The 142,940-nt window shown below is 45.4% G+C and overlaps 4 protein-coding genes across 7 annotated transcripts; 3 read left to right on the forward strand and 1 right to left on the reverse strand.

The window, feature by feature from the left end:
• Positions 1 to 41,513: 41,513 nt before the first annotated feature.
• Positions 41,514 to 57,099, forward strand: CXCR5 (C-X-C motif chemokine receptor 5). Of its 2 annotated transcripts, none has more exons than XM_031960103.1 (2): positions 41,514 to 41,670; positions 54,504 to 57,099. In XM_031960103.1, the coding sequence occupies exons 1-2, from the start codon at positions 41,587 to 41,589 to the stop codon at positions 55,581 to 55,583; spliced, it is 1,164 nt and encodes a 387-aa protein (XP_031815963.1). In that variant the 5' UTR covers positions 41,514 to 41,586; the 3' UTR covers positions 55,584 to 57,099. The 2 variants fall into 2 exon arrangements, with proteins under 2 accessions (XP_031815963.1, XP_031815964.1); XM_031960104.1 differs by lacking the exon at positions 41,514 to 41,670 and adding an exon at positions 53,752 to 53,816.
• A 385-nt stretch (positions 57,100 to 57,484) lies between these two features.
• On the reverse strand, positions 57,485 to 89,172 carry BCL9L (BCL9 like). 3 transcript variants are annotated; one of them, XM_031960101.1, is made up of 8 exons: positions 88,819 to 89,172; positions 67,160 to 67,536; positions 66,410 to 66,529; positions 63,773 to 63,977; positions 63,486 to 63,570; positions 61,041 to 63,354; positions 60,496 to 60,762; positions 57,485 to 60,349 (listed from the first exon to the last, which is right to left on the reverse strand). In XM_031960101.1, the coding sequence occupies exons 2-8, from the start codon at positions 67,458 to 67,460 to the stop codon at positions 59,241 to 59,243; spliced, it is 4,401 nt and encodes a 1,466-aa protein (XP_031815961.1). In that variant the 5' UTR covers positions 67,461 to 67,536; positions 88,819 to 89,172; the 3' UTR covers positions 57,485 to 59,240. The 3 variants fall into 3 exon arrangements, with proteins under 3 accessions (XP_031815961.1, XP_031815962.1, XP_031815959.1); XM_031960102.1 differs by lacking the exon at positions 88,819 to 89,172 and adding an exon at positions 80,008 to 80,152; XM_031960099.1 differs by lacking the exon at positions 88,819 to 89,172 and adding an exon at positions 68,938 to 69,448.
• Positions 89,173 to 117,046: 27,874 nt separating this feature from the next.
• On the forward strand, positions 117,047 to 119,769 carry UPK2 (uroplakin 2). Its single transcript, XM_031957220.1, has 5 exons — positions 117,047 to 117,168; positions 118,114 to 118,245; positions 118,485 to 118,623; positions 118,834 to 118,904; positions 119,131 to 119,769. Exons 1-5 carry the CDS (start codon positions 117,111 to 117,113, stop codon positions 119,265 to 119,267), a joined length of 537 nt encoding a protein of 178 aa, XP_031813080.1. The 5' UTR covers positions 117,047 to 117,110; the 3' UTR covers positions 119,268 to 119,769.
• A 4,117-nt stretch (positions 119,770 to 123,886) lies between these two features.
• FOXR1 (forkhead box R1) lies at positions 123,887 to 140,351 on the forward strand. The gene is made up of 5 exons (XM_031960105.1): positions 123,887 to 124,139; positions 128,992 to 129,197; positions 129,652 to 129,863; positions 139,520 to 139,761; positions 140,121 to 140,351. Exons 1-5 carry the CDS (start codon positions 124,016 to 124,018, stop codon positions 140,147 to 140,149), a joined length of 813 nt encoding a protein of 270 aa, XP_031815965.1. The 5' UTR covers positions 123,887 to 124,015; the 3' UTR covers positions 140,150 to 140,351.
• The last annotated feature ends 2,589 nt before the right edge of the window (positions 140,352 to 142,940 follow it).

The raw sequence follows: 142,940 nt of genomic DNA on the forward strand, positions 1-142,940 counted from the left end.
AGGGAAATAAGCTATAAAAAAAAAAAAAAAAAAAAAAAAAGGAGGTGAAATTCTGAGGAAATAAACGCCAAAGACATATAGGGAAACAATTCTGATGAGGAGAACCAGGAATTGCCTCAAGAGACCAAGGTGGGTACACAGAGAACTCAACAACCAACTTAGATCTTTTAAAAGATATGGTTGGAAGATGGAAACAAAGATTGGTAAAAGAGGACCAGGAAAAAAGCAAAGCACCATTTTGTAAGAACAGTGTTTTTTGTTGCTCAATCTTATCTTACTCTGCATGACCTCATTTAGGGTTTTCTTGGCAAAGATATTAGAGTGGTTTGAACTCATGAAGATGAGTTCTTCCTGATTTAAATCCCATCCATTGCACCAGCTAGCTGCCCCCAAAACATCATTAGACATGCTAAAATACAGGATGAACTAAATTTCTTGAAGAAAGTTCAAGTCAATAAAAAGGGTTGGGGTTTTTACCAGTTTTTTTTAGCTTTCTTTTGGAATTCTTACACTTCTTCAAGGCACAGATGAAGATCACCTCATATATATATGTATGTATACACATATATGTATATACACACATATACACATATATATCTTCTTTGCTGATTCCCCCAGTTATTAGTCTCTCCCATGTGAAATTGCTTTGTATTTATTTATCTGTTTATATTCTGTATCCCTGTATCATTGAATCACAGACTTGGAGTTGGTAGGCATTTCAGAAATGATCTAGTTCAAACCAAATTATTTCCAACAAATTAGACAGCCTCCGTAATTTTCTATTGCATCTCTTCTTCATTATTTTTCTGTGTTAGTTGCTGTGACCCCTTTCCCAACTCCTCACATATTTTATCTGATCTCTTTCTTATGTACTTTCCTAGTTCATTCTCCTCCTCCTAGTTTTTAAACGTGAATATGCCCAAGGTTGTTTTATGTCCCTTTTCTCTTTCTCTATTCTCTTCTTTAAATAATTTCATCCATTCCCTTGACTTTAATTATCACATCTTTTGCATGTAACTCCCCAAATCAGAGCACTGATCATTCTCTTTAGCTTCTGTTTTCTATCTCCACTTGCATACCAGTTATCTCTACCTGGATGTCCCATAAACACTTCAAATTTAATAATTCCCAGACTGAATTCAATGTTACACTCACTAAATCTTCACACACCCCACTTCCTTATTTCTCTTGATTTCATCATCATCTTTTCAGTCAGCCAGGTTTGAAACATAATAGTCATCCTTAAACTCTTGCTTCTTCCTCATTCCCCACAATCTTCTGCCCAGTCTGGTCAATTCTTTCAGAATGCCTTTCTTATCATCTCCTTATCTATGCTTACACAGTCACCACCCCAGTCCAGATTCTCATTAGACTCATCTGGACTGTTGTAATAGTTTCTTAAGTGAACTCTCTTCTCCCAATTTCCCCTTCTCCTATTCATACCCATTTTATGCTGCTGCCTTTTGGGTGTTCTGAGCTAACTATACTGGACCCTTAAGCTGTTTCCTTATCTCTTGTTTTGTAGACTTTCATTTCCATGCAGTCATACAGATCATCCCCCAGTGGAATGTACTTCTCCACTCCATCTTTCTTCATTAAAAATATTTAGCAACATGCATGAACTATTTAGTTAGTAGAACTAGGAGAACAATTTCTATGATAGCAAAAATATTGTAAAGACAAATTAGCAACTTTGAAAGATTTAAGAGGTCTGATGAATACAAAGACCAACCATAATGCAAAAGGGAAAATGATAAAGGATGCTACCCATCTCCTGATAGAGGAATTGGTTCAGGGAGCAGAATGAGAGAGTCCAATGTTTTCCCTTTTTGAAACTAGATAAATTTATCCATCAAATAAATAAGAAAGGAGTTAAGGAGATGGATAGAATCCTAAAAAAGTTAGATATGATAGACTTCTGAGAAAAAAATGTGTAGAAAAGAGTATGTCACACATGGCAACTTCATAAAAATTAACTATATATTAGAACATAAAAACCTCACAAACAAATCCAGAAAAGCAGAAATATTAAATGTTTTCTTTTTAGACCATATTATTAGAAAAATTATATTCAATAAAGGGTTGTGGAAACATAGATTAAAGATTAATTATAAACTAAATAATTAAATCCTAAAGAATGAGAGAATCACAAATCACAGAAACAATAATTTCATTAAAAAGAATGACTACAATCAAATAGCATATCAAAATTTGAGAGACAATGAAGCTTAGGGGAAAAATTACATTTCTAAATGCGTATATCAACAAAAGAGAAAAAAAGCAGAGCAGTAAATTAGACATAGGACTACAAAAAAATAAAAACTAAAAAAAGAACAAAAGTAAAATTCCCAATTAAACACCAAAATGAAAATAAAAGGAGAGATGAATAAAACTGAAAGTAAAAGAATCCATTGAACTAATAAAGGTTGGTTTTATCAAACAAAAATATATATATATCTATCAGTTTCCATTTTCTGGCCACCACAAAGAGGGCTGCCACAAACATTTTGGCACATACAGATCCCTTTCCCTCCTTTAAAATCTCTTTGGAATTATAAACCCAGTACTAACACTGCTGGATCAACGGGTATGACAGTTTGATAGCCCTCTGGGCATAGTTCCAAATTGCTCTCCAGAATGGAGAGTTGGATTCATTCACAACTCCACCAACAATGGATTTAAGATTTCCAAGGTGTAGATGCTCACACTGAAAATTTAACAATCAGTTCTTATGAGTCAATTTCTCACTCCAGTCCAACACTATGGAACAATATATATATATATATATATATATATATATACACAATTGATTTGTTTTGCTTTGCCATCTTTTTTTCTCTTTCTTTAAAAAACAAAATCTTAATTACAAGGGGTGACTTGCTGGATAGAAAAGGGGAGAAGACCATTTTGGAAAGAAACCAATATAAAAATAATAGATATTAATAGAAATAAGATTTCTTAAAAGACTCACCATCAGAATAGGAATTATAGCACCTGAGGGAAATTTAGTTGAATTAGTAGGAGTAGACATAGAGAGCTAGAGAATGATGAAAGTTGGGCAAAGATGTAATCACTTGTGAATAGCTGAGGTAGATTGGAAACAAAAGTCAAGGTAGTTGAGAAGTTTAAGGAAATGGGAAGCTAAATGAGGCACAGGTTATAGTAGAGGAGAACATTATGGGCCTGAAGGTATTGGTAAGGAGGCAGAATGATCTGGGTTCTAGTGACCTTTCAGGAAGCAGAGGTGATTGCTGAAGAACAGGCCTGAAGGTGGCAATGGGGAGCAAGAAGTATTCAACTTCTCCTGGCCCTGTGTAAATATGTCAGTAAGAGGGAGATCAGAGCCTGCTCATGCAGAAGGTTTGGTGGTCCGGGCCCAAGCCTCACTGGCTCATTGTTGGGTTTTGTTGGCTCAGAGTGAATGTAAATAGCAATTGTCTCTGTTTGGGCCAGAAACCCCCAGAGTCTTCCTCTTCCAGATAGACTTTTTAGGAGGAGGCCAGGTAAAAGAAGCCATTTTGGGTCTCATTTCTTACTTAAGTCTTAATCACTGAATGGGAATTGAGTGCCATCCATCACACTGAGACCTGAGAGTCTTTAGCTTAAAAGGGCCAAGGTCTCGGCTGCACTGGGGTCATCTCCAGTCATTCTGATGTATAGCTTGCCACTGGACCCATAGGGCTCTGCAGGAGAAAGTGAGGCTGATTATTTTGCATAATCCTATTTCAATCCTATTCACTTACAAAGAGATTACCTTCCGGATATCCAGGTTCTCTTTAAGAAGGAAGGACAAAAAACAAATTTTCTTCTCATACAAGAAGATGGGAACCATCTCAAGAATTTGAGAGAATAAATGGCAGGGCCAGGAGTCAAACTGGGGTCTTTCAACTACCCCACAGAAGTCTCTCAGAAAGCACAGTGGGAAAGGAGGGGAGGGGAGATTAGTGGCTATGGCTAGGACTGTCACCTATCAGTGGTGGAGACTGGGTGCCCAGGAGTGAAGCACTTTGCCCTTGTCCTCCCCCAAGGTACTTCTGTAAGGTCTCAGGTGAGCCTTGGGTTCCCAGCTGGGAGTGGTGAGGAAAGAGTCTGCTTCCCTCCAGTGGGCAGTCACCCAGGGGAATGGCACAGTAGCTGCAGTGCTACAGAGTTGGCAGTCCAGGGCATTGAAGGAACAAGCTGGCAAATTGGCTGGCACCAGAAGCTGACTGCGGCAGAAAGCAGGAACGCCCTTGCCCCCACGCAAGATGTTAACATGTAGGATCCTGGTTGTCTTATTCTAGCTCCTCTCCTGCACTCTTTTCTCTGCCCCTTCTGAAAACTCTCCTCTGTTGCAGTGCAAAAAGAAGCATTGGATTTAGAGGACTTTATTGGAGATCAAACTCTACGTTTTGTCCTGTAGCTGCCCAAAAAATCAGATACACTATTCAGTGACAATAATGCTCTCCTTGAAGGAAAAGTTCCAGAGTACCCTGCATCTGTGGAAAGAATTGTAAGCAGGTGGTGAACTAGCGGAGTCCTGGGTCTAAGCCAGATGGCCACATTTGAAGGGGGACATTGTATAAGTAGATGGTGTCCAGAAGTGGATGACTGGGATGGTGGAGAATCTGGAAACCAGGGTACAGACAGAACACTTGAAAGAACTGAGGTGCTTAGCGTGGAAAATCTGGAGGCAGATTTTGGCCCAATATGAGGATAAACTTCCCAATAAAAATGGTTTTTAAATGAAATGGGTTTCGTTTGGTCAAACTGAGACCTTAAAAACTAAAAATGCCATGGTCTCCTACTACGTTCTCTCCAGTCAACCTGATCTATATCTTGGCAGGAAGTTCCCTATGACTGGGGTTGTCTGAGCAGAGACTTGATGGCCTAATTATTATTCCATTGTGATGGAAGTCTGGGACTTCCAAGGGCCTTTTCATCTCCAAGATCCTAAGACTTGGATTGAAGCAATGACCTGCAGAGATGTGGAGCTAGGAAATTCAACAGAACTAGTGCCTCAGATCTCATTATGTCTAAACTAGCCTGTGTAATTAGAAAACTCAAGAAAGGGAAACTTGAGACAGAAATAGCTATGACTAATATAACCTGTGGCCCAGAAGTGAAGGTTTGGATTTATAAGGACATAATTCAATCTTGAGGCGAAGGTGAAAAAAAGCTTTTCAATAATCTTATTCTTATTTTGACCCCAGCCTCCACCCACGGTTTTTTCTGAGAACAACAGAATTTGGTTCATTTTACTCCCAATCCAGGTTTTCCTTTGGGAACAACAGAATTTGGCCTGTGTCTTAGGTCTTTACAAAAAAAAAAAAAAGAAAGAAAAAGGTAACTCCAATGCAAAGAAAGCTAGATGTCTCAGAAGATAGTACTGGGTCTGAAGTCAGGAAGGCTCATCTTCCTAGTTCAAATCTGGCCTTCAGATACTTAGCTGGATGATCCTGGGCCAGTCACCTAACCCAGTTTGCCTGAGTTTCCTCATCTGTAAAATGAATTGGAGAAGGGAAAGGCAAACCACGCCAGTATATTTGCCAAGAAAACCCCAAATGGGGTCTGGAAGAGTTGGAAGCAACTAAAAAATGACACAGACAACTCCAATGAACTAACAAATGTAGGAAAGGTTGTATTTAACCTGACCAAAAAAAATCCCAAAAAATACACAAAAATTATATAACAGCCCAATAAATAGTCAAGATAATTTTCTCTCCCTCTCCCATGGGCCCACACTTTTCTAGGGGACCTGTACAATCCTTCCAGACTTATTTAATTCCCAGAGATCAAAACACCCTCGAAGGAGAAAGTACATGGATGACAGCAGAATTGAACTCTTAAAGAAACTGGAGAGCTGAATATCTTTCCCTGAAGGTAAAAGATATATAACTATGTTATAAGAGGTACTATTAGGCATGGGTTTATTTCTCTAATCCATGCATCTTTTTCTTGACGCTTTTTGCATCTGGTTCCTCCTTAGTGCAATAACATTTCCTCTGAGGAGAAGGTGGCCTGGTACAGGAACTTCTGTAGCTTTACTTCTGTCACTCCAATGGTACCCAGGCTTCTGGCTGTGTAATCTCCATCTGCTACCATCTTTAGGGTCATGTGGTTCAATATAGCACATGGCTCCTTGGAGGAGTCCATATACTTCACAGACTTCCTTCCAGCTAAACAAGGATGGGTCAAACTGGTTCCTCTCCCTGTAACCTCTAAGACCTGGGTTTTGTATGTTTGTTTGTTTGTTTTTTACCACACAAGTATACCTCTTCCTTTAAAAACCTCATTTTCATGAACAGGTATACTAATGGATTATGGATCAAAACTTTGGTAAGTGAAGTAAGTGGAACAAAGAAAACATTGCACACAGCAACAGCAAGAATATATAGGGATCAATTCTGACAGACGTAGCTCTTTTCAACAGTGAGGTGATTCAGGCCAGTTCCAACAGTCTTGTGATGGAGAGAACCATCTATACCCAGAGAGGAAACTATGGGGATTGAGTATGGATCACAGCATAATATTTTCACTTTTTTTGTTGTTTGCTTGCATTTTGTTTTCTTTCTCATTTCTTTCCTTTTTCATCTGATTTTTCTTGTGCAGCATAATTGTGGAAATATGTATAGAAGAATTGTACATTTTTAACATATATTGGATTACTTGCCATCTAGGGGAAAAGGAGAGATAGGGAGGGAGAAAAAATTTAGGAACACAAGGTTTTGCAAGAGTGAATGTTAAAAACTATGCATTTGTTTTGAAAATGAAAAAAACTTTATTGAAAAACATATAAATAAATCATCCTTAAGGTATACATAGTAAAATGGTAAGGGAAGTAAGGACATTCAACCAGACAAGTTCATCCCTTATCAAAGAGGTAATAAGGCCTTGGTTTCTTATGGGGGAGACAAAAAAGGGGATCAGGGGATATTTACTAGGACCCTTCTGGACTACTTTACAGAAAATACAAAATTTTTTGATAATCAAGTAGGAAAGAAGCTGTACAGAGAAGGATCATATTCAGAGCTAAATAAGAAATGCTAAATGAGACAGCTCCAAAGCAGAATTAGCTGGATGAATCCCAATTATTTGTGCCTGTAATTGCCAATCTTTATAGGAACCTGAACAGACCCTAGAATTATGAAGGTTTTGTGGGCTAAAGATAACTAACTCATGTGTTTTACCATTGAGAAAGGGTGAGGGAGAGAGGTAAGGAGGGGAAGGTACTTAACTAGGTCAAAGACCATCAGAGGAAGTCTCCAGATCCTTTGATGACAGGAGAGGAAGAGAGTGGTCAGAACTGTCTCCTGATGTCTGACCCTCCTGCCCACTTCTGTCTCTTCTTGACATTGCTTTGCTTCCTCACCTCATTTTCCCAGCCTTGCACAGCTCATCCCTGTCTCTTTTCTGTTCCCTCTCAGGGGCTTATTTCAAGTTTCGGAGGGGTTCCCTAATCTACTTGTACTGTTTATGTAGAGAGATGACCCATCAGATAGATAGATGATCTGTATTTAGTTTCATTTTAATTTGATGAATATTTGGATACTTGTACAAGGACATATAAAGTATGTGGAAGGCTGTGCTAAGTGTTGGTGAAACAAAAATGACTAAGGCACTGTGATACAAAAATGAATAAAATGTGCTCATTGACCTCAAGGAGTTTATGGTCTAATAGGGGAAATTAGAGGGGCATTTTTTCACAGTTTTTACACACATAATGCAAAACACTAATGAGCATCCTTCAGATTTCTAGATGGTCTGACTGAGAGGCTACAGCAAAAGTGGAGGAAGGAGACATACAGAAAGTGGAGATAGTATTTGTACCACTTACTTCCAGGGTTTCTGTGATGAAAGTGTTTTATGTTCCTTAAAGTGCTATGAAAATGTGAGAAGTTTGAGAATCAGAAGATATGCTCAATAAAGACCATGTTGCTGGGCTCTTAGCTTTTCACTTCTCCTTGGTACCAACTCTAGAATGGCAGAGGAGTCAGTCAACTGTTCTGACCTGCATAGACCATCTTAAAAGAGTAGGAGGGAATCCTGGGGAAACAGGGAATAAATGACATGTACATGGTCTCATATTCCACCATTCCATAGACTGGAAAAGGGCTTTGATATCATATAAATTGCTGTTATCAGATAGCCAACAGTTCTCAAGGAGCTACAGGTATCTGCGTGCTTTGGGATCTGGGTGGGATAACAAGGCAGGGGTAGGACATTTAGAGAAAAGAACGATCAGTTCTCACCAGTATTGCCATTTTCTTTATTAAGAACTAGTTGTGCAGCCTTGAGAAAGGGAAGTTATTGGGAACTTTGATCAATTGAATTCCTCTAGTCCTTTGAGAAAACTGAAGAATGTGGATTTTTGCCAGAAAGGAGTTCTTCTCACAGAGCTGGACAGGTGTCTTGGTTGCATACTAATGGACATGCACTTTGTTGAGAGAGCATAGCTACTCCACATTGGTCCCCACCTTTCTCATGACTCAGCCTAAGTGTCAATGATGATTGGTGACAAAGGCAGGTAGAGCTATTTACCTCGTCTAGTGGTCTAGAAGAAAAGCTGGGAGAAAAGGCCCTAATTATCTGGGGTTCTTGGCTTTGGGGAGGAGCTTTTTGTTATTCCAGCAAGGGGGAAAGGGGGAATTCTCTCCCTTTCTCTCCCCAATGGATGTACATGGAGACACATGACACATGGAATGCACTTCCCTAGGAAGGTCTGACTGAATCTAGAGTGTCCTTTCTTTCTGTGTCCCTTCTTGGGCACAGGCTTTTGGCCAGTGATTCTGACCAATGGACATTTCCAGCTTTAGCAGATAGAGAATGAGTTCAGGAGTTCCTGAGTCAGAGGCTAGATGTCCAGAGGACTAGGATTTCAATATGTAAGCATCTCAGAAGTGGAGAAAATAAGCACTGCCAGGAAGGTTCTCCAGATGAAGAACTAAAGCTTGGCCAGGAAATCTGTTTGACCTTTGCAACTAACTCTGACCATGAAGATCTTCCATGAAGAGAATGGAGATGTGATTCAAGGTGTCTATCTAGCAGGCCTTTATCTTTTGGGAGAAGGAGCATAATGAATGTAATGGACTCATTGAATTATTTTATTTTTCTGTATATATTAACACATCGGGGAGTTTTTAATCTTAAGCCTTTTCTATGGTAAACTCAGTCAACTAGCATCTATTAAACACCTCCCATATGCCAAGCACTGTGCTAAACCTACAAAGAAAGGCAAAGAACAATTCCACCTCCCAAGGAGCTCACACACTAATGGGTGAAACAATATGCAAATAACAATGAACACACAAGATATATATAGCATAAAACAGAGATAATCCCAGAGGGAAGGCACTAGCCTTAACCCACACACACACACACACACACACACATATTTAGTTTTCAACATTTACTTTTACAAACTTTTGATTTCCAGGTTTTTTTTCTCCTTCCTTTCTCCTAAGATGGCAAGCAATCTTATATGTTAAACACTAGCATTAACTTCTCTTTTTTATTTAAAGTTTTTTATTTTCAAAACACATGCATGGATAGCTTTCAACATTCACCCTTGCAAAACTTAGTATTCCAAATTTTTTTCTCCCTCCTTTCCCCCTCCCTCCCTGTCCCCTAGATAGCAAGTAATCCAATATATTTTAAACATGTGTAATTCTTCTAGACATATCTCCACAATTATCATAGCATTAACTTCTTGCAGAAAGTAGAGTTTGAACTGAGCCTTGAAAGAAGCCAGGACTACAGGATAAGTTGGGATATAAGGAGAGAGAGTGTTCCAAGCAGGGACAATGGCTAGTGAAAGTCTTGAGGCAAAAAATAGTTGGCCTATAACTGGTATCCATGTTGTACATTGAGTATCATTTCTAGAACAAATTCCCACATCTTGAGGAGTCCTTAGACACGAACAATGCCTAAGCTTTATTTTAGAGATTTCTCCTGAGTTACTCTGGGATTGGAGCAACATGCCAGAGAGAGTAGAAATGATTTCTCTTTTGGAGTCAGGTGCACCCACGATGAATCTAGGTCCACGTGAACCTAGAGAGCACATTTTAAAAGGGGACCTGGTCTATGTGAACCTAGAGAGCTCTTTTTGAAAGGGGATCTATTTGGTCCACATGAACCTAGAGAGCTTCTTTTGAAAGGGGATCTACTTGGTCCACGTGAACCTAGAGAGTTCCTTTTGAAAGGGGACCTGGTCCACGTGAACCTAGAGAGCTCCTTTTGAAGGGACACCTCCTTGTTCAGTGTACTCCCCTAAGCGTACCATGTAAATCAGTGAATGCTTGGAGGATCTTGGATGAAACTAGTCAAGGGAGGACACAAGAGGATGCAATGCTATTTACACAGAGGTAGGTCAGTAAGCCTATCAGACTAGTTTGCAAATAGGGTCAGTTCTTACCTCTACATTTAACAAAGATGATGACTCCCAGATAGCTGCTGAAGGCCCAGGCCAGCCCAGCAGAGCCCAGACGTTTCTAGCTCAGATTTTCCATCTCACATTTCCAAGGCAGTGAGTCACAGTTAATCTATTTTTTTGGAGAAAGACGGATATCCCAGATCATCTCTTTGCTCCCCATAGGTACCACCTAGCCTGACTGCCAGTCGAAACCCTTCAAAAAAAAAGAAAACTAATTTGAATTATGGAATGATTTTCAGATGAGCTCTTTTCCTTTTGCCCATGAAACTTAACATTGCCCTGGAAGCTGGGTCCTGAGGAACCCACTGCAATCATTGAAGAGTCCTTTGTGGCCTCTCCCCTTGTTTTTTCCTTTCAGCCTTCCCTCTTTTGCCTTTCTTTCCTTGTTTTCCTGTTCACATCTGGCCTCACTAGTTGGGATTGGAGTCCTTACATTCAATGATTCACAGCTATGGAAGATTTATTTGTGGGGGAAGGCTCTGTTTCCTTATGTTAACCTTTGCTTCCCAGGTCTTTTCCCTGCAGTAGCTTATGACCTAGAACTGCATCTCTTCCCTCCTTCTCATCAACTTTATTTATCTCTCCTACTTCTCACTTGACTCTCAATAAAAATGACAATACTACCTAAGTTAATTTATTTATTCAGTGTCATCCATACCAATCAAATTACTATGGAATTATTTTATAACACTAGAAAAAAAATCATAACAAAATAGTGCTATGTCAGTGGTTTTCAAAGTATGGTCCAGAGAACCCTAGAGATCTCTGAATCTCTTTCAGAAGGTCTACAAATTCAAAATGAGTTTTTTTAAATAGGGTAAATATCTACAAATATAGTCTATATAATTAAAAAAAATTTTATTATAGCTTTTTATTTACAAGATATATGCATGGGTAATTTTTCAGCATTGACAATTGCAAAACCTTTTGTTCCAACTTTTCTTCTCCTTCCCCTCACTCCTTCCCTCAGATGGCAGATTGACCAATACATGTTAAATATGTTAGAGTATAAGTTAAATACAATATATGTATACATGACCATACAGTTGTTTTGCTGTACAAAAAGAATTGGACTTTGAAATAGTGTACTATTAGCCTGTGAAGGAAATCAAAAATGCAGGGGGACAAAAATATAGGGATTGGGAATTCTATGTAATGGACCTTAGTCATCTCCCAGAGTTCTTTCGCTGGGTGTGGCTGGTTCAATTCATTACTGTATAACCTATATAATTAAAAACTCTTTGGACAGGTCCTCAATAATTTTTAGTAATATAAAGATACTAAGAACAAAAGTTTGAGAGCCACTGCTATATGTTAAATGTAATTATTTATATAATGTAGAGGTGCACTTCCTTCTACCCAGAAGCAAACCATGAGCTCATGGCAAGCCTATGTCTGGGATGGGGCCCATCTTGTTTTGTCTCAGGTCTAGGATGATCACAAAAAATGGTTGTTATTTTATACTTCCCTGGCACCAGAGTAGGAGATGATTGGGAAGATGATGGTGTTCTCAACAGGAAAGTTAGGAGGAGTGAGAGTTTGGAGAGAAAGACAATCAGTCAAAGCATTTATTAAGCATCTACTATGTATCAGACAGTGTACTAAACCCTGGAGAATGCAGAGAAAGACAGTCTCTGCCCTCAAGGAGTTCACAATCTAATGAGGATCAAAGTAGGAGAGGAGGTTTGATGACAATCCAAAGTCAGGATGGAAAATGATCTGAAAAGGTGAGAATTTCAGAGAGTTTCATCTCGAAGAATGCTGAGTTTCTAGAGAAACCAAAGTCCAGGAAAGCAAAGATACTAGAGTGATTTGTCATCTCCTCCAGTTCATTTTACAGATGAGGAAACTGAGGCAAACAGGAGTAAGTGACTTCACTGGGGTCACACAAGCATCTGAGACAAGTTTGAACTCAAAACTTTCTGACTCCAGACCCAGTACCCTATCCACTGCATCACCTAAATAGATATCTAAGGCCTGGTCCCTTTTTTCCTTAGATTTTTGTGGTCTGTGATTTTTCTGGATATCACATATTATTTTTCTTCTCTTATATGGCAGATATGTATGGCCAGTTTTCTCCATCTATTTTACCCTTTAACTTAAAATCCTTTTGATTATATTTTCAAGATTACAGGTAAATACATTTTTACTAGCCCTTATTAGGTGCACTTCATTCTTGCCCAAGAATCCATCACTACTATAATTTAAACAGTGATTTAGAAATCCAAAACTTCTTCTCAGACACTATCTTATTAATCAACTATTCCCTTTCTATCCTGTTCTTATTGACTACTATCTTTCTAGAAGTCTGCCAAATATTGATTTTATGGTTTAATTGATTAACATTTATTGGAAAAAAGTCCTGGTAGTTTCATTTGATTGTGGACATAATAGGATCCAACAGTGTGATTCAGCAGTAAAAAAAAACTGATTCAACCTAGAAGGGATTTTCTACAGCTGTGTTTAGTCTCTGCCTATTCAACATTTCTATCAGTGACGTGGATGATGCTATAAAAGATATATTATTAAACTTTCAAATGACAGAAAACCTGGAGGTGTAGTTAATAGGATAAAAGACAGAATCATAATCCAAATTTATCTTGACTGGTCTGATCCTATAACTTTAATTTGATGGATAGGTGATCTCATCAATGTATTCTCTTTCTCTGATACAGTTCATGACCTCGCCCGCGCCTTAGCATGTGAAATTCTTGTCCATGCCCTTCTAGGATCTATCCAACAGCAGTAAGAGATCCTTGTACAGTTATCTCCTCGGCTGCATCTGTCAAGGCTCACCACCCTGGAAGCTCTTCAAGCTTATTGGGGAACTCCCCTGACTAGCCCCTGTGAATAATAATAGCTGATGGTTTTTATAGCACTTTGAGGTTTGGGTCCTGCTTTATATATGTTATCTCCTTCGATCATGAATTCTTTATACATCTTAGTCAGTTTTGTGTTTGTGGAAATGTGGTCGTCTGCGGGATTCCTTCTCATTTTTTCATCAAGAATACTTTCTTTTAATGAATTACATAATAGACTAGGTGATTCTGTGTATTGAGCTCTATATAAGAAAACCTGAGTTCAAATCCAGCCTAGCATAGATGCTCCATTCTAGCTGTGTGACCTTGAGCAAGACACTTCACTGCTGTTTGCCTCAATTTCTTCATCTGTAAAATGGGGATCATGATAACACCTCCTTCTAGGTTTGTTGTGAGGATCAAATAAGATGATAATTTTAAATGCACAGTTCTTAGCCCAGTACCTCAGCACATGCATTGTTGTTATAGAATCATTGTAGTTGGGTCCCACTCTCCATGACGCCATTTGGGGTTTTCTTGGCAAAGAACTGGAGTGGTTTGCCATTTCCTTCTCCAACCTGACTCATAGAAAATACCATATAAATATTGGTTATTATTACAGCCAGGTGGCGCCGTGGATAGAGTGCCAGAACTAAATTAAGGAAGATTCATCTGAGTTCGAGTTTGACTTCAGACATCCACCAGCTGTGTGACCCTGGGCAAGTCACTTACCCCTGTTTGCCTCAGTTTCCTCATCTGTAAAATCAGTTGGAGAAGGAAATGGCAAACCATTCTATTATCTTCGCCAAGAAAATCCCAAATGGGTCATGAAGAAGTGGATGCCATTGAAAATGACTGAACAAAAATTATTAGGCAGTTGAGAACATTCTGAAGGGCATCCTGGGATCAGTATTTCAGAGGAGCAAACATTTCCTCTCAGCCTTAAGAGTAATGTGAGATCATCCAGATGTTTGAATCAGACCAACCTGAATCATGCTTATGATACTTAAAGCTACAGACATAGTCTGTCTTCCGATTCAAAGATTCAAATAGCCCCAGCTATTGATTTATTTATTAGGGCTGAAGAGGAACTCTTGTCCCCCTGAACCATAAATCTCAAAATTCCATCTAGCTTCTCACATCCCTATTATATACAGATGATATTCATACATATTTCTGAGCATAAGAAAGTAGCCATGGGGTAGCTAGGAGCACAGTGGATAGAGCACCAGCCCTCAAGTCAGGAGGACCTGAGTTCAAACCTGGTCTCAGACACTTAACTCTTCCTAGCTGGGTAATCTTGGGTAAGTCACTTAACTCCAATTGCCTCAGCAAAAAAAAAAAAAAAAAAAAAAAAAAGAAGAAGAAAAAAGAAAGTCACCATATTGGTCAATTTTATGGTCTTTTTTTAGTTACTTAAATTTTTTTCATCATATCAAGTTCTAACAGATTCTTCCAGTCTGGAAAGATTTTGTTAATAATCCTGCTAACCAACTGTATCTGGCACCTGAGGACTAGTTTGGCTAAACAGAGAGGCCAGTCACGGTGGTGAATTGTTTGGCCATGAAATGACTCACAGAACACACCAAAAACAAAATGATCCTTGGCCCCATACGGTTTTCTGAGTAATGGTCACAGAATAGTAGAAAAGGGATCAAGGATCCTGGGAGCTTCGTTTTAAAACTTGATCTTATTAAAATTTTAAAAGTAAGATCTTTATTCAATGACTAATAAGTTGACACACTATTGGAGGAATTCGATCACATTCTATTGACAGTCTCCCTACAAACAAACAAGAACATATAAAGAAATTTTAGTCATGTGGAAGGATGGTTAATAAGATCTAGTCAGAGAGGCAAGTAAGAGATTGGCTTTGTGGTCTTATCACCCACTCACTGATAGTGATGATGATGATGAGACATCAGCCATCTCAACTTGTGCTGCTTGCAGTAAGCCTGAGCAAAGGTCTCGCCATGAAGACAGTTATAGATTGTGTCATAGCAGTTACAGCAGAGAGTGCAGAAAGATGCTCCATGAAGACCTTGACAAGATCCTCCAAACCAGATCACAGAAATGCTGATACTTGATAACTTCGATGAGAAGGTGGACACAAGGGAGGAAGAGGGTAAATGAGTCTAAAAAGGTGGTTCAAGATTGGGAGATGAAAGAAGCCAAAAGGTTCTATGGCATTCTGAAGCTTCACATCTTTGTATCAAGAATCCCTTCTGTAAGAAGAGAACTGAGAAGTGCCAGATATGACAAGTCCTGAAAAAGACAAGACAAAACAAAACAAGCAAAACCTTGACAACATTTTAACTAAGTGAGAATAAGCAGTGACCCAGGGGAAAAATTATTTCACAATCCACCATCTATTGCAGTCAGATCATCAAATCATTAAAGCAAAGGTCAAAATTAACATCCAATTAAGAAAAAAAGGGGGAGAGGGGAATAAAGCTTAGGAAAGCCATCCTAATAAACCTGAACAATCTAAACAAGTTCTTTAATTGAAAAGTGAATTTAAAAAAAAGATATTGAGCCTGATCATCAGCATTTCTGAAAAAAATTAATTGATATAAAACAATTGACAAAAGGAAGAGAACAAACAAACCCAAAATTGCCTCAACTAGCAAACACTTTCTTTTCTTCTAACTCAAGAGCAGCAAGAAATGAATACAAGACTATTAGCAAAATATCATGGAGGAGGTTGACTGAAGGTTAGGAGCAGCATTGTCTTATAAAACAGCAAAAAGCTGTGAAAAGAAAAAACAAAAACAAAGAAACCAAAACCCTACACCATTAAGCCAAATCACATGATGATTCTAGTGCCTTCCTCTATTAATTATTTCTCATTTATCCTGAATATAGCTTGCTTTGTATACCTTTTTTTGCATATTGTCTCTCCCCCCCCCCCCCCCCCCCCCCGTTATGAACATAAGATTCTTGAGATCAGGAACCATCTTTTGTCTCTTTTTGTATCCCCAACACTTAGCATAGTGCCTGGCACATAGTAGGTGCTTAATAAATGTTTATTGGTTGATTGAGGAAACTAGAAGAGCAACAAATAGATGTTAGAACAGATTTGTAATGTTTCCAAGGTGATTTTGTTTGTCATGTTAATAGAGTAAATACTAAATTCATATTCTACATCAAAGTAAGCAATATGTTATTTGAGGAAGTGGAAACAACCCTGATGAAAATGAAGTCAAGAGGCAGCTGGACTTGATCAAAAACTTAAAGAGGAAATCTATGCCGGAGATGACACAATTTTAAACACAATTTTAAACAACTATGGGGTTTCTTTTTTTAAAAAACTGTCTCAAAGAACAGAAAATTCCAGAAGAATGGGAAAGATCACAAAATCAATAATCAATAAAATGAAACTAAAAATGCATCACTGTAACATTCTTCATTTGTTTTTTTAAACAGCTTCAGAAATGCAGGTGTGGAGAGACTTGGCTTGGCAGCAGACAGTACATATAAAAAAAGTCTGGTGAGTGTTTTTAGATCACAGATTTAACGTGAACTAACAATATGATGCAGCTGCTAAATTCTTCCCAAAATAAATTCATTATTTTTCATAGTCATTAAAAAAACCCTTTTATTTCCAAATTCTCTTCTTCCCTGTAACCCCTCCTATACCCATTGAGAAGCAAGCAATATCAATTATACATGTGAAATCATGCAAAACATACTTCTATATTAGCCATGTTATCCAAAAATTAGCAAGAAAAGAAAAGAAAGTGAAAAATTTATACTTCAAGCTACACTCAGACTTGTTTTCTCTTTGGACATGCATTTTTCATCATAAGTCCTTCAGAATTGACTTGGATCAATTGTATTGATCAGAGTAGCTAAGACTTTCCTAGTTAATCATCATTAAAATATTGCTGTTACTGTGTACAATGTTCTCTTGATTCTGATCACTTCATTTTGCATCAATTCACTTAAGTCTTCCTAGGTTTTTTTGAAACCATCCCCCTTATCATTTCTTATAGCACAATAGTATTGTATCACAATCGTATACCATTACTTCTTCAGTTATTCCCCCGTTGATGGTCATGCTTTCAATGACTAATTCTTTCCCATCACAAAAAGTGATGCAGCTGCAAAATTAATAAACACATATACACATATAGATGCACACAACTGCAATCCTCAGTGGTCTAAAAACACAAGTGTCCAGTCTAGGAAATAACGCATGACTTGGCTTTTCCTAACAATGAAGTAATTCAAGGTAAATTCCAGTAGACTTGGAATAGAAAATGCCATCCGCATCCACAGTAAAAACTATGGAGAATGAATATGGATTGTAGCATAGTATTTTCACTTTTTGTTTGTTTTTTCTTTCTCACAGTTTGTTCCCTTTTGGTCTGCTTTTCCTTCACAACATGACAAATATGGAAACAGGTTAAATATATGCAATTCTTTTAAACATAAATTAGATTACTTGTTGTTTTGGAGAGGGGAGAAGTAAGGGAAGGAGGAAAAAAAAATTGATACAAAAAGTCTTCCAAAAATGAATGTTGAAAAAAATTTTATATGTATTTGGAAAATAAAATACTATTGAAAATTAAAAAAGAAAGAAAGAAAGAAAGAATCCATGCTGGTTAGATAGCATCTGCAATTGTGTGTTCACATTTTAAGAGCAACATTGACACATTAGAGTGAGTCCCAAACAGAAAAAGCAATGTGATGAGTGATCTATAAAACACCTTGCAGTAGATCAAGGTAAAGGAATTGGTAACTTTTAGCCTGAAAGATGAGAAAATTTATAAGGAACATATAGTTATCTTCAAAGAAAAGGGAATGGGTTTGTTATGTGTTACGCCAGAAGGAAAATCAAGTCCAAGGCTTACAGGAAGGTAGATATGTGAAAACCCCCTTTTAAAAAATAACTAACAAATGATCAGCAGGATGATTTTAGAAAGGCCTAGAGAGACTTACATGAATTGATGCTAAGTGAAGTGAGTAGAACTAAGAGAACATTGTACACAGCAACAAGATTATATGATGATCAATTCTGATGGATGTGGTCTTTTCAACATTGAAGTGATTGATTCAGGCCAGTTCCAATGGTCTTGTGATGGAGAGAGCCATTTGCATCTAGGGAAAGGACTGTGGGAACTGAGTGTGGATTACAACATAGTATTTTCATCTTTTTTTATTATTGTTTGCTTGCATTTTGTTTTTTTCTCACTTTTTTTCCTTTCTGATGTGATTTTTCTTGTGCAGCATGATAATTGTGAAAATATATACAAAAGAATTGTACTTGTTTAACATGCATTGGATTACTTACTTTCTAGGGGAAGGGGTGGGGAGAAGGAAGGGAAAAAAATCTGGATCACAAGGTTTTGCAAGGGTGAATGTTGAAAACTATGCATGTGTTTTGAAATTAAAAAGCTTAAAATAAAATAACTATCTATGCCTGACCAACAATGTGCTTCTGAGAAAGTAGAACAGGCTGCATGTAAAATTGTGTGTCCCAGGGGACACCTGGGCCATTGCACTAATGTATACAACCCATCAGCTCATGTCTATAGGTCTAGTCACTTTATTATTGAAGAGTGAGGCAAAATAGTTTACAAATTTGCCTACCAGGTGACACTTTCCTCGAGCTGCCAGACCACTGAGGAGCCTCAATAATTTCACAAAAGAATCCTTTTATCTGCATGAGCAAACACATAACAAGTCCCACTTCAAAAGATTTGGCAGAAAAGAATTCTTCGCTAAACCATGTTCTGAATGAATCTAAAATTTGATATAAATTTAGTCCCTGAAATTGTGAAAATTTAAGGCAGATTATAGCTTGAGTCCCTATTCCAATGGTTGGGAAAATTTCTAACATAATCTTAGCCTCCTATGGTAATGTCCTATAGATATTTGATCTTTTTATGGTCAAGTGGTCTGTTAAACATACAGTAGTTGAGCAAAATCTAGAGACTGGCAAATGCTCACTCTTCTGGTTCCCCATTGTCTCTAAATGTCCTTCAGACTACTTTCCTATTTTGGGGGGGTACCTGAGGAACCCTAATTTTACCCACTCCTTCTGGTCATGGAGGATTAAGGAAGGAATGTTTATTTGGGACTCCACTTCAGAATGCAGGGGAAACGAGGGAGGCATCCCAGGTACTTTTCATCAATCACTGAGTTTTTTTGAAATTTTCTGGTTCTCCAAATGATCTGGATCTGGTTCTCTTCATGCTGATTCCCAGTCAGCTTGTCTGACTGTATTCCAGCTCTCCTGATGTGTGCTCTTGCTCTCCACAAATAGTAATATGGATTACAGCAGCTTCTCCTCAGGGTAGGAGCTCCTGGCCTGACTGCCGCTGCTTTCTCTGTCCTTGATCAATGGCCTCCATTTTCACTATCTGTTGCCTATTGTACACATAGCAATTAACTACATGATTTCACCCAACTTCAGCCAAGTGCATCCACACTCCCATGTGGCAACGAAAGAAGTAACACGTCCTCTCCCCAGGAACAGGTGATATTTATCTAGTCCCTACTGTGTTTTACAATTATCTCATTTCATACCCACAACTCTGGGAAGTAGGTGTTTTTAGTATCCACATTTTGCTGCTCCTGCTGCTGTTATTCATTCATTTCAGTTGTGTCCATTTGGGGTTTTCTTCACAAAGATACTGGAGTGGTTTGCCATTTCCCTCTCCAGCTCATTTTACAGATGAGGAAACTGAGGCACACAGTGTCTGGGGTCAGATTTGAACTCAGGTCCTCCTGACTCTAGCCTCTATTCATTATGCCATCTACCTGATCCCCCCCTACTCACCCCACACACTTAAAAAAAAATCCACATAACAAAAATGCATAATCAAGGAAAACAAACTACTTCATTGGCTCTGTCCAAAAACCATGCTTCATTCTTCACCCCAAACCCATCATTTCTCTGTCAGGAAGTGGGGAGCATGTTTCATCACTGAACTGGAATCATATTGGCTATTGAATTGATGAGAGTTGTTTAGCCTTTTGAAATTATCTGTCTTTACCATGTATTGTTTAAACTGTTACAAAGAGTTGTCTTGACAGCTTATGGGCTTGAGTAAAAGTTCTTAGGGTGGATGAAATAAAGTCCGTCCTCTGTGTGACATTTTGTGAGACTGAGCACTTAGGTGATTACTGCGGGCTCTTTGCATTTTCTGTAGAGATCTAGATATGAATGAAATCTTGATGATCCTGGGGCAAACCCTGAGGGAGGACCCAAGCCAGAGAGATTTTTGAGAAATACATTTGAAGGGCAAACCAGGTCAAAACCCAGAAAATCATTTATACAATGATTAGAACATTGTCATGGAAAATAACAGAGATTCAGAAACTCTGATGGGTGCTCTGATGAATGACTGGTCAGTCAAAACTCCAGAAGATTAGGGGTGAGTCACACTGCTCACCTTTTGGCAGGGAGGTGATGGACTAGGGGTAAAGAAGGAGACACATTCTCAAACACTGCGTGGACAATGGGTACATTTGTTTTACATGACTATACACCTTATGAGGGAAGATGGTTTGGGGAGGGGAGAGAGACAGAGACAGAGAGAGAGACACAGACACAGACACAGAGAGAAACAGAGAGAGGAAGAAGGAAAGGAAAAGGGAGAAGGAGAGGGAGAGACAGAGACACAGAGAAAGAGAGAGAGAATCAGAGAGAGGAAAAGGGAGAAAGAGAGAGGGACAGAGAGAGACAGAGAATCAGAGAGAGGAAGAGACAGAGACAGGAGAGAGAGAGAGAGAGAGAGAGAGAGTATGTGTGTGTGTAGTGGGGGTGAAGAGAAAATGATAGCAATACCAAAAAAAGAGAAGAAAAGAGTATCAATCCTTAAAAACAAATAGAAAAGAGCAAGGAAAAGTTCAGAATGGGACATAAACAACCAGGGCAGTGTTGGAAATACTATATTAAATTTAGCATTTGTTATCATTCAGTTGTGTCTGACTCTTCATGACTTCATTTGGAGTTTTCTTGGCAGAGATACTGCCATTTCCTTCTCCAGCTCAGTCAGATGAAGAAATTGAGACAGTGAAGTGACTTGCCAAGGTCACACAGCTAGTAAGTGTCTGAGGCCAGGGGCAGGTAGATGGTGCAGTGGATAGAGCACCAGCCCTGAAGTCAGGAAGACCTGAGTTCAAATATTGTCTCAGACACTTAACACTTCCTAACTGTGTGACCTTGGGTGAGTCACTTAATCCTCATTGCCTCAACAACAAAATATTTTTAAAGGTTCCTGAGGCCAGATTTGATTGCGAGCCAAGTGCGTATCTATCATGCCCTGTAACTGTCCCTAAATTTGGTGTATGTCCCCCCAAACCCCATGAATATAAAGGAGATTAATTTTCCCATGTAATTCCCTTTTTCTACATAAGGAAATGTTCAGGTCTGTCCATATTTGTCAGGTTCAAAACAACAAAGAGTATAATTTTTTAAAAAAGAAAATCAAGGGAATGAGTGGACAGACATTCTCTCTGCAACTTGAAAGAGCAGGTAGCAACTTTCTGATATAACTACTTCAGGTTAAAAAAAATCCCAATAACATGCACTTTTCTAAAGAGGTGAACTTAGTTTGTGTAGACTCAGAGCTATTGTTCTAAGTCATGGATTATAAAATATTCACTTAGGATGGCTGCCTGGCAACTAGCTTCCTCTCTCCCTTGGATTGTGACTTCCATTCTAGCATGTCCACATGCTTCTCTTAACCAAATAGCTTATAATATTGAGTAGGAGAGAAACTTCACAATGTTTTCCCCCCCGAGTCCAGTACCCTCCAAAAAACAAGTACGTGGCAAGACTTAATATAGATATGGGCTGATGATGTTCGGGATGAGGTTAGGTAAAGAAAGCTGCCAAGTTATCTCAGCCCAACTAAGCATCTGGAAAAATTGTATTTAAAAAAAAAAAACCCTGTATGCAGAAAAAATCATTGAGTTCATCTGAGTCTTAGTTAAGAAAATTACTTAGAAGAAGTTTGAATTGAAGGAAAAAAATACTAAATTAAAACAAAAAATCACAGATCGTTGAATAAAAAAGAAGAGAAGAGAAGGGAAAAAAAGAAGCATGAAGAGATGGACTAATTGACCTCCAAAGGATTCTCTGAACTAAGGAGCTCCCCTTAAAGCCAGGAATCTTTGATCAGACATTTGACACCATTTTCTTCTCAGGAGACACCCACACTTCTGATTATATTCAGGTAACATAAAAGAGATTTTAATTACCATGGGTTTCCTCTCTCTGTGTTAATTTCTGAGAACCTCTTAGATGTATTCTGTACCTAAGTTCACCTCAAGGGAAAATAGGGTGTGCGGAAAGCTTGAGAAGTCATTTTGGTTCCATCCTCTCTAGCCCCTCCACCATTTCTGGTTTGAGATTCTCATTCATTCTCTGTTAGTCCATGTTCCTGCTCCATCTCCTATGAAGGAATGCATTCTAGCAAGTCAACTGAGCAAATGTTGTGTTGGCAGGCATTGGAAGTAGCCAGTGTCTAGATGCTGAAAAACAGCTAAAATGGTAGGTAACTATTGACTACCAGGTGTCTGATGAATCAGAAATTCTCCTTCCTCAGAACTCTTTTACAATTAATTACTCCTCACTCCATACATTTGGGTTCTATTTTATATTCTCTTGTTATTTTGTATATTTTTTGTGTTAAATTCTCTTTTCCAGAAGTTTACGAGTTCATTGCCTATAAGGGCCAAACTTTATTTTTGTCTTCCCAAGCTCCGTTATAAAGTTTTACTTAATGTTTGATGAACGAATGAACACTCTTGAAGGTAAGCTTTCCCAGCTTCTCCTATGCCTGGCTTTGCATTAGAGTTTCAGTGACTATAGAAAATTAAGTACACTTCTGCCTAAAAACCTTGAAGACATTTACTACACTCCTGAGGCCATTGTTTCGGTATATCTTGTACTCTGTGAAGACTATTCCTTAATAAATATTTGTTAAATTACATTAAATTTAATTTTTCTAGTCTTGGAAGAACAGCAGAAGTGATTTCACATTTTTTTAGTCCTGGATTCTAAGTTCCAACATCTCTTTTAGGGAAAAAGTTCTTTCTACCTTGAACACTTCCTTCTCCAATGAAGAGACAGCTCTTCTTGCTTCACTGCAATGGGGATGGCCCCTAGTAAAAAAAAAAATAGAATTAGATTTGGATATGGGGATATCCTTCTCAATCTGGGATAGAGCCAAAAGTCCAAATCTAGGAAAAGAAGTGGGAGATCCTCTGAATATATTTCAAGAAGGTGACCTAGATCCTTTTCAACACATGTGGTTCTAGAATGAGAGCAAATCCCCATATTTGTCACTAGCTTTCAGCTGTGCTGTTGCACCTGCCTGTTACCTGGAGGATAATAAGCTTTTGAAAGATGCTAGGGCTGTTACAGAGTCAGTGACTCAAAAAATGATTCTTGCTGTTTTGCATCTCATTGTTTTGCAGCCTGGGGAGCCTCAGGTTCCTTTTCTAGGTAGGCCCTCAGTGTCTTACCTGGCCTCATGCACTAATGAACTACATTTCTCCCTGAGGAAGAGCAAATAGGTCTTGTGGTACAGTCCCCTAGAACAGAGCCTCCCCTCCCCCTGTGCCCTCCCCAATTTCCTTCTTGTTCTCCTCAAACACTGCCAGCTTAGCATTTCTTATAACCTTGTCCTCAGGTGTGGTGGCTTCCATTTCTCACTTCCTCTCCATTTCTTCCAAGACGGGTCTAAGCTACAACTGTGGTACCTCTCTCGCTTCTTCCCCCCACCCCACTCTTTCACCCCCATGAATGATCTGTCTGTGGCTTGGAAGTGTGGGGACCAAGCTCTCCTACTGAGATGCTGTGTCATCTCACACCATTTTGGGAGTATCCATCACCTGCCCAAGACGGCCACACCGAAGCCCAAAGAGCTTCCTTCCTGAGGCAGCCCTAGCCCAGTCATTTGGAAACCTCCCTCAGATGAGCTAAGCGATGGAAGGGCCGATAAGCATGGCCTGGAGTCTGAAATGCCATCTCCCAAATCTCCGAGTTGAATTGCAAGGAGTTTCATAAGTCGTGTGACCTTCTTATCTGAGGCTGGTTCACTTTCACTGGGGAAGGAGCGCTCAGAGCTTGTGGCTTTGAAAATGCCATTTCACTTTCCCATTTGGTCTTTCTTGTCTCCGAAAAGCACTGAGTCCCGGCCACACAGAGTCTCAAGTGAAAGGCTCAGAACTCGCCCCAGACCCATCCCAAGTTCCCCTGCCCAGGTCGCATGGACAGTGAGTGGACGTGGTTGGGGAAAAGTAGATTAAATTCATTTTATTCACTTAGGACTTTACTCCTACATGAGGCAGGCCCTTATTGAGATCAAACTTTAAAACTTGCTCTCAATGCTTCCTTGTCATGTCAGGACTGCCGACCTGAATGTGCCTGGAGTCTCAAGCTTCGTTTCATACGTTCTTTTGTGACTCAATAACCTATAAGAACCTTAATAAAGAAAAAAAAAGTGCAAGTGAAAACAAAGCAAAGTCACCTGTAAGAGTTCACAACTTCACAGACTTCGAGATGGATGGTATTCCTGAGGAATTCTGATCCGTTCCCTCCTTTTAGACATAAGGAAGCTACATTTCAGAGAGCTTGCCTTGTCTGTATCTGGATCAGGATTTGAACTCAGATCTCCCTGCCTAGATTTTAATGCTTCAAGGGATCCCACTCCCGTGTTAATAACCTCATAATAACTCCATAATCGCACTATAAGTTTCACAAATCCCTTTTACTGTGGAAGGCACATAGAGCAAGTATTATCACCACTTTATAGATATAACAGGGTCATCATATCTAGCATTTATATAGTGCCTACTATACACCAGGCACTCTGCTAAGCACTTTATAAATATTGTCATGTGGGATAAAGTATTATTGCCATTTTATAGTTATAATGAAGTCATCATTATTATTTATATAGTGCTTCCTGAGGGTCAACAACCTGCTAAGTATCTTTAAAATATCATTTCATTGCTCTCACAACAACTCTGAAGGTAAATGATGTAACCATTCCTTTATTTCCCTTATAATTGAGGAAAATGAGACAAATAGAGGTTAAATGACTCCAGGTTTGGTGTTCCATCCTCTGTGCCAACTGGTCCCTGGTCATACCGGCAGCATCTTGTCCAGCCTCGTTGCCTGCAAGGTTGAATTCTGTCTGACTTTATTGTCTATAATGGCTGAAATAACAAAGCTACTATTCATTGAGGGGGAAGTCTTAGGGCATCAGGATCGTGAACCATTTGTGCCAGTACTAAAGGACTGAGTCAGGAGACATAAATCAGTCGAAAAAGAGAGCCACAGAGAATGTGCTGAAGACCCAGGAGTTGTTGGAATGGCATCTGCCAGTTACCAAGTTCAGATTTCAAACTGTGAAGAAGGAAAATCCAGAACAAATCCAAAGAGAATCAATGGAGAACCAGGTCTCCAAATAGAGACAAATCCCTAGCTCCCCTCCCCAAGATACTGTAGGCCTTTTTTTTTTTTTTATTATTATAGCTTTTTATTTACAAGGTATATGTATGGGTAATTTTTCAGCATTGACCCTTGGAAAACCATTTGTTCCAATTTTCTCCCTACCTCCTACCCTCAGATGTCAGGTTGACCAATATATGTTAAACATGTTAAAGCATAAGTTAAATACAATATATGTATACATGTCCATACAGTTATTTTGCTGTACAAAAGAATTGGACTTTGAAATAGTGAACAACTAACCTGTGAAGGAATCAAAAATGCAGTACTGTAGGTCTTAATACTGGTGCTGAACCCCAACTTCTCCTGAGAAATCAATTATTTCCCTGTGGGTCTCTGTAGGAAGTTGTACCCATTTTGTGTATGAGTTGGGGGGCTGAAAATGAATCAGTTGCCCATTTGCCTTTCTGCGTATTATCTTGCAATTTTGTCTGGATGAAATATTTTACTCTTCTATCTTACTTTATTTGTGGTTCCTGCCCAGTCTGTGTGTGAATTGAGAATAGGCACTAGATTGGGGGCCTATTTTCATCATTCCAATGACCTAAAACATCTCATACTGAACCCTAGGAAAGGAGGGTACTAGAGTTGATGGGGCCCTTGTTACACAAATGAAGTAACAGAGGTGTGGTGAGCAGCCTCATTTCTCCTAATTTCCTTGTATAGACCTCTACTCCTTCCTCTCAAAGTTCTTATGTTCTATTGTAACTCCTTAAAATTCCTGTAGTTTGTTGGGAGCCTTCTATGCTCCATGTCTTCAGTCTTCAAAAAGTATCCTAGAAATTCCCTGTCACAATCAATATCTGAATTATTAAATCAGAGCTGAAAGGACCTTAATGAATACAAGTAAGCCCAGGCCACAACAGGGGGAGAGAGAAGGGAAGCTGGAGATCAAAGTGGGTCACAGGGAGCCAGGTACATAGAGAAGCCAGAGAAGGGAAAAACTTCTTTAGTCTTAGAGGAGACCAAGAGTAACTTATGCCTTAGCATCGGAGAAGAACAGCTGGGGACAGAGGCTTGATTTGCTGGCAGCGAATGGCTCCAAATGAATTTATCAAACCCTGAAAAACTGCCACCTGAGAAAAGTTCTCAGCTGAAACTAATTTGTCTGAATTAAGATCATGACAACAACTACTTACTTTTTATACATTATTTTGAGTCTTATAACTCTATATGGTAAATGCTACAGATGTTATTGCCTCCATTTTTCAGATGGAGAAACTGAGGCTCAGCAAGCAAACAAATATGGTTACATAGGGTCAGAGGTGGAATTTGGATCAGATTGTCCAGTAGTTTAACCAATATATCATGCTGCCTTCCATATCACTCACCTCCACCAGAAATACTCTTTTGGGCAGCATATGAACTTAAAGTACTCAGTAGAACATATGAGGTTTTTGGTTTTGTTTTTTTTTTTGGGGGGTGCCTCCTTTCCATGCTATTGGTTGTAATAAATTTACTGCTGAGAGGCTGTGTCCGGAGTGACCCCCAAGATCAAAGGTAGGTTATGTAATATAGAGACTTTCCCAGTATTCAGGGAATCCCAGAGCCAATAATCAAGAGAAATATCTCAAAGAGAACCAAAGTCATTTGAACCATATAAGACCCTAACACAAAAATTACATCTCATTTGGAAATGTTCAAAAATCTGATTGGAAGCATCCTCTCCTCATTATTATTTCCATGTTTATATGCCTTGTTTCTATTCCAGGTGCCCTATTAATAAAAAGACCTACATATGGTCTTATACTGCCTTCATGAGACTTACTTATAATTATCTCCAGGCCTTTCTTTTCAGGGGTCAAAACAAAGCAGTTTCCTCTTTCAAGCCATGCTTAAATTTCCCTTTTCTCCAAGAAGCCTTCTTAAATGAACCCCATTTTACTGATCATAAACCTTTCCATCCACATCTCTTTCATTTTATTTAATTTCATGTAAGAATTTAGAGAAATAAAATTTCCCCTAAGTACTGATTTGACTACTTCCCCATAAATGTTGGTAGTTTCATTGTTGTCATTCTTTTTAGTGAAATCATGGATCATTTCTATGATTTGTTCTTTAACCTACTTAATCTTTAGGATAAGATTATTTAATTTCCAATTAAATTTAATCTACCTTTTCACTTCCCTATGTTGAATATAATTTTATTGTATTATGATCCAAAAATTATACATTTAATATTTCTGCATTTTTACATTTGATTTTGAGATTTTTATGCCTTATTACATGGTCTTTTTTTTTGTGAAGGTGCCATGTGCTGCTGAGGAAAGATATATTCCTTTCTGTTTCCGTTTAGTTTTCTCCAAAGGTCTGTCATATCTAATTTTGCTAATATTCTATTTACCTCTGTAGTTTCTTTCTTGTTTATTTTTTGGTTGGATTGATCAAGTTCTGCATTTTATTTATTTTCAACACTTATCAAAGAAGTTCTTGGGGAAGCTGCTTCATAAGTAAATAAACTGTTCAGGCCCTGTCCTTGCTACAAAGAGCTTTGAATTCAATAGCACAATTCCTGGCACAAATGCTTGTTGATTGATTGATTGATGGGGGGGGAGGGGGAACTAAATATGGTCATCTGTAACACTGTGTGATGAGTTTATCAGAGACATATGAAGCAAAGTACTAAGAGGAAATCCTAGGAGTATCATCACTGGGCTTCAAAGAAGTCTTCTTGGAATGAATGGTTTGAGCTGGGCTTAAAGGATAAACAAGAATGAATTTATCAAGCAAATGGACAAAGGAAGACAGTCTAGGCATAATAAATACTATAAGTAGAAGCAAATAGTACTTCTGTAATCCCGTTGCACTAAAATAATTTGCCCCTGCTCTTGTTAGCAATTTGAATCCATTCCTTGCCCTCATCTCCCACCATTGTAAGAACCCCCTCCACGGGTTCGAATCTTCGAATCTTCCCCTTCTTCTCTGCCCACCATGAGAAGAAGAGGAACTCTATCTCCAGAGTTCACTTTGATAACAGGTGAGGAAAGTGAGGATCAGGGAAATTAGGTGTCTTGCCTGTGGCCTCCTGTTGAGTGTCAAGGCTAGGTTTTGCCTCCTCCAGTTTTTATTTATTTTTGGTAACTGTCTTGGTGTAGGCACTCACTTAATCACTCTTGGGCCCCTTCAGATCTATTGTTCTCAAAAGTACCTTCTGCTGTAATAACCTTGTCATAACCTTGATCTTGCCTAAGCTGCCTTTGCAACACATTTTCCAACCCCAGGACTAGCTTACCTGTAACCTGGCAAGACCAGAATCTGTGTGTGGGCGACAGATGCCTCCTGACAATGACAGCCTTCGCCAACCCACTTCCTGTGTTGATATATATTGTACGAGTCTTGGTTCTTCTCGTGCCTTTGTTTAGTTTGGGTGAGTCAGCAACAATCTGGACACTTCTTACCCCTTACTCCCCCGACATATATTTTTCAATGGCACTGGCCTCTTTACTGTTCCATGAATAAGATACTCCATCTCTCTTCCTGGCATTTTCCCGGGCTGTGCCCCATGCTTGAAAGATTCCTCCTTACTTTTTAGGGCATCAATGCTGTACTAGTTCTGAAACCCAGATTCTGGAATTCCAGGGATGCTAGATGACCTTTTCAAAGTCACCAGGTCATGAGGTTCCACATTCTTCACCAAGAATAGAAAAACACAATTGAAAAAGGCTAAGGATGAAGGCCAATTCCTCAGAGAATATGGCATCAGAGGGGAGAAGACCCTCCCTTTATAACTCTATCACTATATGCCATTAGCAAAGTAGTCACCAAATGAAGTTAAGAGGTAGGAAAAAAGGGAGTAGTTTTTAGGCTTTTTTTTTTAATGTCACCAAAGCCAGTTATAATACTTTCTTTCACTCATTATCTTTTCTATAAATTTTTCCAATTCCTATAGAAGGCAACGCCATCCTCGCAGTCCCTCAGACTCACATTCTAGGAGTCATCCTGGATTTCTCACTATCCCTTACCCTCCCACTATATCTAATATATTGTCCATTGATTTTATTTTTGCAATATCTCTCAAAGATTTCCACTTTTTCCTTTGACACTTGCCTGATTCAAACCCTTATTACCTCACACCTGAATTGTTGCATTAGTTGCAATAATGATTGGTCAATAGCTTGCCTCAAACCTCTCCTCATCCCAATCCTTTCTCCATCAGAGTGATTTTCCTAATGCATGTTACACCTTACCACATACTCAATAAATCCTATTGCCTCGGGAAGCAAATAAAAAAGACTTTATTTGACATTCATTCATAACCCAGTCTCATCCCATCTTTCTAGTCTTCTTACATCTTACTTCCCATCATATATTCTTCAATACAGTCTGACCTTCTGACTGTTCCATGAATGAGACTCCCCATTTCTCATCTCCAGGAATTCTCTCTGGCTGTCCCCCGTGTTTGGTATGCTCTCCCTTCTACCATTTCAACTACTGAACTCTCTGGTTTCCTGTAAGTCCCAACTAAAATCCATCTTTTATGGGAAATCTTCCCCAACACCTCTTAATTTTGATACCTTTCCTCTTTCAACCATGACTTAACCAGGGCAGCTAGTTGGTGTAGTGGATAGAGCCTTAGCTCTGAAGTAAGAGTAAGTAGTTCAAATCTGGTCTCAGACACGTAACACTTCCTAGCTGTGTGACCCTGGGCAAGTCACTTAACCCTATTTGCCTCAGCAAAAAAAAAATATATATATATATATATTTCTTATTAATATCATATATAGTTTGTTTTGTATTTATTTGCTTGTATTTTGTCCCCCGGTTAAATTGTAAGTTCTTCCTTTTTTTTATTTGTATCCCCACCATTTAGCACAATTTTTGGCACACAGTAGATACATAATAAATGTTTATTGATTGATTGGCAGATCATTTGGTTTGCAAACTGAAACCAGCTACAGAATTTCTATGGATGCTACACAGTCTCTTCAAGGCACTTCCCTGAATGCCTTTGCCATTTTGTATCCTCCATGCAGAGATGTATCAGCCAAGCAAGTTAATGGGGTCCACACGTGCAACACATGTTCCTCACACTAGTTAATTAACAGATCTAATTTACTCTGTTCTCACATCTCTCCATTCAGTCCCCTCCTCTACACTCACTACCATCTCCCTAATAAATGCCCTCATCACCCCCAGATTAGTATAGGAGCCTCCTAGCGCACAGTCCTGATTTCACTAAAACCCCTCTTCATTCATTCTTCACACAGCCAAAAGACATCTTCCTTACACCTAGAACCGTAACTAGGACAGGACAATTGAAACTTTGTCCAGGACACCCTGACATTGAGGGACATACTTTCTCCAACATCCCACAGATCTCTGCTCATATTCACAGCCTTCCCTGCACCCATCTCATAACCCATTTTGATCCCTTGCTTGGTCCCAGGCTTTCACCTCTAATAAGACCCTCTGGTCATTGTTTGTCCCCATTCCACCAGGTCTTGACCACCTTTTCTATAGTGTATAATCTCGGGATTGAGAATTACTGCCTTATACCTTGCCCCACCATCCACCACACTCCTTTTCAGCCTTAACTCATGCTTTTCACATACTTTTATGCTGCAGTCAAACTGGCTTCTACAGTTCTCCTTCGACTGGGCCTTTGATGATACCATTCTCTCTGTCTGGCAAGGGCAGCTAGGTGACAGAGTAGACAGAGTGCCAGCCCTGGTGTCAGGAAGACCTAAATTAAAATATGGTCTCAGACCCTTACTAGCTCTGTGACCCTGGCAAGTTACTTAATCATGTTTCCCCAAATACCTGAGTTCAAATCTGTCCTTAGATACTTACTAGCTGTGTGACTATGGGCAAGTTACTTAACCTGCCTTGCTTCTGTCCTACATCTATAAAATGAGCTAGAAAAGGAAGTGACAAAGTACTCTAGTATCTTTGTCAAGAAAATCCCAAATGGGACCATGAAGAGAGAGACATGAAGCAAATGAACAACATACCTGTTTGCCCTTTAATTTGCCTCCTCTTGACTGTTGAATTGTTATATAATTTATAAAATCCAACTCAAATTACATCTTCCTATAATGCCTTCACTGTTCTCTCGGTTGGTAATAAACTTTATTCTTGGGTGTCCCATACCATATATATAAGAGCATGGTAGAGTTAGACCTGATTCAAGAGAACTGATTATTAAATTTTCAGTGTGAACATTTATACCTCAAAAGTAACAAATACTACAAATTAGGGCTTGATTTATTGTTTTGTTGATTGTACAGACTTAAGAAAATGATGGAGAGATTCTTTTTGTACAGCAAAATAACGGTTTGGACATGTATATTTATTTTGTATTTAATTTATACTTTAATATATTTAACATGTATTTGTCATCCTGCCATCTAGGGGAAGGGGTGGGGAGAAGGAGGGAAAAAATTGGAACAAAAGGTTGGCAATTGTCAATGCTGTAAAATTACCCATGTATATAACTTGCAAATAAAAAGCTATTAAAATTTTTTTAAAAAGAAAAAAAAATGAATGATGGAGAAAATATTAATAATGCTAATTAAATTTTAAAATGTATTGTTCATGTTTTTGAAAACCAATTACTAAATAATTAGCAATATACCTCTCAAAACGATTGCACTAACCATCTGTCAATCTCCCTAACTCCATCTCTGTCCTTCCTGATTCCTACTCTACACAAATCCAAGTATGTCATCCTGCAATTCCAAAAATCTTTAGTCTTTAAATCCTCTTTATTCCCTCTAGGATAAAAGAAAGATTCCCCAACCTAGCACTTAAATCCTTCCACAATCTGAACCCATCTAGCTCTCCAGTATTATTGCACATCGTTCACCTTCCTGACCTTTCAGTTCCAATCAAACAGACCTGGAGGCATTGCTTGTATTGATCTCCCATCTCCTACTTCTACCTTTTTTTCCCCTTTGAGGCAAGTAGGATTAAGTGATTTGTCCAGAGTCACATACTTAGTAAGTGTCTGAAACTAGATTTGAATTCAGATCCTCTGACTCCAGTGCTCTATCCACTGGCTGCCAATACCTTTTTGAAAAAATGGCCCCTTAAGTCTGAAATTCATCCTCAGTCTATAGCATCCCTTGCTTCTTTCAAAGTCGAGTTCAGGTGCTATCTCTTGATATCGTTCCTTATTTCCCCAGAAGAAGCATTCTTTTCCCCTTGAAATTACTTTTTATACTTTTCCATAATACTTTTATATTCTTTATATTTTGTAGAAGATAATCTCCTTGAGGGTAAATTCCATTGTATCATTTACACTTTATCCAAGCATAGTGAGTTGCAAACAGAATTTTAGAAAAAATTATTGATTAAAAACATTTTTGTTAATATTTATGGCTCTCTGGATGGGGGTAGAAGAAATGGCATAGTAGAAGATGAAGGTGAAATAAAATCAAAAGATATCAATAAAGATTTAAAATATTTATTTATGAAGATATATATAATTTTTATTATATCTATTTGTGCATGCATAAGCTCTGTGAGAAGAAATACAATGTGTTATTTAAACTATATTTCATCCTGTACCTAAAGTAGTGCTTAGAATACAGATGTTTAATAAATGTTGAATTGAAACTTATCTCACAGGCCTCTGAGCACAGGCCAGCTGCCCTCCTAATCACTCCTGAACCTAAACTAATCACTTTGGTGTTCTTAGGGACCTGGAAAAAAGTTAATTGTAAGCATACTTGGAAAATTTTCAGATATCATTAAATTGGAGTGACATTGGATAACAGAATCCAAAATTTTAGACTAAATGATAAATATACAAAAAAATCAAAACAGTCCTTGTACTCAGCAGATTTGAATCTCCTGTAGAATGGGGATGACACAATGCAAACAATTATATATAAGATAGACAGAGGATAAATTGGAGGTTGACACAGGGGGAGGCACTAGCATTAAAAGGGACTGGGTAAAGCTGCCTGCAAAATGTAGGATTTGGGCTGTCTTGAAAGAAGCCAGGATGTTGGGAAATGGAGATGAGTGGGTAGAATGAAAATACCAGGCTTGGAGGACAGCCATTCAGTGGAGGGGGAAGAGATGAAGTGTTTTGCCCAAGGAAAGGCAAGGAAGCCAGTATTGATAGATCTCAGAATGTGTGAAAGGGAAAGAAAGTGTAAGAAGATGGAAAATTAAAAAGGGACTAAGAAATGAAGGGCAATGAAAAGCTAAAAAGAAGATTTTATCTTTGATTTTGGGGGCAATGGCTCTTGGAGTATGATGAATTGAACTTTAGGAAGATATCTTTGGTAGTTAAATGGAGGATAGACTAGAGCAGTGGTTCAGAGTGGTTCTTTTGTTCTCAATATCTTTACACTATTAAAAAGTATTGAGGGATGCAGTAAGATGGTACAGAGAAAAGCAATCCTGCCTCAGACACTTAACATGTATTAGTTGTATGATCCTGGGCAAGTCACTCACCAAATTGCCTCACCAAAAAAAAAAAAAAGTATTGAGGATCTGTCCAAAGAGTTTTTCTTTATGTGAGTAATATTTATTAAATATTTACCATGTTAGAACTAAAAACAAATTTTGAATTGGTAGACCTTCTGAAAGGGTTTCAGAGACCCCCAGGATTCTCTGGAGCATACTTTGAGAACTGCTGGACTAGAGTATGTAGAGACTTGAGACAGAGAAACCAGGACTATTGCAATAGTCCAGATGTCAGGTGATAAATACCTATGCCCGGGTGGTTGGCAGTGTCATATGAGAGAAGGAGACATATGTAAGAGATGTTAAGAAGGTAGAATCAAATGGACATCCAATCAGTTGAATGAGAAAGAATGAAGAGTTGAGGTGATACATAGATTTTGAGGTTGGGCAAAAGCAACAGAGAAGTGAGGAAGAAGGGAGTATTTTGATTGAAAGATGATAAATCTAGTTTTGGGACATCTGGTTTGAGATATGTAATAAGAAACTGGAGATTTGAGACTAGAGGGTGAGCAGGGTTAAGGACAGGTAAATGGATGTGACTCATCTGCATAGAGAAGATAATTGGATCCATAGGCATTGATAAGATCACCAAGGGAAATAGCACAAAGGGAAAATACAAGAGTCCTCAAGAAGGAGCCTACAGGGAACCCCCACAGTTATCAGATATAATATAGATAAAGATCTAGTAAAGGAGATTGAGAAAGAGCTGTCAGACAGGTTAGTGAATCAGGAGACAGAGTGAAAACCTAGAGAAGAGAGTTTCAAGGAGAAGAGGGTGATTAACAATGTGAAAGGCTGCAGAGAGGTCAAGAAAGATGAGGGCTGAGAAAAAGTCATTGATTTGGTAATGAAGAGATCCCTAGTCACTTTGGAAAGAGATATTTCAGCTGAATAATATTGAAAGTTGGATTGAGAGCGAGAGAAGTGAAGGCAGTGAGGGTGAACAGTTTTCTCAAGGTGAGAAAAGAGAGAAGAGATGTGAGATGTATGGACCAAGTGAAGCTTGTTTAAGGATGGGAGAGATCTGTGTGTGTTTCTAGGCAACTCAGAAGCAACCAGTAGAGAGGGAATGTTAAAGATAAATGAGTGGTGATTATAAAAGGAGCACTATGCTAAGAGAGGCAGGATGGAATGGGATCACTTGTACATGTAGAGGAGTTTACCTTGCTAAGGAGAAGGGCCACCTCATCATGGGAAATAGGGGTGAACAGATGTGTGATAAAGAGGAGGGGAGAAGAGAGAACTCTGGGTAATGGCCTCAACTTTTTCAGCTAAATATAAGACAAGGGCCTCTGGTGAGAAGATGGGGGAAGGGAAGGTAGGGAAATTTGAAGAGGGATAGAAAGGTTTTGAAAAGCTCAGTAATGAGTGGGATAGTGAATTGATTAGGGAGTCTATTAGGGAATGGTCTTGCCAAATAAGGGCCTAGCATATATATGTACCAGACCCATTCAATATGGCTTCATGATTTTCTTCAACTTCATTCAACAGCACAAAAATGTGAGCAGATGGTGGGAATAATCCAAGGTTGGGGCTTGGCAGCAGATGATCAGTGATAGGAAGAAAAGAGAAGAGATTAGAAAGGATAGGATAAATGTAGAATTGAACTGGTTCACCAAGGGGTAAAAGTTGGGAAAAAGGGAGAAGAAAGCCAATACAGGAGTAATAACCTAGAAAAGAACTGAGGAGAAGAGTTAAAACAAACAAACAAACATAATATCAGATAAAAAAAGAAAAGAAGAAAACAAGCATTTATTAAGCACCTACTATATGCTAGACATCGGTGGTTAAAACAAACAAACATAATATCAAATAAAAAAGAAAAGAAGAAAACAAGCATTTATTAAGCACCTACTATATGCTAGACACTATGTACAGGATTTTATTTGATCCTCACAATAACCTTAAGAGATAAGAGCTATTTTCCCCACTTTATATTTGAAGAAACTGAGATAAAGAGAAGATAAGTAAATTGCTCAGGGTTCCCCAGTTAGTGTCTAAAACTGGATATGAACTCATTTCTTCTTGACTCCACACCCAGTACTCTGTCTGTGGCTCCAGGAATTTTAGACTTCATGAACTCATGAAAAATTAGTCAATTGAAAACTTGAGAAATTATTGGAAGGGGTATCTATATGTGTGCTGAAATCCCCTAGTATGAGGGCATGAATGGTAAGGAGAGGTTTGAGCCAGACACTAAACTCATTGAGGAAAATGTCCTGGGTAATCTTGACTGGGTGATGAGTAAGGGGTAAATGAACCTTAAAAGAGGAGAGGACTAATGGTAATAGAGAGCTGGGAAGTGGCAATTGAGAGGAATTCGAGTTCTTACAGCCCCACTAGCATCAGTGAACCTGGGAGTATGAATGTCTATATACAGAAAAGCAATGTCTTTAAAGGGTGTCAGGTCTCAAAGAGAACAAGAGAATAGAGGGAGAAAAAGTCTGAGGTTAAAGCAAGTTTCTTAACTATATAGCAAGCATTCCAAAGGGCACAGTGGGGATGGAGGGAAGAAGAGAAGTAAGGAAGGAATGCCTTTCATGGAAACCTCATGTAAAGGGACAAGGAAGGGAGATGAAATGCTGTGAGTCGAGATCAGTTTAGTTGGAGTGGGAGGGCTAGGGTACATAGAGGAAGCATGGCAGAGTAGACAGAGTGCCAGCCTCAGAGCTCACCCCTGAGACTGCCTTACTCTGTATCTTCAAAAAGTCATTTAATATTATCTAACACTAGATAATGTTCTAACACTAGAAGTTGCTGACTTGTAAGAATAAAGAGATTTTCTTCATTTGGGAGTTCCCTATGTCGATAAAATCATAGATCTGATCCAACCTTATGCCTCAGAGTATATTAAGGAAGATATTGTGTAATAAGACTGAAAATGTGGAAAAGAGAAGTCCCAGGGTATGTGTGTGGGGAGCAGAGGCACTTGTGAACTAACCAGAAAGAACAATTTGAGTAATAAGGCCAGTTCTGCTAGACCATAGAAGTGGAATTCCAAAATAGTTACAAAAAGGGGAATAATATATGAGAAGGCTAGAAAGGTGGGTTGAGGTAGATTGTAAAGAGTTTTTTTTTAACTAATTTTTTTTCAATCAATGAAAATCTGTCTTCTCTTCCTTCTCCTTAAGAAGAAAAAATAAAATCCCTTTTATAATAATCATAGCTAGTATTTATGCTATAAGTATGTATATTTTATATTATTTATATATAATATATTATAATAATATATATCATGTTTTATAACATTATTTTATTATAGGATATTATAAAATAATTGTAAAAATACATTAACATAATAGATAATATAAATCTTTATTTATGTAATTTTTACTTTAATATTTACAAAGCACTTTATAGGATATTTCATTTGAATGTCAATCCTGAGAAGTGAAAATTATTATTACCTACCCATGTCAAGGAAACTGAGGCAGACTGAGAATAAATGCTCAGGATCATTCATCTACTGTGTGAGATTGCATTGGAACTTAAGTCTTTTTGATTCAAGCTCTAGCATTCTATCTACTGTGCCATCTGTCTATATGTACGTGTTACAAAGATGTACAATGCAACAAAACAAATTTCCTCATTGACCATGTCCTATATAAGTACATGTATATGTATATATATGTACATCTATCTATCTACACTGACTTCATTACCTTTCTACAAGAGGTAAATGTCATGATTCATCATGAGCCCTTAAAAAAGGGTTGATCATAATGATCAGAGCTCCTGTCTTTCAAAGCTGTTTGTCTTTACAGTATGTGAAGAATTTTAAAAGTCAAATAGGAGGCTATAAAAGTTTGATCCTAAAGGTGATAGGGAGCCACTGGAGTTTAATTGGAGTATTATGGGAATAGGGGAATGATGCCATCGGACTTATACTTTAGGAAAACCACTTTGGCAGTTTGTGGAAACCAGATTAGAAGTGGAATTCCAAAATATTGAGGCTGAAACCAACAATTTGAATTATAAAAGTAAGTATTAAGCATAGATCAGATATTTACCTTTAATGTCTGCATTAATATTACTAATCCCTTCTAACTTTAATTTCTATGATTTTTCCCCAACTCATTCCAGAAGCATTTTTTCCATATTAGTCACATTGTGAAAGAAAATGCAGATTTAAAAAGAAAGAAAGAAAAATAAAGTAAAAAAAAAAAAAAAAAAACACCATTATGCTTTGACCTGTGTTTATAGTCATCAGTTCTTTCCCTGGAGGTAGATAGCATAGTTCATCATAAGTCCTTCAGAATTGTCTTAGGTCTTTGTATTGCTAAGAATTAGTTTCTATGATATAATAAAATATAAAGTCTAGTACACTGAGGTTCAAAATATCAAGCATACAAGTAAAGGTTGGCAATACCTGATTTAACAGTAAGAAAGACAAGGGGATTGTAGTCAAGTGTAAGTTTAGTTGCAGCCAACAGTGGCTGTGGCAGAATGATGTAGAGAGAAGGACACTGAATGTAGCAATCAAAAATTAGCTAAACAAATGGTGGTACATGGTGACTTCCCTCCTGAGTATCCCTAATTTGTCCTGTATATATCTTGCTGTTGTTGTCTCCTCATTAGACTGAGAGCTTCTTGAAAGCAGACTAGTTTTTGCTTTTCATTGTATCTTCAGGCTTGAAACTGTGCCTGCCACACAGTAAGCAATTAATTAATGTTTATTAATTAATTGATTGCTCTCACCCAGTATAGACTTTCCCTTGACCTATGCAACTCGTAGCTCTTCCATTCTGTACACAGTAGAAACATAATAAATACATATATTGAATACTCAACTCTCCGGTATCACTTAAAGTTTTTGCCATATAATTTAGTTTTAGACACACTCAATCTTTTCTTCAGTGTTCTAGTTGACATCATCTCCCCATTAGACTGTATGTAAACTCCTGAAGAACAGAAGTTGTATATTTCTAATTTATTTTTTGAACTATTTATTCTTTAGGATTAGATTATTTCATTTCCAATTAATGTTTAACCTATGCTTCCAAGGCCCCCATAGAAGAGTAACAGAGTGACCTGGAAGAAAAAAAGTGTGCCTCAGCATCAGGAAGATGCTACTTCAAGTTCCTGCCTCTGACCCATATTAGTTCAGTGACCCTGAGTCAGTCACTTAATTTTTCAGTATCCTGGCAACCCTCAAATAATATAAATTGCTGAGAAAGTATGCCTCCCTACATTGACAAAATTTCAACCTGGAACCAAAAATTCCTCAACCACACAGGGCACAGGGCAGTGTCAGGGAAAATCACCTAATGGGGAAAATGCTAAATTGCAAGGCAGAAAATCAGGATTTGAATTCAGCTCTAACTCAAGCTTCCTGTGCATGGGTTACCAGTTTTGATGTGAGTAAAATGAGAATAATAGTAATTTCACTACTTACCTCTGAAAAGAGCATTGTACAATTCCTATAGACTTGGGATGGAAAATTTCATCTACACCCAGAGAGAGACTATAGAGACTGAATGCCTCGAATTTCCAACTTTTTGTTGTTGTCTGTTTGCTTGCTAGTTCTTTCTTGTAGTTTTTTTCTCTTTTGATCTGATTTTTCTTGCACAACATGACAAATATAGAAATATATTTAAAAGGATTATACATATTTAATTTATTTTAGATTGCTTGCTTTCTTAGGGAGAGGGAAGGGAAGGGAATGAGGGAGAAAAATTGGGAACATAGTCTTACAAAAAATGAATGTTGGAAACTATCTTTACATGTATTTGGAGAAGTAAAATATTATTAAAAAATAAAAGAAAGGGCTTTGTAAAACATGGTGCCTTATCTATAGTAGACACTTAATATATAGAATTGAATTGAACCACATAATGCTATGTGAAGAATAAACATTGAATGCAAATATTCACTGACTGACTGATGAACTGAAGAAAAAAATATCCTAATCACTAACATGCTTTCCAATCACTAACTTCCCCTACCTGTTTTGGTCCCTTTCAGCTCAGGAGGGGCCCAAATCAAATATAGTAAGTAAACTTGGTGGTATATACCACTTTTCCAATACACAATACAAACTGCTCCCAAATTATCCAGGCCATTGGTTTCAAGATCTGCATATTTGTTTTAAGTTTTTGTCTAATCTATTTCTACAACTACAATATAAATCTATATTTCTCTTTACAACCAACACTTGTCATCAGAATGATCTGAGCATCTATAAACAATTCAGAAAAAAAAGACATGAAAGGGAATCTAAGATCTAGTAGATTGTAAGCCACCTCAGGACAGGAGTACAGTCTTTAAAAAAATTTAAAAAAACAAACCTTTGTATTTCTATTACCTAGCTTAGTGCCTGGCATACAGTAGGCATTTAATAAATGTCAGATAAATTGAAATGCCTGGCTTAGGTTGTTTGGAAGTCAAGAGCTTCTAAGGAAGCAACAGCTGCCATCATGAGCCCTTACATCCCACCCCTTCCCATGGGTGACATGGACCTAATTTCATGGCAGTTCCAATGGGAAAAAACTATACCTTCACAATCTTCCCAGCTTTTCATCTTCCTCTTTGCCCCCAGATTCATGCACCTGCCTACAAATGGAACCCAGGGCTGTTTTCCTCACAGATGAAGGAACACGATTAAGTGCCCCTATAAACTCACTTCCAGCAGTTGCCATTTTGTCAACCTTCCCCAGAGATACACACTGTGGGCCAAGATTTGTACATCTAATAGTAACCTCTTCCCACCTGGCAAGGGACTGGAGCCTGGGGGCTAGGGTTGGGATAGAGATTAAGTCTAGGGTCAAATATCTGCCCTTGACAGTATTGGAGAGACTGAGTATGAGATCTCAGTCCCCAACTGTGCTCCTAGAGTCTTCCCTGCCCAAATTCAGCTTCTAGACATACAAAAGCAGAGAACAAAGAAAGGTGAAAAAAGAGAGGAAAAGAAAAAAGAAAAATGAGTCTGAAGGGAGGAATCAGATTGGAGGCGAAAGATTCTTGTTCATCTGAGGTTTTTAAGCAAAGAGGAACTCTTCTCTGGACAAGATAAGGCACCAAAGTAGAGAGGAAGGAGGGGCAACAGAGAGGAAGGGGTTAGGGACCAAGAGTTTCTTTGGGTCACCCTGGAGTAAGGAGGGACCACAGAGTAAGGAGAATGAGGGCACTGGGTAAAAATGAAGGTGGTTTTAGACAAGGAAGGGAGTTGTCCCATAAAGACCCATCATAAACTCCAAAGCAGAACATTACCAGGAAAAAAAAAAACCATCTCAGTGCTTGGTTAGCACTACTACTGTGGGGATTTTCCCTTTTAATTAAAAACACACACACATACACACACACACAAATACACGAGACCCATCGGAAAAAAAAAAAAAAAAAAAACTGATGAGTTGTACAGGCAGAGTACTTTCAGCTCCAGGGGCTGTAAGCTGCTGATTTGTTTAAATTTGCAGCTCATTGCCACCACCTTTCTAGAGCCACCCAGCCAGAGGAAAGCCACCCAGTATCCCAGGGTAGGGATGCAGCAGGTTCACATTCATGCTGCTATGAACTACCAATTCAGCCTGGATATGGAGGCCATGAGCATAAACATGGGAGACCTGGTGAGTAGACTGAAGGGGTCAGAATTGGTGAATTATTTTTTAATTTTAAAATTATATCTTGGGGAAATGGTTGGGGTGGGGAGGGAGACAAAGCTCAGAAGAGGATCTGATGAAAGTTAAAAAATGGTCCAAGAAACCTAACCTTCATTTCCAATGGGTTTTTTGTTCTCAAAACTTATCAGCCCACTGGAGAGATCCATCCATAGTGAATTCAAATAAACTCGGAAAGCCCTCAAATGAGATAAAGAGGTTCAAATCCTAGATCTATCATGTCAAGAGCACTGAATGTAGATAGAGTCAGAGGATCTGGGTAAAAATCCTGTAAAATGACAGGGTGGGAGAAAGGGTTCTTAGTTTCCCCAATCCCAGAAAGGAGAAAAATGTCACACCCTTTCTTTATTTCTAAGGAAGAGGTTTTAAAATTTGGGATGCATGGACTAAATTTTAAGAACTTAGATGGAGAAAAAATTTTTTACATCTCTATTTTCACTAATCTCTAACTAAAATCTATCATTTCCCTCACTTATTTAAAAATTTATTTCTGATAAGTGGTTCATAGTTTTTATCAAACTGTCCAAAGAGTCACTTAAACCAAAAGGTTTATAATAATAAGGCTATAATAAAGAATAAGGGGAGAAACTCTTTCTAACATCCTGGAGGCTTTAGCATTAGATTCAGTTATCCACTGTTACAAATTAACACCTCCTCCTCTAATGTAGGCTACTCTGGAAGTGTTCCACTTGACGCTGGAAAACAGAACTAATACAAGAAATCGGTATTATAATCCTAACTCTGAATGGAGGGAAGAATATACAAATCAATAAACATTTATTAAGCTCATTCTATGCGCAGAATATCATATTAGCAACTGGGTACAATACAAAGTTGAGATGACTCAGTCCCTGCCTTCAAAGAGCATATTGTTCTGATAAGGAAACATCAGAGTGAGCTGAAGAAGTGGAAACCCAGTGAAAGTGAGATTTGAGTATGAATTCCTGTATTTTTAGAGGAGTTTGCTTGAACCTAGGGAGAAATGCCTCATCATCACTTTTCACTCTATCAACACTCAAAGTCTTCACCTACATGGAGTGTAGGCTGTTCAAGTGGCTCAGCCCAGAAATCAGGGTTCTCTGCCTGGAAGGGAAAAAATTTTTTAATACCTGACTACAGGGAGCAAAGCAACTCAGAATTGAACCACCAGATTCCCCAAGAAGGGAGAAGAATGAAAGAGTAGGAGGAAAAAGGGTGAGATTCTCCTAAAAAAAAAACAAACAAACCTAATTCTTGGGCTTTAACTTGTTTTCTCTTCCAGCCTTGAGGGAGATTTCTCCCAAAGTTGGGGTACAATTTTCCTGAAATTTTTCCCCCTTACCCCTTTCAAATTATTAATGCTTTCTCACAATTCTCCAAGGTTCTAGCATTTACAACTCTCCAAGGTATAGGAAGGTAGAAAGAGGATATAGAAACATTTATCTAGGGATTCAGTTCATTGGGTCCCTCTCTCCGCTCCCAGAGTGATAGAAGATTCAGAAGTCTCAGAATAATTAAAATGGGAGATGGGTGGAATAACCAAATTCACATTGAACTGCCTTTTATCACCTTGATACTCAATTTCCTGCTGCCATACTATTTAGGCTACTTAAATTTAGTCTCTACTCACAGAAAAGGTGGCCACAGGAGCCCTGACTAGTTGGTTTGAAGTTCCGAGAAGTCAAGTGTTTCCCCTGCGTTGTATTTCTTAATACCCAAGTCTCCAGGGAGTCAGGCAGTAAGCTGAGGAGGTCTCCACAGAGCCCTAGAGAGGGGGAAAACCAGTGGCAATCTCAAATCACACAGTGAAGCTACGCTCTCTCTACCCAACAGTCCCCAGCCCAGTTCAGGGACCTGCTAAAGTCTAGCCACAAGGTTTGTAGACCCCAGATAAAAAACCCCTGTTCCAGAAGATAAGTGGAAAAGAGAGGCAGGAGACTGGGTTGTAGAAAGTGGTCCTTTACTGTCCTTAAAGGAAAGTCCACTCTCTAGTTAGATTCTAGCTCAGCAGAGCATTTGAAGACAAGATAGTAAAAGGAGACCTTCACGGCACAGCTACATTGTCCGGTCAGAGCAGACAAATTTTCCAAATACCAGACTCTCAGGCTGGGTTGGCGTTAGGCTTCTCTCTTGTAGGCTCTCTGAACATCACCCGCCCCCTCTTTTTTACTTTCCCAGCATCTCCCTTCATTCAACTTTGAGGGCAGACTGAGGAACTCTAGATCAGTGGTTCTTAAAACTTTTGTTCTCAGTGTCTTTATGCTATTAAAAATTATCTGGGGCAGTTAGTTGGTATAGGACATAGAACACCAGCCCTGAAGTCAGGAGGACCTGAGCTTAAATCTGGTCTCACACACTTACTGCTTCCTTGCTGTGTGACTCTGGGCAAGTCACTTAACCCCAATTGCCTCAGCCAAAAAAAATTAAATTAAATTATTGAGGGAGCTATCCAAAGACTTTTTGTTTCTGTGGCTTATATTTACCATGTTAGAAATAAAAAATAAATTTGAATTTGTACACACTTTGAAAGGGTTTCAGTGTATAAATTCAAATTTTTTTTATATTTTCAGCCCCCTCCAGCCCCTAAGGATTCTCTGGACCACACTTTGAGAATCACTGCTCTAGATGTTTCTACACCTTAGAAATGTGCTGGGAATCTAACCAGAATCCAGGCTTTCTTTCCTAGCTACCCATTTTTCTTCAAAGGGGGAGGGAAAGTGTCTCTAGAAAAAGTAGGAGAGGAGGGATGTGAGAAATGCTAAGGCTTGTTCTTTTGTTCTCTCTCCTCCTTTCCCTGGAATGTTTTCCCATTTCCACCCACCCTCAAGCTATTGCAGTCCAAGGAGAATGGTCCTCTCCCCCTGCACACAACTGGGACCAGTGAGGTTTTTCTACTGAGGTACCAATTCCCATGCTCCCACTCTGAGTGAGATAGAAAGATGACCTCAAATTGACCTCCATCCTACTCTATTAAGGCCTAGAGTGACCTTGAGTAATTTTTAATGTTTTCTTACTTCCCTTGCCTCTTCTCTCCTCTCAAACTCTGGGTTTGACTGGGGGATATTCTCATTCAGTAGCCAAGAATAAAGAAATTAGCCATCTTTTGTTTCCCTTCCCCCAGTTTTAAGCCTCATTCCTGGCTTTAAAAAAGGCTAGGAATATGAATAGACTCAATAAACATTTATTAAATGCCGTCTTGTGCAGAACACTTCAAGGGTGAGGGGGTGGGCTGTAAAACTTACAGAAGATGTGATCCCTGACTTCATGGAGCTTACAGCTTGGGAGGGAGCTTAGAAACAAAGAAAGCTGGCTGACTGTAATACAAGACCTTACCTGACAACTGTAGTAATGGCAGAAGGGGAAGAGACCCACCTGGATCTGAAGTTAGAGAATTCTGCCTCAGTCACTTGGCAGAGCCTTTTCCTGAGTCTGGAATACTCTCACTCATCTCAGCTTTCTGGCTTCCTTCAAGTCCCTACTAAAATCTTTCCTTCTTCATCCCCTTTATTACAACTGCCGCAGACATCTTATTTGAACTGAGTTGTTTGCTTGTTGGCTCATTCATTAGGCTGTGAGTCCCCTCAAAGGAGGGACTGATTATCTTTTCTTTCTCTGTAGCCCCAGAACTTACTATATAGTGCCTGGTTCGTAGTCAGCACTGGACATTTTTTTTTAACTGTTTGGTTGTGACCAAGTTATCAAATCTTTCACTGTCTCAATTTTCTTAATTGTTTAAAAAGGGGAGGGGAATGACTAGAAGGCCTCAAAGGTCCTTTCCAGCTTACGACAAGAATTGCAAATCCAAGGGCTTTCTGATCTGTAGGGGAAGGACAAAGGAAAAATTTGCTAAATGACTCTGCCCCCTAAACTGAGAGAATATACATCAAATGCTTTGCAAATCTTAAAGGACTATATAAATGTCAGCAATAGCAATAATATTTTTTATTTTAAAAATAATATTTATTATTAATAGCATTACCCCCACCTGTAAAAGAAGAATGATAATAACAAACACTTGCGCTGCCCACAGCACAAAATTGCTGTGAAAGCAGTTTGCTGAGTATAAAGCACTCTCAAGTTGAAGGTTTGTTTTTTTTTTTAAATGAGTATTTCCCAGAACTCTTCATTCCTCTATGCCATGTTGTCCTTTGTCGTGACATGGACAGTTTCTGGGTCTAGTCACCAACCCAGGTGGCCAAGGATGGAGGCTTAATTTGTGTCTGAGAGCTTTAAAGATTATTGTAGAGGGGTTTTTGTTGGTTTGTTTGCACCTCGCAAGCCAGCGGCCCAGAGAGGAGAAGAATAACGGGTGACTGAAAAGCTGAGGTGGCCAGAGGCAGAGTGCTGGAGGGGAATGCAATCTTGCCTGGGCACAAGGATGCCCAGGCTTGGCTCAGAGCCTTCAGTCCTTCCCAGTTCAATCTGAGCAAATGCCAGGGCTGGGCCTGGGGAGGGCCAAGGCTTCAAGTAGTTTCAGAGGCAACTCTCCCTTCCCCATCCCCTCTTCCATCACCATTGCCCCAGATGGGGGATGGTACCTGTTCAAACGTGGACTGATCGTTGTATCTGAAATGACATTCAATGCCAGGTGACACTATAGTCAATAAACATTCATTAAGCACCTACTATGTGTCAGGTACTGTCCTGAGCACTAGGGACTCAAAGGGGGAAAAACGTCCCTGAACCATAGGCACTTAAATTATAATTTGTTGAGTTGTTTTTCAGTCCTGTCTGATGTTTTGTGACCTCCTTTGGAGTTTTTTGGGCAAAGGTACTGGAGTAGCTTGCCATTTCCTTCTCCAGGTGAGGAACTGAGGCAAATGGGATTACACAGGATCACACAGCCACTAAATATGTGAGGGGATTTGAACTCAGGAAGAGGAGTCTCCTACACTCTATCCATTTAATAGGGAAGATAATACACTAAAGCAAGCTGAGAAAGGGCTAGGGATCACCAGGGGAGGTATCTGTAGAAGCATGGTGAAAGTCAGAGAAATCTCAAAGCAATGCAGATCACATGGGAAATAAAGAGATAATCTGACTTAAATAGGGCTTTCAGTGTTTGTGCTCCAAGCACTAAAAGGGCAGAGAATAGCCATGAGGTGGATTATTACCAAGGCTGCTAGCTTCTTGCAAGATGATGAGGTTTTCCCAATAATGAACATCCTGGGACACGGCATACAAGTCCCAAAGCATTCGAGCCAAGCGAGAAAATAAAAGCAAGTTTTGAAACTTCTTTTTTCAGTGCAGGGTGACCAGGCTCATAAAGAGACAAAAAAGTAAAAAAAACAGGTCACATGAAGATCAACTGAAGGGATTGTCAGTAATAACATCAAAGAAAAGGAGATTTGGGGTAGACATGATAATTACCTTCAAGTATCTGATGGGCTATTCTGTGGAAGACATTCTTGGCCCTAGAGATTAGATGACCTCCAATTTATATCCCCCATATATACTATTTATATGTGTTTGCATTTTGTCTTCTATCACACTGTGATCTTGAAATCAGAAACTGCTTTTTGTCTTTTCAACTCCAGGGCTTAAGGCAATACCTGGCACATGGCAGGTACTTAATTGATGTCTATTGACTTGATTAAAAGGAAGAATTAAAAGCAATGGATAGAAATAACAGACCACAGCAGATTTGGCTTGATGTAAAGAAAAATTTCCCACCAAATAGCGTTGTGTAAAAGTAAAATCGAGTGTATCAGGAGGTAACAAGTTTCTTATTGGAAGCTAGGTGGCCTAGGAGAGGGAGTACTGAATCAAGAGTCAGGAAAATCCAGCTCTGAGTGTTCACTAATAATCTTTGGCAAGTCACTCAACCTCTTCCTGCCTCAGTTTCCTTGTCTGTAAGATGGAAATGATAATAGCTTCTATTTCCAAGTGTTATTGTGGGCACAAAATGAGACAAAATTTGAAAAGTGCTTTGAAAAATATAGCACTTAAGGTGCTATATCAATGTTAGCTATTATTACTCTCACACAATATCTTTTGCAAAAATTTTACAACCACTTAAGAGTGACACTTAAAAAGGGGATTCTCCTGTTCAGTGGTAGGTCAGACTCTGAGATTCCATGATGTGGTGATTCCATGATTCTGTAGTCTTAGGTGAATACAGATACAGGATTCTGGATACCCATAACTGGTTAATTGGACACTCTTGACCACTACTCATGGATCACTGAAGTATAAAAAAAGGAAACCAAAACTGGTTCAGGTCTGCTGCACATGGAGGTCTCAGGGCCCAGTGATGCATCTCCCAGCTGCAGAAGAGACATAAAACCCCCTATGCAGATACGGGGCTCCCCAACCTTGGAGGCCAAAAGTCCCAGAGATCTAGGCAGATCAATCCCTATTTCTGAGCTCTACTTACTTTACTCTTTATCAATTCAGGTAAGTCTTCTTATTCTTCTCTGCAGTTATCATAATCATCATTTCTTAAAAGGCAGAGAAATATTCCATTACATTTATGTAGCCTTTCCAAATAGATCAACTTTTTTTTCTGCTTCTTTGGTACCACAAAAGGAGTTACCAGAAATGGTTTTATCATGTCTACTATAGAGGGGCCGATATTGAGTTTTATAAAATCCAGGAGTAGGAAAAGGGTTGCAGAATTAAGGATTAGAACTGTACTGTCTCATCTGGAGCCCATGCTCCCCTATCCCAAGGAGAATGATCCTAGTTAAAACCAGGAGGAATCTAGAATTTGATACAGTTGGTTTCTAAGCAAATTGGGAGCACCTTGGTCTCTCACAGGGACCAGCATGAGTGCTGAAGGTACTGGCTTGGGGAAGAACGGTTTAGTCCCATTATTACTGACATGGTGGAGAGATTGGACAGTCGGAGCAGACATTCCCACCAAGCAGCACAGCTTCCAAATGTTCCAGTTAGAGCCAGTTTGCTTACACAATTTTCAAGACCGTGACCCGGACTTTGTGTGTAGAGACCTCCCCCAGACAAAATGACTCAGCATGCATGGGAATTCTGAGCTTCAGCCTGGATTGAGTCATGAGCCCAGGAGGGTGGGCAGCCGCCCACCCCAGGGCAGGCTGATGTGGGCTGGTGTTGCCAGCTTTGCCAAACCTTCTCACCCGCTGCAGGGTGACCCAAATAGGTAAATCAGCTTCCTTGGTACTGGGCCTAGAAATTAAGGCTGTGGGGTAAACTACTAAAATCTTAATTATAAATCTAGAATTGGGGGGCTTGAAAAATCATTCAGTCTAATCCCCTCATTGCACAAATGAAGCCATTGAGACTCAGAGAGATTACATACAGAATAAGAGGCAGAAATGGTTTCTCTCTTCCACATTTATTTTTCTTTTCACTGTTATCTCTGTTGAGACTATCATCTTCCTCCCCTCTTCTTCCTAATGCACGGATTCTCTTGATCCTCTGCAAAGTATCTGACTTTACAGCCCCTGGTGACTTCCAGTGACAGAAAGGTCACTACTTTTGTGGAGAAGCCTGTTCTATTTTTTTTTTTTAACAACTCAAACCATTAATAAGTTTTTTATAGTTAATTTTTAAGTCATTAATTTAATATTTAATTTTTAATTTAGCTTGATTCTTAAAATCTTTATATTAAGTCAAAATCTCCATTTCTCCAACTTTTACCCATTAATCTCAGTTCTTCCCTTTAGATTCATAGAGGACAGAGGTTTCTCTGATGTCCTGGGACTTGGGTTCAGATTCCATCCCTGAAATTTGCAATTGTTGTGATCTTGGGCAAGCCACTTAAACTCCTTGAGCCTCGGTTTACTTATCTGTAAAATGAAAGGATATGACGAGGTGTCCTCTGAGATCTCTTCCTACTCTAGAGCCATACCATACATAGGAAAGCCTTTCAAAAAATGAAAGCGAACATATTGCGAAATCTTCTCTTCAGGGGTAACTTTTCCTCGTTCTTTTAACCATCCCGGTGACCCTTCTGGACCCTTCAACATCCCGGTCATTTTTCTGAAAGTTCTTCAATATTACTCTTGACATGTGAAATTCATTAATCAATCAACAAATATTTATTAAGCACATATTATATACCAAGCACTCAGCTAAGCCCTGGGAATACAAAAGATAAAAATGAAACACTGCCCTCAGAGAACTTCCAATATAATCAATACTTTTTGGGCAGGTAGGGGCACCTGGCAGGAGTCAACTCAGCCGCAGAGAGTTCTTTGGCCATCTGATAAAGAAAGAGCTGAATTTAGTGCCCTGATTCCATCCCACCACCTACATCTTCATGCCTATTGGGCTATTTCTTTTATCGCAGATTTTCCATCTTTTCATTTCCTCAGGCTCATGGTGTTTCCCTAACCAAGGTCATAGTACTTGGCTCAGTACTCTTGTATTTAGTTCTCTTGTTTTCTCTCCCTTCGGTGCCAGGGCAAGCCATGCTATTTTGAAGCCCATGGACATATTCCTCTTGTGGGCAGGTGTCCATGTTATTACTACAACAGGGTGTGTACATATGTGTAACTGAATTGCTCTATCAGGGTGTGTATATGTATATAATATGTATGTATGTGTGTGTATGTGTATGGGTGGGTGTGTAGCTCATATTTCTGTCCCCCAATGCCCACCAAATAAAAGCCAAGCTCTTTCACCTGGCCAGAGAGTCTTAGAGATTGAGAGACAGCAGCTTTCAGAGGTCTTCCAGTTTGATATTCTCTTTTTCCACAAAAACAAATGAGGCCCCAAGAAGGGAATTGAGTTGCTCAGTGTCCCACAAATAGAAAGTGGTGGAGTTAGGAATTGTCCTATGTTCTTTTTACTGTACCCCCCTGATGTAGAGCCTCTCTGTGATCCGATGACAGCCCACCGCCACCTTTCTTTCTCCATTTTTCATTATTTCATGTCTCCCATGCCTTGGTCAAAAAGAACTTCTCACTATCCCCAGTATGTGTTTCACATCTCCAATCCCTGTGCTCTGTTCATTCTCTAAACCAGAATCCCCTTCTTTGGATCTCTCCATCTCTCTATCCTTGTGCTTCCAAGAGTAAGAGCCTCCAGTGCTGGAGCAATGTTTGGTTTTGTTCCCCTGTGATATACTGCACGTTCTGTGGAATATTATAGTTGTTTCTGCTTGGTATGTAATAAGTGCTGGATATAAGTTTGCTGATTGATTAATGAATTAATGTCAATTTGGGTAAGAACTTTTTGTCTGCAGCCTGCCCTGTTCACCATGTTCACCATTTACATAAGCTGTCAGCTGCCTCACTAGCCTACAGGCCTCCTGAAGTCAATAATGTCTGTCTTAGTTAATATTTTAGTGAGCGGAGAGGGTTCCTGCTGATTTTCCTTCTCCCATGAAGGTGGGGACACCTTTGTCACACACCCTTGTCCAAATGTAACCGCAGCAAAAAGGATAAACCTTTCCCAAGCCCTGGACTCTCATCACGTGTCTCCTCTCCCATTTGTGCCTTTATGATCTTCTGAATGGACTTTTATAAACACTTCCAAATCACTCTCATTGCCTCATTTCTCTTTATTCTGAGCAATCTTTCCCTCGGTTGCCAAAACAATTTTCCCTAAAGCACAGGTCCAACTTCCCTTTTAAATAAACTGCAGCAGTTTTTTTTGCTTCCAAGATGAAATATAAACTCACCTGTTTGGCATCTAAAGCACTTTAATACCTCACTAGAACCAGTCTTTCCAACCTTATTCCATGTGATTTCCTTCCATGCATTCTATGGTCCCTCCAAACTTTCTTACTTTTCCTCACATGTGAACTTCTCCATAATTTTGCATAAGCCTCATGCCTGGGTATTCCAGACATTTAAAATCTCTACTTTCTTTTGAAATTTAGATCAAGTGCCCTTCTAGATGAAGCTTTTTTTTAAATTTTTTTTTATTTTTGCGATGCAATTGGGATTAGATGACTTGTCCAGAATCACATAGTTACCAAGTATTAATTGTCTGAGGCCAGATTAAACTCAAATCCTCCAGCGCTCTCTCCATTGGACCATCTAGCTGCCGGGAAGCCTTTCTTTATTCCCATTCTCCCAAAATTGCCTGGGATTCATTTTGGTCTGTATCTATATGTGTATCGATATCTATATATCTAGATTTAAGTTGAAGGTATTCTGTATGCACTACTACATTGCTGTATTGTTTCCCCTAAAGAGTGTGTCATTTGTATTCTCAGCACCTAGCACACAGCCTGGTATATCTGGGCTATTTGTCCGTATGGTTTTTCTGTGCCTGATTTGTGATAGAGCCTTCCAAGCTCATATTGGTCTGATGAGCCACAATCAAGCACACTAACTTGACTCCAAGACAGTGATGTGATTTTGGTCTTCTCTGAGAATAAAGGACAACAGTCAACCAACCAACAACCAGGGGGAATCATCAATGCTTATTGATGGGACGATTGATTTCCCTAGCTCAGCCCCTTGGACACAGTCAGCAGCTAATAGGGGTTTATTGAATTGAGTTGCATGCCAAAATTCATGTGTGATTAGCTCCAGACCATGACTCCTACTCTATATGTGTGTTTATATTCCCTGTCCCTATCTTTCTCCTTTCTTGGGGAAGAAGAGATAGGTTCCCTAGAAGGGTCTCTTTGGTCCTGAACTTCCCTGCTGGATCAACATCAGCCTGTGTCTGTTCTTTAGAGACCCACCTTCTATGTCTCTCCTCAGAGTGTCCCCAAGATCTGGGACCCCTCCTTCAACCGTTGGCTGAGGCTTTTACACTTGTCACTCCTCCTCAGCCCCCAAATTGCAGTTTGACACCTCCTGCTGAGACATCAAATCAACTCCTCTCCCCACAAACCAGCTTCCTTTCCTCCCCTCCCTTCTCACCCCGTCATTTTCCCAGGGTGTCTTCCAAATCATAACCGTATGAACCCAAGAAGTTCTTCCCTTCCCTCCCACCTTCAGAGAGTTCAGATGGAATACAAACCTATCATCTCACTTTGCCCATTTTTCAGACACTTTTGACATTAAATAAATTCCTCACAAAACAGAAGGTAAATCTGGAGCTGTAACTAGCACAGACTGAATACGGTTTTAGTACTGACATCCAGCTTCCTTCAGGGACTTCCTCCACCCCAATCTCAGTAGAGAAGATTCTCTTGGGACAGACTTGCCCCCCATTGGGCTCCCCTGTCAGCCACTGTCCCCATACTCCCACAACTGAAATTGGCTTGGTTACAGAGAGAGCTTGTTAGGGCTCTAGGCAAATCAATATGGAAATCAGCTTGGATGTTTTGTGGCTCTACTACAATTTAGACACGGGTCCTAACGGGGCCGTTGTACCAATCAGGCGGCCTTGCCCCAGGTTCTCTGACAGCCCCGCCAGAATTCCATCCCTTTCTGCCTCTACAGTCGGCATCTTTTCTTTCTCTGTCAGGTTGGACACGTTGCTGGCTTCCCCTTCCAAATCTAGTAAGAGACAGGGGTTATCAGATAGTACTGTGGGGGGGCTCAATCCAAGAGAAAGAAATCTTGGGTCAGGGCCACGAAGCTGCAGAGCTTCCAAGGCGATGGGAAGTGGCAGGATTGGGATTTGAGGATTCACAGACTAGGGCTGGGAGGGAAGTCCAATGCCCTCCTCCTGCAGGAGAGAAGACCAGGTAACCCAGATAACATATCTGGCATCCCAGAGGATGCCCCCAAACAGCTGTTTGGGGACCAGGAAGGGGCAGCCCTCCCACGGTGGGAAGGCGGTCTTCCGGGACACAGCCTTAGGAGCAGGGAGAACAAAGCTGCACCCCATCCTCACCTCTTGCTCCCTAGGGGCTTTGTCACTGACAGAATTACCCTTTTTGCTAGCACAGTTGGGTTATAATTAGTTATCAATTGCTAGGCGGGGTTGGGGAGGAAGGGACAAGAAAGGGGCCCGTGAGGAACAGGTGCAGCCGAGGCAGCTGTGAGTGAAAGGTATGAAAACACTGATGAGGGCCTTCCTCTGTGGTTAGGTCTGTAAACAGCCAGAGTAAAGGGGGTGGGGGTGGGGGGAGAAGCCGCAGCTGACAGACCCATGCACTCCCATCCCTCCTCCTCCCTTCTCGGCTCTTCTCCCTTCCTCCTCGCTCCTTCAGCGCTCAGAAGTCACTCAGCTACATTGAAGATGGAGGTTGGATGGAAGGAAGTACTGATGGTGACAGTGGCGGGGTAGGGCAGATCTGCTTTATCTCCATGAGCCAGTGAGGGAAACTGAGGCAGAGGAGGCCGGCCCGGGTTGGACATCTAGGAGGGGGAGACAGGGCAGGTGGGCGTGGCTGCTGAGGGGGAGACGCCGTCCCAGGCCAGTCCCTGACTGGGATAGGAGGTGGCCAGGCAGTGCCCAGGGCCCCGGCCTCCTGCCCAGCTGCCCATGGCACCCTGTCACTTGCATGTTGGTGGCTCTTTCTCCAGGTGACCATAAGGCACCTGAGGGGAGGAGCTGGGCTGTTTGCATCTGTGTTCCCGGCTCCCAGCACGCTGCCTTAGACTCACTTTGATAGGGAGAGGTCGGGGTTTGTGGCCACACGGGGATTACCGGTGTGGAAACTCTCTCCTCTGACACAGGCCAGGACCTCCAACAGCCTTAGCAACGAGGGCAATGGCCAGTGCAGTGACTTGGGCTCACCCGGTCTTACTGTCTGGGCCGGCCCCACGAGCTCCTGATCCCAAAGCCCACCCTCTGGCCACAGGGCCGCCTCCCTGGGAACGATGAATGAATGAGGGGTTTTCCTGGGACTGGGAGTGAGACTTGGGGCTGCTCTTCCGTCCCTCACAGGAGGGACCCATAAGTGAGGGAGGAAGCAAAGGCCCTGGCGCTCACCTCTCTCTCTCCGTCTCTCCCTCCCCGCCTCGCAGCTTACAGTTCTGGATTTCAGTAACTACAGCAACTACAGCAACGAGCTGCTGGAGCCCCAGAGCGACTATGTGTGCCCCAGGATCCACAGCTGGGAAGACCAGCTGAGTTACAAGGCCGTGTTCGTGCTCGTGGCCTACAGTGCCATCTTCCTCCTGGGCGTGACGGGCAACGCCTTGGTGCTGGTGATTCTCCAGAGCCACCGGACGGCGCGCAGCTCCACCGAGGCCTTCCTGCTCCACCTGGCCGTGGCCGACCTGCTGCTCGTGCTCACCCTGCCCTTTGCCGTGGTCGAGGGGGCCGTGGGCTGGGTGCTGGGGGCCTTCCTCTGCAAGGCCGTGAGCGCCCTCCACAAGGTCAACTTCTACTGCAGCAGCTTGCTCCTGGCCTGCATCGCCGTGGACCGCTACCTGGCCATCGTCCGCTCGGTCCACGCCTACCGCCACCGCCGCCTCTTCTCGGTGCACGTCACCTGCGCCGCCGTCTGGCTGGCCGGCTGCCTCTGCGCCCTGCCCGAGCTCCTGTTTGTGACGGTCAGCAAGACCGGGTCCAACGACTCGGCGGCCTGCAGCTTCTCTGGCCAAGGCCTGGCGGGCAGCGACGCGCGGCTCGCCTCGCGCTTCCTGTACCACGTGGGGGGCTTCCTCCTTCCCCTGCTGGTGATGGGCTGGTGCTACGCCGGGGTGGTGAGGCGCCTGTGCCAGGCCCAGCGGCGGCACCAGCGGCAGAAGGCCGTCAAGGTGGCCATCCTCGTCACGGGGGTGTTTTTTTTCTGCTGGTCCCCTTACAACGTGGTCATCTTCCTGGACACCCTGGTGATGCTGCACGCTGTGCCCAAGTCCTGCCAGCTGGACGAGCAGCTGGCGACGGCCATCACCACGTGCGAGTTCTTGGGCCTGGCCCACTGCTGCCTCAACCCTGTGCTTTACACATTTGTGGGGGTGAAGTTCCGGAGCGACCTGGTTCGCCTGCTGGGGAAGCTGGGCTGCGTGGGCCCTGCCACCCTCCACCGGTTCCTCCCCAGCTGGCGCAAGGGCAGCAGCTCCGAGTCAGAGAACGCTACCTCTGTCACCACCTTCTAGGAGCCGCCCCCCCCGGGGCGGAGAGGGGTCCTGGCCGGCAAGGGCCTGCCTCGGACTCGCAGCAGTGCCCGAGGGGGCCTTTGCAAGGACAGGAGGCCTGGACAGACCTCCTTTTTAAGAGACAGCTCCGTCCAGACGTGGGCGTGAGGGCCAGCCTGGCTGGGGACATTTCTGAACGCTCAGGACGATACTGTCACTTTCATTCCCTCCTGTCATACCTGACTCCTAAGAGGAAGAGAATTTTTAGGGGGGGCACTTGGGGTGTTATCCCTGAGCATCACAAACCGAGGGCCCCACCTGCTCCGTGGGCTCCGTCCCTGCCCGTCGGCCTGCGTGGTTCTGTCGGGCCTCTCGCTTGGGCTGTTCCCTAACCTTGCCGTCGGAAGCCCCTACTCACACAAACAGGAAGCTCCCCTTGACCCACTTCAGGAGGCCCCGGGTGAGGGCCGCCTTGGCCTTGACCACAGGCGCCCAACCCTCCCTCGCTCTCCCACACCAGGCCTGGGTAGAGCCGGAATATTTTGAGCTCTGTGAAAGCTCAAGGCCGGGAGGCTGAGGCTGGCCAGAATAATGAGGAATGTCTCAGGCCGGGCCGGAGAAAGCTGCCCCCGAGGGAAGCCGCTCTGATGACCCCAGGGCCATTCCCGGGTCTCCGGGCCTGTGGTGGGGTGTGACTGGGTTTAGCTTAAGCTTGTGCCGGCGGTCCGGGGGCTCCCAGACCTTGAACTCCTGCTGCTACCCCGGCCCCACTCCGCAGTTACCTCCCAGAGCGGGAGCAGAGAACCATAGGGGACCAGGAATTCGAGGCTCTCCTGGAAGGGACGAGGCCAGGAAGGGAAGCGAGTGGGAAAGGCTTTCTGCAGCCTGTCCGGGAGGACAAGGGGGTGACCAGTCCCCTTCCCACGCAGAGAGCCCGAGAGGATCCCCTGCCCCGCCAGGGGTCCTCTGAGCTCCTCCTCCAGCACAAGCTGGGTCTTGTTTCCCACACAGTAAGCACATAAAAATAAGTTACTGACAGACGGATGGACGTGCCTAATGTGAAACAGTTCCGAGAGGGGCATCTCCTCAAAGGGCCATTACCTGGAAGGGAGATTCAAAGGGAGAACGGGGGCCTCCCAGGACCAAGAGTTTCGGGTAAGGGAAGTGAGGTGGGGGGAGGGACAGGATGGGGCCCAGCACCAAACTCTGGGAGGGAAGTCCCCAAACCCCTAAGGAAGCAGTAGTCCACTCCTCTCTGAGGGAGCTGCTCAGATGGAACCAGAGGAAGCCGCTTCTCGCTCAGAGGGGCCCAGCTTGACCAGCCTCCGCTGGGCCCCGCACCAGGCCCCACACCTCGGCCTCGGAGACACCGAGAGCCGTCGGCACCTTCTACCTCAGAATAACCCAGACCCGACGAGAAGCTGCCCCTTCTGGTCCGGACCGGTGATGAGGCAAAGGCCAAATGTCGCTCACCTGGCAGGGCACGAGGCTCAAACCATCCTTGTGGCCCAAGCAGCGGGGCACAGAACGGCCCCCTCAGACACAAATGCACAAGGCACAAGGTTGATTTTTGAAGTTTTTCTTTTTAATAAAAAGGCACCTATAAAACAGGTCAATACAGTACAGGCAGCACAGAGACCCCCGAAACAAGCCTAAAAATTGTTTCAAAATAAAAACCAAGAAGATGTCTTCACATATTGTATTTATATATTTATATTTATATATTTATATATATATATTTATATAATGATACAAAATGGCTGGGGGAGGAGGGTATGGCCATGAATTGGGAGAGTAGAGGCTGGTGGGCTGACTTCAGGGATGGTCGAGGGTGGGAAGAGGTGGAAATGGCTGCTGTGGGCAGTGGGGAAGGGGTCAGGAAACACTAAGAAGTCAGGAAGGCTCCCCAGGGCCTGGGAAGAGACAAGATGTTGGTGATCCTGGGGCCAGGAGAGGGTGATGAGCCGAGATGAGCAAGACCCAAGGTGGGCAGAGGGCCCGGTGGGAGGGGGAGGATGAGGATGTGAATGAAGGCGGTGTTCAGAAACAAGAGAACTCTGTCCTGGACCCCCGGGATCTGTTTGGGGGAAGGCTGGGGAGAAAGAACTCGATCGGGCTGACGACGGGCCAGGTGGACAGCACCAGATGCCAGGGAGGGGAGAGGGGTGGAAGAGGCCATATCCCTTTGTATCATGGCTACTGACCTGGGCCCTATCCCTGGCGGGACAGGAAAGCTGGCAGAGAGAGGGGCATGTGTCCCGAGGGGGAGAGACACCTCTCCTGGAATCGGCCCTCAGCACAAACGGCCTTCCCTGAAGGCCGGAAGGGAAAAAAGAGGTTCCTCTTTTAGGGCAAATGAGACAAAACACACAGCTGTCTATGGCTTTTGATTCACTGTGCCGACACCCCAGCCTCCCGGGAGCTTCGCCCGCTTGGGAGGACGGGGAGAGGTCACTTGGAAGAAGAGGGACAAGATACTCTTTGGGGGTAGAGAAGGGGAAGCGAGGCTTGGCGCCTGCCAGAGGCCGGATCAGGCTTGGGGCGCAGGAGGGCCATGGCCGTAACTCAGCGCCTGGGAGGGACAGCCTCTGGGGGGGTGCTGACTCAGACTCCCCTTCTTCCCCTTCTGTAAGAGGAAGTGGGGGGCGACTTCAGGAGGACATGGGTGCTGGCACAGCCCCACGGTCTTAAGTGCCGAGGTCCGCTCCGGCAGGGGCCAGTTCCTGGTGTGTCCGAGGGGCCGGGGGGTCGGGGGTCGGCCCAAGGATGGGGAGGGATGTTAAGCGGGAAGCCCCTGCCCACAGGCCCCCACTCTGGCATCTCCATTCCGGAGAGGCTCTCGCATGGGCTTGGAAGTGGAGGAGAGGTAGCAGAGGCAGGCCCCAGACCGCGAGTCGGGGCAGCAGGGACCGGACGCTGGGATCAGAGACGTCCGCAGAAGCCCCCCCGGATGGAAGAGTTGGGTGGAAGCCTGGGTTTGGGAAGGTTAAGGGCTGGGTGGGGGGGAAGGGGGAACCTTGCACTGGAGACCTTTTTGCAAATGGTGAGTGTGGGTGTCGCATGTCCCTGTGAGAGATGTCAGGGGTTCTTTGTGGGTGGGGGGGATCTGGGGGAGAACACAGGTCAGGAAAGGGAGGGTTTCTTTTTTCCTTTTTTCCCGAGGCGTCTATTAAAATACAGAAATACAGCACACGCACACACCGGCACAAAGCGCAGGCCTTATTTACAGCAATGATGGCCAATGACATCCACCCACTGTCGGCATGGGGGAAGCGAGCGGGGCGGGGGAGAACAGAGGCCCGGGACGCACCACTGGGGAGGGGGAGGCAGCGGTGGGGGAGGGAGAGGGCAGGGGGCCGGAGGGGAGAACCGGGAGGCAGAGCCGAGAGACCTTCTCTGGCCTGTCTCTCCCTCCTCCAGTTCAGTTTGGGACCAAAAACACGTTAATTCACTGATGCTGAGTGACCAACGGGGGTGGGGGGAGGGGCGAGACGGGGGTCCCGGGGGCTGAAACCGAGTAGAAACCCAAACCAAAATGAACCCCCCTCCCCCCAGCCGACAGCACACGCCAGGCCCCCACCCCCAACCCGTGACACTGGGCCGGTCCAGAGTTAGAGGGATGAGGCTTCTAAAGTTTGTGAGACTTCCCGTGCCGGGCCCTGCGGCCCCCCGGCCCGGCTAGAAGGGCAGGTTGGCCATGTTGCCGGGACCAGGGAGGTAGCCCATCTGGCTGTCCAGAGACACGCTGCGCTGCCGCAGGGGGTGAGACACCATGAGGTTCTGCTGGGGCGGGGGGCCCATGAGGGAGCCCTGGGGGGAGAGCATGTGGGGGGGCTGACTGTACACCTCCCCCCCTACGCCCCGCTGCTTCATCAGCATGAAATTCTGCTGGGCCATGAGGCCCTGGGGGGGGGACATGACCCCCTGGTGGAGGCCGTGGGGCATCATGCCCTGCTGGGGGGGCACGCCTGTCCTGCCCAGTAAGGGCATCTGTCCGGGGTGGCACATGGACATGTTGAGACCCCTCTGGACGCCCTGCTGACCTGGGATGTTGGGGGGCCGGGAAGGGGTCTGCTCAGCCATCATGTTCTGCAGGTTCATGAGGTGAAGGTTGGGGGGCTGAGTTTTGGGAGGCTGGTTCTCGCTTTTGGGGAAGTACTGCAGCGTGCTGCTGGGCTTCTCCGAGGGGATGATCCGGGATAGGTCAAACTCAGGGATGCCCGTCGGGGTGGGCCGGATCACCTCGCTCAGCTCGGGGTCGTTCAGCACGGAGGCCACGCCCGGGAGCACGCCCGCGGGGTACGGCTCGCCCATGCGCCCGGCCAGCCCCTTTCCCATCAGGTGCTGCTGGGCCGGCATGGGGCCCGACGGCTGGCTGGGCAGGTCCTCGGGGGGCAGCGGCATCCCGGGGGGGTAGTGCTGCTGCATGCCGGGGCCCCCAGCCCCGCCTCCCCCGGGGGGCAGGGCGCCGTGGGGCTGCTGAAGCCGAGGGGGGAACACCAGCTGGTTAGAGGACATCATTTGGGACGCGTTGGGCATGGGGCCGCAAGGAGGGTTCAGGGAGTCGGGGGCACCGGGGGGCATCATCATGGAGTTTGGGGGGGGCCCGCTGGGTCCCTGTGCATTGGGGTGCAGCGGAATGTTGGAGCCCATCGGGTTGGGTGAGGGCAGCATGGTGGGTGGGGGCTCGTGGGACAGGGGCTGCTGGCCAGGCAGGTTCATGCCCATGGGGCTCTGGGCAGCCGCAGAGTTCAGATGCAACTGGTTGGGCTGGTTGGTGCTGATGCCTGGAAGGAAAGGACAAGGGTCACAGGCGCTCTCTGCGCCCAGAGAGGGAGGCGGTCAGCCCCACCAGCCCACCCCCGCCCGGTGGGCACCAGCCCCCGCCGACCCGGCCCCCCACTTGGCCCACTCAGGGCACGAGGTCCCGCACCTGCCATGGTCCCCGGGGGAAGCATGGGCCTGTCGGGCAGAAGCTCGTCGTCCGAGGTGGCGATGGTCTTGATGGCGTTGTGGTACAGGGGCGTGGAGCTGGGCATGGCGTACTTGGACATCTGAGACATCATCAGCGACAAGGGGTTCTGGGAGGGGGTGGGGTCTGGGGAAGACGTGAAAGGCAGGCTGGGGTTCATGATGCCCCCGGGGGGGTTGGCGGGGGGCGCGGAGGAGCTGCTCCGGGGGCCGCTGGGAGGGAGGGCACCTACAGGGGAGGAGAGAGGAGGAGGTGAAGCCTCTGGAAGGTGCCCCGGGGTGTGGGCGCCACTCCTGGGGTACCCGCTGGCCCCCCACACCCCCCAGCCTCTTCCCACAGACACCCCCGCTTCTCTGAGACAGAGCTGGGCCAGACCCAATGAGGTCTCCCTCCAACAATCCCCCCCTCCCACCATGGTCACTGGGAGAGTAACAGGTGAGGGAGCCCGGAGGATGTGGGGACCCGCAAGCAGCGCCTGCCCCTCCCGAGCCCCGATGACGGCTCACCCTGCTCCAGGTTGCTCATGGTGCTGGAAGAGTTCAAGTTGAGAGGCGGCTGCTTGTTCTGGCCGACCCCCGGACTCGGCATGGCGGTCTTGGGGGAGGGCACCCAGCCCGGGGAGGGCACGGCCATGGAGGGAGACTTGAGCCGGCTGGGTGAGCCGGTGGGCGAACGGACGCTGAGGGAAGAGCCGAGGACCTGGGGGGACTTGAGGGGTCCCGGGGGGTTCGCAGAAGGCAGAGGCACCATCTGGGAGGGCGTCTGGGGCGACTTGAGGTTGGCAGAGGGCGATGTGACCAGGGGTGAGTGCACCTGGCTGAGCGTGGGTGACTTGAGGTGCCCCATGCCCGGCGAGCCCATCTGGTTAATACTGATGGTGAGGTCTGAGGGCCGTCGGCCCAAGCCTCTGGCCGGGGCCGGGTGCATGGGAGCGGGAGGGGGAGGGTTGGGAGCCGGGGGGAGGGGCATGTGGCTGAGCCTGGTGGTGCCCAGGTTGCCCACGGGCATCGAGCCCTGATCGGGACTGAACATGTCCGGGGTGCTGCCCATGTCCTGAGGCATGGCAGGATAGGGTCCCTGCCCACCAGAAAAGCCCTGCTGGCCCTGGTTGGGGAACTGGGAGGGCATGAGCATCTTCTGGGGCGCCCCCATCATGCCGCTCCCGTTCTGGGCCCGCACCCGGGCCAGCTCCTCGGGAGCCAGGCCTTGGGGGGCCATCATGTCTGCGGGGCCCCGCATCTTCTGCGACATCAGCATCTGCTGCTGGGGAGTCATCTGCACGTTGAGATTCATGTTCATGTTCATATTGACATTCATATTCATGTTCAGGTTGCCAGGCCCCATGGGGGCATCCACATCCCTCAGGCCGGACTGCCCCATCGGGGGGCTCAGGAGACCCCTGCTGCCCCCAAACTCCATGCTCATGGGGGCCCCTGCCAGGCCCTCCCCGCCTGCCATCTGCCCGGGGAACATGGCGGGGTCCATCTGCCGGTGGGCCTGAATCATCCGCTCCATCTCCATGCCCTGCCCCATGGAGCTGCCGGCCATCCCCAGCGGGCGCTGCATCCCCATCGTCCGCTTCTCCAGCAGCTGGTGCCGCAGCAGCTCCTCGCGTGCCCTCGGCGTCATGAATCTCTCTGCCTCGCCCTGCCCCCCGGGGTAGGGCACCGCCCCCTGCACAAAGTTGCCCGGCCCCCCCATCGGGGGCAGGTCTTCCGTCCAGCCCATGCCCGGCCGCACGGGCCGCTGCATGGCGTTCATGGGCACTTCCATGGGCATGCTCTGCATGCCCCCAAACCCGGACACCCGCTGCATCTGGTTGCCAGGGAAACGAGGTCCCGGGAACGGGTGCCCTCCTCGGAGCTGCATCGGGTCCTGCACATCCATGGGCCCGCGGAGCTGGGCCCCCATGCCGGGAGGCCACTGGTCCCCGGGCTTACTGTGGTAGGGGGGCGGGGGGCCCCGGACCATCATGCCCCCCATGCCCTGGGACAGCATCATCTCTTGCAGGGGCCGCCCACCGTGGAGGCCAATCTGCTCCTCCTTCCGCCGCTTCTCCTCGTAGTACTCCTCCTGCAGCTTGCGCCAGGCCACCTGCTCGGGCGTCAGGCTGTCCTGGCCGAGGCGCTGCATCATGATGTTCATTTGCTGCCCCATGTCGCCGCCTGGGTGGTGCCCCGGAACCTCGTGCTCCAGCCCGGGGCCCCCGAGGCTCTGTGTCTGGGAGATCATGGACTGCAGGGGCTCCTCGTACTTCTTCAGGCCTCCAGGGGCCGGGGCTGGGGGCTGCTGTGGGGCTGTGGGGGCCGGGGCCGGCGGGCCCCCCTCCCCGGCGGCCCCCGGTGGGCCTTTGAGGAAGGGTTCGGTCTCCCCGCTTCTCAGCAGCAGCCGCTCGATGTCCCGGAGCGTTTGTAAGGAGCGCTCCCGATGCTCCAGCTGTTCTTTGGAGAGGCCCTCCGAGCCCGTCAGGGCCCGCTGCCCATTGCCCGCAGGAGCGCCCTCCCCTAGCAGAGCAGGGCCGCCAGGGGCGCCGCCGGGGTCCCCGCCCGGGGCCAGGGGGTTGGCGGCAGTGGCAGCCGTGGGCGTGTTGGGGTGGGTTCCCCCTGTGGCATTGCTACTGGCGGCCCCCACGGAGTTGGGCGTCAGGTCTCGGTGTGTGTCCTCAGGTGGCCCCTCGGGGGGCAGGGAGGTGGGCAGGGCCGGGGGGGCACTGCCGGGGGGCGGCGGAGGCGGGGGCAAGGGAGGCGGCTGGGATTGGGGGGTGCCTGCCGAGGCGGCACTCAAGGGAAGCGGTTCTGGCGTCGGCGGCACCTTGGGAGCCTGTGGGGCAAAAACAAGCAGGAGTTAGGAGGCAGCCCCTCCCCAGGCTTCCCCCATCCCGCACCCGGGGAAAACCCACTTTCCGGGGAAAGCTCTGACCCGGCCCACCTCTAGGTCCTAAAGCCGCTCACCTGGTCGAGCTTGGCACGGGGCACGTTTTGCTGGTGGTAGGCCAGAATGGAATCAACTCGGCCCTGCAACACCGCCTCAGCTGCCCTGGATCGCCGCGGAGCGGGCGGAGAGGAAAGGAGAAAGGCGGTAAGGCGCCTGCCGTACGGAGAAGGAGCTGCCCGCCCTCCCCAAGCAGGCTCCCCACGGCCCACGCTAACCCGGGCCCCCAAGGGACTTCCAGGCGTCTGGGAGTAGCATCCCCGGGGGCACCTCAGCGGAGCAGGTGCGCTCCCCCAGCAGCACTTACGTGTTGGCCAGGTGAGTGGTGAAGACGTAGACAAACTGGGCGGCTGACTTTCCTGGGCCTCCCAGGCCGCCGGGGCCCTCGGGCCGAAGGCCGGTCGGAGGCCCGTGGGGGGGCCCGGGGGCGCTGGTCTCACTGAGGGGCGGCGGGGGCGCCGGGCCTGAGCCCAGCTGCGTGGTGGCCATGGCTGGGTCTGCTACATTACAGTCTGCGGTGAGAAAGGAGGAGGGGAGGAAGAGGTGAGCGGCGGACGGCCCGGCCCAGCGCCGCGAGGGGAGCGCTCGGAGCCTGAAGCTGCAGGAGGACGCCGCTTACCAATCAAAACGAGGCCGGGCCCCTCACCAGGGGATCCGATGCCCCTTTCTAACTGGTCTGGGTGACAATCCGGCCACAGAGGCTTTGGTGTTTAAAACGCTCCCTTTTTCGTTTGCTTTCTCTTGGCCAGGTTTTGGCAAGTGCTAACCATGGTGCAGGGAGAAGGCGCGGTGGCTGGAGTGTGCGCCCGTGTGTGTGCAAATGCTGTGCTCCAAGTCACAGACGGCCAAGTGAGTGAGTCACAAAGCGGGGAGAGAGGAGGGGGAAAGGAGGAAGAGGAGACAGAGCCCAGCGAGCTCCGGTCTAGAACTCGGGAAAATGAAGCCCAGTTGCCACTCGTGACTTTGCTGTGTGACTTAAAGAAGTCAGCTAAGCTCTGCAGCCCTTGGTCTTTCTCTTCTATACGACAGGGATAATAGTGCCCGCTCTGTGACTTCTGGGAAAGAAATGAGGATGGAGCAAGCTGACAGCTCTGTGGGATGTAAGGTGTTATTAGACTTCCATGGCCATGACATGGACTGAGAAAACGGAAGGGAGCTCTGTGTTCAAGCAACGCTAACGCGGTCAGGATCAGAGTCTACTTCAACCCAGACCAGCAAGGAGGAAGCTTCTGTTCCACAACACCCTTAATTTCATTTAGTCATTTCAGAAATAAGTGATCACCACGGTTGGGGGGTGGGAGTGGGAACCATGAGAATGTGGATGGCTCGGAGCCAAACCACCCCCAGAGTAAGAAAAACTACTCAAAGTCTATCACCTCTTAACAGTGGTTCACAATAACATCATTTAGATCAACAAACATTTCCTAAACGTATGACATGCATGCAAAGTGCTAAGCTAAGTTGTGGAGGAGGTGCAGAAAGAAACAAAAACATGGCACCTGGGCCTAAGAAGCTTGAGATCTAATAAGAGACAAGATTAGAGAGAGAAAAGGACTATGGTCCAAATTAGAACACTTGAGGTGCCCAGAAGGGAAATGCGGACCTAGGGATATCCACAGAGTTTGAGAAAGGAAGGGTACGCCGGCTGAGGAGAAAGGGGAATTAGGGAAGGCTCCAGATAATCGGAGACCACTGGAAGGAAGGGAAGGCTTCCACCTTTTTACAAACCCAGGGATCCCTGGGAGTTTCTCCCTCCTTTGTAGCCAGCCCAGATCCTGCCCTGAAGTCCAGCCTCTTTGAGTAGCCCTGCTACCTAGTGTAGCTGGAAACAGACAGAAATGTGATTGGGGAATGTCTGACAAAACAAATACAAATGCAACGTAACATCAATAACTTGTGGCTCCTGAGGAGAGGTTTCTGACTGAGTCTGACACCGCAGGCCTACAACGAGCACCGAGGTGCAGGCCGGTCCCCCGGCTCATGCGTTCCACAAGCCTCGGTTAAAATGCCCGCTCTGCCAGGCGTGGCCAGAAAAACCCAACCACAGACGGACGGACCGACGGACATCGCCGGGCTCAGGCTACGAGGGCCTCCGGTCGTCTCTGCCTGGGAGCCTCTGGTCTCACCCACGATGGCCACGAGCATCCCGACTGGAAGGGACCGCCATCCCCCGGCCCCGAGTATGGATGGGCCTAACCTACAGCATCTCCCTCCCCACCTGCACACACTCATACAGTCCTGCCTTCTTCAAAGTGATGCTCTAAACGAACGGCCGGGCAATGAAGGAGGGGGCCTTCATAAGCAAACGGGCGGTGACGGGGAAGCAGCCCCGTGGGGGCCGGGCCTTGCCATGTGAGGCCCCCGCCGGTCCCAGCCCGGCCCCTCCCGGCACAGCCTCCCACCGCAGCCCGCTCGCCGTCTGCCTCACGGCCCTCCCTCACTGAGCCAGCAGGTGGCAGCACAGGCCAAGGATTCCAGCCGGCTCCTCCGGCTTTCCAGGGATAAGGGTGACTCATCACCCCCAGGCCCCTTCAGAAAGAGGGGAGGGCAGGGGGATGGCCAGTGGGGGGGGGGGGAAGGGGGGAAGGGGGGCGTTCAGTTCCTCGGGGCCCCCGTGGTCACAAGCAGGAGGGGGTCTTGCTGGGAGGGTGGGGAGGGGGATACCGTTGTCCCTTAAGGGAGCCGGGGTGGGCTATGGTAGAAAGGGAGGGGCTGATTCTGCTGCCCCCCTGTCCTCATCCACTCCCAGACTCTCCAGGGGGATGTGGGCCCTTGCTGGGGTCCTGATCTCTCTTTTAATTAAATCTTGGCTAATGGTGACTCTCACCCCCGACGCAGGGAGCCTGGGGGGGCTTTTTCCCCAAAGCGCCCCAGCCCCACCAAAGGCCAAGGAACCCTCCCTCATTCCCCCGAGGGCCTGCCCCCCGCCCAGGCAAGCACTCACTATGGGCGGCCCCGAGGGGCTTGTCGTCGTCATCGCTGTCGGGCCCCGAGCACCACTCGTCCCCGCTGTAGGGCTGCTTCCTCTCCAGCACGCAGCGCCGCTTGCTCCTGGGGGCCACCTCTGGCCGGGGCGGCAGGGGGGCAGCGGGGAAGGAAGGGAGAGAGGTGAGCGTCTCCTGCTGAAGTCCCGGGCATCCCCCTCGAGTTGGCTGGCACTGCCCGGACGGCTTGGGAACCCTGCCAGTCTCCCACTCCGCCCCCATGCCACCGGCCCCCAACATGTTGCCATTTGTTTTTGATTTTGCTCCAAAGCTAAAGCTGCCCAGCGCCCCTCCCCCCCACCCAATACCAAGCATAGAATAATCCTGACCACAACTGTTTCCAATTAGGAGGGGGGGAGGAGGGGAGGGGGGAGCAGCGTCTCATCCAGGCCCCTGTGCCTTCCCCAAATGGCTCTCACCGGCTCGGGACACTAGCAATGTCTGCATTTCACTTTATCCTACAGGTATCCTCTCCTGCCCCTTCTTCCTACCTAAATACACTTCCTCCATCCCCTACCCAGGGTGGGGCAGAGGGAAGGCAGGACCAGAGACCCCCTGTCTGGGACTCCAGGGCCCACAGTGTGCCCCCTCGGTGACGGGCGCTACCCAGGTGATGCTAACCTGCGCCTCCTTCCACCCCCACCCCACACCAGGGCAAAAGGAGGAGAAAACGCCCCGTGCTGTAGTCTGGGATGCCAAACCCCGGGTACCTTTGGCCTCCGGGTCCAGGGATGGAGTCCCAGCTTCCCGTTGTTCCCCGGAGTCCACTGACACGCTCCTCTCCCTCTTCACCTTCCCCTTGAGTGAGCCAAAGGGGGGAACGGATGCCTGGGGGTTCTTTAGACTGGAGTTGCTGGGGGAGATCTGATTGGCCTTGGCCCCATGATTCCCTGCCCCCACGCCCTTGGAGCCCAGGTTACAGGTGGGCCCTTGGCTCACATTCTGGTGCTGCGATTGAGCCCCGCCATTCCCCGTCTTGCCATGGTTGGTCAGTTTATTTTCTGGGTGCATTGGCTTGGCTGGGGCTGGAGGGCCTCGGAGGGACGGTGGCAGGATCCCGGGGGCTCCTGTCCTGAGGCGGAGGTGCCTAGAAGGGGAAAGAGAGGAGTTGTTAGTCTTGTGGGCAACTGGCTTATCCCTCCCCCCTCCAAATACCCCCAAGGCCGAGTCAACTGTAGTTTCTTGTTTTCATCAAGAAAACAAAATGCCTTGGGATGGAACAAGCTAACCCCCAAGCTGATCTATTCCAGCGACCCACTAGATGGAGGGTTATCCCCTTCTGGTTGAGTTCAGCAAAGGATCTCCAAGTGTGAAGGGGAGCCAGATCCCCCAAGCAGGGAGCCCTGAAGTCTCAAATCCACTGGCCCCTGGACCCACTGGTTTCTATGGCAACTCCTTCTTCGTTCCCATCAGTCCTTCATACATCAATAAGAAAGGGGCACCAAGGTGTCCAACCCTGGAAAGGGAATTCAAGCCCTGGTCCTCGAGTTGGCGTCCCTTCTTTCTGGATCTCTTCCCTTTCTCCCTCTAGCCTGCCATTCCTTCCTGGATCCCCAACTCACTCCTAGTTTCCCCCTCCCGACCATCCCATCCCCTCCCCGGCCAGGGGGACAAGAAGATCTGGGATCACTGCTCGTGGAGGTCTCCCTCAGGAAAATGGAAGAAGTGACCTGGAGGCCCGGGGTCCCCCAGTGGGAACAGGCAGAGAATCAGAAGGCAGGGGAGGGGCAGCGGTGGTGTGGCCAGCGAGCTTCCCAAAGCCAGAGCGGCGGAGCCATGAGCCAAGGATTCCTGCAGCCAGGGCTGTGGGCCCTTTAAGCCCCATCCCCACTCCCCCACCAGCCTCCCCCCCTCCCCATCCCTCTCCCCGGAGACCTATTAATAGCCGCTGGAAAGATCACATCACGGGGAGAGGATATTTATCCCCCCTCATTCCACACCAGCTCAGATTTATTTCAGCTCTGCTGTCCTCCTGCTGCTGCTGCTGCTGGCGGCTATAGCCGCCACTGCCTGTGCCGCCGCCGCCGCCTGGCCCGTCTGCCTGCCTCTCCCGGGGAGGGGGAGGAGGCAGGTGCCCACCCGCTAGCAGGATGCCCCTTAGCTAGACCGCACAAGCACTGTCTGGCACACGGGGGGAGGGCAGTCTTTTCTCAGCCCGTGCTACAGAGCCCGGGGCTTCAGAAGAGAGCCAAGCAGGAGAACTGAGGGGGAGGGGGGACCCCACTGCAGACGGCCAGCATCAAGTGCCCACAAGACGCGGACGTTATCTGATCCGAACCTCCCTCTGCTTCCCTGGGTCCTCTGGGTTAATGCAGCCAGACTGCTGGTCCCAACGATGAGAAAAGAGCTTCCCTCTTTCTCGGGGCCCCCCACCCCCAACACATCCTACAGGTAACCCAGGGGTCCTCCAGGGTCCGAAACGCTAAGACTTCTTAGTTCTTTGGCAGCCCAAGGCTATCTCCCCTTCCCCTTCCCGATCTGGACCCACCTCTGTGCTTCTCTGAGGTACCCACAGGTATAGGTATTATTCTCCTTAGCTGAGGTCCCCTCTCACGCCATCTCATTAGCTCCTACGACCTGGTAGTTTCCCATGTCTGGCCCAGCGGCCAGAAGGCCAGGTGACCCGGGGAGCTAATAAAAAGGAAATCTCCGGTAAAGTTAAGGCCAGTGGCTTCCACAGCCCAGAAGCCCCTGGGAACTAGGTGGGGAGGGAACAGGAGGCAGGAAGAGTTGGGGGAGGGGTCTTAATTATGGCCATATTCATCAGGATTTACAAGTAAAAGGCCGCGGCAGCCCCTCCACCCCAACCCATTCCGAGGAGTGGAAGCCCCTGCCTTCAGAGAGTTTATCGTCTCCAAAAAAAAAATCCCTGGAGAAGTTAACACCGGAGGCAAGGAAGGCAACAGGTTGGAAGGAAAGAGGCGCAGGGCTTTGTAGTCGGTGGCCCTGAGTTTGAATAAGGCCGAATGCCCTCAGATAAATGACCTGGCCCCCCAGGGCAGCTTCCTGTCTGCAAAAGCGGCTGGGATAGGCCGTCCCTCCCTCCCAGTGAGTGATCCAATGATCCGTCATATTTCCTGCTCTCAGGCCTGGCTGTATCCCCCTCGGTGCCGGGCTGGGGCGAACAGCCCCCGCCGGCCCCCCAAGCCCACGGCCTGGCCCTCGCCCATCCCCAGCAGGCCTGTGCCGGCAGAGAGTCCGGGCCTGGCGGGGCCCCGGGGCTGCAGCTGGGCTCCACTGGAGACCAGCAATGTTGGCTCGGATTCCTCCCCAACCGCAAGAATGCAGGAGCCTCCCCTCCCCTCCCTCCCTCCCTTCCCCCCACCGGCGGAGCTAGAACCGAGAGCGGAGCCGCGCACAGGGAGACTGACAGGACTGCAGCACAATTCCTCAGGCCGCAGGCGGCACGTGGGCACGCACACAGCACCCGGAGACACTCCGGGGACAGACCCGCACACGGCGGGCGCGCAGACCCAGGCCGGCCGCAGACACCGGGGGCCCTGGCCCGACCCGGAGGGGCAGGCCCGGACACGGGGGGAGCCGTTCTCACGTACCCACAGGGAGAGATGCTGGGAGGGAGGCCCATGGGACTTCAGAAACCCTGACAGGTCCCCAGGCTTCCTCCCACTCGCTCTGAAGGAGGCCATTAGTCAGAGGTCTCCAGGAGCTGACCGAGGGAGACCCTCCTTCCACAGGCGGGGGCCAGACCAAGGGTCACCTCGACTTTCTCCCAATACACACAAATGGAGCCTCAGCCTCCTGGACAGATGCCCCCAAAACGTGCTCAATGACTTCCTAGGGGAGTGTTTTTCCAGAGGCAGAATCCGTTGTCTTAAAGCTCAAAGGGATGGCCCTTAGCTTCAGAAAGAATCAAACAACACTTATTTAGGAAGTAGTTACTAGGAGCCAGGCAGAGTGGCAGGTTCAAAGGTGGGACAGCAGACCATCTGAAACTCATCCTCTGGTCTCGCTTCTGGTTCTCACCCGTTTGAGGATCTCAGAAAACCCCAGGGCCCTTGTTTCCACCATACTCTCCATTAGCAGAAGGACTTGCTGCTCAAGTTTGAAGCAAACCCAGGAAACCAAGTCTGCGGACCCCTACCCCACACCACCCCGCCTCCCCTGAGGCTGCCTTTCAGAAAGAGCACCTTTGTTCCGCTCCCCCACTGAACGTGTCACGCAGATTCTCCTCACTTCTACCCTCATCTCAGGAGTGCGCGAGAGTCATAGCTGGAACCCATGCCATCTGCACAGGGCACTCCCATTTCCCCTCTCTAGTAGCTTACTAACCACCACACCTTCAGCGTGAGAATGCCATTCAGGGCCCCGAGACAAGACCTCCAAGACTAGGAATGAGAAAACTGAACTAGAGGGCTATGTAACTGATGGAGAATCGTTCCCCCACCCTCTAACCAGCCAACCAAAAAATAAAAATACAGAGGAGCTGAGAAGCTGTGTCCTTCTCAAACACTCTCCAAGCCCTCTTCTAGACAAAGCCTGAAGTTGTAGCCCCAGCCCCTCTTCCCAAGCTCTACCCTCCTCCTCCTCCTCCTCCTCACCTCCACCCGGTCATCAGGCAAGTTGATTCAAGAGCAGATGAGTCAGAACTTTTCTGTCTCCCCTCCCCTTCCCTTCTCTGCCTTCTCCAGGAGCCCATCCCCTCCCCTTCTGGCTCCCAAGGCCCACCCATCCCAGCCCTAACATACGGGGTGAGCAATGAGGTGAAGCAATGAGGGGTGCTAGCCCAACCACAACGGTCTGAACCTGGCTGTCTAAGTGGGAAGACTCTTCCACTCCAGGGCCTAAGAGGTTGGATAGGTGGGGGAAGAAAGCAAGGGAATCAGATACCCTAGGAAGAGAAGCACTGCCTCAACAAGGAGGAAGGGAGCCAATATGTGTACATAAAGAGGAAAATATTCAGATTCACTAGAGGAACAAGGCAGAAGAGTGGTGAGAAAGACAACAAAAAACAGTGGTCTATCTACCTTTCCCTGAACTCATGAGAATCGGAGGAGAGAGCATCCCTTCCAAAGTGCTACAGCTAGCCCAGTGTCTAGATCCTCATGATAGCCTGTTAGTCAAAGGGTTAAAGGTAACACTGTGATGTCAAGAAAACATCAGTGAATTTTTAGTCCAAAGACCCGAGTTTAAAATTTGGCCAAAATTCCAATAGACTTGGGATGGAAAATGCCATTTGCATCCAGAGAAAGAACTATGGAGACTGATTCTGGATCAAAGCATAGTATTTTCGCTTTTTGTTTCTCTTGTGTGTTTTTTTTTCCCCCTTTTGGTCTAATTTTTCTTGTACAACATGACAAATATAGAAATATGTTTTAAAGAATTGCACATACTTAACCTATATGAGATTACTTGGTGTCTTGAGGAAGGGGAGGCAAGGAAGGGAGGAGGAAAAACTTGGAATGCAAAGTCTTACAAAAACAAACGTTGAAATGTGGTGATTCAGGGCAATTCCAATAGACTTGTGATGGAGAGAGCCATCTGCATCCAGAGAGGATTATGGGAACTGAATGTGGCTCACAACATAATATTGTCACCTTTTCTGTTGGTTGTTTGGTTGCTTGTTTTTTTCTTTCTCATTTTTTTCTCCTTTTGATCTGATTTTTCTTGTGCAGCATTCTAAGTGTGGAAATATATTTAGAAGAATTGTACATATTTAACCTATATTGGATTACTTGCTGTCTAGGGGAGAGGGGGAAGGAAGGAGGGAAAAATTTGGAACACAAGGCTTTGCAAGGGTGAAAGATGAAAACTATCTTTTCATGTACTTTGAAAAATAAAAAGCTTTTATTAAAGAAAACAAAATGAATGTTGAAAACTCTGTACCTGTATTTGGAAAATAAAATACTATCCAAAAAAATTTTTTTAAAGAAACAAAAAAATAAAGTTTGGCCAAGTTGCCTAACCTCTCTCTGGTCTAAAGCTTTCTTATTAAAAGGTGAGGAATAGCTCCAAACATTCTCTTTGGTTATCCCCCCTCTCCATGCCTGGAAAGCTCCACCCCAACTACTGACCTTCTTGGCCTCCATTAATCAAAATCCCACCTTTTTCAGGAAGCCTTCCCCAAGCCCTCTGTTCAGGATTTTCTAATGATCTTTTATAAAACTTGCTCTGTGTGTGTGTGTGTGTGTGGGGGGGGGGGGGGGGGGGGGGGGGTGGGGGGGGGGGGGGGGGGTTTGCATGATGTCTCTCCTTGAGGAAAGGAAAATGCCTTTTGCCTCTTTCTGTATCCCCAGAGTTTAGCACCGGGCCTAGCACAGAGTAGGTGCTTAATAAGTGTTTGCTGGGTTGAATGAATGACTCAAGTCTGTTTTTTGGATCCCATGGAAATTGTCCTGCCCGTTTGCCCTATTAGGTGGCAAGATGACCACCGGATGGAGCTGTCGTGCCCCCCCCTTTGGTGACTAGCCACCTCCTTTCTAAGGATAAATAAGAGTTGCGGGGATGCTCCAGGCAAGCGTTGGAGGCAGCTCGATGCCGTGAGCACAGTGCCGGACCTGATCAGGAAGGACCGAACAGGAACACGGTGCTAGCTGTGAGCACACAGCCCAGGCACCAAACTCCTCTCCACCCGTGGGTCCTTTGCAAAGGGCAACCCCGGCCTCACAGGGGTGGGGGGCAAAAGGAGAGCAAAACAACTGCCAGCGATCGTTATGATGATTCCGATTGTATTCAGCCTCCTGCCCAGACCCTGGTCAAGCAAGAACCAAACCCACTAGAGCAGAAATCTTTACCCTTTGGGGGCCTTTTGGTGAAGTCTGTGTCCCCTTCTCGGATTTTTTGTAACTTCACAAAATACAACGCATAGGGTGACAAACAAAGCAGAAGTTCCCAGAACCCCTGAGAGCCAGTCCCGGCTCTGTGTTCCCCAGGTGGGAAGGTCTGTAATTAAGGGAGGAAATTGGGTCCCAGGACAGAGAGGAGGGCCCCCTGATGGGGAGGGGGAGCGGCAGCCACCACCACCACCAAAGCCCCGGCGGCGGCTGCCGGGCACAAGCTCCCCCAGGATTCTGAGTGTCCCATCAGAGCCCCAAAGCAAGAGGTCACTTCTTCTCCCAGAGCAGGTGATGACTCAGGCAGGGGGTGGGGGGGTCAAAGGGCAGCTGGCACAGCAGGAAACTCCGCTGGGGGGCCTGGCTCGCTTGGGACCCAGGAACCTCTGCCTGGGGACTTCCAGGCCCCCGGGGCCTTCCCCTTCTCCCACTTCCCAGCATCACTCCCTTCCTACACCATGCAAAGCCATGCAAATGAGGTCATTTCCATGGGAAGACCCAGGTTCCTGACCATGAGGGGCAAAGCACAGCTCAGAGGGGTCCCAGGTGGGCCATGGAAATTCCTCCCTAGGCTGGGAGGACGGGGAGGAGGCGGTCAGGGGAAGTTCCCGGGCTGTCCCAACCACCAACACCAGCCACCCATTCAGAAGGGCAAGAAGCGCTTGGGATTACCTAGAAATCACCTCCCCACCTCCGCCAGTTAGGCTGCAGTAGTGCTTCCAGTCATGTTGAATAAGCCAGAAGCTAGGGGGCCCAGGGAGACCCTCGGGGCCACCGGGGAGTCCCCTGTATGAGAGGGATGGGGCCCGCAGCTTCTCTTCTCAGGGACCCCCCAAAGCCACCGTCCCAATCCCTGCAGATTCTCTCCCCCGGGGCTCGGTAAGGGAAGGGTGGGGGTGGGGAGGGGGACGGGACGGGACAAGGAAACAAGACAAGGCAGGAAACCCAGGGGGAGCCGGGTACAGCGGGCACTTGGGGCCAGGCACAAACAACCAACACAGGAAACCACAGCCCACCCCCGCCCATCCCACCCGCCCAAAGGCTCTGGGACCGGGGAGCTGGAGGAGACAGGGGGCCTAGGGTTGGGGGAGGGGCTGGCTGGGCTAAGGGAGGCCGTGGGAGCCCAGAAGCCCCTCCTTTCTCCCCACTGAGGCCTAAGCAGGTTGACCATGCGCCCTGGCACCAGTCTTCTCCCCACCTTTGGGTGAGTGGAGGGGGCAGAAGGGCGATGGGGGAGAAGGGAAAGAGACACAGGGACTTCCTCCAGCCTAGGGTGGGGAAAGGGGCTGGCAAAAAGTGGCCCTGTCCCTTTAAATCCACCGAAATTCTGAGCTAGGCCCAGCCCAGCTCTGGTTACACAGGAAGGAAGGGAGCTCAAGATCCAGTAGGGCAGGCAGTGGTAGCTGGAATGAATGCCCAACCACCCAAATATATCTGGCCCCCACCCGAATGCCCCCTGGCACTTCCTGCCTGTGGCACCTTTGCCAAGAGAGTGGTGAGGTGGGGAGACGAGAATGCCCCCACGCCGTAGCAGCAGCTCCCTAATCTAGAGCAGAAGGAAAGGTCCTGGGGAAGGCAAGAAGGCCCGACCCGGCTACCCAGCCCTGCTACTCAAGGGACAAGGAAGAAGGCCAAGTAGCTCTCCCGGTGGGAAGGTAGCGATGCTGACAGCCCCACCAGCTCACACTCCTAGGAAAGGAAGCTGAGGCAAGAGCAGAAGCTCTCTCCTTGGCGCTCCTCCCCAGGTCCTAGCCTTTCAAGGGTTAAGCTTGCCCTGGTTTGGGGATGGGGGGGATGGCCAAGGAGCCTTCTTCAAGCTGCTTGCCTGCTTGGAACAATGGAGCCATTGTGGGAGGAGAGGAGTTCGGGCAGACCGTTGGCATAGGCTGCCCGCCATGGCCAGAATCTCCCCCGACACCCGCTCTTTCCTCAGGTAGTACCCAGGAGGGGGAGTGTGCCCTGCCGGTCCTGATGGCCTACCCCCCCACCACATCTCAGAGCCGAGCATCGGGGTCCCCACAGGGACCTGCTTCTCCTCACACACTGGCACCTAGACTGCCATGAACCTTCCCTCAGGGGAGGAGGCATGTGGCCTGGGACAGAAAGAGAGTGGAGCAGGATGGAGACCCAAGCATCTTTTATAAGGAGGACAGGAAATCCTGGAAAACTTCAGGCAGGAAAAGCTTTTAGGGACTCAGGGGCCACTGACCCTAATGCCCGCCTCTCCCCCAACTCTGCCCACTTCAGCAACTTCACATTCTGTGCCCTTCCTAAATTCCCAGGAGGGAAAATATCTCCTATGAAGAAATCCACGAACCAGAAGACCATCTCTTATCTTCCTTCTTCCTACCATTTGCCATCTTTACTCAAGCTAAGTCCTCACTCTTTCTGAAACTCTCCTGCATAGACTCAGCTGTTATCAAGTGGTTCTTGGCCCCAAGGATTCCCCAATATCCTTCATGCCTAATCACGGACGTCTGTCTCTCTTGCCATTAGTATGCTTGAGAAAGAAGCTGGAATTTTCAAAGGATGTCACCATCCCAACGTATAACACCAACTGGCTCACAAAGCACAAAACTGCCAGGCTCTAGGTCCTACAGCAGGGGTCCTCAAACTACGGCCGCGAACCAGATGCGGCAGCTGAGGACGATCATCCCCCCTCACCAGCTATGAAGTTTCTTTATTTAAAGGCCCACAAAACAAAGTTTTTGTTTTTACTATAGTCTGGCCCTCCAACAGTCTGAGGGACCATGAACTGGCCCCCTATTTAAAAAGTCTGAGGACCCCTGCTCTAGGATGTAGGAATTCTATCATGATAGAGGCGGGGAAAAGAATGCAGAGATTTGGGGTCAGAGAACTTAACTTCAAATCCCATCTCCTCTCTTGCTTCCTCTGTAACTTTGGATGAATCCCTTAAGTTTTCTGGGCTTGCAGTTCCTCTCTAAATAATGTGGGTATTGGGCAAGATAGCTATTAGGGCCCCTCCAGCTAGGATCCTGTGCCACTAACCCAGTAGCAGGGTCTTTTCTCCTCCACCTACCCCACACCTGGGCTGGCCCAGCCAGCAGCGCCTGAAGGATTCAGGGTGGGATTCGGGTACCTAGTACCCACCCTGCGGGTCTGGCGCACTGGCAGGTGCTAATACTTTCCCTAACATTATACTCGGGCTGTCATCAAGCTATTAAAGTGTAGACAGCCTATTTGGGCAGTAATGAGGTGCCTGTGAAACACATGTGTGTCAAGACGTGATTTATATAACGATGAGCATGATGCTGACACCGACAGCTAATATTTACACAGCACCCATTCTGTACCAGGCCCCGTGGTAAGTCCTTCACAAACATGCCCTCGCTTGATCCTCACAACCACCCTGGGAAGAAGGAGGCTTTTATCCCCATTTTAAAGCGGAGGTAACCGAGGCAGACAGAGGTCAGGTGACTTGGCCAGAACCACACAGCTAGTAAGTGTCTGAGGCTGGAACTGAACTCAGAACTCCACGATTCCAGTTCTTTTGCACTAACAGCCACTCATGTCCATGGAGCATTTTCTGGTTAAAGTAAATCGCTGTCTCACCACTCTACGAAACATTGCACGTGGGAGTCCCACTTCCCAGTAGAGAAACTGTCCTCCGGGAGGTTTGGTGGATTGGCCGGGGACATATGGCCGAGTGGCAGGGTTGGAACTCGGGTCTCCTGACTCCATAACATTTGCCTATTTTGTTGAATCTCCGTCTGCCGCAGGGGATAAAGGGCAGGCAAGTCTAACATATCTTTTCCCAAAGGTTCACACCTCCACTAGGTATCCCGACTGCCTTTACTTCTTTGGCCAATGACTACTACTCCCCCAGCCACTAGCCACCATTTTGGTGATTCCCCTGAATCTCCTGGATCAGCCCCTTCCCCCTCCTCAGTGCTGGGCAGCAAGAAATCGTTCTTTGCTGTTTCTTTCACACTTCCTGCGGCCCTTTGGAGATGGTGGCTACTGAGATGAGAGCAGGGCCCGGGTGGATGGAGGGAGAAACGATGTGGCCTGAGGAAGTTTGGGTGGGAAAGTGGGAGGAGGAGAAAGCTGGGGGCAGACCTGATCTCCTGGAACCAGAACCCTGTGTGTTTCAGGGTGGCTCCAGCCAGCCCCCCCAAGGGTTAATAAGGTCCTATAAATAAACTGCTCCAGGGTTGATGATGATATGAACCCTCTAGCCATCTGTTCCCATTTTCTCCTGCTAACATTGGAACATCTGAAACCAGCCCCAGTGCCCCAGCCGGTTCCCAAAAATAGCCCTCGCCTGCCCGGTGAGAGAGCCTTGGGAGACAAGCACAGATGGGCATGACCAGCCCAGCAGGGAGCAGTGGTCAGCAGGAGGCGAGCCAAGTCCCGGGCACCAGGCCAGATCTCGGTGTCCACTCTCATTCCAACCCCATAGGACCTTAAGGTTAGGGAGGGCCCGGAGGGGGGAAAGAGCTCCCCTCTGGCCTCCAAGGCTGGTTGTGAACCCAGGGGTCTCTAAGCCACTCTTAGGGAATCTGCCAGAGAGAGCAAGGGCAGGGCCTAGTCTTGGACAGCAGACCCAGGTGTCCTGGCATCCTGGGCGCTTCCGCCACAGCCTAATCAGCTTAATCCTGAAACAGGGACACCAAGTCCTAGCAGGGGGAGGGGCTCAGAGCGCCAAGGCCCACCACCTGTCTCCACCTCGTTCACCTCACCTTGAGTGACCCACCCTCCAGAGCCCAAAAAGCACCATCCTGGAGGATCCAGAATCCCACAAAGAGTCGTGGGATTCAGAACTGGAAGAGACAAGCTGCGGTCCAACATTCTCCAATTCTGCAGGCTCTTTCTACATTGCAATTTCTAAAGCACTCCACATTTAACTGAGACATTCTTATTTTATTTGCTCCTTACACTTTCCCTATAAGATTGGTGGTACAGATACTATAACTATTTTACAGAAAACAGACTCAGAAATTAACCGAGCGATCAATAAACATTTATTAAGCACTAACTGTATGCCAGATACCGTGTTAAACACTGAACTAACATTAAGCATCTGCTCAGCGTCAGGCCTGGGATTCGAACCAAGGTTTGAGCGCAGATATCTGTGCTTTATACTATAACTCTTTGGAAAACTCCGTAGCTCCTTCCAGCCATTGCCAGGGCCCTCTCCTTCCCTTTCCTTCTACCTCCAGCACTAGTTAGAGCTCTATCTGGATTCAACAAGTTTTTATCCCACCACAGAATGCCAACTTTGTTCACTCATTTGAGTCCACGTTTTTCCTCACCGCCCTAAACTTCACTCCTGAGCATGAAAGAGTGACTGTAGGGTCATGTTCTGGAACGTCCCTGCCAGGGCTAGCCCCCGATCCTACTCATCCTGGGCCTCCCCGAGGAGATTGGGGGAGCTGGAAAGCATCCCCTGACCCCTGACTCAATGCTGCTCAGAGCTGCTTCATACAAACTAAGTTGCTGATCGATGCCCGGAGGATGTGAGCGGTCCCGGTTCCTGGAAAGGAGCAGAGCCCCACCGCGTCGCTCCCTCCTCCCACCCCCTGCCCTTCCCGTAACATGGACTCCCTGGGCAAGAAGGGACTTTACCTGTCGCTTACCAACCTACTCACTCGAGAGATGACAAGGCTTCAGAAAAATGAGTCGACTCTGACAAGGTCACACGACTCGGTGGTGGGAGACTCGGGTCTAATGATAATAACTCCCATTTCTATGCTTCCTCTCAGGTTTGCAAAGCCTTCCTTCCCCCCACACCCCTGCAAAGCAGCCCCTGCTTTATCCCAGAAAAGCTAAGGCTAGAAAGGGAGGGACTTGTTCACAGTTAGGCAGCTATTAAGCGCCGTCCCCAGTATTCTCCTGGAGGCCTCTCGGTGCCCGGCCCGGCCCTCGTCGGGCTCCAGGCCGGTTATACCGACCCACTTCCCAGCCCTCTCCTGGGGGCCGAGAGAAGGGCGGAATGGCTCAGCAGGTGGGAGACGGGACCGCGGACTTTAGATTTTCTGTTAAGTTCTGAATCTGAGGAACGGAGAGATTTTTTTTAGGAATCTTTGTAAAAATGTTTTCTCAAACCACATATCCACACTCTTGTTGTTGTTGTTCAAAAGAGTACGGCTGTTAGAAGTCTGAAGAGAGCCAGTATAGAAAAGCATCCAGCACAATAGGGAGTCCTCATGGGCAGGAAGTGGGTTCAAATCCAGTCAATTCAACCTCCCTACAATAGAGCTTCCTTAGTAGCCAAGACCTGGGCGGGAGGAGGGACAGCATCTGAACTCCCGGCCCCTCCCGGCCCTTCTGATTCAGGGGTCTGTCACAGAGGAGCTGGGGACTTCCGAAGCACCACCCAAAGGCATTCTGGGAGTGCTGAACCACCCCAGGCGGGGATGAGGGGCCAGAGTTCGGGCCTGTGGGGGTCACGGCCGCGCCAGGACCTGACAACAAAGATGTCCCCGGCCGCGGGAGCAGCGCGAAGGGGCGAAGCTGTCTGCGGGGTGGGAGTGGGAGGGACGGCCTCAGAAACGTGGGCTCCCTAGAAGTCGTGGCTTCCCTTCCCCCACGCCAGCCAGCCATTAACCCCTTCCCCGCCAGGTGATGGGAGGGGCCCGGAGCCGGCCCCAGCCGCAGAAGCGTCCGGCAGCCGTGACACTGGGCCAGGGGAGAGAAACCGAAACGAGCTCCCCATTCCCTCCCTCCCTGCCCCCCACGGGCCTGGCAGGGCCGCGCTCTGGGGGCAAAGTCCCCGGCGCCTGCCCCCTTCCCCTTATACCTACTCATTTAGCCTCCCGCACCTCAGCCTCAGGTGGGGGAGCAGGAAGAGGTTACTCGGGCAACACCAGGTAGGCTTCCTCAGGGAAGGAGACCAGGGGGGGAAGGGAGGAGCCAGGTGTTCCTCCCCCTTCCTCCCGCCCCACCCACCGGGGGTGGGGGCGGGTCAAGGGTCAGGCCAGGGCGGACTCAGGTATGCCAGGCCCGGCCTGCCCCTTCCCCGGCGGCTGCCCATGCGTTGCCCATCGCCCATGGCTGGCCCTCCCGGCACCCCCGGCCGGGCCCCGCCGCCCCTCTCCCACTCCGGCCAGTCAGGGCCCAGGGAGCCGGCGCTGGGCTGGGGGGCGGCTTGGGAGAGGAGCTTCCCTGCGGCTCCCTCCCCTTCCCCCTTGCCAGGCTCCCTCCAGCTCTCCCAGTCAGACGGGGAGCCCACAAGAGTGTTTGTTGTGAATCAGGGAGCTGTTGCTAAGTAAGGAAGCAGGGGAGGAGGAAAGGAGGGAAACGGGGTGGGGCGGGGCCAGGGGGCAGCCCGTTCAGGGCAGGCCCATCCGGCTTGGACTCAGCCGGCTTGGGCTCGGGCCAGGAGACAGGGGCGGGGCAGGGAGGGGCGGCAGGGGAACCTTTTGCCCCCCCAGGGGCTTGCAACCCCCCCACCTCCCACCGGAAAGCTGTGACCGGCACCCCCCCCCCCCAGGGCCCCTTCCGCCCCCTCCTGGGCCTAAACCATGCCCAGGGGCCTTGAAAGGGGGCCTCAAGAAAACAGACCTCAACACCCCAAAAGAAAACAACACACCACCCAGAACACACCCCTCTGGAATTTGTCCCCAAAGGGTTGGATCGGGGGGGCCCCACACCCACCACCCACAACCCCCTCCCCTGGGAAAAATCCAGGGCTTCCTCCCCCCCGGCCCCACCCAAAACCCCACTCTCCCTTCTCCCCCCACATCCCCCCCCTCAGCTCCCAGGGAATCTCCCCCACAAACCCCTTCTCCCCCTCAAACTCCAGGTGGGCCCCCCCTCCCACCTCCCCACCCCCATCCAAAGAGGGAAAGGCAGAAAAACCAACCTCATCCTTTCTCTACCAGGGACGGGGAAACCCCCGGGTCCAACCTCTCCAGAAAACCCCAAGGGAAAAACCCCCAAAATTCAGGCCAAACCCTCCAAACTCCCTACCCCTCCAAGGGCAGGGGCAGGGGGAGAGAGGGCACTGGGCCCTTGGGGAGGGCCAGGAGAGGCATCAGTTCCCAGCATTCCCCTTAAGGAGCTTGGGCCGAGGGCGGGCAGATACCTGACCAGAGACGCCCCTCAGAGCCCCCTGGGATGCCCGCTGGCAGGGATGGAATGTTGCCCTAACAGGGCTTCAGTGGCCGTGGGGAGGGGAAACATGGCGCGGGATCAGGCCTGAGACGGGAGGGGGCTGGGTGAAGGCCGAGCCGGCGGCTGGGCAGGCAGCGCTCCCTCCTCCCCTCGGCGACTGGGCTCAGTTTGTACTGGGGGTCAAAGGGGAGTTCTTTTCCGAAGCATTCTGGGAGAGACGCCAACTAGAGCAAGCTGCTAACCACCCCTCCCGGCACCAGTCCTGGGGGTGGGGGGTGGGAAGGGAACCAGGGTCCCAGCCAACCAGACTTAACCCTTTCAAGGACGCAGTGTTCCCAGTGGGCTCTAGTAAGGGGGTGGGAGAAGGCCCAGGGAGGGCAGCAGGGACAAAGACTCTCACAGGCCATCTGGGAGACGGGGCTTCGGAGAAAGGGACTGTCTCTCAGGTTGGCACCCCTTGTCAGAACGCTAGCCTCAGCAGCACCGGGGGACTTCTCTGGGAACGGGCCCTGAAGGCTGATCGCAAGGATACACACTAGCATCTCAGAACCGGAGGGTAAAACATGGACCCTCCTCCTAGGCCTCTGGTTTCTCCTTTCCTGACCAATTCTTCTCCCAAGGCACCGCAGCTGGGAAAGGGGAGCCTCCCCTCAACTTCAGAGCATCCTTAGGGCGGCCGTTCCCTACCGTCTCTCCTCCCCTCTTGCTTTTAGGATGAATAAGGCTACGGGGCTTGTCCTGAGTTCCCAGGGGTGAGCCCACAAAAAGGAACAAGAGTTCTAGTCTCTGAGCCCCAGTGCTCCCCCAGCCGCCCCCACCTCCATCATGGATGCAAGGGGCCTTATCGCAGAAGTTCCCACCCACCTTCAGTCCTCCCCATTTTCTGCAGATTTACTTTCTAACGGTAACCAGAGGGAATGAGATTAAACTGCAAGGACTTTTCCCCCTCTCCAGGGCTGAGAGACACTAGAATTCAGGGAAGTCTTTCACAGGGAGATGGCCTCCTTCGCTGCTCCCTCCACCTTCCACCCCCCTCATTAACTCTTGCTAGCTAGCCCTAAGGCAGTTCTTAATGAGTTGGGGGGAGGGGAAGAGGGGGCTGAGTCTGTGAACTTGGATGAGTAAAACCCTCCAGCTGAAATTCAGCATTTTCTTCAATCCTCTAAAAACACTATTCTGAGGCGTCTGTGAGTGAGAGAGCCGTGGCACCCCGCTCTCGCTGCCCAGGCTGGGACTCAGAGGGCCCAGGAGCGTTTCAGGCCCCGATGGTGCCCGCGGGTTACGGATCTGAGGTTGTTCCATCCTAAAGGAGTCCAGCATTCACATCTGTAAATCCCTGAATGGGCCAGGGAGGGCCTGAGCCAGGGACACACTCCCAAGGAACAGGCCCTGTTACCGTCGCCTTGGGAACGGTCCATCCCCAAACTTTGCCACTCCCCACTGGGGACTAGGGGCACCTCAGGCCTGCTCCGGGAACCTTCCCTTCTCAGGAACAAGAGAACTCCGTGTCCCAGAGACATGTGACAAGGTAGCCACCAGCCTCCCACACACCATCCACAGATACCCTCTCTCCTCTCAGAAACCCCCACCCCACGCTGAAACCCCCCAAGTCCACATGTGCCGGACACACACACGTGAGCACACACAAAGTAAACTCCCCCTGCAGACAGAGACCTCGGATGGGGGGGCACCCCCAGTCCCACCCGCGGCAGAGACCCCGGCCCGAAGGCCCTCCCAGACAACCGGCCGACAGCCCCTCCGCCCCAGGCAGACAGTCCCCCTCAGAAGTGCACAAGCAGCCACATGCGCCCGCCCGCTCCTGCCCTCTCCCTCACACACACACACACAACCTTGCAATCCACAGCAGTGAAGTCAGATTGGAGGACAATGCTCCCCAGCCCTACGGGGGGCGGGGTGGGAGATGGGGAGGGGGGGGGAGAAGTACTCACAGATTTCAAAACAATCCTGGTTTCGAAATCTTGGATTCAGGGCTATTCCCAGCTCGGGAAGGGGGCTGGGGAGGGGAGTATCCAAGGCAGGGGGCATGTCTAGGAGCCGGGAGGCTAGTCTGAGCCCATCCCCACCACCCGGCGCTTGGAAGGGGAACGCATTGAGGGGGTGGCGGTAGGAGAGGGGTGCCAGCCCCCTGGAGAGCCGAGGTTAAAGGCTGAGCTGGGGGTGGGTGGGGCAGAAGGCAAGGGGCCAGGGAGGGAGGGGCCAGGCGGGAGAGGAAAAATCAAAAGGAGCAAAGAGGCCCCGAGATAGGAAAAGTGAGAGTAGCCACCGGGAGGGCAGGCTGGGCCCCTGGGAGCCACAGCCGGAGGAAGGAGGGGAGGAACTGAAGGAAACTAAACGTGCTGTGCCTCTACTCTGCCCGGCTGGGCGCTGGCAAGCGTTCGGGTGGTCGGTCCCCTTGTATTGTGGCACCTAAGAGTGCCCCCCACGCTGCGGCCTCTCTGCCACCGCCCCTCTGTGGCCTTCCCTGGATGACCCCAGGTGGGCCTCTGGGGCACAGAGGAGGGAGAATGCTGGCCCCCCTCCCACCCCCCCAAGAAGAAGACATGGCGGAAGGGAAGGAGGCTTCATTGGTGTCTGAAACAAGAAAGCACCGGGCCCAGGCCTCCCCACCCCTCCCCTCGGGCCTAGGACTGGCTGGGCAGCTGCAGCTCAGGCCTTGGAAAGGCTCCCCTCCCACAGTCTCAGCCTCCTCTCTCTCCCCACCCCCTCCTCAGCTCCAGGCCGTCCCAACTTCCCCCCACCCTCCCTCCAACCTCCGAGGAAAGGCAGCTTGAGGAAGGGAGGGGAGGTCAGTCAGGCCAGCCTGGGGGCGGGGCCACGGGCACTCGGCAAAGGAAATTCCAGGCTGTTACTCCAGGCAGGGCCTGGCACCCAGTCGCTCTGGGGCGGCCGACGGACAGCTCAGCACTTCAGGAACCCGGCTCCATCACCTGCGCTTCGCCCAGGCCCCAGCTCCTTCCCTGGGAGGGCCCCATGCTCTTCAACAGGCCGAGCCCAGGGGTGTGAAGGAGCAGGAGGGTCCCCGGAGGAGCTAGGGCCGCCCATGCCCTCTGGCGGCGCGTCCCGGCGCCCATTCTCAGCCTCCCTCCATCTCTCCCCCGTCACCAGCTCTCCAGAACTTCCCTTCACCCCCCTCCTACCTGAGATAGGCAGCCTAGCAGGGATGGGGCCGTGGCAGGGAGGGAGGGGCAGGGCCAGTGGCTCAGGAGTGCACACGGTTCACAGTTGGGCCAGTCTCCAGACACCAGCCCCACTTCCTGGGCAGCGAGCGGGGCTCCCTGCTGGGGCGCAGGACCGGCACCCCCTCAGCTGCTTCTCCCGGTCCATCCCCTCTTCCTCTCCCCATCCTCCTGGGTCTGCGCTGCTCAAGGAATGGCCAGTGCAGGGAGGCAGGGCCCCAGATGACTCTGAGTCCCTCTGGTTCTGCTCCCACCTGGATCCGTTTCGCTGGCAGAGAGTTCCTCAGGGCAAGCACAGGTGTCCGCTCTCCTACTTCATCTCCTCCCCTCTCTCTCTCTCTCTCTCTCTCTCTCTCTCACCACATCCCACACACACACACACACACACATGCTCTAGTCTCTACTCTGTCTGTTTCTGTCTGTCTCTCACACACACTGTGTCTCTGTCATGTTCTCTCTCACACCTCCTCCTCCATCTGTGTCTCTGCTCTCTCTCTCCTGCACCGCACCACACACACACACACACACACTGTCTCTATCTCTGTCTCTGTTTCTGTCTCTGTCTCTCTCACACACACACTGTGTCTCTGTCTGTTTCTCTCTCACACACCCACACCCACACACTGTGTCTCTGTCTCTCTGTCTCTCTGTCAGTCTGTCTATCTCACACACACACTGTGTCTCTCTGTCAGTCTGTCTCTCTCTCTGTCTCTGTTTTCTCTCTGTGTCTCTCACATATACACTGTGACTCTGTCTCTGTGTCTCTCTGTCAGTCTGTCTCATACACAGTCTGTCTCTGTCTCTGTCTCTGTTTTCTCTCTGTGTCTCTCACACACACACTGTGTCTCTGTGTCTCTCTCTCACGTCTCGTCTCTGTCTTCTAGTTTTCCTCTGTCTCTTCACACACACTGTACCTGTCTCTCTGTCTCTGTCATCTTCTTTTCTCCCTTCTGTCTGTCTTCTCTCTCGTCTACTCTTACACACTATACACTGTGTCTCTCTGTCTGTCTCTGTTTTCTCTCTGTGTCTCTCTCACACACACTGTCTCTCTGTCTCTGTCTCTGTTTTCTCTCTGTGTCTCTCACACACACACTGTGTCTCTGTGTCTCTCTGTCTCATACACAGTCTGTCTCACACACACACACTGTCTCTCTCTGTCTCTGTCTGTCTTTGTTTTCTCTCTGTGTTTCTCACACACACTGTGTCTCTATCTCTCTGTGTCTCTCTGTCAGTCACACACACACACTGTGTCTCTGTCTCTGTCTGTTTCTCTGTCTCTCTCTCTCTCTCTCTCTCTCTCACACACACACACACACACACTCTCTGACTGTTTCTCTTTGTTTCTCTCTCTGTCTCTCTCTCACACATACACACTGTGTCTCTCTCTGTGTCTCTCTGTCTCTGTCTCTCTCTTCTATCTCTTTGTCTTTTCGGTCTCTCTCGCTCTCTTTCCTCTCTCTGTCTCTCTCTCTTTGTCTCTCCTTCCTTTCCTCTCTCTTTCTCTCCTTTCCCCCCCCCCCTCCTCTCCCCCCCCCCCCCTCACTCTGAACCTTTCCAAACACACAGCAAACCATCCCCCACTCCATGCTAATAGGTGGCTTTGGATGAGGAGGAACAGGAGGCTGGGACTAATAAAGGAGGTTCTTTCTTACCTAGGAGCAAGAAGGAAGTGCTCAGTGTGTCCCAGGCTCTACTGACTCTTCTGAATATCCTGGTATCCTTTTAATAGTTCTCCTCCTTCCCCCTCTATCAGAGCCCCATGTCTCTCCATCTATTCTGAACTTCCCCACCATGCTTAGTGGCACCAGGCCCTCTAATATCTGTGACTTCCTAGATTCCCTTTTGCTCTCCCCAGGACTGACTGGGAAGTGTCCCTGAACCACACACTCCCCCCCTTCAGGAGCCCCTGAGCCTCTGGGTTATGCAGTCTCCCCAAATCGTGGCCTTGTCCCTTCTTCCTCCTTCCCTTCCTCCCTTCCACAGGCTCCATGCAGCTCCATCCCAGTCACTCCGCCTGCTGGCAGGCAGCCCCCCTTTACGTGGCGTCTCCTTTAATCTAAAGCAGGTGCCAGGCGTCCTGGCCTTTGCTCCTGCCATCACCACCACCCTCCAGGCCCAGACCCAGGGGCATAATGCCCAGTACTGACACAGGCTCTGAAGCTTCAGAAGAAGAGGAACCATCCCCACCCTTCCCCCACCCTGTTCCCCATCCCAATCACACCAGAACTCCAATCTAGTTCTCCTCAGCCCTGGAGTGCCTATAGATGTCAGGGCCCTGGAGCCACTAGGAACTAGAACCATGGAAGAGCCATAGCAAGATGCTCAGGTTCCCAATCCTGGATCCCTCCTTAGTCACCATATTCTTTGACCCTAGAGTTCCTTCTTATCACCAGATTTCTCCATCAAAATCTTAACTCCTAGATGTCCTGAGCCTATTCCCTAGCCTCATACCCCCATTACAGAAATCCTTGGTCCAGAAATCACCAGAGAGCAGCCGCAGCCTCGCCTTACAACCCCAGATCCAGGAGTCACTTCAGATCCCTGAGCATCCCTATTCCTCCTCTACTATTTCCCCAGAACTCTCTGTGCCGTCCCCTCCCCCACTCTAAACCAAGAGCAATCTCACATTCAAGTCGTAGAGGCCAGCCCAGGCAAGGATAGCCAGTCTTTAATCAGCCAGGAATACCTGAGGGCAGGGGGCTGGACCACATATGAGAGTGAAGGGCTCCTTCCTGGAACCTGAGGCACTCTATCCCTTCCCTACTTTTCCCCTGCCTCCCTACCTTTATCCTTATGACCAACTACATGGGAGAGAATTCAGTCAGTCCTGCCACACAGAGAGGCTCCTACCACCTTATCCCTAGAATCAGGAGCAAAGAGCCTAGAGCATCCTCTCCCCCAGATATAGGGTGGTAAAAGCCGCCAAATCCTGGACACCAGTACCACCCTTAGAAACACTGATTAAGTATGTTAGGGGGCATTGATCAGCAACATAGGAGACGGCTCTGTCCAGGAAATCAGAGACCACTTCCTAGGGCTCTCCTGATGGAGTCAGAGAGAAAGCAGAGGGAGCCCTAGTCCAGCCACCCTAGGGATCTCTGACCTCCATCTGGCAGTGATAACTGAACAAACTGCCTGTGATAAAGTCAAGGAGTAAAACCAGCAGCCCAGAGATAGAGAGAAGGCAAAAGAAAGGTAAGAAATACCCCAGAAAATTCCTCCCACCCCCCAATTTCTTTCCCTACCAACCTGAAATCCTTCATCTCAAAACCTGCCCCAGACTGACAAGCTGTCTGAGAGCAGGGGGCTGGTGGGAACATCGAAGAGACCCCAAAGGAAGGAAGCAGGATAGACAGAGACAGACACCTTCCAGACTCCCAAGGAGAGCTCTTGCCCCCTAGGATAGGACTCTTCTTTCTACCCCAAGACATGACAGAAAAGAAAGATTTCCCTAAGAATTGGCCATTCCAAGTATCCCAGAATAGGCAGTGCCCATGGATAGGCACCATGACCAGGGGTCCCATGCCCTAAGCCTGGTCAACCATCATCCAATGCCCAGCTTCCCGGGGAGCCTGAGTGGGGGGCGGTGGGTACGTCCCCTGTGACAGTGGGGCAGGCAGGGATAAGAAACAGGAACTTCACCGTGCACCGACCTCCACCACCGTCCCACACGTCTGCCAGGCAGGGCGAGAATGTGAACTGTGAGTGCGGGCAGGGGGAGGTTACACGCCTCCTGCCCCACAGGTTGCAGATGTTGGGCAGGGCCCCAGGTATGCACATGTCAAATACATTTTCCCAAAGGGATTTCCTAGTCATCAGGTATAGGAGTGTGGGGTGTATAACACAAGAGACCAAGGGAAGGGAGGGAGGCAAGGAGGTGGGGAGAGGAGGGAGAGAGACAGAGACAGAGACAGAGAGACAAAGAGAGAGAGAGTATGTTGGGGCGGGGGTGGAGGGTGGGAGAAAGACTACATCTCCCAGAAGCCCCCAGGGCAGGGTTAGCCAGCCCTCGGGCTGGCCCCAGGCCGGCCTTGTTCTCCGCGTTAAGGTTACAACCCCCCCTTCCCAAACTTCCCCCCACGCCAGGCCACTAAGCTGCCAACTGGCCTGGTGGGGGCCCAAGGAGGGCGGCAGCCTAGTCGCTCCGTCTGGGGCTGGAGGACACAGATGCCCCGTAACAGACGGGAGGGCCACCGCCAGGGTGCAAGCAAGACAACAACCGCGCTGCCCCCGTGTCTGTCTGTCTCGGTCTCCCCGAGCCCCGGCCAACTACTGACCCCGCTTCCCCGGCGCCTCTCCTACCTGGGTCTTGGGCCGGGGCAATCACGGCAGGCCGGGGGTAGGCTCCATGAGCAGTGTCGGGGCGGTGGGTTTTCTCTCTCCTTTTTTGGCTTTTGAGTACGGCGGTGTGGGGGCCAGTGGGAACGGGGCGGGGGTGGGTGTTGGTCCCTTTTTGATCCCGGGCGCCTGAATCTCAGCACCGGCCGGGCCCCGAAGGGACGTTCCGCGGGGCGCACCGAGCCTGGCTTCTGGCCTCCGAGCCCCGGGGCATGGTCGTGGGGACGGGGCACGGGAGCGGCCTGGGTCGGGGCAGGGACGGGGTGAGGGCAGTCTCTCCGGCCCCGAGGCTCGGCGCCCGGGCTCTGCTCGTCCTCCTTTCACTTTCTTCTGGGATCCGCCGGGAGAGCTGTGCCCCCGCCGGGCTGCGGAGCCTGGGGCTCGGTCAGACGCCCAAAGTCCTGGTCACAGCTTTCCAGTGCTGGGCCAGCGGTGGGACCCTGGCGTCCGGGCGTCCGGCAGGGGTCCTGCGGGACCGGGTCCTGGGCATGTCCGGCTGCCTCCTCCGACTCTCTCCGCCTCCTCCTCTTCCTCCTCCACCACCGCTTCTTCCTCCTCCTCCTCTTCTTCCTCCTCCTCCTCCTCCTCCTCCTCCCCTTCTCCTTCTCCTCCTCCTCCTCCTCCTTTCCCGGTCCCTCTCCTCTCCTCTCCGCTCCTCTCCCCAGCCTGAATAAGCATCGGGGCTCTGGCTGCCTCCTTCTGCCTTCATACCAGAGCCCGGAGAGGCCCCTGTCAAAATAAGAGTTCCACCATCTCGCTCGCCTTCTCGCCCAGGCCGGCTCCCCCAAGCCTCCCAGTGGTCTGACTCGGTAAGGCGCCCAAGGTGGATGGCAGCTGGCTGGGAAGAGATTGGGAGGGGGAGGGGGATAGTAGGGGGCTTTTCTCCTCCCTCTCCTCCTCTCCTCATCCTTTCCCCTCCCCCTTTCTCCACAGGGCTGAGCTGGAAAGGATGGAACATGGGGAAGAGGAAAAACACGAACCATACCCTAAACCATGCAAGGACTGAAGGAGGCTTTTGACAATAAACCCCTCCCTAATCTCTTCCCCCAAAGCAACATCCCCCAGTTTGCTAAGAAGGGGGCAGTGATCCCCAGGGAGAGGGAACTTAACGGGAAATCCAAATAGGTGTGCTATGTAGCAGAGAAGATTCTCCTTGGGGTCACAGGCATCCATCTGTGCCCAGGGAGGTGGGCTACCACCATGAGCATCACCACTTAGCCAACATTATTTTCAGAAACTATCCCAGTCTACCCCCAAAGTGTTAATCAGTGTGATAGTTCACTATCTCAAGCACATCATGCTCATTCTTGAGTTTCTTCCTGTACCTTGCCTCCCTTCCACTTCCCAAGCCCCAACCTCCTCCAAGGCCCAATTCAAGGTCTGCCTCCCACACGAAGCTTTCCCAGACTTCAGCATTTCTCACCAATCTTCCTATTTAAATTTCAACAGCTCCAAAAGTCAGTACCAATCCACTTCACACTTAATTTTTTAATATTTTGTATCATCCTTAGCTTTCTCCTCACCTAGAAGTTCCTTGAGCACAGTAAAGATGGCTCACACTTTTAATTGCCTCTCTTTCACCTTCTCCAGTGGCCCAGTGCTGGACACAAACTTAGCAGTTCAGTATGTATAGTACTTTGATTGACAGAACACGTCAACTGGGGGGCATAGGGAAGGATTCGACTGTTTTCAGCCCCTACCTGGGAGACAGAAATAGTGACTAAAGTTGGAAATAGAAAGAAGCTAATTGGTGATAGGAGAGAGAGGGCCTAGAAAATGCTGAGGTCTAGGGAGGATTTTTAAATTGCAGTATCCAAGGAAGTTCACCATCTCCAGTCCTACAGTTGGGTCTACCGTATTTATTATATCATATGTTCCACACAGCATAAATGGGGGGTTAATGTATATGAAAAGGGCCTTTACTAATGCACAGTGAGCTTGTTCATTATATGATGTGATACAAAGCTAGATGGTAAATATTATAGGAGTCCTTGGCATGGTCTATGAAACCATGTGCCTGTTCCCCAGGGTGGGGCTGTGACTCATTCCCCAGTACTATGGGTTCCAGGCTGGGATACAGAATAAAGCTCATGGAGCAAGAAGAGCATGGGCTGAAAGAAAAGAGAAGATCGAGGGGGGATTGAAGAAGAGAGAAAAAGATAAGAGAGAGGGAGGGAAGAGGAAAAGAGAGGAGAAGGAGACAAGAGAGAGAGAGACAGTGAGTGAGAGAAACAGAAAAAAAGAGAAAGAGTGAGAGAGAAAAAGAGACAGAGACGCACACAGAGAGAGAAAACAGAGAAAAAGAGACAGGGATTAGTGGGGGATGTCTGAGTGCCCATTGCTGGAATGGAGTAACCCCCTCTACTGGCTAACATGGGTTGTGTTATCATGTATGCCAGTGTGTTCAAATGTGTCATTGTGTATCTAACTGTGTCACTGTGTATCTGTGTCAGTATTCAACACTATGTTTCTGCCTATCTCAGTGCATGTGTGACATCATAGCTTAAAGTCCTTTTCGGCCCCGTGGTTCTGGAGCTCTCATCATAAGGCGATACACATGTACACACAGTTTTCATTAATTTTCTGCTGGGGCTGGCCAGAGCAGCAGCTCCTTTGAACCTTTGCATCCCTGTTTGCCAGACTGTGACACCTGTGTTCCCCTCCAGGCAGTCTCCCTCTGGGCTCTAGGCACACAGATGGAAGGAGTGGGAGGGTCTCACCCGGATGACCTATTCCCCAGGAGGGACTTCAATTCCTTAAAACCACGGAGCCAGGGAATCAGAAAAGGGTTAAATCGAAACCCTGTGATAACTCCTATTATTGGCTCAGGGTGCTGTCAGTCAGAGTGAAAGGGGGGGGGCAGTTTGCCAGTTTCTTAGCGTGGCAGCTAGACTGCCCACCATTCCTCAGGCTCCCCCCTCAACATCTCCTTTCCCTGCTCACATCATTATTATGACACCCCTTCTTTGGAAGAACTCCAGTGTGAAGACATCTTCCGGGGCTCCAGAGAGGCAAAGGACCCAGGTGTCCTAGCTTTGCCCCAGAGCCTGCTGCCTAGCTTCCTGATAGATGGTGATTATTATATAATAGACCAACAGGACAGAACTGAGCCAACACTGGTTACCCTTTGCCCCAGCTTGGTGCCCGCCCCAGGGCTAGCTCCTACTCTTCATCCCCACCCACCCTCTTTCAAACCCTTTATCCCCAGGGAACCGAAGTCCTTTGCCCACCTCCTTATCCTGAGGGGATAGCACTCCAGGCTGTGCCCTTACACAGACACACACACATACACACCAGGGTGCCAGGCTGGAAAGAGAGGTTAGGCACCGTGCCAGGTATTGAACTAGGAGCTGTCTACTGAATCAAGGTTTAGTAACCCTTTTCCAGAATTCTTCTGCCAGCCTAGCTGACCCCCTCCAATTAGAGCAGGAATGGTGGGGGGGGGGGGAGCGCTGGAGAAGAGGGATGGGAATGAAGTAGGGGGAAGGCGTTGGGGGCAGGAAGTAGGGTGGGGGTGTTGCTGAGTAGGGGGGAAGGGACTCTTATCCTGACAGGGCTTCTGCCTTCCCCAACTGGAGGGTTTGGAAAAACTGAACAGGCAGCCAGGGCTGGGCTGGAAATCCTGCAGCCCACCCTCCTGGGGACACAAAGCCAGGGGGAGCCTGAGCTGCTGGGAGGGAGAGAAAGGGGACCTTAAGGGAGGGCAGGGCCCCTGTGGGGACTGGGAGGAAGGGGCAGCCAGCCCCTCAGGAGAGGGGGCCCTGAAGCTGTCTCCCAGCAATCCAGGAGGCTCTGACTTCCCCTTCCCTCTCCACCCCCAACCTCCCCCCCCCCCCAACCTCGGCATCAGTCTTACAGATTGCAGGCAGACTTAACTCATTCCATACTAGCCTGGTGGATTCCCTAGCAGTTCTGGTGGAAAGAGACTAGAGGCATCCCGACTCTCCGATCACCTCCCTCCACTTTTTAACACCTTATTGCCTGGAACTTTGATGCCATAAAGGGGGAGGGGGGTAAGCTGACTTGAATTCCTCAGAAATGCTCCCTAACTCGGTGCATCTGCGGAGGGTGGTGAGGCAATGGCCACACTCATCTCTTCTGACCGCCCTGCTCAGTCCTGCCTTCCCTTCCTCACTCCTCATACCAGCCACCCCTCCCCTTCACGGAGCGCCTCCCCTGCGATATACCATTAGCTGGTGCAAAGACTGTGCTCAGAGCAGGAAGATGGGGTTTTGTGGCTCATCATTCAGCATCCCCCCTCCCAAGCACGGATTCCTTCCTCCCCGGCCCTCATACACACTCCAGCCTGTGGGTATTCCAAAGCAGGGTCAGCAAACCCCCCCAGCTCTCGGGCTGCCTTAAACAATCTGACCAGACGGCTCAGAACGCTTCCTCTGCCCCTCCTAGAAACCTCTTCTCACCTCTCTCTCTACTTTCCCTCCTCTGCCCCCTCCAGCTCCCTCCTGATTAATCTAGTCCCACCTCATCTGGGAATCCCAGCGCAGCCCGGGCACAAAGGGGTTAGCTGGGCCGCTTCAGGATGTACCTGGGAGCCAGGTGAGGCCCCGCCCATCTGCCACCAGGTGTGGGGAGGGGAGGGGTTGGGAAGATGGTGCTATTTGCACCACCTGGTGGCTGGATCCGGGCTTGCAGTTGAGAAAGGCGGTTCTGGGGGTAGGCTGAGCTAGAGGAAGCTGATCAAATGCAGGGGAAGAAAGAAATCCCGAGCCTGATGCCTGCTGTCCCAGCAGCTCCTCTAGCGGGAAACGTGGCTGTGGGGAGTCGGTGGCAGAAACTGGCTTTTCTGCTTAAGGGATCTTCCTGCGAGTAAAACCGCCTGCTGTCCTGGGCCTGGGGGGAGTGATGGTCCACAAAACTGGGTCCGGGGCCGGCTTCCCCACCCTCCAGATCCCTGACTCTGGGCAGCACATTTCACTTTCCTGAGGGTCATTTTTCCTCAGCTGTAGGGTGAGGACAATGTGTTGGAGAGAGAACTGGAATCAATGCCAGAGTCAGGAAGACTTGAGTTCCAGTGCTGCCTCTGACCTCTTCCCAGTGAGTCACCCCAAAACCCTAAAATGACGACGCTGAATTGGTAGGGGAGCTCCCCAACGTCAGGTCTGTACACGGATGAAATCGGCTCAAGCTCCCCCGAAGAAGATCATAATTATTAAGAATTAATTTTATCGTAGCGCTTAAATATTAATTATAACATTTGATCCCCATCACTCAAGGTTGTTGGGTGTTAAACCAAGTGTTCTTAACTTTTTTGGTGCAATGGATCCCTTTTGTCTGGTGAAATCTGGTAGAGCCTCTGATACTTTCTCAGAATGTTTATAAGTGTATAAAATAAAATGCATAAGATTACAAAGGAAACTAATTATATTTAAATAGTTATAGAATATATTTATATATATATATAATATATTTTAAAATATTCCCATATCCCATGTTAAGAACCCCTGCTTTATAGACTCTACTAGAAATGAGTTAAGTCCAGAGCTGACCAACGCTGACCTCAGATGACAATCCACTCTCTGCCTGTTCACTCCCACATTTCCAAAGACAGTTCGTTCCTAAACCCTCAGACTTGTTCCCAGTAGAGCCTGGTACATACCCTAGTATAGATATCGGGCTAAGTCTCATTGGATGACACAAATGAAATGGAAGATACCAGCCCTGCCTTAGAGGAGGTTTTACAAAATTATCAAGTAAAGCATAAAACAAATGCCTTTTCTCATGGTTATTTCTGGTGCCACGTTTTAAGGAGGACGATGACAAACTGGATAATGACCAAGATGGAAAAAAAGCTTTGTAAACATAGAATGTGAGGATCTCTTAAAGGAAGTCGGGATGTTTAGCTTGGACAAGAAGAGACGCAGGGAGGTCTTGATATCAGTCTTCACAGATCAGAAGACTGTCTTGTGTAGAATTAGATTTGTTCTGTTGGGCCTTAGAAGACATGACCAGGAGTAGCTATTTCAGACAATCATATTTATACTCAGTTAAGGATACAGACAGCTAGGTGTCACAGTGGTAAAGGGCCAGGTCTGGAGTCAGAAAGTTGCTATTATGTGGTCATTTTTCAGCAGTGCCCCCATTTGGGGTTTTCAGGAGGCAGGAAGACCTGAGTTCAAATCTAGTCTCAGACACTTATTAGCTATATCCTCAGGCAAGTCATTTAATCCTGTTTGCCTCAGTTTCCTCATCTGCAAAATGAACTGAAGAAGGAAATGACAAACCACTCCAATATATCTGCTAAGGAAATCCCAAAGAATCAGACAAAAGTGAAGTGATTGAACAACAAGAGAGATATAAGAATCAATTCATGATACAGTGAGAATAAGGATTGGGTCTAGATCCAGAGGACTGGGGTTCAAATTATACATTTGTTCCTTACTACCTTAGGAACTTTGTTTAAGCCTCCTGATCTCCATAGACCTTAGCTTCCTCATATATAAAATGAAAGGGTTGTAATCTGTAGCCGCTGAGATTGTCCCAAACACTGAGATTCGGTGAGATTTGAACACATGAAACTGGACTTATCCTCCCCTTCCCACTTCCACAAAGCCTCCTTTCTCCTCAGGTCTCATTATCACAATTACATTTTATATCTACCTCTCTTCTATCTTTGCCCTATACTGTTGTATATTACTTCCATCTGCATTTGACTCATCTTCCTACTAGATTCTAAATTCCTTGGGTGCAGAACTGAGTCTCAAATTAACTTCATATGTTCCTCAGAGCCCAGCAATTGTTAGACTATTGAATTGTTGAGAAAGAGCCCACTTGACCACCTGTTTTCTAGCTCAATATGTCATACCCAAAGCAGTGACTTCTTCTGGGTCACATTGCCAGTAAGTGTCTATGACAAGACTTGAACCCAAGTCCTAGCTTCTCTATTATACCTAGGTATGGGGAAAAAAATTACATTTATAGTATATATTAATGATATATATAATATATACAACACATATTTATATTCTATGAATATATTCATATATTTACAGTCTGAATATATACATATATTTATAATGTATAAATACATTTATATATTTATAATCTCTCTATATGTAATCTATAGCACTTTAAAATTTGTAAACCATTTTCCTCATAACACTGGGAGTAGTAAAATAAAGACTTATTTGAGGGGAGAAAGTCACTGTTTCTATTCCTCCCTGCCTCTACAAAAGACCTGAGTGTTCTTTTAAAAATTGTCATTGTCCAAATGATTTTATCATTATGAGAAATTTTTGTTGCTGTTCAGTCACATCCAACAAGCATTTGGGATTTTCTTGGTAACTGTACTGTAATCATTTGCCATTTGCTTCTCTAGCTCATTTTACAGATGAGGGAACTGAGGCAAACAGGATGAGGCAATTAGATGGATAGAACCTTGGCCCTGGATAACAGTTACTAAGTGTTGAAGGCTAGATTTGAACTCAGGTTTTTCTGCCTTCAGGCTTGGTACTCTATCCTCTGTGTCACCTAGTTGCCCTTATGGGAAACTAATTACTAGAAAGCAAAAAGACTCCTTGAAAACTTCCACCAAAACAATTTCACTTTGAAGTTAAGTTACTAAGCCCACAGTTAGTTATACAGTCAGTGTCAGGAGTGAGATTTGGCCCAGGGTCTTCCTTCCTCCAATCTGCCATGCAGCTTATCATAGCAGACACAGAATAAATCATTCTTGAATGGCAGCAGCGCCCATTTCAATGGGCTTTAAGGTTTACAAAGTGATTTCCTCACAACAAGCCTGACAATGCCTTTCAGAGGCTCTGTCTCAGTGGTTGTCCAAAATGGAGGCTTTATCTGTCTAGCTCACCCATTTCTATTCAGTCCACTGAAATTAATTGCCTTGTCCTTCCTCCCTACACTTTCCTCCCATATCTCATGGTGTTGTCTCAGTTATTTTGAGCAATGTTTCTTCTGCTCATGACATGAGTGGACATGTCTCTCTTCCTTTACATGGCCAAGTGGATAGAGCGGTAAGCCTGAAGTCAGGAAACTTCCACTAGTTGGGTGATCCTGGGCAAGTCACTTAACCTGCTTGCCACAGTTTCCTCATCTGTAAAATGAGCCCAAGAAGGAAATTGCAGTTCCTTTGCCAAGAAAACCCCAAATGGGGTCACAAAAAGTCAGACACAACTGAAATAACTGAACAACAAGTATAAAATTCAATAATTTTTTACAGAGACGGAAAGTAACTCATTTCAAATCTTGGTTGTGCTGCTTATTAGCTGTGTAACCTGCGTTTTCTGTAATAAAAATAATTAGATTTCTACTGAGCCAGATCCCTGCTATGGGTAGAAAGGCCCCTCCCTGCTCCACACATAAAGCAAATCCTAGTTTTAGTATTCTAAGATCCGTTTGCCTCAGAGATCATCTTGTCCAATCTCCTCATTATCCAGATGAAGAAACAGAGAAACATTGTCCAAAGTCAAGTAGCCAGAATTTGTGATCAGAAACTTTGCTTCCAAATTCCTGAATCATTTCAGTTTCTTTTCAAATCTCACTATTATTTTTTTGGAGGCCATGGGGATTAAGTGACTTGCTCAGGGTCACATAGCTAATGAATGTCTGAAGTCACATTTGAACTCAGGTCCTCCTAACTCAGGGCTGGTGCTCTATCTACTGCACCACCTAGATGTCTTCCCTTCCCCCCCACCCCCTTTTTGTTTGTTTTCAATTCTTTGCCATCACCAAAAGTACTACTATAAATATTTTGGTGTTTGTGGAACCTTTTTTTGTTGTTGTTAATAATCTTGAGGTATATTCTTCTGAGTCAAAGGTTTTGGAAAGTTTAGTGATTTTATTTGTATAATTCAAAATATTTTAATGTTCTGTTGATATTTTCTCTTCCTCCTCCTTCTCTTGCTGCTCCTCTTCTTCTTCTTTCTTCTCCTTTTCCTTCTCCTTTTAACACACCCTTACCCCTTAAACAAGCCTTCTAAATGTGGCTTGGGGGAAGCATCAATCTCTGGAATCTTACCTACTTCTCTCCAAATGAAGTTTTGATTCCTGCCTGGAGGAAAATAGGCGAAGAGACCTCAGGGCTGGCCATACTGTTTTCCTCTGATCAAGAGGGATATAAGACTAGAGTCACAGTTATCCCATCAGCATCATAATTTTCCTCATTGCAGTTTCAATATATTTTCTCATCATGGTTTCAATATATCACAAGTCAGCATAAGAAATTAAATGGGAATTTGGGGGTAGTTTTTCAGAAGCCACAAAGGCAGCAAACACATGAGAAAGCCAACAGATAACACAGAAAAAATTTAGAAACTCAGAAATGCATAAAACATTTTATATATATATATGTCATATTATATAATATCAACATAATTTATATTTTAATACTATAATAATTCAAGCTTCTCTAGTACAAAGGGAGGGCCAAAAAGTTTTGTGGGAATTTTTCATATCACCAGGACACCTACCCTGCAACTCCTGCAATGATGTATATCTATCAGTCCCACTAAATACTCTTAGTCTAGGGAAACAACTTTTTCCCCTTAGGTCCATTCCTTAAAGAGTAAAAGGTACCCTAAGCTTATATCTGTAAGATTTACCTCTTTTCACCAAATGCTAGTTACACAAAAGACCATCACAAATAGTGAATAGCAAAAGTAAAAAAAAAAAAATCCATCTATCCAAGCAGATAGCAAATGGAAGTCCAGAGAAACTTTTTTTTCTGTCTTTCTCCTCTCTATTTTGTTCTCAGTCTCTCTTTCTCTGTCTCTCTCCCTCTCTCTATCTCTCTCTCTTTCTCTGTCTCTGTTTCTGTCTCTCTGTCTCTGTCTCTTTCTGTCTGTCTGTCTGTCTGTTTCTCTCCCCCTTCCTTCCTCCCTCCCTCCCCTACTTTCCTCCTCTCTGTCTCTGTCTCTCTGTCTCTGTGTGTGTGTGTCTCTCTCTCTGTCTCTGTCTCTGTCTCTCTCTTTGTGTCTCTCTCTCTTTGTCTCTCTATCTCTTTGTGTTTCTCTGTCTCTCTTTCTGTCTCTCTGTCTCTGTCTCTGTCTCTCTGTGTGTCTCTCCTCTCTCTGTGTGTCTCTCCTTCTCTCTCTCTCTCTCTCTCTCTGTGTCTCTGTCTCTCTCTCTGTCTCTCCTTCTCTCTCTCTGTCTCTCCTTCTCTCTCTCTCTGTCTCTCCTTCTCTCTCTCTGTCTCTCCTTCTCTCTCTCTCTGTCTCTCCTTCTCTCTCTCTTTCTCTCTCTGTCTCTGTCTCTGTCTCTCTCTCTCTGTCTCTCTCTCTGTCTCTCTCTCTGTCTCTCTCTCTCTCTCTCTCTCTCTCTCTCTCTCTCTCTCTCTCTCTCTTCCCCTTGGACCCATGAATATCATCTTTCTAAGTAAGAAGAAGAATGTTTCTCCTTTCCAGATGACCCCACTCCTTACAGGGTCACACACTGTTGCAGGTAGCAACTTCATTCTCCTGAATCAATCAAGAAAGAGTTATGCAAATGCTCCAGTTTTCACACCTAGGTTACACATACTTGACCCATCCTGGAGCATCCTCTTCCTGGAAGTCTATCCAGATTAACCTCAGATTCTTGAAATGCTAATGTATGTCCTCATTTCCTTCCTTCCCTTCTCCTCCCCCCAAATGGAGCCCATATTTCCCCAATTCAGATGCACACTCCAGAGTAGTCAGACCTCTTCCCTGTCCCATAGTTTGCTATCTTTTACCTTCGACTGTTCCCCACAGACTATGAGGAAAGAGGTTATATTTGTGAACCTTGGGAATGATTCACATATCTGACTGAACAAGTCTGATTCTTGAGGTGATGGTTCCATTTCTGTACCATTTGCATTTCCCTTTTTTCTTTCTCTGGATTAGATGTAAGGGAAGGAGAGATATAGTTAAATAAACATTTTTGTAGCAAAATAGAGGGAATACCATGCAATGGATAGGCTTTATGATTGGTTGAGAGTGAGCTAGAAAATGTAGAATGAGTCTACTCCCTCAGGTGGGCTAATCTCACAGAATGCTCTCGGAGATGTTCTGGGGTCTCGTTTCTCTGGTGGCCACAAGGGAGCAGCATCTCCAGTAGAGAGAAAATAATGATAAACCTAGAAAACAAGTAGCTAGTACAACTTAGAATTAATTACCACCTAGTCTGGGATTGCTTACAATTCTTTCATTCTCACTTCTAATTACCTTTCATCAATGTATTATTTCTAAATTTGAATATTCTCTTTTGTCTTATAAGTAAACCCTAGAAAATATTCTCCTGTGGTCTGTAGCATATGGGTATGGCAGAGAAAAGAAAGAAGCAGACAGTGCCAGAATCAGGCAGCCAATTATGGTGATATCAGAAGGAGAGGGGAAGTGGAAGAAGAAAGGGGGAGAGATAACTAAGGGTACAGAGACTTCTGAATCCAAACAGTCTAAAGGTCCTAGAAAATGGAGGAGGCTTATTGATTTTCTTTGAGATTTGGTGCTGAAATTAGTAAAGGAGAAAGTCCTGGGAACAAATGCAAAAATCTCCTAGATAGGCTTTCTTCAAGAGTTGATGTTATTATTTTTGTTTATTTATTTATTGGATTACACAGCTAGTAAGCTAGTAAGTGTTAAGTGCCTGAACTCAGATTCTCTTGATTCCAGGGCCAGTGCTGTGTCTACTGTGTCACTGAGCTGGCCCTGATGACTTTTTAAAACAACCACAAAAACTAAAATTTAAAAAAAATATTTATTTATTAAGAGCTTTTTACTTACAAAACATATGCATGGGTAATTTTTCAACATTGACCCTTGTAAAACTTTGTGTTTCAAATTTTCTCCTCCTTCCTCCGACTCCTTCCCCTAGATGATAGATAATCCAATACATGTTAAATATGTTAAAATATATAAAAAACTAAAATTTATAACAAGATTTATGATCTGAGTGGTAGAGATTACTCCCTCAGTGAAATCTTTTCAAATCTTAAAGTAGTGATCAAAGTCATGTAAATATCAAGAAAAGGAATACTCTATAAGATCCCTTTCAGTTCTTCTAACATTCTCAGATATTAGAAATATCATATTCTATGTCTGGCATTCAAAATCCTGTACAGCTTGTATCTATCTATATTTTCAGTCTTATACTTTACTCCCTTACAAGTCCCATCACATACTCTGCAATCCAGTGACATTGGTCTCCTTGTTGCTCTTGGAACAAGACATTGTATCTCTAGACTCTGAGTACTTTCTTTGGCTATTTCCCATGCCTGGAATTTTATCATCCTCTTTTCCTTCTGGCTTTCCTGTCTTCCTTCAAGTCTCACCTGAAATCCTATCTTTTGAGAGGTCTTTTCTGAGCCACCTTAATGAAAGTCTTTTCTCTATTTGTTGTTGGGGAGTTAGGAGGTACAGTGTATGGAGTGTCAGGCCTAAAGTCAGGAAGATTCATCTCCCTAAGTTCAAATCTGGCCTCAGACACTTACTAGCTGCATGACCCTGGGCAGGTCACTTAGTTCTGTTTGCCTCAGTTTCCTCATCTGTAAAATGAGCTGAAGAAGGAAATAGCAAAATGCTCAAGTATTTTTGCCAAGAAAATTTGTAATTTGTAACCCAAATGGGTTACACAGAGTCAGGTATGACTGGAACAATACCACCGATATAGTCTGTACATAACATTTGCATTAGAGAACAAGGACTGTTTTGCTTTGCTTTGCTTTGTTTTTGACATTCTTTGTATCCCTAGCACTTAGGATAGGGTCTGCCTTAATAGATGCTTACTGAATGACTATTAATGAGGCTGGAGGTAGACTTTATTGAAATGGTGGGACTTAAAAAAAATTTTTAATAGGCAGAGGGTAATGAGAAAGCATAGTGAATAATAGACTGAGCAATTTAATTCAATAACAAATTATTCAAAATAATAGCTCATATTTGTATAATGCTTTAAAGTATGCATGATACTATATACATTTGATCCTCACAAGAACCTCGTGAGGTAGGTATTATTATCACAGTTTTACAGATGAAGCCAAGATAAGTTAAATGAATTACCCAGGGTCACACAGCTAGTGTCTGAGGTGAGTTGGGAACCCCAGAATTCTAGCCTAGAACTCCATTCACTATACCACATTGTCTATATCACAAGAAGGCCATTCAGGCTGGAATGAGGATGGAACAACATCTAAGGGCTTATCTAAAGGGCATATGTTAATGAATAATAATAAGCAATAAGGACAGGTTGCAATAAGTGACATACTTTTTAAAGTTTTAAGCTTGGAAGGATAGAAAGCTGTTGTCATTTACCGCTGTTGTCATTTATCAATTTAGTATAGATGGGAAGGGACCTAATTTGGTTGAGAGTGAGAGTGGGGATTGGGAGGGGAAATGACAAATTTGGTTTTAGAAGACAAACATGATTTGTCCACTGAGAAAAGTTGAGAAAATGCACTTTCATCCTTCTTTGCAGCATAGAAAAAGCATGGGTGCAACATGGCACAGGGTGATTTTTTTGGTTAGTTTTGCTGAATTGATTATTTCTTTTTTATTCATCTGTGTTATAAGAGATGGTTCATTAAGCAGGTCAGAGAAGTATATACTCAGAAATGAAAGTAATATAAAAATAAAAATACCAATAAAAGTAAGATTTTTTTAAAGTTTAAATAGAAGAGAAGCTTGAGGCAAAGGTGGGACATCCAAGTGAAATTAATCTAATAGTCAAATATTTCCTTGAGGTTGGTTGTTGTCCATTGTTCTGGAAGAAGACCAAAATGGCATCATTATTTAGAACCAAGTTACAGTGTGTCCACCTGTGGCTGATCAGACCAATATGAGCACAGAATGCTCTGTCACAGGTTGGACACAGGTAGTTTATATGAACATTTGGGGCGGCTTGGCTAACTTTTTGCATCTTGTGCTTCTTCTGAGCTAATTTAATTCTGCTTTTCTCATAAAGCACAGCACCTTCTCTGAGGAGGGCACGCCAAGCTGGGCAGTCCCAAGCTAGTGTTTCCTACGTCATACAATCTGCTCTAAAGTTCTTAAGAGATACCTTGAGAGTGTCCTTGTGTCATTTTTTCTGACCATCTTGTGGGGGCCTGCCCTGTGTAAGTTCTCCACAAAATATTATTTTTGGCAAGTATACATTTGGCAATGGGTGGTCAGCCCAATGGAGCTGTGCTCTCTTCAGGATAAGGACACATTGAAATGTTATATCTCATCCAGTGTCTAGCTTGGTGCTGTTAACAGCAAGTGATTAATGTTTGTTGAATTGAATTGAGACACAAGACCAGAGGATCAAGAGAGATTAGGGTTAAGGAGTAGCTAGCTGGCACAATGGATACAGCACGGGCCCTGAATCAGGAGAACCTGAGTTCAAATGTGATTTCAAATACTCACCAGCTATGTGACCCTAGGCAAGTCACTTAACCCAGAATGCCTAAAAAAAGAAGTTAAGATTGGAATTAAAGCTATGAGACCCATCCTCAAAATGATGGTTGTTGAAGATAACAGAGGGATGGAGTATAAATTAAAAAAAAAAAAAAAAAAAAAAAGGTGGAGGGGGGACCAGAACAATCACTGGAGACACCTACAGTTTTGTGTGGGAGAAAGACGGAGGACACATGCAAGGAAACAGATTTTGATCCCTATGGTAGCTCACTTAATCTTCATTGTCTGGCATTCAGGGAGGGAGAGGGTACTGATTTGTCTCTCTTCTCCCAGAGTAGGCATCCCTCCTACAGAGCTGTGTTGATTAGAGAAGCTCTTTATCCTTTCATTCCCACATCCCAGCACCCTTATTCAAAGTTTAGAGACCACAGCTGTATTCAGTCTCGGTTTCATCAGGATTCCGTGTTTCTCTCTCAGGACCAACCAGAAGCACAAACCCTTTTTTGGGCTTGCCCAGATTCCCCAGCTCTGAGCTGGTGAGGAGAGCATAGGAAAAGCCACGGGGTTGGGCCTTCCCAAAGGGCATTTGGGGACTGCTCTGTACTAGGAGCAAGGAGGGAGCCAACAGGCCATTGAGAAGCAGAAAACTGAGACAAACTGACAGCTCCTGGGGGGTTCTATCTGCAGGGCTAGTGTCCCAGCTGGTCCCAAGGTCCAGGTTCTCCCCCTGCCACCCCTACCCCTGCCATAATCCCATCTCAGGAGGTAGTCATTGCTCTACAGTTTGCATGTGGAGTAAAGGGTGGAAGAGGAGGAGTGAAAAAAAAAAAGGATCTATTGAAAAAATCAACTGAAATAGAGAAAGAAGGAGATATTTAAAAGGAGGAAGGAAAGAAAGAACAAGAGAGCAAAAGCCAGAGCAAGAGAGAGATGGAGAGATTAAGAGATGGAAAGAAGAGATGAGGAGAAAGAGACAAAGGGAGGAAGGGAAAGAATGAGATGGAGGGGAAAAGAGAAGGAATACGGGGGAGAAAAAGAGAAAAGAGGAAGGGAAAGGGAGAGGGAGGGAAAAAGGGAGAGAGAAAGAGAAGGAGGGAGAGAGGGAGACGGAGAGAGAGAGGGAGAGAGAGAGAGAAGGGGAGAGAGAGGGAGAGGAAGAGAGGGAGAGAGGGAGAGGGGGGGGTGAGGGGGAGAGAGGGAGAGAGGAGAGAGAGAGAGAGAGAGAGAGAGAGAGAGAGAGAGAGAGAGGAGGGGGAAGAAGGAAGAGATTTCTCTAGGAAACTGATGAAGTGCAGCTGAGAAAACTGTTGCCATGGTGATAGGTCCAGAGGAGGGAGTAGGAGTATAAATCGGATTATTGGGGGGGGGGGAGATGAAGGGGGTGGTTCATGGAGGACTTCTCCCGAGGAGCAAACCTAGAGGCAGCCTTACTCTCAGTCTCCTCAGCACAACCCCAGGTTCTCTTCTACTTTTCCCAAACCTGCCAGGGTGGACATACTCCCAGGAGTCTGGGCCACTAGGCAGCTGCTCAGCTCCTTTTTTTTATTCCTCTCCCAGCACTTCCAGGAGGAAGCTGGACAAGCAGCACAGATAGTTCAGGTTTCCAAATAAGGGACTTTAGGTTAGGACAAGAGTCCTACCTGCTATTCTCCCCATTCCCAGGTTCCCTTTTCTCACATTCTACTGCCTGAGCCCTTTCTCAAAGGAGAACTTTCAAGAATTAAAGACATCCGCATCCCTAATTCCTCATCCCTCAGTAAATGTTGCTTTATTTTCCCAGCCCTACCCGGATACCACTTATTGGTACCTTAAACCAGTCAAGAGGAGAAGAGAAGCCCCCTGTCATTCCCCAAAGCCCACACCAAAAACTGGGTGGAGAGTTTCCATGACAATAAGCCAGTTAAGGATCACTGGGGTCAGAGCCAAAGGGTATTGGGGCTAGGACAGGAGAGAACACTTCAGGACCAGGGAAGTTAGCGCTAGTCTCTGACCCTTCTTGAGATTGTCTCCATACTGTCGGACTCTCAGTTCAGAACCTGGGCATATATCTTGCTTTGAGATTGCTGAGACCCTGAGCTTGGAGAGAGCATAAGGGGAAACTCCCTGGAGATGGAGCACAAGTATCAAAGACTAGGGACTGTATATATGCCTATAGATGGATACCTGTTCAGTGTATCAGGATCTGGTCTCCTCAGGCTGGAACTGAGGGTTGGTATTGGGCATTGGGGTCCTGATCCTTGCAGGAAGAGACCATAGGAACCCAAAGGAAAATGGAGGGCAGGAGAAGGGAGAAAACAAAAAATGAGGGCTCTTTGAATAAAAAAAAAAAAAAGGAGGGGGTCTTTGTATCTTTTCTTTCTTCCCTTCCTTCCTCCCTCCTACCTCAATCCTCTGTACAAATAGCAGATTTGCAAAGGGCACTGATGTCTGATGTGCATATCAAACAGGGCTCCAGGGAAACAGGCAGTCAGAGTTGGGGGCATAGGCAGGGGCAGCCAAGCAGAACCAAGGAGCCCTGCTTCAAACTCCACTCTGCTTCCTGTCTCTTAGGTGGGAGCTGTACTTGGGGAGGGGGTGCAGCTTGGGGTCTAGACCTGACTCCCAGCCTCTTCCTGCTGTTCCCTGCCCTACAGGCAGCTCCTGCTCCCCTCAGACCAGGTCTGCGGCTCGCACATTCCGAGAGGAAAGGGGGGCTACCCCAGCGAGGACTCGGGACTGCAACTTTAGTTCGCTGAGGGAGGGTCCGGGTTTACGTTTCCCGAGTTCGGGCTGCCGAGGGACTGCAGGTCTGTGACCCGCTCTGAGCTCTGTAACGGTATCTCTCCCTCCCCAACCTCGTGGGACAAGGATGCGGACGGAGACAGAGGCAACGGAAGGATGGCTTTCTCCTCCGCCAGCGCGGACGGCAGGCTCATTAGCAGTCAGCTCACTCCTGCTGCCGCCTCGGATTCACACCTTCTCCTACATGCACGACCGGGCTTCTTAGAACACCCCGCCCCCTTCATCCCCATTGGGTTCCTCCCCTCCCCTCCTACAGAGAAGCCAGCGTGCCACTAACTGATGGGGAGGGAGGTCAAGAGGGACTCTGGGGAGGGGGCCTGCCCTCCCCGGTGGGTCTCAGACAGAACGAGGAACGGGGCCGGGGGGCTCACGGGAAGAGCCCTCTGCTCCCGGGCATATCCATCACCTTGTGGGGTCTCCCCGCCGCAAGCTCCTTTCTGGGCTCTGCTCTCCCAGCCACGTAACCCGCTAGCCCCGGCTCCCCCAGTCCTGCCTCCCCATCAGTCTCTTCCCAGGTGTTTACCTCCGCCGCCCTCCCAGCCTGGTTAATTCATGTGGACCTGAGGGGTTCCCTTACCTATAACGTGAAGAGCTGGGATCCCGTGCCTCTGGGATCCCTCTCCTTCTAGATCTACGTTCATTTAGCCGACTCTTTACTCCTGGAGGGAAGAGTCTCATGGGAAGTCTTTGTGAAAGGGGAGATGAAGCTGAAGGCCAGAACTTTGGGGTGTAGCCAGGGGCACTCGTCTCAAACTACCCCAAAGGGTCAGAACCATAATGTATTTCACATTTCTGACCTACACTGCCCAGCCCCCCCCCCCCCAGCTTGCCTCTCCCCTTGCACCTACCTGAGTGATTCTGGGTAAGTTACCTAGTCCTGTTTGCCTCAGTTTCCTCATCTGTAAAATGAAGGAGGAGATGGTAAGCCGTTCTGGTATTTCTGCCAAGAAAACTCCAAAATGGGGTCACAAAGAATTGGGCATGACTAAAATGACTAAATAAGAAGTTGCAGAGTTTGGATTTGAGGTTAGGACCTCTTGACTAACAACGGGGCTCTTTGGCAGTCAGAGCCAGGAGTTTTGATTGTAGGCCTTTTTCCTAGCATAGGAGAGGACAGATGGGGTTAACCCTAGTCTTTTCCCATGAGGCCTCCCAGTCTCTTTGAATCAGGACTAGGCAATAAAAAGAGGCAAAAACGTTTCATGGAGGGTTTTTCTGGAGTGCCTATATATATATATTTTTAGTGAACAAAAAAATTTTGACCTTTGTTTTTTTATGATTTTGAGTTCCAAATTCTCTTCCACCCTTCCTCCCCTCTCCCTTTCTCAAGAAGGCAAGTAATTCGATACAGGTTATACATATGAAGTCACATATTTATTAGTCATGGTGTGAAAAGAAAGTTTAAAAAAAACTAACAGTATGCTTCAATTTGCATTCAGACTCCATCAATTCTTTCTATGGAGGTGAATAGCATTTTCCTTTTTTCTCAATAGTATTTTATTTTTCCAAATACATGTAAAAACAGTTTTCATATTCATTTTTGTAAGACTTTGTGGTCCAAATTTTTTCTTCTTTCTTACCCTCCCTCCTCCCCAAAGCATCAGGCAATCCAATATAGGTTAAATATGTGCAATCCTTTTAAACATATTTTTTGTTATGTTGTACAAGAAAAATCAGAACAAAAGGGGGAAAAACTATGAGAAAAACAAAACAAAAAAGGTGAAAATATTATGCTTCCATCCACATTCACTCTCCATAGTTCTCTCTCTGAATGCAGATGGCATTTTCCATCTCAAGTTTCTTGGAATTGTCTTGAATCACTGCATTGTTGAGAGCCAAGTCCATCACAGTAGATCATCACTTAATGTTGCTATTATGTACACTGTTCTCCTGGTTCTGCTCACTTCACTCAGCATCAGTTCCTGTTAAGTCTTTCCAGGCTTTTCTAAAACTGTCCTGTTCATTATTTCTTTTTTTTCTTTTTTTTTTTTCTTTTTTTTTCATTTTTTATTTTTTATTTAATAGCCTTTTATTTACAGGATATATACATGGGTAACTTTACAGCATTAACAATTGCCAAACCTCTTGTTCCAATTTTTCACCTCTTACCCCCCCACCCCCTCCCCTAAATGGCAGGATGACCAGTAGATGTTAAATATATTAAAATATAACTTAGATACACAATAAGTATACATGACCAAAACATTATTTTGCTGTACAAAAAGAATCAGACTCTGAATTATTGTACAATTAGCTTGTGAAGGAAATCAAAAATGCAGGTGTGCATAAATATAGGGATTGGGAATTCAATGTAATGGTTTTTAGTCATCTCCCAGAGTTCTTTTTCTGGGTATAGCTAGTTCAGTTCATTACTGCTCCATTAGAAATGATTTGGTTGATCTCGTTGCTGAGGATGGCCTGATCCATCAGAACTGGTCATCATCTAGTATTGTTGTTGAAGTATATAATGATCTCCTGGTCCTGCTCATTTCACTCAGCATCAGTTCGTGTAAGTCTCTCCAGGCCTTTCTGAAATCATCCTGTTGGTCATTTCTTACAGCTGTTCATTATTTCTTTTGAATGCCTGAATGTTTTAAAATTCCATTTGAGACTTCTGCCTCTTTTCCAATAGGTCTTTTAGTTCAGGACTCAGTTTCCTCATTTAAAATTCGAGAAGTCTTGAGTGAATGACCTCTAAGGTCTTTTCCAACTTTATGATTTAAAGAATCTTATTTTCCACATCTGAAAAATGGAGATAACAATTCCCTTATTTTAGTTTGAGGTTAAGGAGGAAGGGGGGAGTGAATTAACCATTTATATAGCACCTACTACATGTCAGTCACTGTGCTAAGTGTTTTACAAATATCTCATTTAACCATCTCAACAACTCTGAGGCAGGGTTCATTATCCCCAGTTGAAGAAACAAAGATTAAGTGGTTTGTCCACAATCACACAGCAGAGTGTCTGAAGCTATATTTGAATATGTCTTTCCTCAAATCATACTCCAGGCCCATTCAATGCTCTATAGGCTGCATCCCCTAGCTGCTGCTAAAATGAAATTATGAGAATGTCAACAAATGCATGTGATTATTACTGTTATCCTTAGTCATAGATTTCAGCCTGCTTCTTATGCTTCCAAGAATAGATCTCACAATTTTCTTTTGGGAATCTGTTTTCTACTCCACCCCACCCCCAATACAAAGGAAGGAGACTGGTGGGACTTGGGAAGGGACAGTAAAGCACTGAGGAGACTTCAGTTTGGAGGGAACTCTAAATTTGGCTCCCTCCTATCAGAAAACAAGGGAAACTGAGTCACAAGGCATCAGGTGATCCCATGGCTTCTACTAATCCCCAGAGGAGGAAATCTCAACAGGAGCCTGCCCTAGTCCCCACCTGTAGACTGACCAGCACTGTGTCCTAGATCAGTGTTACAAGATTATGTCTGACACTGGCAATTTGCTCGTTATTTCCCCCCTTTCCAGATCATAAGCTGATGCATCCTCAAAGACCACCCAGTCCAACCCATTCATTTTAAGTTGCAGAGGAAATAAGCTTCTGTTTTTCCCCTTCTTTTCATTATAACATAGTAGTGACAATAAATCCTTACATTCTAATAGCAACATGTTCAAAAATTCTTTTTTTGGGTGAGGGAAAGCCATAATCCTCCTCTCCATTTTATGAAGGGAGAAACTAAAACTCAGGAAACTGAAATAATTTATTCAAAGTAAACAACAGTCTAGCAATTCATGGCTAGAGTGGAAAGAACATTTTTTTATTTCAAGTCAGGAGCCCCGTTTTAAAACCTGATAGAAATTTTTAATAGCTGAGTGGTCATAGGCAAGTGGCATATGCTTTCTGAGACTCAATTTCCTCATCTGTAAAATGGAGATAGTAAATAATAATTGCCCCATCTGACCATGGTTGTCGTGACAAGGTGGCTCTGCAGATACTGAGACACTGAGAGCTGAACAAGTCAGCAAGACCTGGATTTGAAACCTGCCTCAGATGACAACTATACATGACATCTCAAATGAGACACTTAACTCTCTCATCATTAAAGTTCTCATCTTTAAAATGAGGATAATAATGATCTCTCCCTCTCAGAATCTCTGTGAGGATCAAATGAAATATATCTGACGGAAATACTTTACAAACCGTAACATGTCCTGTAAGTGCTATTATTATTATTATTATTCTGAAAAGCACTTTATAAACCTCAAATCACTAAGTAAATGTGAACCGCTGCTATCAAAAAAGCATTTATTGAGGGCTTTTAATGCACAGGACCCTGTCACAGTGGCAGAGTGGAATAATGAAATGAATCCTAATGGCCCTGACACTTCCTAGATAGGTGAGTCTCTAAGAATCAGTTTCTCCATCTGTAAAATGAGGATAATAACAATACTTCCTACTTACCTCAGAGAATTTTCAAACCTTAAACTGCTGAGGTAAATGTGAAGTATTTTCATTATGGGCAAAGCATTGTGCTAGACTCTGGGGGAAACAACAAAGATAATATTCACCAGTAGGAGGGCAATGGTCCCCATCAAAAGCTGACATTGCCACGTCCCCCTCAAGACAAGCAGGCAGACAATTAATTTATCAGCTACAAATGAGTTCTTGCTCTCTGCCTGCAGTGGCTGGCCAGGGTAACTTCCCCCTTTGTGATTGTGAGCAAGTGACTTTGAATTTCTAAAAATGAAGGGGCTGGACTAGGGGATCTCTGAAGATCCTCCCAACTCTCAAACCTTAAAATCTTGTAATCCCCAAAAGAAAATTAAGGGGCAGAGTACCAGAAGAGGACGGGTGAGTCCCAGAGGCCTAATAGCTCACCCGTTGTCTTGGAAGAATAGCCTATGCAGGGAAATGGTGAGGTTGGGGGTGGTGGGGGAATGAGAGGGAAGAAAGAGCAAAGACGGATATTAGGAAAAGCAGATCTCAGACAGGGACCCCAGGCATGCAGCCCTATTTATTATTTCAGGGCCCCTGAGGAGAGGGCTCTGTGTCTTTAAATGACTTCAGTCTTGTCAACGAATCAGCTCCATTAAAAGAGTTATCCTCTTGCTCCTCTGCTCGGCCTCACCCCCACCCAACTCCTCCCGGCTCCCCAAACCCCTCTCAGCCACTGTGATGGGATAATTAGATGCGAGAGCTCAGCACAGATGATGCTCCAGTTGCTTAGCAACTAATGGTTTCCATGGAGATCGCAAAGCACAGCCTCTAGAGCAGCGAGTGAGCAGCCCGGCAGGGCAGGGAGAAGACGGCTCCAACTCTCTGCTCCTCCAGAAACCCAGAGAGGGCTAGGGGTAGTGAGGAGGGGGAAGAATGAGGAGTGGGATGCTTAAAGGAACAGGATCCTCTTTTCCTTTAAGAGGACCTGAATCAATGTGCAGTTCACCCGTACATCTCCGCCCCAGGCTCTCAGTGCCCTGTATCCAAGATCAGAAACATTCAACCTATCAACCCATTGCTACATTTCAGTTAAGCAAAATGAAATAGGGGAAAAGATATTGCATTTAGGTCTCAGCCCTAAAATGCCCTTGATTCCGACACTTGACTAGGTAAGACAAACTCTGTGATAAATAGTATTCCCACCTGTAAAATGGAGGTAATCTAATCAAACAACTTTTCTGAGTCTCAGTTTTCTCACCTGCAAAATGGGAAGCTTACCCTACTTCACATAATGGTTGTAGAGAAGCCAGTTTGTAAAGCAATACAGAAATCTGTATTCTTAAAAGGTCTCTCTCCCAACCCCACAGAATCGGCTTCTAGTAGCTTGTAATTGAGTTGATGGTGGGTAACGCCCTATTCTCACCAGTCTCCTTTCAGGAATAGCCTAACCCCAAAATTCCCCCCAGATAACTTCAATACCAATGTTTATATCTTTGGGTTACACAATGACCTTTCCCTAAGGTACTCTTTTACAATAGAAATGCTCCTTGGGGCAGCTAGATGGTGCAGTGGATAGAGTACCAGCCCTAAAATCAGGAGGACCCGAGTTCAAATCTAGTCTCAGACACTTAACACTTTCTGGCTGTGTGACCCTGGCCAAGTCACTTAACTCCAACTGCCTCAGCAAAATAAAATAATAATAATAGAAATGCCTCAGGAGATATTCATTTCATTTCAGCATTTATTAAACATTCACTATGTGCATGGCACTGTAGAATATTACCTCAGACACAATTTAGTTCAATTTATACCTAAGAATCCCCTCTAAACAACCTCAAATTGCTTTCAAACCTCAGCTCAAAGACCCTCTGGTATGGGAGGACCTGCTATGTCCTGAGGCAGACAGCTTATCTCAGTTTTGTATGGCTCTGATTATTAGGAAATTGTTTCTGATAGCAAGACTATGTATGTCTAATTTCCAGCCACTGGTCTTAGTTTTATCCAGTAGGGCCAAATCAAAATCTAATCCTCCCTTTTGTGTGACAATCCAAATACTTGAAGGCAGATAACATATCTTTTCATCCACTATCATCTACCTTTCCCCACATCTTCTCTTAGCTGGGCTAAACATTCCTATGTCCTTCAAGAGAGTTTTATATGGATTTCAAGTCACTTCCTCATTCTGGTTACCCTTTTCCTAAATGCTTTCCAGTTTTTTATATGTCCTTCCAAAATGAGGCATCTAGAACTAAACATAATACTTCCTAGGTATTATTTGTATCAGAGCAAAGTACAAGAATGCTAAAATCTCTCTAGCTCTTGATACTATGCTTCTCAATATTGAATTAGATCAAGAGCCATTTCCCAATACATAAATGGTCAAAGGGTATGAATAGGCAGTTTTCAAAGGAAAAAACTAGGCTATCAACAACATATGGGACAAAATGTCCAAAATCACAAATAAAAAAATGCAGAGTAAAGCAACTCAGAAGTTTCTACTTCAGACCTACCATACTGACAAAGATGACAAAAGATGAAAATGAAAAATGTTAGAGGAGCTATGAGAAAATAGCTACACTAATGCCCTGTTGGTGGAGTTCTGAACTGGTATAGTCATTCTGGAAGACAATTTGGAACCATGACCCAAAAGTTGGATACCCTATGCTCCGAAGAGAAAAAACAAACAGCAAAAGAATCCATATGTGCAAAAGTATTCACAGCCACTCTTTTTGTAATAGCCCCAAACTGGAAACGGAGCATCCACCTACTGAGGAATGGCTACACAAATTATAGTATATAAATAATCCTGACTCAGGAAATGATCCTGAACATAGGAGTGATTATTCCTAGCTTTGAGTTATCTACAAATTGAATAAGCACATCATCTACTTCTTTATCTAAGTCATTGATTAAAATGTTAAACACTGCCCACTGTGCTGGGCAGAGGATCACAAGGGGAAAAGGAGAAAAAAGCCTTTGACTGACAAGACTATGCATTGTACATAAGGAGAAACAGAATGAACTAAGATATAGTCCAAAGTAATTTAAAGATAAAGAGAGCACATACAACCACTGGAGTCAGGGAAGAAGCTATACTTGAAAAAGAAGTTGTTAAGGCTCCGAAGTAACAGATAATAGGTAGTATGTATATATATGGCACATACTACTACTTCACATATTTTATCTCATTTGAGAGTAGGAGTACATTCTGGGCATGGCTTCTAGAAGGAAGGAGACTGAATGCACAATTCAAGAAGCAGAATATAGCCACTCTGTTCACTGGTTAGCATGGGTTTCTATTGCTTTTCAAGAATTGCCATACAGTCACTGTTTCAGAGTCACCTTATGGGGGGGGAGGGAGGGGAGACAGTCATACTGAATTCACCATGGACAGCAATCATCATTGTGGGGGTCACATCGAGCTTCAAGGGTCCTTCTCCCCATTTTCAGTGTATGAGAACTCTGAACAGTCTCTCTGGTCCCAGGTTTTGCCAGACTGGTAAATAACTGAAGTCTTAGTACCGAATAGCAAAGGAAAGAAGGAACAAAGGGAGGGAGGGAGGGAGGGAAAGGAAAGAAAAAAGTAAGAAAGGAAAGGAGGGAGGTAAGGAGGAAGGAAGAAAGAGAAAGAGGGAGAGAGAGAGGGAGGGAATGAGGAAAGGAGGGAGGGAAAGGGGAGAAGGAAGGAAGGAGAGAAGGGGGAAAAGGGAGAGAAGATGGGAGAGGGAGGAAAGGAGAAAGGAAGGGAGGGAGGGAGGGAGAGAAGAAAGGAAAGAAAAAAGGAAAAAAGGAAAGGAGGTAAGGAGGGAGGGAGGAAGGGAGGAAAGAAGGAAGGGAAGAAGGGAGGAAAGAAGGAAGGAAGAAGGGAAGGGGGAAAAGGGAGAGGAAGGGAGAAAGGGAGAGAGGGAAGGAGGAAGGAAGGGAGAAAGGGAGAAAGGATGGAAGGAAGGAAAGGAGAGAAGGGCGGAAAGAAGAGAAGAAGGAAGGAAGGGAAGACAAAAGGAAGGGAGAGAGGGAAGGAAGAAGAAATGAGAAATGAGAGAAGGGAAAAAAGGGAGAGGATGGGGAAAGGGAGGAAGGAAGGAAGGGAAGGAGGAAAAAAAGAAAAGGAGGGAGGGAGGACAGGACAGGACCTAGGGGGGAAAAAGGAAAGGTTCAGAACACTTAAAAAGATTGTAAGGGGAGGTTTCTTAGCAACCCAGCCTCTTTTTTTAGGTCTAACCCCTTAAACCTCCCCATTACCACTACAGATCCCTGGACTCCAGCTTTATAGAACGGACTTCTAAGTCTCTTCATGCCTTACCATACCCCTCTTTGAGCTCTGTAGTCAACACAGCCATTGTTATGCTCTTCTATCTTGCATCATGGACCTTGATTCTCAAGACAAAAGGATGGTTCACTTATCCCAGAGTAATTGTTTCCTGGGCAGGATGCACCAAATGGTCCTTTCCCTCCTTACCCACTCCGTGATTTGAAGTTGGAACAGACTGATATCTGTCCAACTCTCTCCCCTCACTCCATTTTACAGATGAGAAAACTAAGGTCCTGAGAAGTAGAGGAACTTTGCCTCAGGTCATACAGGTAAAGTAACAGAGTCAGGCTTCAAAAAGCAAGTCCTCTGGTTCCAAACTGAGGTTTTAAAATTTTTATTTCTTATTTTTTTCAATGAATAAATATTTCTCCCCCCTTCCTTCCCCTCTACCCCAGTGGGAAAAATAAACTAAAGAGAACAAATCTGGATTTTTTTTTACTGCTTCTTAAATACTATATTGTATCTATTACCCTCCTAGCCCATTTAGGGAGGGAAGGAAGTGTGAAATGGTCACATAAGCAGGTAAAAGGCTACAGAAACAATCTAGAATTGAACTAATCAAAGGAACCAATGCACTCTGACCTGGTTGCTGTACTTCAGAGACTGATGCAACCCCCTAAATTCGTGCACCTGAAGACTTATGGAGTCTGCCTTCCCAAACCCTGTAAGGGAGCACAGATCCCCACTCTCTGACAGGGAAATGTAAGCCTTGGCTGGCACCATCCCAAGTGTCTGCATTTACTTTAAAGCTTGAAGCTTTCCCTCGTCCCCTTTGAGCCCCACCACAACCCAGTAAGGTGGGTATTCAGGCATTATGATTTCCATTTTACTCGTGGCAGAATGACACTCACATGGTTAAAGTTTCAGAAAGCGGTTTCTTGACGGCCAAGTTCTGCATCCCAAACTCCAAGCTCTCCTTCAGTCTCTGAGACTCCTTCCTATTTTACCTGCTGTTCCCATTTTTTTTGGTCTCCTCTCCCACTGCTGCTAACCCGGAGACCTGGCCCACTGTTACATAGTCACCGGGCAGTCACCCCCTTGTCTGAGAACAGTATTACTGGGGGAAAATTACCCGGAAAATCTGAGGGATGGAGAAGCTGGGGCGAGGGGCAGGTAATGGAGGGGAATGAATCACTCCCCACTCCTCTGTGGAAAGGAGAGTGCATTCTTGTCTCTGTCTGGGATCTCCTGGGGCACCTCTCCAGGTAAGGTCTCGGGAGGGGCCGCCTGAGTCCTTCCCTTCAGTCCTGAGCAAAGAATGGCGGTGGAGGTGACATGGAATGGCGTCCCCTTACTGGAGGGGGGTGGGGGGGTGTCTTTCTTCCAGTCAAATCAACTTTTAAAAGTAATGGACTATCCAGAACAGGCTTTCTTTCCGTCTCTCAGGCTGCTCCACAACCCTCACCTAGAGTCGGCCTTCTCCCCAGCCCCTTTCCTTCCCCTTCCTCTCAGGCCAGGAGCCCTACCTGGCCCCCTTCTCCTTGCACCCTGGAGGGGGTGGGAAGGGCCAGGGGAGAGCAGTGGAAGGAAGAGGGACGGAAGCCCCCAGAGCCAGAGAAAGCTTTCCCCCCCCCCCAGGGATGGCACAGACCTAGATGGGCCCCTTCATGGGCACACCTGCCCGCTGCACCCCAGCCCAGATTCTCCTCGGCCCGCCTCGGGGTCCCTGAGGAACCCTGTCCCTACCTCCCCGAGTTTAACAGTGCCGAGGCACCTGGGAACGCTGGAACTCGCCCTGACACGCCTGGTGTCCTGGGCACATAAAAACACCCACAGCCCCAGGGACCCAAATCGGCATGAACATGCCGGGTCCTGGGCAAGAACTTCTACAGTCTCGCACGTGTGGGACCGGGCTTCCGGGAGTCAGGCTCCTGAGGAAAGAGAAGGAAAAGAACAGGATCCTTCAGGAATCTGTCATTTCGTCTCACACCAGCCTGGATAACAATAATAGCTGGCTCCTACAGAGAGCTTCGAGATTCACAACCCTGGGAATCAATGGTCTTACACTTTTACAGATGAGGAAACTGAGTCAGGCAAAGTGATCTGAGCAGTGGCTAGAAAGGCCCTGAGCCCACTATTCCCCGCAGCTGCTTAGCTGTCCCCCAGCCCCAGGCTGAGAGAGCCCAAGGAGAAGGGGAGGGTCATCCACAGAGTGCTCTGGAGGCTGGAGGGCCAGAGAAAGGAATGGAGGTTCCTTCCAACCCCAGACTTGGTAAATCATTACCAGAAGCCTGAGGAGTCGCACCCAGCCTCAGTCTGCCCAGGACCTCAGGGCCTGCTCCTGTTCCTGAAAAACCAGTCCCGGGGGCCCTGCAGACTCTGGGGCAAGGGGGGCAGGTTGGGCAGGATTCCCCCGCAGCCCCTCCCATCACCCAGACAAAATCAGCCACCCCAGGGCCCGGCCTGCACAGGCCTCGGGGACAAAGCCAGCACGGACTTCACCCACCATGGCATTTCTGACGCCCACCCTGCTTCTACTGGTGCTGCTGGATCTGGGGGCTGCAGGTCCTGGTGGGAGGGTGGCAGGGGTAGGAGTGGGGCTGCTAGGCTGGCTGAGGGAGATGATTCCCCCTCGGGGGAGGGCTGGGGGTCTCCAGGGAGGCTCGAAAGTTCTGCCGGCCCTGGGGGGCCCAGGCGGAGAGAAGGGAGGAGGGTGCTTGTCCCAGAACAGTGAGCACCCGAGAGTGCTCTTCACCCTAGAAGGGGAGGATGGGAGAAGCTGGCAGGTCCAGAATTCTGTTCTAGACCTCATCTCCTGGATAACAAGTGTTATCCCAATACCCGCTGTGCCTTCTCAGTCTGAACACCCTGGCAGAGTGGCCCGAGCCTGCCATCTGGTGGTCAGGCGGGCATTGGCCGGGCTCTGCCACCCAAAGCTGCATGACAGGATGCCAGGGACAGAAGCCAGACCCCCCATTCCTCTTAAGTATAGTAAAGGAGGTTAGGGGTTTTTAAATTTTTGTTTTTTCAGGTGATTCAAGCTTCATTTTTTTTCTAATAAATTTTCTAGTAAATTTTTTTCCAGTAAATTTCTAGGTTTTTTTGTTTGGGTTGGTTGGTTTTGGTTTTTTGCTGAGGCAATTGGGGTTCAGTGACTTGCCCAGGGTCACACAGCCAAGACGTGTTAAGTGTCTTAGGGCAGATTTGAACTCCTGACTTTAGGGCTGGTGCTCTATCCATTGCACCACCTAGCTGCCCCAATTTCTACTATTTCTAATACACATTGCTTTATGAACTATGTTGGGAGAAAAAATCAGAACAAAAGGGGAAAAACCATGGGAGAGAGAGAAAAAAAGAAGTAAATATAGCGGGGGCTGATTTACATTCAGTCTCCTTAGTTCTTTTTCTGGATGCCGTAAAGGAGGTTTGAAGTCCAAGCCTGGGCTGCCTAATAAAGTTAGAAAGGTCTCAGTTTCTCCATCCGGCTTTCTCTCCTTTGCTTTCCTACAGAATTCAACATCTCCAGCATCTCTGGCTTGCTGTCCCCGGCCCTGGCAGAGAGCTTTTTAGTTGCCTTACCTCCCTGCCACCTCACCGGGGGCAAAGCCACCCTGACTGTAAGAAGAACAAATGAAAGCACAGGTGTGGATACCTCCTTCCCCTGAATACCCCATCCTGACCCCCAGGCCCTTTCCTAGTCCTCCTAGTGGATACTTCCTTCCCCGGAATATCCTTACCCCCAGGGCCTTTCCTGTCACCCTGGCCCTGAGTACCTCCTTCCCTTTGTTCCAATCCTTTCCCCAGGTACATCTTGCCCCCAGCCCTCCTCACTCCAGTCTCCGGACTCGGTCCCACCCCTTTTGTCCCTTCTTCCTGCCCAGGGCTGACACATAACTTCATGGTGCCCCCCTGCCGCGGCCAGCGGGACCTGGTGAATGTGGTGTACAGCGGCGGCAGCTTCACCGTCACCCGACTGGATGCCTACCAAGTCACCAACCTGGTACCTGGCACCAGCTACTAGTAGGTCTCTCTCTACCTGGGCGAACCAAGCCCCGGCAGGGGAAAGGACAGGGCAGAAGGCGGAGTGCTGTGTTTCTGAAGGAAGGGGGCCAGGGGAGGGGGCAAGCTCTGCAGGGAGGAGGGCCCTGTTAGAAGGGGCAGGCAGAGCCTGGGCTTGGAAGAGGCACAGATCTGTGTACCTCTCCTCCCACAACTCCCTTTTCTTCCAAGCGTCTCCTACTCCGTGGTGAAAGGGAATGCAGTAGAATCCAGTAACAGAGTCCAGATGGCCACCCTGCCCCGTGAGTAGCCCCCCCCCCCCCCCCCCCCCCCCCCCCCCCCCCCCCCCCCCCCCCCCCCCCCCCCACCTACGGCCTTGGGACCAGGCAGAGAGCTCCAGGCTGGGGAATCCCTCGGGCCCCCTTCCCCTCCTCCCTTCAGCCTCCAAATCTCTCATCATTCCACAAAGGGATAGTTATCGAGTTCAGCTTTGCAACAGTTTACATACATTCTCATTTGACCTGACAGGAAGAAAAGTGGAGACTCTGGGGCTGGGCATGGCACGCACCGGGGGCATGATAGTCATTACAGTGCTGCTCTCTGTGGCCATGTTCCTGCTGGTCGTGGGCTTCATAGTTGCTCTGGCCCTCGGAGCCCGGAAATGAGGCCCCGAGTGAGACCGGTCCCTCCCGGAGACAGAGATGGAGCGGGCTTCCTCTCCGGGGCTTTGGGGGTCCTCTCCCAGGGTACCCCCTCCCCCCAACCGGCCAGCCTCCAACCTTCCTCATTCCCCAAGCACTTGGCCCTCCATTCACCTCATCCCTTCACGTGGTCTTCCCTCCCTCCCCCCCATCCTCCTTTCAATTGGTCTCTCACTCTTTAAGGTCAAAAGCGAGCCAAGCCCGGAACTAAAGGGTGGAGGTGATAGAAAGTTTAGATAAACTCTGAGGAGTTTACAAACTGCCAAATCCCCCACCCTGTCCAGACATCCTTCCCCTACCTACCCCAATCTTCCAATAGAATCTGAGAATTGTAAAAGAAATGAGGTCTCTTACTCCTCCCTAAACCCTACTTGCTCCCAGCCTCCCTCCCCCCAAATCCCTTCCCAGATCTGGGCCACCTGTCCACCGTCCCCTCAGCCTATTCCCTGCAATAAAGTGTGGATGTTCCCTCTGGCTCCTGAGCCTCGTTTTTGTGCTCCCTCTTACTTAAATGCAAAATATTAAAACCAGCAAAAGTTTTTCCTACTCAGTGCTGAGATGAGACCCTCTTCCCCCCTTCCTCTCTCTTCCTCCCCCTCACAGCCCCCCAAATTCTGGGGTATAACTGAATCCGGATTACAATTGAGAAATGTTTAAGAAATTAAGTAAAAACACGATATAACATAATGTTCATTTGTGATTTTCTAAGTCACAGATGGACCTCATATAGGTTTAGCTATTTCTGTTTGAATTTGATACAATTGAACTAGAGGTCCTTTCCAGCTTTAGGTTTAAGATCCCAGGGTCAATCTGCTACAGAAGTAAGATTTAACTTCACATTGAAGAATCAGCACCTTTAGGGTAGACGACAGTAGTAGATAGTGACATTGAAAACTTTTCCTTAAGAAGCCCGTCTATTTGAACAAGGATGACTAGAAGTCCTCAGAAGACATTATCTGGTACCTTTGTCTTAGCCCCAGTCTCTCTCTTCCTCCCCTCCACACACAAATACACACCTTTATTCCCTCAGGCCTGATAGTCCCAAATCTGAAGAACCAAAAGGATTAGTTTTGATTTTGGTTTGTTCCCTCCCACCCACCCAAGTGCAGACAGCTTCCTAGGCTCAGTAGAAAGAGTTTGAACCAAGTTTCAGGGAATCCAGATGCTATGCTCCAGCTTTTCATGAAATACTCTCCCCACTGACCTCCTTCTGCCTCCTGGAATCCTAATTTTCCTTTAAGACTCATCTCAACAACTCCACAAGGCCTTTTCTTGGCTGCCAGTGCCTTTTCTTACAAGGTTCCTTTTCAAATCTGCTTTACACGAGTTTTGTAAATATTGTGTAGATGTGTTGTCTATCCTTATGCTCCATAAGGACACAGATGGAGTGACTTTTCTTTATATCCCCATCAGATAGCATCCCCATCAGACAGCATAGTACCAGGAATATAGCAGGTAATAAATATTTTCTTGCTTACTTAATTTTGTTGTAGAGTTATTCCACTTGTATCTGACTTTTTGTGACCTCATTTGGGATTTTCTTGTCAAAGATTTCCTTATTCAGCTCATTTTACAGATGGGGAAACTGAGACAAACAGAGTTAAGTGACTTAGGGTCTGAGGCTGAATTTGAACTCAGGTCTTCCTGATTTTAAGTCCATTGCTATATCCACTTAGTGGCTCCATTGATTGATTATCCTTTGACAAATTACCTGCTTTCATTTCCAAATGAGAAACATGTTCCACAAAGTTCTTTGTAAACTAAATCAATGTGGATACTCCACCAACCAATTCCAAGCCCTAAAAGGTTGTCTTCCTAAGCTGCTGTGGACACAAAAATATGTTACCTCTTGGCCAGTCAACTCTCTGCTAAAACCATTAGGCTGATTCTCAGATTGATGAAAACATTATCACTTGCCTAAAGCAGGAGTCTTTCCAGCTCAGTAGAACCTACTAGAGTTTGCACAGGCTGAGGACTTCACACCATGAGAGCAGAGTAAGTATCAAAGGAATCAGAATATTGTAGGGGCTTTAACAAATGCTTGGATGAATGAAAGTACCCTAACAAGGTAATGTCAACATAAGACAAAGTGGTCGTTATTATAGGACCTCTAAACACCAAATAGAATAAATAGGTCTTTGTTATCTTAAAGTCAATACATCTAAAACTTAATTTAATATCTTTCTCCCCAGTCCTTCCCCACCTACTTAATTCTCTATTCCTGTACATCACATCATCCTCTTAGTCTCTCAGGCTCCCACCCAGGAATCATCCTGATTCCTCACTATCTCTCATCACCCATATTCAAGATGCTGTCACAGCCTACCAATTTCACTTCTACCACATCTCTCTAATATGTCACCCTCTCACGACCAGCAGGATGATTTCAGAGAGGTCTGGAGAGACTTGCATGAATGATGCTGAGTGAAGTGAGCAGAACCAAGAGAATATAATACACAGAAACAAGATTATGGGATGATCAACTGTGATGGACTTGGCTCTTAAGATGCTTCAGGTCAATTCCACTAGACTTGTGATAGAGTCAGCTGCATCCAGAGAGAAGAGGTGGGAACTAAATGTGGATCACAACATAATGTTTTCACCTTTGTTTCTTGCTTGTTTTTTTCTCTTTTGATCTGATTTTTCTTGTGCAGCATGATAATGGTGGAAATGTTTAGAAGAATTACACATGTTTAACCTATATTGGATTTCTTGTTATCTAGGAGAGGGAGGGAGAAAAATATGGTATGCAAAGTTTTGCAAGGGTGAATGTTGAAAACTATCTTTGCATCTATTTCAAAAAATAAAAAGCTATTATTATAAAAAAAAAAAGAGAAAATCAAAAAATATATACTGACATCTCCTAGTCCAAGCCCTCATCCCTGCTGGTGGGTGTGTCTGCCTTAAATCTACTCTAATCCATTTTCCCATTCAGTCCCTAAAGTGATTTTTCTAAAGCCCAGGTCTAAGCACATCACCTCCTCCCAACTCAATAAACATCAGTGGTTCTCTCTCAGGTCCAGGATCAAATAAAAAATCCTTTGTTTGGTGTTCAAAGTCCTTTATAATTTAGCCCCCTCCTATTTTTTCATTTTTTGATTGACACTTCACCTTTGACCCATCTCTTAATTTGGGACATTTTCTTTGTCTTTCCCCAATCCTGGAACACTCTTCTTTCTCTCCCTCTGCTGGCTTCTTAGGCTTTCTTTTAGTCCCAATTAAAATCCCCTCTTCTATGGTGAACTTTCTCTTAATTCAAATACTTTCCCTCTATTATTTCCTATTTATTTTGTATAGTGCTTGCTTGTACGGATATATTTACATATTGTCTCCATTTTAGATTGGGAGCTCCTGGGGGAAATGCCTCCTTTTGCCTCTTTTTATGACTAGCCCTTAGCATAGTACCTAGCATATAGTAGGTATTTAATAAATACTTATCGACTGGCTATATTTGCATATACATAATGGTATTGAAAAAGAAGCTTAAGTATGAAATTACTCATCTCTATTATGCTTGGCTTCTCTTTTAAAAAAACAAAGTCTATAATGAGATCAACCAGTGCCTTTCAAAGATGCTTTGCTTATCTGCCCTTATTGGTCTCCCTTCCGTAAAAGCAAGCATATTTACCAAAAAGCATTTTCCCTCTTCTCAGGTCCTGTAATTTAGGGTTACTCACTGCAGTAACTAAAAGGAAGGTTCCTCATGGGTATTCCCTGGGATTTTGAAATTAGAGCAAGTAATCTGCTTCTCCTCTCCCTTAGTAAAGACTTCTCCAAATGAGCAATTATGTGATAATGTAGTATCCAAACTAGAAAGAAAAAAAGGGAGAAGGACAATACCTAAAATCGATGTGTCCAAAAGAGATCCTTTAGAGAATATTCTTTATACCTCTGGATTGTCAAAGGGAGTAGGGTGCTATGGTCCTCCAAATGTCACAATAGCTTCTTAAAATTCTTTCAGCTTTTCCTTTATATGGGGAAAACTCAGTCTCAGGAAAACATAAAGGTATATGTTGGAAATGCTCTCCCTTTGGGGTGTGTGAGTTCCAGAATGGTGACTGGTGGGCATGAGGTAAGGTATTATTTATTGCTTCACTTGTAGACCTCAGTTTTGTAATCTTTGAGGAAAATACCTTATTGAGAGACATAAGTATAGGATTGGCAAATTTCCCCAAAGTATACAAGGCTGGCTAATAACTTTCCCTGACCCAATTTGTAGTCTTTCCTCCCTAACTATATGCTTAAATATCTTATATTTATTTCTATTTATTTTATATATTTTTATATATACATATATTTGTGTATTGCCCCATTAAAATGTAAGGTTCATGAGAGCAGGGAATGTTTCATTCTCTAGGCATAATGCCTGACACACAATAGGCACTTAATGTTAGTTGATTGATTTGATTGATTTTTTTATCCCCTCAGCCCAGTATAGTACATAGTAAGAGTTTAATAAAAGCTTCTTTACTAATTGATCCTCCCTTCCAGATAGCCTCAGGATTCTCTAAGTTTCCAGGGCTTCTACACCACACAAATAGAAACTAGGGAAGGGCCAACTAGGATTAAGAGAGAGGGAGGGATTGATTGAATCACACTCAGAAATACTGAGGAGTTAAAGGCTTTGACCCCTCCACCTGTGTGGAGCTCAGGGCAAAAGCCAAAGGAGATTTCTGTCCTTGGAGTATGTTTCTCTCCTCATACTTCCCAAAATGAATCCAAACATCCAGAATCGTGAATTCTGGGAGAGCCTCCATGGAAAGATCCCAGGTCTGCTGGACTGGAAAATGAATGAAGAGTTGAAATTAGCAACCACCACTGACCAGCTACCCAGGGGTGAGTGAGTAATCTAGCCATTGAGTGAAGGGAGATAGAATAGGGCTAAGGGAAAGTGAGATTACATAAGAAAGAAGGGGTGAAAGGACTTAAATTTCCCCTTGACTCAGGACTTTCCTTCTTTTTTGGACCTTCATAGCCTTCCCTGAGTATCAGGAAGCCTGGCTTTATTTTCTGGTTCCACCACTAACTAGCTGTGTAATCTCAAACAAACAGGACTAGAGAGTGAGGCAGACATGTATGTGAATAGTTATGTGTGACTATTAAGCCTGGTGAGAGCTGAGACTGACTGTATCACCCTTGTATCCTTCTCGTTGCCTGATATATAGCTTGTGGTTGGTATTCCCTCCAACTGTAAGGAGCCATATCCAGCTTTACTATGTCTGGGTTAACTAACTCTTCTGTAAAATGAATTGGGTGAATTAACTAAATCTACAATCCGTTTCACCTCCAGTATTCTGCCTTCTTCTTACTGAGAGCAGGCAAGGTTTCTTTATAGAATTCAATACCCCTTATGACCCCAGAGACACAATCAGTTGGAAAAGAACTTATAGGTCAACCAGTTGAACCTTTTCCCCCAATCCCATCCTCCATAGATTTCAAATCCCTTCTAGTCTGAGAAGTAGCAATAATCATAATAGCTGACTTTTATAGAATGATTTAGATTAAGGTTTGCATGTAGTACTTCATTTGATCCTCACAAAAACACAGTGATGTGGGTTTTATAAGTATTATTCTCTTTTTTTCGGTGAAAAAGCTAAAGTAACTTGTAAGATCCTAATAAGTATTGGAGATGAGATTCAAACCCAGTCCTTTTCGGTGCTATTTTCACTATCCTCTGCACCTAGCACAGTGCCTGGTACATAATAAATGCTTCTAGATTGATTATTACATCTCTAGGTTATTAGGCCCCATTCCTGATCTCCTTACAGCTCTTAGTTTTTGTACTTTGCCGCTTAGCACTGGAATATCTGTATTTCTCAGGTGGGTCTGATCCCTTGTCTCTCTTGATTGTAATTAGCTGAAAGAAAGAGACCTGAAAAGCTCTCAATCAAGGGTTCTTAATCCTTTTTATGTTATAATCCCTTGGGCACTCTGATGAAACTTATAAAAAATGTTTTTAAATGCATAAAATAAAAATACATGGGTTCCACAAGAAATTATAGTAAAACAATTATTTTTAATTAAAAAAAAAAAAAACTCAAGGACCAGGTTAATGCTTAGCATACAACAGGTGTTCAAGATAAACTTGAGACTGGTATAAAGGTGGGTAGATAGAGGTGCAACCTTGCTTGGAATAATAAAGATGAAGCTGAAGAATATAAACCCTGGGTCATACTTGGAGAAAAGAAAAGCTAAAATCATCCAATTATTCACTGCAGACCAAACTACTTTTGGCCAGGACAAGTAAATCTTGGTCTTGGTCCTCTGGGATAGCATTCGGAGCACCAAAACGTTACTCTTGTAGGGGTCCTCAACTTTTTAAGTAGGGGGCCAGTTCACTGTCCCTCAGACTGTTGGAGGGCCGGATTATAGTAAAAACAACTGTTTTGTGGATCTTTAAATAAAGAAATTTCATAGCCCTGGGTGAGGGGAATAAATGTCCTCAGCTGCCGCATCTGGCCTGCAGGCCGTATTTTGAGGACTCCTGCGTGAAGAAAGCCATAGACAGCTAGGCAGGCAACTCAGTTCATAAGAATTTAATAAATAACTACTATGTGTTAGGCCCTTGGGATGCAAAAGCAAAAATAAAACTGTCTCTGCCCTCAAAGAGACATATTCTACTGCTGAGAAATAATATGCACTCAAAAAAATTAATATCTAATATATACAAAGTGATTTTCAGAAAAGATAGTACAGAACTAATAGGAAGGAAAGTTAATTAATTTTCTTCCCTAGTTTATTTATTTAACACATATTTCTTTTTTTCTTTCTTTTTTTAAGTATAACTTTTTATTGACAGAACCCATGCCTGGGTAATTTTTTACATTATCCCTTGCACTCACTTCTGTTCCGACTTTTCCACCCCCTCCCCCAGATGACAAGCAGTCCTACATAGGTTAAATATGTCACAGTATATCCTAGATACAATATATGTGTGCAGAACCAGACAGTTCTCTTGTTGCACAGGGAGAATTGGATTCAGAAGGTAAAAATAACCTGGGAAGGAAAACAAAAATGCAAACAGTTTACATTCTTAATATATATTTCTTTATGAATCATGTTGGAAGAGAAAAATCAGAATAAAAAGAAAAAACCACAGGAGAGGAAAAAAGTAGAAAAAAGAAGTGAGCATGGCATATACTGATTTACATTCAATCTCATAGTTATTTTTCTGGACGCAGATGGCATTTTTTATCCAAAGTTTATTGGGATTTCTTTGGAAGGAAAGTTAATTATTAACAATGGTTAATTCTAATAAAGGAGGCAACTATGTGGTAGGATGGAATGCTGGGTCTAGAATCTGAAAGACCTGAGTTCAATTCCAATTTCAGACACTCCCCCACTTCCCAGGCAAGATACTTTCAATGTTTGCCTTAATCCACTGGAGAAAGAAATGGCAAACTACTTCAGGATTCTTGCCCAGAAAACCCCATGGACAGTATTGATGTGCTATGTCTATGGAATCATAAAGAGTCATATATATCAAATAACATCAATATTAACACTAGAGATGGGGTTCCAGAGGACATAATGGTAAAGGTAAGGTAATGGGGGCTAGGTATATACTAGAGATGGAGCAGATGTGAGCAAGCATGAGGGAGTAGGGAGCGTGGCCAACGAGGGAGCTGCAACCTGGGCAGTCTAAGGCTCAGAATCATTTTTAGTGTGTATTTTTTTTTTTTGGAGGGGAGGGTTTAAGCATAACTGTAAGGCAATGAAAACATGATTTAAATAAAATACGGTGCATACCTATTTATAGACTGAGGATGAAAGGGAAGATACAATAAGACACAAACACAGATAACTTTAATAACACAGTATTACAAGTTAAATTTATTAGAGAAGAGTCTGAGTGGGAGATGTGTGTGTATGTGAAAGACAGACAGAAAGAGAGACAGGGAGAGATATCTAGGAGGAGATAGCAGATCCAAAAAGCCTTCATGGAGGAAATGGCATTTGAGCTGCCCTTTAAAAAGTGGGGTCTTTATGCCAATGTTCCCTTTCTCACATACCCCTTTGTCCTGCCCTTTCACCTACTTTTCAGTTACTTCCCTCTCTAGCTCCTGCCCCATCAGAAAAAACAAAACAAAACAAAACAAAAGCCCAATATCCAGCAAGCCCTTTTTGTAGTGACAAAGAAGTGGAAATTGAATAGATGGCTGAATAAATTATGGTATATGCATGTAATGAATAGTATTATTTTACAAGAAATGATGAGCAGACTGATTTCAGAAACGCCTAGAAAGACCTAAATGAACTGATGCTGAATGAGTAAGCAGAAACAACAGAACATTGCACACAGCAACAAGAATATGTGATGATCAATTGTGGTGGACTTGGCTCTTGTCAACAATGTGTAATTCAAGGCAATTCCAATAGACTTGGGATGGAAAATGCCATCTGCATCCAGAGAGAGAACTATGGAGACTGAATATGGATCAAAGCATGTGGTATTTTCTTTCTTAATTTTTTAAAATAATAGCTTTTTATTTTTCAAAACAGATAAGAGAGGGCAGTTAAATGGTACGGCAGATAGAGAGTACTAGTCCTGAAGTCTGGAAGACCTGAGTTCACATTTGACTTCACATACTTTAGTTGTGTGACCCTGGGTAAGTCACAACCCCAGTTGCCTTGCAAAATACATGAAGATAGTTTTCAGTATCACCTTTGCAAAACCTTGTATTCCAATTTTCCCCTCTCCCTCCCATCTCTTCTTCTCCTAGACAGCAAGTAATCCAACATGGGTTAAACACGTGCAATTCATCTAAATATTTTCTCACATTTATCGTGCTGTGCAAGAAAAATCAGAATGAAAGGAGGAAAAATGAGAGAAAATAAACAACAACAAAAAGGTGAAAATAGTATCCTTTGACCCACATTCAGTCTCCACAGTTCTTTCTCTGGATGAGGATGGCTCTTTCCATCATAAGTGTATTGGAATTGCCTTAAATCACCTCAGTGTAGAAAGAGCCAAGTCCATCAGAGTTCATCACATAATATTGTTGCTGTGTACAATGTTCTCCTGGTTCTGCTCACTTCACTATGATCTCCAAGAGGTGATGTCACGACTTGCAAGTGAATTGCATTGAAGTGAGGGAGGGCTGGGCAAAGTCACCTGCCTCACTTTCTCCTCCAGAGCCATCTGGGTTTAGTGCCAGATAGAGATCAGGATGACTGGAGATGATCCTAGATGCAGTAGGAGACCTTGGGCTTTTTAAGGTAAGGTCTTCAACAGGTCTCAGTTTGACATTAGCACCAGTTCATGTAAGTCTCTCCAGGCTTTTCTGAAATCATCCTCTTGATCGTTTCTTATAGAACAATAATATTCCATGACATACATGTACCACAATTTATTCAGCCAGTCTCCAACTGATGGGCATCCACTCAATTTCCAGTTTCTAGTCACTACAAAAAGAGCTGCCACAAACATTTTTGTACATGTGGGTCCTTTCCCTCCTTTAAGATCTCTTTGAGATATAGACTCAGTAGAGACTGCTGGTCAAAGGATACGTACAGTTTGGTAGTCCTTTAGGCCTAGATGAACTGATCTTTCAAACACCCTCAGGAAGAATCGGGGCTTTGGAAACCATCGTAAACTTGTCAGAGGGGAAGTTAGAGAGATGGCATTGTTGGGTAGTGCAAGGCAAGGTAAGGTCTGACAGAGGCTATTAATTTCTATTCTATGCAGATACTTCCTTGGAACCTAATTTATGGATGTGGGTGAATCTCAACCTAGTATGTCCTCCAGCTGAAATGCAGACTTCAAAGCAGCGGGATTTGGTCAATAACCCTCCAGCCACCAGAGAAGAAAATGCTTTTTTTTTAGAGGACAGCCAGCAGCCCCAGGCCTCCACCAGCCAGCAGCCCCAGGCCTCCACCAGCCAGCAGCCCCAGGCCTCCACCAGCCAGCAGCCCCAGGCCTCCACCAGCCAGCAGCCCCAGGCCTCCACCAGCCAGCAGCCCCAGGCCTCCACCAGCCAGCGCCAGCAGCCCCAGCAGCCCCAGGCCTCCACCCGCCAGCAGCCCCAGAACCCCACCCGCCAGCAGCTCCAGGACTCTACCAGTGAACCAGAGGTATGGCTAGAAAGAAGTACTCTTGTCCCCTTAAGAATTGGGTAGAATTAAAAAAATATCTTGTTTCTTATTTCTGACTTTAGCCCTCATTAGGAATAAGAAATAATTAACTACCCTCATCCCATTAGACATTGTCCAACCTGACCCGAGGGACCAATTTTCCAGGAGGAATCTTATCATTGCCTGCCTTCACACTCTAGTTGTCTACAAATATTATTTGAAGTATAAGAGAGAGATGTTTTAGCTCTTTCCCCTCCTTCCTATACTTTCCCAGCTCACTGAAGAGGAGGAAGAAGAGAACACTTCCACAGCCCTCTCAGCTTCCCACAAAGTAGGACTCCTTCGAAAGCGTCAGCGACAGGTGGGCACGCAGACAGGAGCCCGGTGGCCCAGACCTCCCCTTAATTACTGTCACCTAATCGCCCTAGCACTGAAAAACAGCCCTTCTAGAGGACTCAATGTCCAGGAGATCTACAATTTCACCCGGTATGTGCCCAGGGTATGGATGAGGGGAGATGGGAGAGACAGAGAGCAGAATGTAGGAGAGGTCCAAGATGTATAGCTTTTGTCCTTCATCTGCCATTATCAGAAATAAACAGAATAAGTTATCTTCTAGATAATATGCTGGAAAGAGACCAGGTCCAGCGATGATTCAAATTCCCCATAGAGATTTACTTCTTTGATTGAATATTTGTTCCAGATTAAAATACAATTTACCTTTAATTGTCAGGGACATATTAAGTCATAGTAATTGGCTATAGCTCCCATGAATGAACATCAATTCCTTTTTTTGAGAGTAGATTTTATTGAGGGAAGGTCAGTCAACAAGTATTTTTAAACTTGGGATTATGTTATGACAGGGATTATGTTAAGTGCTGGGGTACCCATGGCCCTGGTTCTCAAGGAGCAAACATTCTACTGGGAAAACAAAATGCAAATAATTGTATATGGATATATAGGATAGAATATGTGTACATTTTTACATATGAAATATATATTCCATAGAATATGTATAACATATACAAATAATATATTTCAGCAATATATACTATATTTAGAATATAGGTATTCCATAGAATATATATTAAATATAGAATATATTTAGAATAGTATATATTGCTAAAATATATTCTATTTTATATTTTAGCAATATATATTTATATATATTAGCAATATATACCATTCTAAATATATTCTATATTTAATATATATTCTATGGAATAATAGTAAATAAAATATTATATTTAATAATGCAGTGGGAGAGCAGGTTTTATAGGTAATAATTACCTGAACACTGGCCTGGTTTTTTCAAGGAAAAGACTTTATTATTGTACAAAGCAAGACGGGACTAGTTGGTCTAAGGATGTACTCCATGTTAGGTAGAGAGAAATATCCAGAAGAAGCATATGATTGACAGTGTCAAAAGACTGCATAAATCAGGAAGTATATTGATTGGCAAAAGGCCATAATCTAATGACCAATTGAGAGCAATTAATTATTTTTAATGTCAATTAAGAGATCACTAGTAACTTTGGAGAGAGTAATTTCAGTGGCATGATGAGATCCAGAAGCCAAGATTGCAGAGTTTAGAAGAGAGTTAGAAGAAAGGAAATAGACTACCAAGTATCAGCTTTCTCAAGGAGTTTAGCCTTTGGAAAGAAAAATAGATTGCTTACTTTTTTCCCTTTCTATTTTTTTCCTTTTTTGATTTTTTCTTGTGCATGATAAATGTAGGAATATGTTTAGAATTGCACATGTTTAACCTATATTGAATTATTTGCCATCTAAAGGAGGAGAGTTAGGAGGGAAGGGAATGGGAGGGAGGGAGGGAGAAAAATTTGGAACACAAAAGTTTTGCAAGAGTGAATGTTAAATTATTTTTGCTTGTATTTTGAAAATTGAAAACTATTAATTAAAATTTAAAAAAAGAAAAACAGAATGGCAGATAGTAGGGCTAACTGAGTGTCTTTTTTTTTTAATAAATGCTTAGTGATATATTTTGTTTTTTATTCACCTAAATTTTTCCTAATTTCTCTATCTTCCTGCCTTCTCCCAGAGAGCCATCTTTTATGTCAAATATTTTTAAAGAAAAAGAAGAGAAAAAAACTAGCAAAATTTTTTTTTATTTTTTTTTTTATTTAATAGCCTTTTATTTACAGGATATATACATGGGTAACTTTACAGCATTAACAATTGCCAAACCTCTTGTTCCAATCTTTCACCTCTTACCCCCCCCCCATCCCCTCCCCTAGATGGCAGGATGACCAGTAGATGTTAAATATATTAAAATATAAATTAGATACACAATAAGTATACCTGACCAAAACGTTATTTTGCTGTAGAAAAAGAATCAGACTCTGAAATATTGTACAATTAGCTTGTGAAGGAAATCAAAAATGCAGGTGTGCATAAATATAGGGATTGGGAATTCAATGCAATGGTTTTTAGTCATCTCCCAGAGTTCTTTTTCTGGGCATAGCTAGTTCAGTTCATTACTGCTCCATTAGAAATGATTTGGTTGATCTCGTTGCTGAGGATGGCCTGATCCATCAGAACTGGTCATCATATAGTATTGTTGTTGAAGTATATAATGATCTCCTGGTCCTGCTCATTTCACTCAGCATCAGTTCATGTAAGTCTCTCCAGGCCTTTCTGAAATTATCCTGTTGGTCATTTCTTACAGAACAGTAATATTCCATAATTTTCATATACCACAATTTATTCAACCATTCTCCAACTGGAGTTGTGAACGAATCCAACCATTTTGGAGAATAGTTTGGAACTATGCTCAAAAAGTTATCAAGCTGTGCATACCCTTTGATCCAGCAGTGTTACTACTGGGATTATATCCCAAAGAGATTATAAAGAAGGGAAAGGAACCTGTATGTGCACGAATGTTTGTGGCAGCCCTTTTTGTAGTGGCTAAAAACTAGCAAAATTTATTAATGCATTTTTTGAAATGTGAAAATATAATATAAGCAATGTTCCATACTCATAGACTTCCCATATTTGCAAATGAGTAGAGCAGGGGGTGTTTTCTCAAATCTCTCCTTTGCAGTCATATTTGTCCTTTATAACTTAGCAACATTCACTGTTGATTATTTTGTGGTTGTTATTCTTTCCAATTACATTGTTGTAGTTAATTTGTATATTGTTTTCTTGGCTCTGTTTACTTCATCCTTCATCAGTTCATGTCACTCTTTCCATGTTTCTCTGTATTCATCATATTTGTCATTGTTTATAGCTTAGTAATATTTCATTCACATACTGAAATTTGCTTAGCCATTCCCAATTGGATGAATATCTACTTTGTTTCCAGTAGTTTGGTACCACAAAAAGTGCTACTATAAATATTTTTATATATGAAGACTTTCCTTTTATCAATACAACTTAAGATTTTTTAATGATGGGGGAAACAATGACATTTTTGTAGTCATCAGGAAAATAGCCCGATAAAAAATGAAAATATGTGAGAATGGAGATGATAGAAAAGACAGGATGGAATGGGATCCAAGGGACATGCCGAGGGATTTGCCTAGGAAAGGAAAATGGCAATCTACTTCTCTGTGAGACAGAGTGAAGTTAGAATGAGGAGAAGACAGAGAGTTTTCCTTAAATGACTTCAACTTATTATTTTTTATTTTAAAGTATGAATCGAGGTTCTCAGCTAAGAGGGAAGAGGGTACCATGAGAGGCTTGAGAAGAGATGAAAAGATTTAGAATAGCCATTATGGTGAGTAGGGAGTCAGTAAATTAGGGAAGAATTTTTGCCTTGTTGCTGTGAATCCAGTCAGCTCCATCAGTTTTGTGACTTCTCTTTTCCTCTAGGTCTATTCATTGCACATGAATAGAGTGTAACTAAAGATTGAGCAGAGCCAAGGTGTGATTCTTATTTCACCAATGAAATTTCATCTCTCCAAAATTACCAGTGATCTCTTAGTTGCCAAATCCATTTCTCGTTTCCTAACAGCCTCTGACCCTATTGATCACTTTCTCCTCTTGGATATTTTCCAGGTCTCCACTCACCTCTTGGTTCTCCTATGTATGGTCATTCCTTCCCAGTTTCCTTTGATGCATCCTCCTCCAGATCACACCTTCATACCATAGGGGTTCCTCAAGGCTCTGTCCTGGGTCTTCTCTATTCCCTCTATACTATTTCACATGGGGATCTCATCAGCTCCTATGGATTTAATTACCATTTCTATTTTGATCATTCTCAAATTTACCTTTGTTGTCCCAGTTTCTTTCCTGACCTTTATCCAGTCTTACATTTCCAACTGCTTTTTAGACATCTTGAACTGGATGTCCAGTAGATATTTTGAACTTAATATGTCTATAACTTAACATGTTATCTTTCTCCCTAGTCTCCCACCTCATTACTGTGGAAGGTAACATTATCTTGCTAGTCTCTCCAGTCTCTTACCACCAGCGAGAATCCTGTATTCCCCACTATCTCTTATCTCCATATCCAAGCTGTTGCCAAAGCCTGTCGCTTTCATCTTTGAGACATGTCTAGAACATGCTCCTTTCTCTCCTGACACTGGTACAAACCCTCATCCCTCATGTCTGGATAAGTGCCAAAGCCTGCTGGTGGGTCTGCCTGACTCAAGTCTCTCCCCACTCCAATCCATTCTCCATCAGGCACCAAAGTGATTTTCCTAAGTCCAGGTCCGATCGGGTCACCCTCCTTTCTCAATAAACTCCACTGGCATCTACTACCTCCAAGAACAAATACAAAATCCTCTGTCTGGCAGTCAAAGCCCTTCATAATCTAGCCTGCTCCTACCTTTCTAGTCTTTTTACATCTTACTCCCAGATACATATTCTTCTATCCAGTGATGTCCTGACTGTTCCATTATTAAGACACTCCATTTCCTGTCTCCTACACTTATGCATTTTCTCCTTTGTTCATGCTCTCCTTCCTCTCTTTCAAATACTTACTTTCCCTAAAAATCCCATCTGTCATAGGAAGCCTTCCCTAACCCCTCTAAATTCCAATGCCTTCCCTCTGTTAATTGTTTCCTATTTAGAAACCAGCTAAACAGCTCGGTGGATAGAGCACTGGCCCTGGTTTAGGAGGACCTGAATTCAAATCTGGTCTCAGACACTTAATACATATTAGTTGTGTGACTCTGGAAAAGTCACTAACCCAAATTGATTCATTTAAAAATATATATTATTTCCAATTTATCCTGTATATAGCTTTGTATATATTTGTTTGCATATTGTTTCTCCATTAGACTATGAACTCCTTGCTTCTTTTTGAATCTCCAGAATAGTGCCTGGAATATACTGGACATTAAATAAATTTTATTGACTGAATGAGTGTGCTGGAGAAACTCTTTAAAGACTTGGCAGAGCTGACAGTTAAATTTTCAGTGTGAGCATTTATATCTCAAAAATTAGTCAATCGCTACAAATCAGGCTTCATTTATTGTTTTGGTAGTTTTCTAGATTTAAGAAAGTATTAAAAGTATCTGTAAACATTTCACATTCTCCTTACCCCTAATCTGCAAAACTGATTGTTAAACATTTACCAGCAAACCTCTGGGTGTGGGACATGGGAAAAAGGATAATATAGAGTTGAATTAGGGAAGAGAGAAAATAGTATCAGTACAGGAATGATGGCCTGGGAAAGAATTGAGAAGTAGGGGGAAAATTATGATGTTTTGAAGGAATTTGGGGGGTTTGTGAACATAGAACTCTTTATATGATGGTGAGACCAAGATAGGACCTTCTCTGTATGTGGTTGAGGTGACATGGAGTACTTCATGGGAAATGAGTAGATTAAGGAATCAGAAAGATAGGAAGTCTATATATGTTGAAATCCTTTGAGAAGCAGGGCAGGAAACAGAATAGAACCTGAGTTGGAAGGAAAATATCCTGAGTATTGGCCAATAATAGCTACCAGAATCTTGGTTGGAACAAATTTGGATCGAGTAACGCTCATTAAAAAAAAAAAAAAAAAAAAAAAAGGAAAAAAAAGACTATTAAGTGATGATGTTACAGGGAGAATCTGGAAGAAGCAATGGGGAACAAGGAGTAAGTCTTCTAACTCCTCCACCAAGACCAGTAAGTCAAGATATACTGGTGAAAGTGCAAACAATACTGGAAAGGGAAACCAGAGGAAAAATGTATGAAGTTACTGAACAATATCTCAGATGGGAAAAGTTAGTAGAAACAGCATCAGTTAAGGGCCTCAGTTACCTCATCTGTAAAATCAGTGATGTAAAAAGTCCTTTCTAACTCTAAAGGCATATTTATTTTTTAAAATAATACTTTATTTTCTCCCAATTACATGTCAAAACAATTTTAACATTCTTTTTTATTTTTAATTTTGAGTTTCAAATTCACTTCTTCCCCTCTTCCCTCCCTGAGAGAGTAAGCAATCTTATATAGGTTATACATGTACAATCACATAAAACATTTCTACATAGTCATTTTGTGGAAGAAAATTCAAACCAAAAGAAAAAAAGAAGAGTGAAAGAAAGTGAAAAGTAGTATGCTTCAGTTCATATTCAGACTCCATCAAAGCTATATGATTCTTAAGGCCAACATAGACAGCAAGTCTATCATTTGTTTGCCAAGGTAACACAGGATTTTTTTTTTTTTTTTTTTTTGGTAAATTTTCTTCAATTTTTGTTTTGTTTTGTTTTAAGTTCAAGTGTTTGTGTTCCCTGAACAAATATAAATTGATATTGAGGAGAAATAGTAAGTGGTCAGGGAAGTTTTCAAAAAAGAAAAAAATATATTATTAAGTCACATTTAGACAATCAAGAATTCCCTGTCACCTCTGACCGCCTCCTTGGAGTCTGCAATGTGAAATCTTAGCAAGAATCTAACCTATTTAAACTTCTTCACCATTCAATAGAAAGAGAAAATTGTACCAGACTATACAATTATATAGACTGATCTTTGCAGAAAGATTTCTGACAATTGAGATAAAACTTCTTCTTGATAGAAAACGTTTAAAAAAATAGCATTTAATTCTATGATATTATTAATGAAATACAGGGCCCATCATGCCCAAGACAAATAATTGATACTTCTTCATCAAAAAAGAAAGAAAAGGATTGATGGATATTCTCAGATAAAATGAAATCTTCAAAGAAATATGTCTGAGTGAATGCCTTTGCACAGAGCAATAGTAAGAGTTGGCATGGCAATAGATCTATCAAATAATAGATACTGGTTTTACCATAAAATGGAACAAATGAAATGGTTAAGATCTAAGAAGGGATCTAAAAGGCCCTCTATGGGCAATATCTGCATGAACTCAACCAACTAATTGTAAATCAACTGAGTCATTTTAGGAAAGGAAGGGGTTTCTGATATTAATGTAAGACTAGGGCACTGGCACCAGAAATTATAGAAAGGTCTTCTTTCAGACTAGGCAGCAGAGTAGAGCAGTGGATAGAAGACTGGGCTTGGAATCTAGAAGATTCATATTCCTGAGTTCAAATCTGTATCTCAGATACTTTTTAGCTGTGTGACCCTGGGCAAGGCACTTAACCCTGTTTGTATCAGTTCCCTCCTCTGTAAAATGAGCTGGAAAAGGAAATGGCAAACCATTTCAGTATCTTTGCCAAAAAAAAAAAAATTCAAATGAGTTCACAAAGAGTCAGATATTACTAAATGACTAAATAACATCTTTAAGGAGATTTCAGTTAATATATATTTTGCAAGGAAATGTGCAATATATCTCTATTTGTTGCAAAAATTTAGCACTTACCAAACATCTCCAAAAACATAATCAAGGGAATGGAATTTTATATATCAGAAGTTCACTATTTTCCACAAACTAACAGATAACTGATCCCTGTATTACAAATACAAACCACAAATTATCTTTTGAGTAGTCAACAAATACTGGTTTTGGAACTAGAGCATCATTTAAGATGAAACTGGTGCTTACAGTTGTCCAATAATAATACTGATGCATGAAGATCTAAAAAATTATAGTATTTTATTTTCTCCAGTCACATGTAAAGATAATTTTCAACATTCACTTTTATAAGATTTTTTATTTCTATTTTTCTCCCTTCTGTCCCTAAGACAGCAAGCAATATTATACAGGTTATGTATGTATAATCATGTTAAACAAATTTCCATTTCAATAGTATTGTGAAAAAAGAATCAGAACAAAAGGGGAAAATCACAAGAAAGAAAAAAAGTGAAAATAATATGCTTTGACTGAATTCAGAATTTATAGTACTTTCTCTGAATGTGGATAGTATTTTCCATTTTGGGTCTTTTGGAATTGTCTTTTATCATTTCCTTGCTGAGAAGATTTAAGTCTATGAAAGCTGATCATCATACAATGTTGCTATTACTGTTTACAATGTTCTCCTGGTTCTGCTTCCTTTAGTCAGCATCAGTTCATGTAAGTCTTCCCAGGCTTTTCTGAAATCTACCTGCTCTTTATTTCTTATGGCACAATAATTTTCCTTTACATTCATATACCATATTTAAAAATTGTTTGAGAGACATTTTCATACCAAATACTCTAAACTTCTAAACTACATGGAAAGAAAAACTTTTAAAAATTTTTATTGAATTTTCTTTCACTTTAAAAGATTTTAAAAACTACCTTCTTTCTCATCTTCCCTCCAACCTCCCATGGAAAAAGAAAGAAAAACCCAAATCCTTGAAACAAATATGTATTATCAAGCAAAACAAATTTCTTCATTGGCCATGTTAAAAATGATGTCTCAAGTTATATTTTGAGTCCATCACTTCTCTGTCAGGAAATGGTTAGTCTGGTACATCGTTAATATTCTGGAATTGTGATTGATCAGAGTTCTTAAATCTTTGAAAGTTGTTTTTCTTTACAAAGTACCCTATCCTTGCTTCTAGATTTTTAAAATCATACCTCTCCCACTGATTCATCCTGGATTTTCCCTCGGTGCCTGAGGCTTCGAATCATCCTAAGCATCCATCACCTTGTGACTTTTTCAACCTAAAATATTCCTTTGTAGGCTCTGCCCCTTTCTCTCACTGGAGAGTTATTCTGGAGCCTTTATATTGTGGAGGTTGTTGCTGTTTGTCCTTCATTCCTGAAGACCTTGATTGCAGGGAGGCGATGCCATGACTTGCAAGTGAATTGGATTCAAGTGAGGGAGGTTGTGCAAAGTCACCTGACTCACTTTCCGCTCCAGAGCCACCTGAGTCCAGTGGCCAGGTCACAAACTGGTCATCCTTTCCCTGCTAGTCCTGTTCTTGGCTTCCAGACTTCAAAAAGAAGCTTCCTCTCCTATGGAACTTTCATTCCTTACCCCCACCACACTTTTTGTCTCCCTTTTGAATGTAGAATATAAGAATTACATGAGAATGTAACCGCCTTAAGAGCAGGAAATATCTTTCTATTTTTATTTATATCCCCAACATTTAGTACATAGTAAGAGCTTGATAAATGTTCCCTTCCCAACATTTTTATTCAATTACAAAAAGGAATCATTTTGCTCATCCATGTAATAGTCTGCTGAACATTAAATACAAAAGAATCTTAGTGGGATAGCAGTTTCTCCCAGAACTATTTATTTGCAAAGCACTTTCCTCACATACAGGAAAGGTGAGTAGTATTACAGATATAACTCCCATTTTATATATGAATAAACTGAAGCCCAATTTTGGTCATACAATGAGTCTTAGATTTCTTTTTAAAAACACTTGTTTTTTTAAAAAGTAAAAAGTAACTTTTATGAATGCTTTTTGTTTTGGATTAGAAATTAGAAATTTGGAGAAAAATAGTCAAAATCAACATTCAACTTATGTGCATATGCAACATTCCATACTCATTTCTGCTTCCCTCAACAAAAGGAAGGGGGTGTTTGTTTTTTTTTTTTTGTTGTTTTTTTTTTGTTTTTTGTTTTTTTTCTGGAAGCAATCAGATTTAAGTGACTTGCCCAAGTGTCTGAGACCTGAATTCAAGTCCATATGACTCCAAGGTCAGTATTGTATCCACTGTACTACCTAACTGCTCATAAAAAGTAGATCTTAACAGGTTTCAAATCCGGGTCTCCGGGCCATGCTCTTTACATTATGACAGCTAAAGGTTAGAGCTGGATTTCTGAGCTCCTTAGAGGTTAGGAGAGATTGGAGGGAGCACTGGGTTCAGCTAAATCTCTTTTATCCTCCCGCAGACAACACTTCCCCTTTTTCCAGACAGCTCCAGAGGGCTGGAAAAACACAGTTCGCCACAACCTCTGCTTTCGGGGCAGTTTTGAGAAGGCCCCACTGAGCCCAGAGAGGGAAACCACCATGAGTCGCCCTCGCTCCTGCCGGTGGCGTCTCACGGAGGAAGGCTACCGGCGCTTTGCTGAGGAAGCCAGGGCTTTGGCATCTGCCCGGTTCCACAACATCCAAAAGTCCATGAGTCAGCCAGGTAAGACAGGTGATTGAGGAGGGAGATTCTTCTGGACAAGAACTGAGCCAGGACCACGGAGAAGTGATCAGCCATCTGACTTAGGCTCTTCAAGAGGGACAGGGAATATGAAGAGCCCACAGGGGACCAGCTTTGGCCTGAGCTCCTGATAGAATGCAGAGTATTGGACAGGAAGCCGGGAGACTTGACTCTGCCCAGCAGATAAGCCGTTTTACCATTTGGAGCCTAAGTTTCCTTCCCATAAAAATGAACACTTTTGGGTCTCTCCCAGCTTTGAAAGTTGACAGAGATCTAAACCTCCCACTCCCATGGGGCTATCTAGACTGCTGGTCAACTCTGTTATTCTTTGTCTTTTACAGAAATGATGTCTATTCTCTTTGACCTCTGACTGCCAAGGCAAGTGGCACAGCAAGGAAAATTCATGCTTAAAGTCCCCAGTGCCTGTTATTCTCTATCAACTTACAAGTGGTGCTCTGTACAAGTGGTCTTCTTTGAGAGGAGGAGGTATTCTTGAGGGAGGGGGCTGGGTATTTTTGCCCAATTTCCCAATAGCCATTGGTTTTCCTTCATTAAATTCATTAACTTCTTTATGAAGAATCTCCTCATTGGGGGTTAGGACTGAGGGCTGGGGGAGACATATCTGTTCCTGAGAAGTGCCTTATTTTTACTGATTTTTTGCCTAGTGGCTAGAATCTGGGGGAAGATATTAAAGAAATACAAACATCAACCACTTGATAGGTACAAGACACTGCTGGGGAAGATACCAAAATAAGAAAAAAATTCCTGCTTTCAATTCAACAAAGGTTTATCATTCTAGGTGTGGGGAGGACAGCTAGGTGGAGCAATGGATAGAGCATCAGGTCTGGAGTCAGGAAGATTCATCTTTTTTTTTTTGAGTATTTATCTATTTATTTATTTAATATTTTTCCCATTTACATTCCAAACAATTTTTTTACATTTGTTTTTAAATTTTTTGAGTTCTAGGTTTTCTCCTTTTTCCCCACCCACAATTAAAAAACCATATGTGAGATTATGCAAAACATTTCCATAAAAGTCAAGTTGTGAAAGAAAACATAGATGTCCCACCTTAATGAAAATAAAGACCCTCAAGAAAAATTAAGCTAAAAATAGAGAGAGAAATAGAAAGAGTTATAGAAAGCTTCAATCTGTATTCAGAGTTAATCATTCCTTCTCTGAGTATTAATAGGATTTTTCATCATAAATCCTTCAGAATATTTGTGGATAATTGTACTACTGAGAATAACAAAGTCATTTATAGCTAGCTGATCATCACACAATATTGCTATTAATTCTATATATATGTTTATCCAATAAATATGCATACATATTTATACAATTATGGTGCCACACACAAAAAATCAAATCAAACCAGTAAAAAAAGAGAGAAGGCAAAACAAAATGCAAGCAAACAATAAAAAGAATGAAAACATTATGTTGTGATCCACACTCAGTTCCCACAGGCCTCTCTCTGTGTGTAGATGGCTCTCTTCATCACTGAACAATTGGAACTGGTTTGAATCATCTCATTGTTGAAGAGAGCCGCTTCCATCAGAACTGATCATCACGTAATCTTGATATTGCCGTATATGATGATCTCCTGGTTCTGCTCATTTATTTAGCATAAATTCCTGTAACTCCCCAGGCCTTTCTGAAATCTTCCTGCTGATCATTTCTTATAGAACAATATATACCATAATTTATTCAGCCATTCTCCAATTGATGGGCATCACTCAGTTTCCGGTTTCTGGCCACTACAAAAAGGGCTGCTATAATGTCCAGACTAACTCTGTGGAGGACCCCGGGATCAGCCCTAGTCCTTGATCTTAGTGAAGGAGTGAAGGAGGCAGGGGGCCATGTGGCCAGTCAAAGAATCTGGAGCCTGAAGTCTTCTCTGAGTCTGTGTCTGAGACTCCCTTTAAATACTCCAGTACAATTGCATCACTACCTCACACTGACACTGAGCATGCGCAACAGTAGCCATTACTATAGTAGCATTACATCACAGCACTTTATATGTACTTAACAGTGATTACATCATTAGCTGGAGAAGACATCATCAATCATATGAGTCTTAGGTATATCTTAAGTATATAAGTTCTGGCCCTCTACAGGCTGCCACAAACATTTTGGCACATATGGGTCCCTTTCCCTTCTTTAGTGTCTCCTTGGAGACACTAAAGCCCAGCAGTAGCACTGCTCGATTAAAGGGTATGAACAGTTTGATAACTTTTTGGGCATAATTCCAGATTGCCCTCTAGAATGGCTGGATTTGTTCACAACTCCACCAACAATGCATCAGTGTCCCAGTTTTCCCGAATCCCCTCCAATATTCATCATTATCTTTTCCTGTCATCTTAGCCAATCTGACACATGTGTAGTGGTATCTCAGAGTTGTCTTAATTTGCATTTCTCTGATTAATAGTGATTTGGAATATTCTTTCATATGAGTGGAAATAGTAGGAAGACTCATCTTAAATGGAGTTCAAATATGATTTCTTATACAAGTTGGGTGACCCACCACTCCCATTTGCCTCAGTTTCTTCATCTGTAAAATAAGAAGGAAATGGAAGCCACTCCAGAGAGTTTGCTGAAAAAAACTCAGATGCAATTGGGAACAGCTAAAAAACCCTCAACAGATTAGACTGTAAGCTCCAAGGGCAGGGACTGGTTTTTCCCATCCTTATTTCTTTCCCTAGCACTTAGAACAGTGTCATGCCTGAAATAAATAAAATAAAACAACAAATGTGCAGGGAAGGTGCTATGCTGCATGGTAGGTGCTGAGGGGTACAAAGACAATTTAAGCTTTTTGAGGAACTTTTATATATTAAGTTCCTCAAAAAGCTTAAATTCAGCTGGAGAATTGGGAGAGAAACAATAATATAACATGTACACAGAGAAGCATTATATTAGGAAGTATGAGAGCTATAGATTCAAGTCAATTTTTAATAGCATTTTATTTTCCAGATATACATACAAAAATAGTTTTCATGATTCATTTTTGAAAAATCTTGTGTTTCAGATTTTTTTCTCTCTCTCCCTTTTTCCCAAGACAGCATGCAATCTAATATAGATTTAGCATGTACAATTCTATTAAACACTTCCATATTTGTCATGTTACAGAAGAAAAATGAGATCAAAAGGGAAAAAAACACAAGAAA

The sequence above is a fragment of the Sarcophilus harrisii genome, chromosome 3, assembly GCF_902635505.1.
Source record: "Sarcophilus harrisii chromosome 3, mSarHar1.11, whole genome shotgun sequence".
Classification (NCBI taxonomy): Eukaryota; Metazoa; Chordata; class Mammalia; order Dasyuromorphia; family Dasyuridae; genus Sarcophilus; species Sarcophilus harrisii.

Coding starts and splice junctions, on each gene's coding strand:
- FOXR1 (XM_031960105.1), top strand. CDS start 124,016: ATGAATCCAAACATCCAGAATCGTGAATTCTGGGAGAGCCTCCATGGA. Junction 124,140..128,991: donor CACTGACCAGCTACCCAGGG/GTGAGTGAGTAA, acceptor TATTCTATGCAG/ATACTTCCTTGGAACCTAAT. Junction 129,864..139,519: donor GAGATCTACAATTTCACCCG/GTATGTGCCCAG, acceptor ATCCTCCCGCAG/ACAACACTTCCCCTTTTTCC.
- BCL9L (XM_031960101.1), bottom strand. CDS start 67,460: ATGCACCCAGAAAATAAACTGACCAACCATGGCAAGACGGGGAATGGC. Junction 63,978..66,409: donor GCCCCTCGGGGCCGCCCATA/GTGAGTGCTTGC, acceptor TTCTCACCGCAG/ACTGTAATGTAGCAGACCCA. Junction 60,350..60,495: donor TCCCCCGGGGACCATGGCAG/GTGCGGGACCTC, acceptor CTTTCCTTCCAG/GCATCAGCACCAACCAGCCC.
- UPK2 (XM_031957220.1), top strand. CDS start 117,111: ATGGCATTTCTGACGCCCACCCTGCTTCTACTGGTGCTGCTGGATCTG. Junction 118,246..118,484: donor AAGAACAAATGAAAGCACAG/GTGTGGATACCT, acceptor CTTCCTGCCCAG/GGCTGACACATAACTTCATG. Junction 118,905..119,130: donor CCAGATGGCCACCCTGCCCC/GTGAGTAGCCCC, acceptor TTGACCTGACAG/GAAGAAAAGTGGAGACTCTG.
- CXCR5 (XM_031960103.1), top strand. CDS start 41,587: ATGCAGCAGGTTCACATTCATGCTGCTATGAACTACCAATTCAGCCTG. Junction 41,671..54,503: donor GCATAAACATGGGAGACCTG/GTGAGTAGACTG, acceptor CCCGCCTCGCAG/CTTACAGTTCTGGATTTCAG.